At 42.1% G+C, this 116,373-nt stretch overlaps 2 protein-coding genes and 1 long non-coding RNA gene across 3 annotated transcripts; 2 read left to right on the plus strand and 1 right to left on the minus strand.

Moving 5' to 3' along the window:
• The first annotated feature begins 16,734 nt into the window (after nucleotides 1-16,734).
• tsc1b (TSC complex subunit 1b) lies at nucleotides 16,735-41,025 on the plus strand. Its single transcript, XM_085279073.1, has 22 exons — nucleotides 16,735-16,872; nucleotides 22,450-22,665; nucleotides 23,388-23,491; nucleotides 23,741-23,893; nucleotides 24,406-24,550; nucleotides 24,719-24,873; nucleotides 24,968-25,041; nucleotides 25,119-25,297; nucleotides 25,543-25,661; nucleotides 26,730-26,892; nucleotides 26,991-27,112; nucleotides 27,498-27,591; nucleotides 28,030-28,143; nucleotides 29,782-30,421; nucleotides 32,831-32,874; nucleotides 33,838-34,004; nucleotides 34,787-34,969; nucleotides 35,069-35,179; nucleotides 36,718-36,840; nucleotides 37,173-37,360; nucleotides 37,640-37,813; nucleotides 38,410-41,025. The coding sequence occupies exons 2-22, from the start codon at nucleotides 22,557-22,559 to the stop codon at nucleotides 39,074-39,076; spliced, it is 3,828 nt and encodes a 1,275-aa protein (XP_085135199.1). The 5' UTR covers nucleotides 16,735-16,872; nucleotides 22,450-22,556; the 3' UTR covers nucleotides 39,077-41,025.
• A 1,518-nt stretch (nucleotides 41,026-42,543) lies between these two features.
• Nucleotides 42,544-64,569, plus strand: LOC146570566 (uncharacterized). Its single transcript, XR_014893010.1, has 3 exons — nucleotides 42,544-42,825; nucleotides 63,754-63,840; nucleotides 64,025-64,569. It is a non-coding gene; the product is annotated as an uncharacterized LOC146570566 (long non-coding RNA).
• A 24,095-nt stretch (nucleotides 64,570-88,664) lies between these two features.
• On the minus strand, nucleotides 88,665-104,765 carry gtf3c4 (general transcription factor IIIC, polypeptide 4). Its single transcript, XM_085279074.1, has 5 exons — nucleotides 104,282-104,765; nucleotides 94,425-96,161; nucleotides 92,992-93,122; nucleotides 92,437-92,525; nucleotides 88,665-88,911 (listed from the first exon to the last, which is right to left on the minus strand). Exons 1-5 carry the CDS (start codon nucleotides 104,570-104,572, stop codon nucleotides 88,847-88,849), a joined length of 2,313 nt encoding a protein of 770 aa, XP_085135200.1. The 5' UTR covers nucleotides 104,573-104,765; the 3' UTR covers nucleotides 88,665-88,846.
• Nucleotides 104,766-116,373: the final 11,608 nt, after the last annotated feature.

Raw genomic sequence — 116,373 nt, forward strand, 5'->3', positions numbered from 1 at the left:
GCTAGACCGTCCAATTCCACAGCCGTTTACTTCCGGCCTACCCGACATTCTGAGGACCCGGCCCACGTAGACCACGAAGGCCGGGTCCTCAGGAAGATGCAGCCCATGAATTTGGACACAACCATCGTGTCATGCGCAAAAGCATCAGCTCTAAGAGCCGTGCTTAGAGAATGCTTTGTAGTGAATCAGAAGAGTCAACTCCCATCAGCGAGAGTCGGCTCCTCACTTAATTTCCTTTCGCTGCTCAGCTCACACAGTGGCTCAGCTATGCTCCAGTCCCTCCATATTGTGGCCAATCGCATGCGAGGATATAGGATAATATCATTATGTGAAAAACAGAGGGTGAGAGCGACAGTCACGTGGAGCGTGTGTCTGTCCTCTCAGTAAGTGAGTGAGACAGTAGACAGCGGTTAAGGAGGGCTTTGCGAGCGCATCGCAAAAACACATAAATATGCCTGACACCCGTAAACAAAGCAGCATCTGGCTGCAGTTTAAAGACTTTTTTGTCTCGGTCTTGGTCTCGTCTTGACTTTGTCTTGGTCTCGACACCCTCTGGTCTTGGTATTGTCTTGATCTTGTTTTAGGCGGTCTTGACTACAAGTCTACTAGAAGCACACAGGACAAGGATTATCAAAATAAAACGGGGAATGGGAGAAAATCACAAAGATGCCAACTTGACACTTAGACATAGAGACAGGTGTAACCCACATAAAATGGGGGTACCACTTTAAGGACTGATATGAGGAGAGATGGACAGCCTGCCCAACCAATCGAAATGCACAGGTCCCAGTATGTTTTGACCAATGGGAGAGCAGTCTGCCGCTGTATGTCCCACCTACGTGCTCTGTGTTTGCTGCTATGTGTGGAGGTAGTCGCGTGCTGGCAGGAGAAAAGAGAGACTGAAGCTTTTGAGCTGGAAAAAAGTATTAGATATAAGTTGCAACCAACTGTGTTGCACATAAGTTCACTGGTTATCAGCTAACTTTCATGTTAGAAGTAGCCGCAGTGAGTAAATAGGCAAATGCTGCATTTTTCTGGTGACTTTAGAAAGTACCACGTGGAGGTAAACTGTTAGCCTTTGTTAGCTCTGGTTGCTATCAACTGCCTGGAAGTTCATCTCAATCTGCTTCCAGAAGCAAGGTAACACTTGAAGTGCAACTTATGTTTATTTTTCCTTCATGTCGTATTACGGTTATTAAAGAGAAAACAACATGTCCTGTTACGTTATTTAGAGCCCTGCATTTTCCGACCGAGAGACACTATGCCATTGTCTTCGGCCGTGATGCGCTGAGATCGGTGAGCACATGTTGTATGTCTCAGTTAGTTCATGTCTGTTTCACATTTTATCGTTGAGAAACTGAATTAATCTCAATTGTTTGATTAATAATTGTCGCATATGCGACATATATGCATATGCACTGACTTTACTTGGTTTAATGCATAGTTTGTGTAAGAGAGATGTTTTATTTTTGCAAAATTGAGTATTTTTATTGCAAATTTATGTTGAATGTGATTTAAACAAAATCCTAAGTTGTGAATTATAGCTAGAACAGCATAATTAATATTTGAATTGCTCTTCTGACCCTGTCTGTTGACAGGTCAGGTTTTTTTTGTATGCTGAATTGTTCCTGAGGTGGATTCCTCCGGTGAAATAGATGGCGAGCCTTCCCACCTGGACTTAGAGAGACTGAGATTCGCTTCTTTTCCACTTGATGATCTGCTGCACCTTGCGGTGTGGTAGGACTGTATCACTCACACTTTCACGCACAGCTGGTTATACATAAGACCACTGACTGACATTCTTTCATCCCTATTTTCTTTCACACCCTAGGAATTTTTTGGACTTTACCCCTTGGACATTTTTTATTTGGGACTTTAAATAATGAGCTGTTGTGTAGAGCATTCTCCACATGTGAAAAGAGTGTGAGATTTTCATTTGAATGTACATTGGATTTGTGTAATCTGTTTCTATAAGAGTTAAGGAGTCAGGTTACTAGGGTGCACCCGAGCATTGAAACCCGAACATTGAAAACCAAAAATAACACTTGGCCAAGTCATTGCTTTAGTAGTTTGTGTTTTACTTTTCTTTTAATTTTTGTAAGTTTCCTTTCTACCATTGTAAAGTGTCTTTAACCTGTGCTTGTCAACCTTATGGTTTATGTCACTAAAGTTGGCTGGTTCTTTTGAGTTACATTCTTGTCTCTGTGTCTCATTTGAACACACCCCTGTGCTCCTATAGTCGAGCCTATTGGCCCATTGATATATTCTTTTCAACAATTCCCCTTACTGTGTTACAGTGAGAGCTTTGGCGAGCCAGCCAGGAGCATGGTTGTGTGTGTTTAAGTGCTAGACAATTTGTGTGTGGTGTTTAAAAGTGCTTAATCTGAGCTATAACTTCTAGAGAGAAAATGGATGTTGTGCTAAGTGAATCCGTCAGAATTCCCAATTCTGTAGTTGTTAGTGGGATCACAGGATCAGAGACTGATGAGGAAGTGTCCACTTTCCTCCAAAAATATGGTTCCATCAACCGTTACTTTCGTCTAGACGATCCTGAGTCAGATTACCATAAGCACATGATCATCGAGTTTACACATGAGACTGCCATGCACACATTGGAGCCACTGTTACCTCTGCGGCTTCCAAGTACAACCCAAGCAGGCATCGTGTATGAGTTAAAGGCCTTAGGAAGTGTTTACTCCCTTGATGCCAGAAACAAAGCCACTAAAATGTACATGGAACAGCTCTGTGAAATTGCCAAACTGAGTGGAAATTCATTAGAGGAGATGTTAAAGGAAGAACTTAAAAATCTGGTTTCATCGGCAGGAAGTGCTATTTCCCAGTCATCTCAAACTGGTCCAGAATCCTCAACTGTACAGAGCCCACTTCCACAGAAAGACTTAACCAGCAAGGGAGACGTTTCATTTTCTGAGGACCCTCAATCAGGTGTACCTCTAGACTCCACAGTTTTGACATCACCAAATAACGCAAGTAAATCTCTTACCTCTCCCAATTTCAGTGAAAACCTGACTGATTTCAGCCCCTCACAGACTCTTCCAGCTTCTTCTGGGGCCGCTTCTAGCCCCATAATTGATGTTAATCCAACTGCTGTTCAGCGAGTAGTTGTTGAGCATGTAGTGCGCAGCAATGAGAGCTCACCCCAGTTCGCATCATCTGGTAGACTCAGGGCTTATTCGGGCAAGAGCCCACGTCCTAGCCATGAGGCAGATTATGATACGTGGCGAGCTAGTGTTGAAATCCTTATTAGAGATCCTTCTGTGTCTGATCTGCACTGCACACATCGTATACTTGACAGTCTGCTTCCTCCTGCTTCCGAGATGATTAAACATCTGAGTCCACAGTCTAGACCCTCTGCTTATCTTGAGTTGCTTGACTCTGCCTACGGAACAGTCGAAGATGGTGATGAGCTGCATGCTAGGTTCATGAGCACATTTCAAAATGATGGAGAGAGAGCTTCTGTTTTCCTGCAGAGGCTGCACACTGCATTAAGTAGAGCCATGAGACGTGGTGGTGTGTCCGCTCATGATTTTAACCAACAGCTCTTAAAGCAGTTCATTCGAGGTTGTTGGGAGAATGCACTAATAATCGATCTTCAGCTAGAACAAAAAAAAGAAAACCCACCTTCCTTTGCAGAGCTGCTGCTTCTTCTTAGGACAGAAGAAGATAAACAGGCTGCAAAACTGAGCCGCATGAGGCAGCATTTTAGTCATGCTAAGTCTGCCCAAAACTCTAGAAAGCAGCACGCCACGTCACACGTGCAACTCACACACACCACCAATAATCTGGTGGACAAATCTGATCTTGAGACGCTAAAGCAACAAGTTGCTGACCTCAGCATTCAGCTTAACAGTCTTGTATCTGAGAATCATAAGACGAAACAACCTAAGCAGCAAAAAGCGAGGTCCGTCACACCTGACACCCACGGTGTGAAACCAAAAATGGCCAGTCAGCATACTTCCACATTTAAAGCTAACAGTAGACCACGTCCATGGTACTGTTTCCAGTGTGGGGAGGATGGCCATGTTGTCTCAGTTTGTGATAAAGCTCCAAATCCTTCCCTTGTAGCAGCTAAGAAAAAACAGCTGAAAGAAAAACAGGCTGCTTGGGAAGCCTCTAATGCTTCCCGAAGTGAGGCACATTTAAACTGAAGCCTACTCCCATAGAGGGACATATGGGAGTGGAGTCTCGCAATGTCAGTCCCAAAATCCTGAAACCTGCCATTAAAAACGTTAAAGTGGAAGGATCAAAATTTCCACATGGCCTTGTAGGAACTAAGACCACAGCTCAAGTAACTATTGCAGGAAGAGACACAAACTGTCTTTTGGACACGGGTTCACAAGTCACAACTGTACCCCAGTCTTTTTATGAAGAACATCTTGCAGATCTGACCATTCATCCCTTAAATGAGTTGCTTGAAGTGGAGGGTGCCAATGGCCAGTCTGTCCCTTACTTAGGATATGTTGAGCTTACCATCACCTTTCCTAAAGAGTTTGTAGGCTCTGATATTGATGTTCACACTCTGGCCTTGGTTATCCCCCATCTCCGCTCTACAGCCCATGAGCAGGTACTCATAGGCACAAACACCCTTGATGCCCTCTATGCTAATTACCAGAAGCTTTCACCCTTTCAGCCTTTGTTTAATGGGTATCAAGCAGTTCTCCAAATACTTGAGATGCGACAAAGCAACTTTAACTCTGGTAGCCTTGGTTGTGCAAAACTGGTAAGATGCCTGCAGTCGTTCCTGCAGGACAGACTGTTGTCCTGGAGGCCTCTGTCAATGTAAATCCCGTGAACATGCAAAGAGATGTTGTCCTTGAACATCCTTCAGCTTCTTCACTACCAAATGGCTTGCTAGTTTCAGCAATTGCAGTCACTTTACCACGCAAACGTCAGTGTCTTCTCCCTGTCGTAGTGAGAAATGAAACCAACCATGACATTGTCATACCCCCCAAAACACCTTTGGCAGATGTTAATGCTATCTTGCAAGTGCTACACAAAGAGCAAACTGTCAGAGAACCAGACTGCTCTAAATTTCAAGCTAAGTCTTCCTCAGAACTGAGCTTTGATTTTGGAGATTCGCCCTTACCCACTGAATGGAAGGAGCGAGTTACAAACATGTTAAACGACATGCCAAATGTCTTCTCTCAGAACGAATTGGACTTTGGACACACTGACAAAGTCAAACACCATATCAAACTCAGTGATGCGACACCCTTTAAACAGAGAGCACGTCCCATACACCCCAATGATGTGGATGCTGTGAGACAACATCTACAGGAACTCCTTGATTCTGGTGTTATACGAGAATCTGAGTCCCCGTTTGCTTCCCCCATTGTTGTCGTTCGTAAAAAGAATGGCTCTGTTCGTCTGTGTGTAGACTACAGAAAGCTGAACCTGCAGACCATCAAAGACGCTTATGCCCTTCCAAAATTGGAAGATGCATTCAGTGCTCTTGCAGGTTCTAAGTGGTTTTCGGTCCTAGACCTCAAGTCTGGATACTACCAGGTCGAGATGGAGGAAGCGGACAAGAATAAGACCGCATTTGTTTGCCCACTTGGATTTTGGGAATTTAATAGGATGCCCCAGGGGATCACAAATGCGCCTTCGACGTTCCAGAGATTGATGGAGAAGTGTGTAGGAGATATGAATCTCAAAGAGGTTCTGGTGTTCATTGATGACCTGATTGTCTTCTCATCATCCCTGGAGGAACATGAACAGCGTTTGAAACATGTCCTGCAACGACTGATGTCATATGGCTTGAAACTGGCACCAGAAAAGTGCAAATTCTTTCAGACCTCGGTAAAATACCTTGGTCACATTGTTTCCGCAAGAGGAGTAGAGACTGACCCTGACAAAGTTGAGGCCTTAAAGACCTGGCCTATCCCCACAAATCTTAAGGAACTTCAGTCCTTTTTAGGATTTGCTGGATATTATCGAAGGTTTATTCAGGGGTACTCTGTCATTGTCAGACCACTTAACGAACTAACCTCGGGCTACCCACCAATTAGGAAGCGGAACAACAAGCCAAGGACACACGCAAATTCAGAGTATCGCAACCCAAAGGAACCCTTTGGTCAGCGTTGGACACCTCAATGTCAGGAGGCCTTTGACCAAATAATAGCAAAGCTAACCTCCGCTCCAATCTTGGGATTTGCAGACCCCCAGCTTCCATATGTTTTACATACGGACGCCAGTACCATTGGCCTTGGTGCTGCCTTATATCAGGTACAAGATGGACAGTCCAGGGTCATAGCTTTTGCAAGTCGTGGTCTTTCAAAGAGTGAGAGGAAGTACCCAGCCCATAAGCTGGAGTTTTTGGCCCTTAAGTGGACAGTCACGGAAAAATTCTCTGACTACCTATATGGTACAGACTTTGTAGTAGTGACTGACAGCAACCCTCTTACATACATCTTGACCTCTGCAAAGCTTGATGCAACAGGGTATAGGTGGCTGTCCAGTCTTTCCACCTATTCATTTAGTCTTCAGTACAGAGTGGGAAAACAAAATATGGATGCTGATGCGCTCTCGCGTCGTCCTCACAGTCCACCAGAGGATGATTATGCATCTAAGAAGGAGAGTGAGAGAATCCGGCAGTTCACACTGTACCATCTGAGCAACCCTGAGAGTCCAGAGACTGTTCCCTTGGATGTAATTCAGGCTATTTGTGAGCGCCATATGGTCACCTCAGCCGTAGCTAATGTTGGATCCACCACTTCTGGGTTGACCTTAGTTGAATCCCTCACTCACCAGTCCACAGCTATTCCCGACTGCTTCCAACAGGAGCAAGTGGATGGGCTTCCCATTGTCCACTCAATTTCTGAGAAGGAGTTGAGGCAAAAGCAGACATTGGACCCTGCTATCAATGCAGTGATTGTACTCTTGGAGACTGGCGAAACTCCACCTCCCAGCCTTAGGTTAGAGCTACCAGAACTTCCCCTGTTACTCAGAGAGTTAAATCGGCTTGAAATACAGAACGGGGTGCTCTACCGTAAGCGGCAAGATGGTCCCAACACCTCATATCAGCTTGTGCTCCCTGAGGAGCTAAGAGCCACAGCACTTACAAGCCTTCATCATGATATGGGCCATCTTGGAGTCGAACGAACAGTAGACTTGGCAAGGGCCAGATTTTATTGGCCGAAAATGCACATGACCATAGAAAAAATGGTCAAATCTTGTGAGCGATGTATTCGTCGAAAAACACCTCCAGAGAAAGCTGCTCCATTGATAAACATTAAGACCTGCAGACCTCTCGAACTAGTGTGCATGGACTTTTTATCAATAGAGCCAGATCGCTCAAACACGAAAGATGTATTGGTCATAACTGACCATTTCACAAAGTATGCTGTGGCAGTGCCAACTCCAAATCAACGAGCACAGACTGTAGCAAAGTGTCTCTGGGACAACTTCATTGTCCATTATGGTTTTCCCGAAAAGCTTCTTAGTGATCAGGGTCCTGACTTTGAATCAAAGACCATCAAGGAACTCTGTGAACTTACTGGCATGAAGAAAGTGCGTACAACCCCCTACCACCCTAGAGGGAATCCGGTTGAGAGATTCAACCGCACTCTTCTCCAGATGCTTGGGACACTGGATCGGTCAGATAAACTCCACTGGAGAGACTTCGTCAAGTCTCTGGTACATGCTTATAATTGTACGAAGAGTGACGTGACTGGATTTTCCCCCTATGAATTGATGTTTGGGAGGCAACCAAGACTGCCCATTGACTTAATCTTTAGGTTGCCCACTAATGCTACTAAGCAGACTCATTCCCAGTACGTCGGTAACCTAAAATCTCGCTTGGAAGAAAGCTACCGGATTGCCACAAATAATGCACAAAAGAATGCAGGTCGCAACAAAGCCAGATTTGACCGACGAGTGGTTGAATCAACATTGCAGAGTGGAGACAGAGTTCTTGTACGAAATGTGAAGCTGCGTGGAAAACATAAGCTGGCAGATAAGTGGGAAACGGATGTTTATATTGTCCTTAAGCGAGCTGGAGAAATGCCGGTCTACACAGTTAAACCTGAGGGTAAAGATGGACCTGTGCGAACTCTACATCATGACTTGCTTCTCCCATGTGGATTTCTGTCAGCAGCTGCAGAACCCGAGACATTCAAAACCCATCCAAACAGGAGACCCAGAACAAGGCAGTGTTCCGTTGTCGAGGGTGAAGATGAAATTCCCTCTGATATGGATGATGTATCTGATTGGACATTTCGCCCTCTCATTACATCAAAGTCCGATGTATATGTCCCAGTACATGAAACTCACAAGTTGAGTAAACCTCCTTGTGTGGTCAGACAATCAGCAGAACCAGAGGTGCCTACAGTTTCACTTCCACCTGATCCTCCTGCCACTAAATCCCTTGTAGAGGAAGGTGAAGGAATGATTCAGGGTGTACCTGAACGTGACAACTCACCTGAACGTGACAACTCACCTGAACGTGACAACTCACCTGAAGCAAACATATTGCATGGGCTTGACTCAGCCAAAGGACTTCCTCAAAGTTCAGAATTGCAGCAGTCTGAGGAAGCTCCTCAAGATGATGGGACGAGCTCTGATGCAGCATGTGAAGAAGGATTAAGTGATGTGAACAGACCTGTTACTGAACAGCCTGAACCTGTGATGATCCAGAATAATGGACTTCAAGATACTGAGCCATCTCTTCGTCGTTCTAACAGATTGCAAGCAAAGCCCAAGAGACTGCATTATGTGACACTTGGGAATCCTCTGATAACGGTGGTGAATTCTCTTTTTCAAGGCCTAAGTGAGGCATTGACTAGCTCTTTAAATGGATTTGAAGATCCAACTAGTAATTATGTTGGAAAGGTCAAAGCAGTGTAACTCAGTGCCACCCTGCAGATGCCCAGGGACGGGCATACCATCAAGAGGGGAGGGTGTAACCCACATAAAATGGGGGTACCACTTTAAGGACTGATATGAGGAGAGATGGACAGCCTGCCCAACCAATCGAAATGCACAGGTCCCAGTATGTTTTGACCAATGGGAGAGCAGTCTGCCGCTGTATGTCCCACCTACGTGCTCTGGGTTTGCTGCTATGTGTGGAGGTAGTCGCGTGCTGGCAGGAGAAAAGAGAGACTGAAGCTTTTGAGCTGGAAAAAAGTATTAGATATAAGTTGCAACCAACTGTGTTGCACATAAGTTCACTGGTTATCAGCTAACTTTCATGTTAGAAGTAGCCGCAGTGAGTAAATAGGCAAATGCTGCATTTTTCTGGTGACTTTAGAAAGTACCACGTGGAGGTAAACTGTTAGCCTTTGTTAGCTCTGGTTGCTATCAACTGCCTGGAAGTTCATCTCAATCTGCTTCCAGAAGCAAGGTAACACTTGAAGTGCAACTTATGTTTATTTTTCCTTCATGTCGTATTACGGTTATTAAAGAGAAAACAACATGTCCTGTTACGTTATTTAGAGCCCTGCATTTTCCGACCGAGAGACACTATGCCATTGTCTTCGGCCGTGATGCGCTGAGATCGGTGAGCACATGTTGTATGTCTCAGTTAGTTCATGTCTGTTTCACATTTTATCGTTGAGAAACTGAATTAATCTCAATTGTTTGATTAATAATTGTCGCATATGCGACATATATGCATATGCACTGACTTTACTTGGTTTAATGCATAGTTTGTGTAAGAGAGATGTTTTATTTTTGCAAAATTGAGTATTTTTATTGCAAATTTATGTTGAATGTGATTTAAACAAAATCCTAAGTTGTGAATTATAGCTAGAACAGCATAATTAATATTTGAATTGCTCTTCTGACCCTGTCTGTTGACAGGTCAGGTTTTTTTTGTATGCTGAATTGTTCCTGAGGTGGATTCCTCCGGTGAAATAGATGGCGAGCCTTCCCACCTGGACTTAGAGAGACTGAGATTCGCTTCTTTTCCACTTGATGATCTGCTGCACCTTGCGGTGTGGTAGGACTGTATCACTCACACTTTCACGCACAGCTGGTTATACATAAGACCACTGACTGACATTCTTTCATCCCTATTTTCTTTCACACCCTAGGAATTTTTTGGACTTTACCCCTTGGACATTTTTTATTTGGGACTTTAAATAATGAGCTGTTGTGTAGAGCATTCTCCACATGTGAAAAGAGTGTGAGATTTTCATTTGAATGTACATTGGATTTGTGTAATCTGTTTCTATAAGAGTTAAGGAGTCAGGTTACTAGGGTGCACCCGAGCATTGAAACCCGAACATTGAAAACCAAAAATAACACTTGGCCAAGTCATTGCTTTAGTAGTTTGTGTTTTACTTTTCTTTTAATTTTTGTAAGTTTCCTTTCTACCATTGTAAAGTGTCTTTAACCTGTGCTTGTCAACCTTATGGTTTATGTCACTAAAGTTGGCTGGTTCTTTTGAGTTACATTCTTGTCTCTGTGTCTCATTTGAACACACCCCTGTGCTCCTATAGTCGAGCCTATTGGCCCATTGATATATTCTTTTCAACAATTCCCCTTACTGTGTTACACATGACTGACTGGGGAGATAGAGGGAACATGGAGAGAAGAGTGACCAGATGTGGAACACTGGGTAGGCAAAGTAACGGAGACCTAAATCCTAGGAACTAAGAATATAACACAAGCAGAAAACAAGAAAGAGAACCAAAACCATGAATAACAATAACCAAAGAATCTAAATTAACCAACAAACACAAAACACTGGGTCACAGACCCAGTACCATGACACCACCAATCACAATTGTATGGTAGAGTAGACGCAAGTCACTCTTCAGTAAACGGCCCACCTGGAGTTTTCCAAAGGTTTGCCACCTGAAGGACTTTACTCTCAGACTATGAGAAACAAAATTTTCTGATCTAAGATAAAGATTGAACTCTTTGGCATGAATGTCAAGCATCGTCTCTGGAGAAAACCAGACACTGCTCATCACCATCGCAATACCATCCTTACAGGGAAGCATGGTGATGGCGGCATCATGCTGAGGGAATGTTTTTCAGCACCAGGAACTGGGAGACTATTCAAGCTCAAACAAAAGCACACAGCCAAGATGCCAATGGAGTGGTTTTGGGACCCCTCTGTGAATGTTCTTGAGTGGCCGAGCCAGAGCCCAAACTTGAACCTGAATATCTCTGGAAAGATCTGAAAATGGCTGTGCACTGATGCTCCCTGTCCAATTCATTGAGCTTGAAAAGTTTTGCATAGAACTCAGAAATAGGTGTGCCAAGCTTCTAGCATCATACTGCAAAAGACTTGAAGCTACAAGGTGCTGTAAAAGTGAATCAAAGTATTGAGAAAAAGCTGTGAAGAATTATATATATATGTGGGTATGTGTGGCTGTCAGGGTCCTGGGTCTGAGTGACCCAGGGTCCCTGAGCAGTTTTGGACTTGTCTATTGTATGTATATTTGGTGTTGCTGTCCCTCTTCTCCCTGTTTGCGGATGTGTGTATGTGTTTCTGCAGGCGCCTTCAGGCCTGGTGGGTGTGGCTCTGCTGGTGGACTGGCAAACACCCGAAGCTCCTGCCACACACCTGCTGTTGATCAGGGCTCGTCGGGGGAGCTATTTAGGAGAGTGTTGGAGCTCCCACCGGCGCGGGATCATTACATTAGACTCCCAAGTCAGTGTGTGTGTTTAGGAAGTGCAGATCGTGTGTGTGCCCGCAGGGGTCAGTGTTTAACGGCTGCCTCTATTGTTTTCCTACAGGAGGAACGTGGAGAGGAAGGGCAGCACGCACAGGGTGGGGAGCACGAACACGGACGTCTGAGTGGGAGACACACACGGGAGTCTTGGGGAGCAAAGGGGAAGAATGGTGCATTTATTGTTAACTTCACTGTAAATAAGCGCACTGTCTTTATTCAGAGCTCTGCGCCTGGGTCCTCCTTTCCCTTACATCCCCACGGTTTGCCCTGCCAAACCATGACAGTGGCATTGTGTAGAGAATTTTGAGATGAAACAAAGTAATTAAATCCCTTTTGGAATAAAGCTGTAACATAACGAAACATGGAACAAGTGAAGCACTGTGCATAGTGTTTTTACAACACTGAATGGCTTGATCAGTGTTCTGATCTGCTGATACATTTGAAACTACATCTGTAATTCCTCATTTATTCGGTGGAGCTCGTTTCAGCTATGGTAAAATAACCAAAGAATGTTTTTTCTAAAGCAATACTTGCAATGAGTATTACAGTGTGCCATTATACAGGAGTGCTGATGGCTGAAAAGAAGTTTGTAGGTCTCTTAACCTACAGGGAGTGCAGAATTATTAGGCAAATGAGTATTTTGTCCACATCATCCTCTTCATGCATGTTGTCTTACTCCAAGCTGTATAGGCTCGAAAGCCTACTACCAATTAAGCATATTAGGTGATGTGCATCTCTGTAATGAGAAGGGGTGTGGTCTAATGACATCAACACCCTATATCAGGTGTGCATAATTATTAGGCAACGTCCTTTTCTTTGGCAAAATGGGTCAAAAGAAGGACTTGACAGGCTCAGAAAAGTCAAAAATAGATATCTTGCAGAGGGATGCAGCAGTCTCAAAATTGCAAAGCTTCTGAAGCGTGATCATCGAACAATCAAGCGTTTCATTCAAAATAGTCAACAGGATCGCATATCTTCCCTTTGGCTTCACCTGCACAAGTGCCAAGGTAGGTTTCCCCAACATAATTCGTTTCCCCTGCGTCGGGAGCACATACTGGGCTTTCCAAATCATGGACAAACAGTATCCCACATTCTTGATTTTTAGTTCACGAACACTTTTTTCTTGTAAAACAAAGGGGGCCTAGCAAAAGAATTTTGGGAACCACTGTTCTAACTGAACAAGAAGTCACAGTTCCAGTTTAATTAAATGTTATCACAGCTATACAGCTTTAGAGGGCTTTGTACGCATCCCGGAAAGAGGTGTAGCAGTGGTCAAGTAGCCACTTCCACGAGTGTTGAAGTGGATGTGTTGGTGGAGTTTCGGTGAGACTTTCTTCAGGTTTCCCTTATTAAAGTCCCCGGTCGTGATAAACGCTGCCTCTGGGTGTGCGGTTTCCTCGCTGTTGATCGCGCTGTACAGTTCCCTGAGTGCTCGGTCAGTGTCGGCTTGTGGGGGAATGTAAACAGCCGTAATAATCACTGCTGTAAATTCCCTCGGTAGCCAGAATGGCCGGCACTTAATCATCAGGTACTCCAGGTCCGGTGAGCAGAAGGATTTGACCGGGTGCACGTTCGCATAATCACACCAGCTGTTGTTGATCATGAAACACACACCACCGCCTCTGCTTTTCCCAGTAAGATCCTGTGACCTGTCCGCGCGATGCACGGAGAACCCCGGTAGTTGTATTGCGGAGTCCGGTACTTTGTCCGATAGCCAGGTTTCTGTGAGGCAGATCACGCAGCAGTCCCGCATCTCTCGCTGGAATGAGATCCGTGCCCGAAGCTCGCACAGCTTGTTCTCCAGAGACTGCACATTAGCCAGTAATAAACTGGGTAACGGTGGTCTGTTAGTGCGCCGTCTCAGTCGAACCAGAACGCCAGATCTTCTCCCTCTGCGTCGGCGTTTGCGGCCTCCAGGGCCAGAGAACAAAGGCGTCTCAGGTGAGATGAATGGGGGGTCTGCAAACGGAGCGTCCGTGTTGCAAAACTTGAACTCCGGAAAGTTATAAGAAAGACCGTCTTTTATGTCCAGTAAGGTTTGTCGGTCGTACACAAGGAGACATGTGCTACTCGCGAAAAAAATTAAGGAAAAGTAAAATTAAACACAGAAGAAAGCCGTTGCTTGGGGGAGCTCGCGACGAGGCTGCCATACTCGGCGCCATCTTGTTTGAGCTTCAATAGGCGGTGCACTGTTGGACGGACCAATCGGAGTCTGCGCTGCGGGACTGTTTTGATCACGCGGACTGGGAAATGTTTCACGTGGCTGCTAGGGACATTGATGAGTACACAGACTCAGTCTGTGGATTCATCAGGAAATGAGTGGAAGATGTCGTCCCATCCAGAACAGTTAAATCCTTCACAAATCAAAAACCCTGGATTAACGGAGATGTTCGCGTGGCACTGGCGGCACGGAGCACCGCCTTTGCCTCCGCGAACACATCAGACTACAAACACGCACATTACCAACTCCGGAAGACGATCAAAGCAGCCAAACGTGAGTACAGGGACAGGGTGGAGCAACAGTTTGACAAACCTCGGAGTATGTGGCAGGGACTAAACACGATCACAGACTTTAGAGGGAAAACCAGCACACCGCAGACCACGGCCTCTCTGTGTGAGGATCTAAACGTATTCTACGCTAGATTCGACACAGCGAACACCATGAGACCGGACAGTGTGCGCACCGCGGATGACGTCAGTGCGCACACTGTGTCTGAGGAGGATGTGCGGAAGTGCTTCAGGAAGGTGAACGCACGCAAAGCTAGTGGTCCGGACGGGATTCCCGGCCGCGTCCTCAGGTCATGCGCGGCTCAGCTGGCTGGAGTGTTCACACACATCTTCAACCTTTCCCTCTCTCTGTCTGTAGTCCCAGCCTGCTTCAAAATGGCCACCATCGTCCCTGTACCCAAATCCTCCACCATCTCCTCATTGAACGACTGGCGACCTGTAGCCCTGACCCCCATCGTGAGCAAATGCTTCGAGAAGCTGGTCAGGGACTTCATCTGCTCTGCACTACCCGACTCACTGGACCCTCTACAGTTCGCATACCGCCACAACAGGTCCACTGATGATGCCGTAGCCCTGACACTACATACTGCCCTGTCACATCTGGAGAAGAGAGACACATATGTGAGAATGCTGTTTGTAGATTACAGCTCAGCATTCAATACCATCGTTCCCTCGAAGCTGGACAGGAAACTGCAGGATCTAGGACTGAGCAGCTCCCTCTGCAGCTGGATCCTTAGCTTCCTGTCTGACAGACGCCAAGTGGTCAGACTGGGCAGCATCACCTCATCCCCCGTCACACTGAACACTGGTGCTCCACAGGGGTGTGTACTGAGCCCTCTCCTATACTCACTCTACACCTACGACTGCACAGCCACTAACAGCTCCAACATCATTGTGAAGTTTGCGGACGACACTACAGTGGTGGGTCTTATCACCAACAGTGATGAGACAGCTTACAGGGAGGAGGTCAGCGCCCTGACCCACTGGTGTCAAGACAACCATCTCACCCTCAGCGTCGCAAACACAAAGGAGTTGATAGTGGACTTCCGGAGGCGCAGAGAAGTACACACCCCCATCACCATCAACGGCGCTGCTGTGGAGAGAGTGAGCAGCTTCCGGTTCCTTGGTGTACATCTGGCTGAGGATCTTACGTGGTCAGTACACACAAACAAAACAGTGAAGAAGGCGCAGCAGCGCCTCTTCTTTCTCAGGAGACTGAAAAGATTTGGCATGAGCCCCCGCATCCTCAGGACCTTCTATCACTGTGCCATTGAGAGCATCCTCACTGGATGCATCACCACCTGGTATGGCAACAGCACCGCCTACAACTGCAAAGCTCTCCAGCGAGTAGTGCGGTGCTCTGAACGGATAATTGGAGGTGAGCTTCCCTCCCTCCAAGACATCTACAGGAAGCGGTGCCTGAGGAAAGCGGGGAGGATCATCAAGGACTCCAGTCACCCCAGCCATAAACTGTTCAGACTGCTTCCATCAGGAAGGAGGTTCTGCAGCATCCGGTCCCGTACCAGCAGACTGAGAGACAGCTTTTTCCATCAGGCCATCAGACTGCTGAACACGTCATAGACACCTCAGCTTCACTACTGGAACTTTAACATTATGCACTCCATACTGTACAGTAATGCCACTGTTTTGCACATGTCTCAACTCTGTATATTTTTATATATTTTATTTATTGTTTATTCTATTTAATTTGTAAAATATGTGTATACACACACACACACACACACACACACACGTAGAAAAACATTTAGTATACACATCCAGAAATGCATATACTATTATATATTGTACATATATTTATTAGTTTCAGATGTAGCCATTCTTGTATTTTGCTTGTTTACATTATTGTATTTTGCACAACTCTGTTGCTTGTGAAGCTCGCACACAAGAATTACACTCACATGTGCTGTACCAATGTACCTGCACATGTGATGTGACAATAAAAGTGATTTGATTTGATTTTGATTTTAGATTGTGTGGAGTAGCTTTGACCAGTGGTGTGCAGGCATGTGTTCAATTACTGGGCCGCCCTGATGTGTATTTGCATATAATTAAATGTATAAAGTAAAAAAACAAACAAACAAACAAACAAAAAAACCCTGCCTCATACATTTGACTTAATTATTCAGGTTAAAGAAAAATAATTGTATTTCATGGTGGATTTTCACCAGTATTTATTTATTTATTTATCTGTTTTTTTATATCTTTTATTTTTTATGTTTTTAATTATTTATCAATTTTGGTTTTCTTTTTATGACACGAATGAGCTTCCATATATTTCTACCAACTACTGCCACCTGATTTAATAATAATAAAAATATATACAATTTCACTCTCTGCATGCAGGCTTCATTCTTCCACCAGTTGGGTGATTGAAAAATATTATAAGCTTTATTTAGCTTTGAAAATATAGATAAATATATATGTTTACATACATCATATATTTATTTATTTATTCATTCCGAGAAACGTCTGTAAATGCTAATTCTAGCGATAAAGTATGCCGAGCAAGAGAGTTGGAGCTTCTTTTTTTTTTTTAGATGTAATTTGATTTCGAGTGGTAAAAGTTGCGGTCATGACGCGCAGTGCTCCAACGCCTGGGATTATTTTTGCATGCAGGCTGACAGCGGAGGCACACTGTGGTGGGATGGGCTGTGAGCTGTTCAAGATGGCGGCGCCCTGTGGAGTGCAGCTACTCTAACAGGTAAACGGGTCCGATTTTTTTACATCTCGTCTGTTTTTCTCACTACGAATTTCAACGCACAAGTTACGTTTTGGTGAAAGCGATTAGTTTCGCTTGTTTCTCAGCTGGTTGAATGCGGCTGACAGAGTGAATTCTCCGCCGAGTGTGGGTCGCAGCTCCCAGCTAACGTTAGCTCTCAGCGGTGGGACTGACTTGTTTTTGGGGAGACCTGTGATGGGTAGATGTTAAGGCTTTAAGCGTTTCGTTCTGGTTTTATCTGGCTTTTGTTGTTTATGTATTACAAAAGCAGTGCTCAGTTTGCCAGAGAGGAGACGTCTGCATAGTTTTATAATCGGATAAAGTCAACCCAACCCTGCCCATTGTTCCCTGCGAGTTGTTTACGACAAGCAGCAGCCTCTGGTCAGTCCACATACAGCGGGGAGCTCTGCTGCTTTTCAGCTCCACATCTCGGCCTGTCCTGGCTCTGCACGGCCCTCCTCTTCCATGTCAGTATTTTTCCAGTCTTTACGGCCTTTGTGTATTTTTATTTGCTTTTTCACGCTTCGCTATTCATCCCTGTGACAGATCTGCTGCTCCTTTCTGCAGCGTCTCATTTACAGCCAGCAGTTTACTCAAATTCACCTCAGCAGTTTTTTTTTTCTATTGTCACACCAGCCATTAATATCCTGTTGTTTTTTGCTGGCTTGTCAACGCCTCAGCTTTTTCAATCACTCCAAAGACGAAATGGGTCACTAGTTTCACACTTTGACCCCCTCGAGCTCTCATTTCTGCCTGTCACATTGGCTAAGCTGTTAAAATTCCAGCACTGGTAGCTGGGCCTTTGCATTATATATAAACACTAACCTAACACATTGCCTGAAGGGATAAATGTTTATATGTGACACTTCTTTAGAATCCATTCATGTTTATTCATCTCAGTCATTTATTTTCATTTGTAAGCCACCCTAACAACATGTTCATGAATAAATGGGTTTCACAGGGGTATTTAAAGCTTTTCACAAATATTTTAGACCATGTGTGATTTAACCTGCATTCTTTCTGTGCATGCTCACAGTCTTGACATAAATGCGTAAAGACATAAGCTTCGTGTCTCTCCAGAAATGGCAGCGTCCCAAGTTGAACCGGTCCTCTGTAGGTATTTGTTTTTAATATAAGCTCTCAACGAATTAGCAACACGAAAATGGCAACTACTGTGCTGAGCTGATGATAGATGTCCTTAGACAGCTGGTCAGATTGGTGCCCAGGAGATAAGATTAATGTGTGATATACTCATTATTTCCCAGGCAATATAAAATGAACCACATACCATGCATGCAGCTGACCTTTTTCATTTTTCCGGTCAGCAGTATGCATGGGATGGAAAAAAATAAATAGATGTGACTAATGTCAGTAATACTTAAAGCCAGGTTTGCAGAATTTCCTGGTTTGGTTATCTATGCAGAATTTTTATTTAATTCAAATTATCATCATTATTATTGTTATTGTTATTATTATTATTATTGCACATAACTCATTTTAAAAAATGGGAATACTGTGCACCAGCACTTAAGAGTTAGGCACCAAGGCTTCCCTCTGTCATGGTGAGAAAAGGTCCGAGCTATTTCCAGGGAATACTGACTGTTTTCAGATTAATGCAGTTTACCACAAGCTCCCAGCCACCGACATGGCCTCATACTGCCTGTTTGGATTTCTGGTTCTGGGAATTTTGAAATGATAGCCACCCAGTCATAACTGTTTAGAGTTTGTTTTCAAGTGTTTGAGGTGTTTTCTTTCTTTCAGGATGTTGTTGTGAAGGAAAGAAATTAAATTTTAATTAGTTGTGCAGCACTAAACTCCTCAAGACTCTGCCCCGAAATGTCCAGCTTAGCTAAGCGGACATTTGACAGTGTTACAAAGTCTGTGTGACATCCAGTGGTGCTGATAATTGTCTGGTAAATTTGCAGCGAGCAAGTGGGTGTCATGTGTTCGGCCTCACATGTACACTACCCAGACAGCACCCCTCACCTACCCCAACACAGTATATTAGTAAGTGTAGCCTTAGCTTCTGAAGGAAGCATAACGTTGTACAACATCCAGATCTCATTCTTACAACATTACCTAAAGACAGTTTATGTAGGTGTGCACAACAAGTCTGAATTAATTATATATATATATATATATATATGTATATACACACACACACACACACACACACACACACACACACACACACATGTGTTTCATATAAATACTTTAAATGTGGAGTCTTTTCAGTTCATTCAGTTTCATATTTGCATGTGGTGACCTGCTGCTTTTCTATTTTATCTACCATTATTTAATCAATTAGTCCAACACAATTTATTACATTTATAGTAATTAATCATTGTATTAAACATAATACTGTTTTCTCATTTAACATCAGACTCTTGTAAATTGTGACAGACATTTTTGCTGTTTTTTTTTTTTTTTTTTTGGATGATTTATATTTTAAAAAAAAATACCAGATGGTAAGAAAATGATAAGAATAGATGTACACCGATTTAAAAGTTCATGTAAGATTTAATATGGTGTGGGATGGTTTGTTTGTTAAACAAAAGAAGCAATTTTAGCTCTGGGAAGACTTGATGGGGCATTTTTCATTATTTTCCACCCATTATATAGCTCAGGAATAGAAAGTTAGTTGTATCTTTGCTCAGTCCAGTAAACTTCTGCAAACTGTGTCTGATTAAAAACTTATTCAAACGGACCATATAGCCACATCATAAAGAAGGCAAATGTCCTTCTTCTTTTAAATATTCACGCAGGAGAATAGAAGGCTACTGCTAACAGCTCGCGCTCGGCCAAATGTAATTTTCAGTGTGTACATGGAAGCGCTCGGGCTGCATAAAGCTTCTTTGTGTGCTCCTGAGCATTCCCAAGCTGCCTGAGATCACACTGAGGCTAACTCTTGTTTACACCACTGACCTGTCCCTGCAAGACTTCATTTCCACACCCCAATTCTCAACCCCCGTGACTCAGCAGTTAATTGATTTAGAAAAAAAAGAAGAAAACTGGGCTGTGACTTGTCCTGTGAGTGAACAAACGGGAACATGTGCAAATGTTAATCGTGCATTTTCGGTTTTTTTTTTTTTTTTAATTTGTTTTGAATGGGAGCATCCTGGAGCGACTTATATTGTCACGTTTCCATCCAGAGGGGAAGTGACACATGACTTCAGTGGAAATACACTAAATATCGATTCATTTATTTTCTCCGGATAAGCTCCTGTTATCTTGGGTTTCATAGCATGTGACTCCATGTTGAAAGCTTCAATATTTTTGCACTGATAGTTTACACCCTGTGAGCTACCAAAAACAAACAAGAGTCTCATCATTTTCTAACTTGTTAGGGGTTGTGGTTTAAGAGCTTGAATGAGATCTCTGGTGCTGATTCATTATTCCTTTTGGGGAAGAAGCTGCTGGGTGCAGACACCCTGATGCTAATGGCCTGTCTATCAGTATTATTAATGCCCGTTTCTCAGATGGAGATTTGCGAGGATTCCTTGGCCTCTTTTACTTCGAACAGCTGACTCAGCGTCTAGCCTAAACAGACAACATAAACAGACTTATCCCCTGAAATGGTAAACACATTAGGTCCCGTTGTATTTAAGTTTTTTTTGTTTTGTTTTTTCAAAGCACATACTTGTGTATACTCAATATAAATTAAACAACTTCTCACTTAAAGCTCAGATAGTAAACAGGCAGGATTTGAAAGGATTCTCTTGTCTTCTTGAGGTCAGATTAGCAGCAGGTCACATAGTTGGATCCATCGACACTGCTTAATCCGCTCCAAGTCCGTTCTCTGACCTTTTTTTTTTTAATTTTTTTTTTTTATTTGTCCCGCAGTATGTTTGACAAGTGAGGTGGTTTATGTGTGTTTGTGTCAATAAAGCTGCGTGTGGTTCAGGACTTTGATGGAAAAACGGTTATAGCCTGCTGAGCTTGTGCTTCCCTGAGGAAAAGATTTAATTTTCTTACTTCAAAAAGCAAAATGTATAGGCTTGTTCCAGATTTTTGCCTTGTCACTGTAGGAAAAAGCGTGGGTTTAAGTAACATTATGAATTGGCTCCATTGTCAAATTGTCACGACTTCCTTGGACGTTTGATTAATGGTAAAAACTCTGCATTCTCTGCGGTGACAAAGTTAAAATGTCTGCAGAGGAAAACAGTCGGTTTGTTTAATATAATTGAAAAATAACATGAACTCTGTCATTTCTTTGAGCCACATCTTATCATCAACTGTTTGGTTTGTTTGTGTCACTTTTTGCCGTTTTCAAACTATTACCAAATTATTGCTCTGAAACTATAGTAAATGCAAGTTTTCAAAATGTTATCACACTGTTAATTCAACCTTATTAATCTCTTCAGATATTTTATATAATAGGGATCTCTTATACTGACTCCATACTTTTATTCTTGGACCCATGATGCATAGCCCAGAGTGGTCCTTATTTATCTTATACTGGCTTTGGTGCTACCACTACTTCATCCTCATGAACTGGCAGTATATTCTTGCCTTTGACCCTTAAAAATGGTGGCTCCTCAAAAGTGGTGTTAAACCTGGGGGTGAACTCTGGCATGGCCTGAGCTTCCAGGTTAGAACACATGGGCATTCTGTAGAAAACCTCAACAATTTCTCTGTTTCTTCTTTTTTCTTTTGTGAGCACTGACGTGGTGATTCTTTAGTTGTTTAGGAGAAGACTGTAAGGAGTCCAGTGTGCCTCAGGCTTGAGTATAAATGGTTACTGGTCTATGTTGACGTCACAGTTTGCATAAGCTCTGAGCACCGCGTCAACTGTAACCACGGTTTTATATTCTTTTCCCTTAGGGACACCCTCCCTTTAAGCCATCTTCTTTCTAACTGGCTGCCATTGTGTGAAAACATTGACACAATAGCATCCAGTTAGAACTTCAGAAGGAAAGGCTGGTGAATGTTCCACCATCCTCACCAGTTTATTGGGTACTAAGCAGGCATCGTGAAGTCAGGGTTTTTCCTGCTTAGAGGAATTTTAGACTGACTAGCTCTAATAGAGGATTCCTCTATGCCTTCTGGTGTTGCACTTTTTGATAACATGTTAATTTGGCTTCATAAACTCAACACGAACACAATTATGTTTCGCAAACGATCAGAAATAACAGAAAAATAATTGATTTTGCTTTATGTGGCCCTCTTAAAGGCCTTATTTGGCCTCATCTGCGGGATGATTGAGAGACTTAAGGACCACTGCGTGTCTTTACAGCAGAGACGTTGTATTCATTGCTTATAACTTGAAATTACATGGAAATATGGCTGCGTTGTCTGTCATTCACACCTCCCTCACCTGATAGGATACGATGACAAGGCCATTATGTTAGTCAAATCAGAGCTCTTGTGGGTATCACAAAAGAGAAGTCCACTCATTTAGGGTTAACTTTTTTTCTCTCTCCCCATTTAAGAGAATTCTCTTTACTGCAAACCCTGCTTCCCATTACACCGTTGATATTGTCACGCAAGCAGTAATCCTGGATCAGAGCTTAAACACATTCTTGGAAATGTTTTTGATTTGATCTTGGTGCATTGTAGAGGTGCCTGGAGACTGTATTGGTGGGTGGGTCCCAGGAGTCCTCCAGGCAAGTGGGGACGGACGCCGTGACAGAGACGCTGCCTCCACGTCCAGCACTGCCACCACCATGGCCAGGGAGCAGCCAAATGTGGGGGACCTCCTCCCACTCTTGGAGACCTCTGACCTCCACCAGCTAGAAGAGATCAGAGGCCTTATCAATGAGCAGCTCAGCACTGGTAGGCACTTGGCTTGTTATGTGTCAGCACAGTTTATTCTGGGCACAGCTTTCTTTCTCCCTGTGTGTGTGATGTCACTACAACTTAACAGAATAAATAATTAAAAATTATATGCATACTTGTGCTTCTTCAGTGAGTTTCTCATTCTGTTCACAAACTCTGATCCACTCTCTTAAGTTGCACCTAGCAATGGTAGTCCTTGTTCTGCTCTGCAGCCTTGGTTAACTTAGGTCATAACCGGAAACCCCTCTTAACCCTGCGATGTAACCTTCAACACCAGTTGTAGTCGTAGCAGGCTATGTCGACTCAATGTGTAATTTGCAACATAGATTACCAGCTTAAGCAGAAATTGGCCATTAGACTAGAATATGGACTTCCATTGCTAGCTGTAGTCCAGGAACGTGGAGGTTGAGTTTGTGAGGCAGCTGAAGGCTATATGACCATGAAGTAGGAGAAAGGAAGCTAGCTGGTAAGCAGTGATACTGCTACTTGAGCAATTGCATCATCTTTTCAGACAGATAAAATAATACATCACAAAATGTACTTGGGTATCAATAGCCCATAAAAGTAAAATCTGTGTGTGGGGAAACCACTGAACTTTGATAACCTTGGCCATTCTGTGCCGATTGCATCTCATTCTTTTAATAATGCTTGCTTTATCACCTGGTTTAACTTACCTCACTGCATATTTATTCAAAATCTCCTCCCTGTTTTCCTTGAAGAACGTGGGTCCATGCTGCTAAACACGCTGGTGGACTACTATTTAGAAACCAACTCCGCCCAGGCTGTGCATATCCTGTCATCTGTCAGAGAGCCACATGATAAGGTGAGGTGGAGTTTGTTTGTTGTAGCTTACCTGTGACGTGGGTGGAAAAAAAAAGAAAACCAACAAAACAAAAAGCACTGCTTCTAGAAACATTAAACTCTATGTATTGATTGGTCATTATGGTCCTGTATAAAGTTGCAGCTTATATTGTCACAGATTAGTTTCAACATGCTTTAAAAAGGAGACTAACTGCCTGTGCTGAGTACTGATTGTGTTTGCTACCCTGACCCTAATGTCCTTCTGTCACAGCACCTTCTAGATAAGATGAATGACTGTATGACCAAACAGGCCTGCCGGCTGCCCACCCTCACTCTGCTCGGCCATGTAGTCCGCAAGCAGCCGTCCTGGATCCACAAGATTGCTCGATACCCTCTGCTACTCTCACTGCTCAAATGCCTAAAGGTAACGACCCAGATACGACTCGATGAACAAAGAAATCTTGTAAAGGCACCGAGTCGTGTGTGGATGGATGCGGATCAGAAGTTTTTCATCCAAGCAGCTTTTAGAATGGATTTAATTCTAGTGAGCACACAAAGCAGTAGATTGTTTAGTTTTCTGCTTTCAAAGCAGTTACTTACCTGGGTTTTGTTCATATACACACATCTTTGAGCTGTTACTAGCAAGTATTTAAATGTCTACATTAAAAACCATTAGACACAACATCATTAAACACAACATCACTTACAGAGTATAGGCTAAGAATTGTATTATATTTATTGTATTGTACTTTGGCTTGTATTATTTTTAATAGCTACAACATACCCATCCCCAAACCTCACAAAATCTGCCTTAGCTCTACTAGAGCTTGTCAGCAAATTGTATGCTAATACGCTAAGCCTAAGATTTTTGATTGTCCTATGTAATGTCTTTTGTGTGCCCTAAACCTAAATACTTTCACCTTGATATCATGGCAGACAGATACAGATGTAGTTGTGCTTATCACTGGAGTGCTGGTGCTGATCACTCTGCTGCCCATGATCCCTCAAGCTGGGAAACAACACCTGTGGGAGTATTTTGACATCTTTGGCCGTTTGGCATCGTGGAACCTGAAAAATCCAGGTAGGAACTTCCTGTCATGTCTCAAAAATATGTTGTCGGCTTTTTGAATGTTTTCTAGTTCATTTTTAAGGGTCTTGATCCAGTTGTGTGGGAGGTGAAGGGGTGTTTTTATAGGCGCTGAGCAAGCTTAGGTTTTTGTCTCTCTAACCCTTTTTTCCCCACTTTAAGGCCATGTTTCAGAGGTTTACCTAATCCACCTACACGCCAGCGTCTATTCCCTCTTCCACCGTCTCTATGGCATGTACCCTTGCAATTTTGTGTCCTACCTGCGCTCCCATTACAGCATGAAGGAGAACATGGAAACCTTTGAGGAAGTAGTTAAGGTAAGCGCATTACTTCAGATGCAGTGATCTGTTGCTCTTCATTAGAGTTGGAAGCAAAGTGATGATGGATGTTAAATTTGTGTCCAACCTTCAGCCGATGCTTGAACACGTTCGCATTCATCCAGAATTGGTGACGGGAACCAAGGATCATGAGCTTGACCCCACCAGGTAAGACAAATTTTATTTATTTTATTTTTCTGTATTTCCAGCAGGACTTTGACTAACATTGCTCTGCTTTTCTGTAGGTGGAAAAAGTATGAAATCCATGATATCGTCATTGAATGTGCCAAAGTGTCTCTAGACCCCAAGGAGGCTTCCTGCGAGGAGGGCTATGCCACCATGCCTGAGAACTTTTACCCCCAAATCCACCTGCGACCACAGGACTGCACTTCCAGCCCCTACCCAGACCTCCACAGTAGCTATGGTCAGTTTTGCATATGAAACAATACTGATACGAGTAAGAATAATAATAGACATGTTGCATTTTTGCATCTGCATCAAGAACCATAGCTCAGGTTAGAACATTTTATCATTTGAAGTATTACTTTGAAGCATTACTTGGAGCAGCTTTTAAAGAGCACTGGAACAGTGGTGTCCTAAGAGCAGACTGAAAGTTGCTGGCTGGATCCATTAGTGGCTTGTTCATACCATTTGTCTTCTTGACAACAGGAAGCACTTCTTCAACCCCATTTTCAACTCCACGACAGCCTCTACCCCCACCCCTGTCCTTGCCCCCCTTCTCAGGGACACAATCCTCGTACCGCAGCCCACAGACCTCCAGACGGCAGGTAAGATCATCCATAATTCGATCAAAATCTGTCATAATTGTTGCTTTAGGACACAGGGTTTGTCAGTAACTGATGATCAGAGGGTAGTGCCAGAGCACGTTGTTGTTAAGCTTCTGCTTGATGCTGGCTGTTGTACACAGGGTCATGTTTACACCCCATATAGCACCCGTCAGACAGAGTTAGGCAATTGTTTGTCCAGAAAGCCCTATGAATGAGTTCAAAAAGAACAATAGCTGTCCTCCATGTTTTTGAAAAACGCAAAGAAAAAGTGTTTTTGAGTCCCTAAAATCAGCTGGCGGGCAGAGTCAGGTTCATGCCCCTATGCTTATCCTGCCACCACTCCGTAAGGGCTGGAAAGGGTTTGTTGCCTTGGAGATGCTGTCTCCCTTTTTATTATCGGACCAGCTGCATGAAGGAGGGGTCTGGGTGTTTTTCTGCCCCCTGGGGTCTGTCTGAGAATTTTTCTCTCCCACGACTGTGACGGATGGATAATCTGGAAAACACGTGAGAGCCGCCATTTTTTACTTGGCTTGCTTCACCCACATCCACCTGTTCCACTATTCAGCCACTATTCAATGTTTTCTAGTTCATTCAAGCTACCATCTGACAGTAAATTAATTCTTACAATGCATTAACAGAATAAGAAACCCCAGCCAATTGAGATGTATTTTAAATTCTAGAATAATAAATATCCTGTAATTTTTGAGAAGCTCAACTCAGGTATCCAGGCAAATGGGCATGCGAATGGTCCTGCAAAATGAGGATAGTCAAGCTTCCTCCAGAAGTGCAATTTTAAATTGCCCCCAGTTAATGTAGCACTGCCAATCTTTCATAAAGCTGATTGTGATACACAGGTGGTCTGTGTCCCTCTCTGTGTGGGCGACGAAATGCATCAGGAAGTTTTAGTCCCCACTTTATAGTTTATAACAAGAGGGCACCAAATCACCATATATGACAGAGAATGATCTAATAATTTTGTTTACTAAGCTACAACAGTATATCATCTATAGACCAGTTTGTTTCCCAAATTTTATTATATTACAGTAATAATGACTCTCTTCTTTGCAGAACTCCTGTGAATTAAATTCCTCCTGTGGTGGGAAAGACCCTCTGTGGAGCCCCTCCTCATTGTGTGGCATGACTACACCCCCTTCCTCAAGGGGCATGTCGCCCAACTTGGAGCTCTCCCACAGTGCCTCACATCTTCCCACCCGCTTCCACTGCACATCAGGTACAGGCTACATCATGCTGTACGTACCGTACCGTTTTCTGACGTGACGTCCTGTCGTGTCTTTTCTGGTGACTGCTGATTGTTTTTGATCCGAGCAGGAGGAAAAGGAACGCCTGCCTCCAGCACCCCAGCCACGTCTTCTCCGCCTCCCACCTTATCAGATGACTTTCCTGTAATCTCCTTACCAGCCAACACAGTACAGTCCAGTCCACCAAGAAAAGTATGCTCTCTCAATGCTATCCTGAAAATGTCCATAAGATGCAGATTTTAGAAATCCTGCCAAACACTTTGCATGATAGAATTACAAAAGGTCATTGGCAGTGGGCAGATTGTGATTATTCATTACACTATGATGTTTTCATTTTTTTTTTTAATCACTTAAGAATCTGAAAAAAATATGACTAATATGTTGAACAGTTCAATGTGCCTTACATGAAAACAGCAGGAGGCAATATGATTTGAGTAATTATGTTTAATGAGGGAAAAATTATAACTTTATTTAAAATGTATTTTAGAATTACACTGGGAAAGAAGAGCTGGAACAAACCATCGATGTGTCCTGAAACTGTCTCTAATGAGACTGTTAACTGTGTGTGACTTTTCAGGATCGGAGACATGGGGAAGGCACAAAGCCCACACTGGTGAGACAAGACCCAGTAAAAGAGCCTGAGAAGAGTTCAGAAGTGGCCACAAGCAAAGGTTAGACGTGATGTCTGTCATTGATACGGTTTATTATCATTCATTTTACAGTAGTCTTCACAGGCCATCACTTTTTGGATTAGATCCAGAATGATCCAATAGAAAACCAGTCTGACTGAAATACATTTCAGATGGAGCTCCAGATGAAGCAGTTAACTCACAACTGTAATTTGATCTGATGGTCCACCCCTCCTGGGCAAGACTCCGTTCTGCCTAATTTTAAAATGCTGGATATTTTACAACAGCATAAACATTTGTAATCTGAGTGAAGTGCACACTTCTACTTGAAATGACCTAAAATGTGTTTGATTTCTGCTTTACTATTTATAGAGGTTTAATAGTTAATTTCTCAAGTTTAGGGTAAAAGTATTTCTTCTTTTTTTTTCCTTTCATTTTTTGATACCATATGCAAACATGTGGCATGTTTTTCGTCATCAGATGCAGGGGCTGCAGAGAACATCTCCATGACTCTGACAGAGCTTTCAGTTTTCATGAAGAAACAGGAGTTGGAGCTGCAGCTGAGAACAGAGAAAGAAAAAGAGAAGGAAGAGGGTGAGTTTCTTTCTTGCAGAAACACATTTATGTACATTGTCAGCAAATTCAAGCCACAAGGACTAAAGTCAACCCAAGAAAATGTTGCTGTACTATTAAAAAAATATTTATTTTGAGGTTAACAAAAAAGAAGTCTATAGTTTCCCCAAGTTATTCACATGGTGTTAAAGGCAGACTACCTGCTGCTCTCATTCCTCTTATTGAATTATAAATGCACACAAAATGCTAGCAAGATGTTGAATAAATTCATGCTAGCCATTTTTTATTCAAACATTGGATCTGAGCAGCATTCACAGGCACATATTCATCAAAAGAGCTGTATGAACTGGTGATTCTGGCACAAGACCTACATTTGAAAATTCTCAATGTCATATGGCTTTTCTGTTTAGTGGTTGCTACTGGCAATCACTGGAGCCATCAAAGCCATATTGATAATCCTGAGAGGCTCTTAATGTAGCAGTCTGCTCCTTTTCTCTTTAATATTACACCTGCAGAGTTCTTGGTTTGTTTGGTTTTTTTTTTTTCTTCATATTTGTCACCCTTAAGTGTTTCAACTCATTACATTTTTATATTAGACAAAAAGGAAAAAAAAAGTAAATGTAAAATTCAGTTTTTAAATTGTTTAACGTAATAAGTGGTTTTGCCACCCTGGCAGTAAGAATTGCAGTCGACCATTTGTAGTAAGTTTCACATCACTGGAGAGGCCCACCTTTCTCTTAAGGCCTGTTTGAGATGCTTTGGCATGACCTTAATCAGATTCAAGTCCAGATTTTGACTAGGCCTCTCCAAAACCCTTGTTTTGCTGCCTTTTTTTGTAAAAGCCATTCAGAGGTAGGCTTTCTGGTGTGTTTTGGATCATCATCCAGCTTCACACCCCAGCTTGAGCTTCAGGGTGCGAACTGATGTCCAACGTTCTCGTTCAGGATATTCTGGTAGAGAGCAGAATTCATGGTTCCATTAATTACAGTGTCTAAGTCCTGAAGCAGCAAAGCAGCCCCAGGCTATCACACTACCACAACCATGTTTGACAAGAGCCTATCCCAGTTGTCATACGACTAGAGATGGCCTACGCTGCCTCTCAAAAAGAAATGAAAGGAAAGTTAAGGAAACTGTACTTCCTAGCCCAATAGATTTTCCCTTAAACTAGTTGCATTCTTTAAAGCAAAGTAATTTGATTTTTCAGAACAGACACCTTAATAAAATTGGATAACACATATATAAGAACAATGAGTCAGTAGGATGGTCTGTTTTTAATTAAATCAACATTCTGATAAACAGATTCCCCCAGTTAAGTTGGACAATTCTCAGCTCATGAACTAAACATCCAGGATGCCAACACATCTGTTTATTTCCCTGTATGTTGAGCTTTCTCTGCATAGTTACTGGTTTAAATCCCACTTGAGCCACTTATAATAAAAATAAATGCACCTGCAGTGCTGCGAACACCACTTTTAACAGAAGCATCTGCCAAATGGCACAAGCTCTGTTTCTAAAGCTAGGTGCTTAGATGTAAACATCCATTCCTTCTTAAATAATAAAAAAAAAAATACAAAAAAAAATTGGGCGCTAGTTTTGTGATTGCAGAAATATTTAAACCTGCATGTATATTCTGAATGTCATTGTCTCCATCTACTGCAGCTGCCATCACAGAGGAGCTATGGAAGCTCACTGAAGAAAAGCTGGAGCTGTCGGGTGTCAGGGGCTTTGACTCCCCTTTCTATCACACCACTGAAACGCTGACTGGCTGTCAGACACGAGACAAGACCCGCTCCAGCACCCAGCCTGGAGGCACCGTCCGGGACACCCATCATGCTGTATCAACACCAGATAAAGCGGAGAACACCGTGTGTAGCAGCACTGTTGGCAGTGAAAGAGGAGCGGGAGCAGGAGAAGGAAGGAATTCAGCTGTTGGCCTGGAGCAGTCATGCTCCTTTCACACATGTTTTACTCCTATTGAGCACCACCTGCACCAAAGCCCCTCTGTCCCGGATGATGAAGTGACTAAGTTTGGGATGTTCTCCCCGAGTCCGTGCAGCAAGACGCCAGCCCCGGTTCCCTATGAGTCATTTTTTGATCTGGCCTTGCCGAGGGCAGCTTCACTCTTTGTGCACCAGAAGACGTCAGAGGTGGCGCACAAGGTCACCATGGAGAGACTTTTGCAGCGGGAAGAGGGGTTGGAGGATGGAGAGGAGGAAGGGGTAGTGTCTGCTTCACCACTGGAGGTGCTGGATCGCCTTGTTCAGCAGGGAAGTGACGCCCACGACAAAGTTCTCAAGAGGTGAGAGACTTTTAAGTCTACATCATTTTAACACTCATATCTACAGTGATTGTGGTCTAAAACACAGGTGACCTGCACTCCATCCTGTGCCTGCACACATCCTGTGTAGACTCAGCTGCTACAGCTTCTGCGAACACTACAGATTCTATAGATTGTAGCTTATTTGGAAACATTAGCAACAGTGTATTTTAATAGTTTAAAATGTTCTGTTGTGCATGAAAAGACTAGAATTGGTCATGACCCAGCCTCTGATGTGCTATAGTCAGACCAGAAATGGTTTGATTTGCCAAAAATATTTCTTCTAAAAATGTCATGTGTAATGGCAGCAACTGCATCTAGTTTCCTCACAATGCTATTACAAAATCAGCAGCCAGTAATCTATCAGATTAGCCCCTTGAGTAAAAAGTCAAGTCCCTGTATTTGAGTATTTCTTATCTCCAACTCCTACAGGATCCGCTCAGCTCTTTCCAGTATTTAAATTGATTTTTAAGCCATAAAATATTTTAAAAGTCTTAAGTACTTGTGAGAGATCATAAATTTTAAATGTCCTAATACTTTGACCATATCAGACATGCATTACTACATGTAGTCGGCATTGTTTTCTATTACAGGCTGTTTAGAAGAGGTGAAATGACAATTAGAAGGTGACAGATGGGAAATGCAAGTAGCAAGGACACGAGGTTCCAATTGTTAGGTGATTTCTAAATGTTTTGGAAAAAAATTAAACTTAAAAAAAATTTTTTATCCAGTTGAGTCCAATATAAGGTTCAAATTGTTTAGAAAAAAAGGGTGCCAGTGGAGTCTTTCATTTCCACTGTTACCTCATCATCAGTGCCACGTGGACCGCAAGCTGGTTATGTTGGGCGTAATGAAACACCCACAACATTATTAAGTATTTAGAAGAGGGTTTGTGGCTCCTTTGCATAATCCACAACATTTGTGTCATTTTCAAGTTGATGATTCCTAAATCAGAATGTGTGAAGACATTTAGTTTTAATAGATAATCAGTGTGCATTGCTCAAGTTATTACTGTGTTCTGCTGTCAAACATCTTAAATTAACTTTTGAAAAGCATGCAGAAACCTTTTTTTCAACATTGTTGAATGGCATGAAACACATGCCATGAGGTTAGATGCACCGAAACTGTATTTTCAGTTGTAGTTTTAGTTGCACAGAAAAGCTCTGTGCCTTTCCTGATTAGCTTTAGTGAGTGTGATACAAACTCTGCTAGATGGATACAGTTTCAAAGAAAATTTAAGTTATTAAATATCAACTTTCAGTATGAAAATACTGAAGTAACACATGTATGTTGCGGTGGTTTAGGTATTCATTCTTTAACTTCTTTGTTGTGAGTCAGCCACTCATCTTGATCACACTGAAGAACCTCATGAGTCTGTTTTGATGTGCTTTTCAATGTTCAGAGTGTTTCTGGGTTGTTTCCAGTCTATTACCGCAGTTCCAAAGGAAAACACCCGGTTTGAACAAGCATGACATTGTTTGAAATCCACCTCCCCCTTCTTTTCTTTCTCTCTCTCACACACTCACACACACACACAGCTGGCTTGTCCACAGTGCCAATAATACAACAGCACAAGCGGTGTCAGCAAAGCCAGGACTAAGCACAGATCATTTAGACTGCATTCAATTTTAGTTGCTTGCTGCTGCCATATTTAGATTTTATCTGTGTTAATACAGGCAGGTGGAGAGAATGAAGTTGGCACACACACATGTCAAAATCAAGGCAGAGAGAGAAATAAGACAAGTTACAAGCATGCCATTTTTACTGCGATGTGGTCACCTGTAAGGGGAGGAAATATGGACAACGTATGGGAAAATTGTAGGAGCATAATTATAGCTCTTATAAACAGTCTTGATATATCTTGACATTTAGTGAATTCTAGACTCTACTAGGTAGATTTTGATACTGTTGGACAAAGCCAAGCCAGCTGTTGTGTCTTGTCACTTCAGCAGAAAATAAGTCCCAAGACTGAGCCCACAGAGTAGGCTCTTAGAGTCTGGCGTGATCTGGTTTGCAAAAATACTGAATGTTCTGCTAGAAAGATAGGAGGTGCATCCAGATGCTTCCTCTGACACTGACTTTCATCACAAAAAATGAGTCATTTCTGTATTATTGTATATTTAGCACAAGTGCACTTTTTGAGCTAAAGCACACTTGCTGTCCAATACAGTAGTCTGATTGGTCAGATCGCTTTATTTGCATCCGGTGTGCAAAGGCCATTAACCTGTGCTAACATTTGCTTTTACCGGTGACTACATGGCTTTGTTTTGTTTTTTAGAAAAAAAAAGGGCAGATTAAGAGTACAATACGACAAAAACTGCTCATGTTACTGACCTGTTTTGTTTTTGTTCCCCCCCCCCCCAAAAAAAAAAAAAAAATCTTCTTTAACAGATTACCTTTGCCAAGTAAGTCAGCTGACTGGACACACTTTGGAGGTAAATCCTTCACAACACTCAGAACACCATTGTACACAGATGAAAGAAGCCATTATCAACACTGCAGATGGAGCAGTATATAAATAATATGCATGACTAAGTTTGGCCGCGAGGTCTTAAGACATTTGCAGTATTTTGAAATGAGATGTAAGATGTCTTCTCTGCCTTTGTTTATGCTTAAGCGCACAAATCAAATTTTCTCCAGCTGCAGTTCATAAAAAGGAAAAACAAATAAAACTCTGCCAACCTATAATTACAACTCTGGAATCTGATAATCTCCCTTGGCTGACTGATAGGAGTCACGTCTTTCAAATTACATCTAAAACAAAACTTCACTCTTCACTTGTGGCTGATGGGCATGGAGCCCTTGGATGACTGTAAAGATCCTGGATCAAACTTTCCAGCACATACTCACTAAATTAGTCTATCATTTTTTGATAAGCAAAGCCGTGTATTCAAAGTTAGACTGGGCATTTCCTAGATTTTTATTATTATTTGACATAATTTTAAATATTCATAATGTATATAATATTTATGATGTAAATAACTGGTAATGACATCAGGTTATTCGTCAAACTGCCAACCAGACCATAGTACTAGTTACTTTTGCTTGTTTAATTGTTGAACTTCAGCCTTTAGTGATCAAATGTTTGTTCTGTTATCATGATGTAAACAAATGCCAATCTTGATTTGAAAATAAGAAAAAAAATTCACATTTTCTTACTAAACTGCACACCTGAACTCATTTGTAAAAGGTGTTTGCTATTTTAAGTGCTCTTTATACCACTGCGTGTGAGTGATTAGCAAAGTTAGGAAAAGCAATAGATTATAGAATATAATTTTATACCTAAACCATTACCTGTGCTCATCTTGTGTTTCACACTCTAATAATAATTAACTCCACTAATTAGTCGTGTGTGTGTGTGTGTGTTAATTACATTATTATTACCTGGGCTTCCTCAGGCTCAGCTCCGCTGGATGAGCTTCACACGCTGCGCAGCCAGCTGCTCCTGCTGCACAACCAGCTGTTGTACGAGCGCTACAAGAGGGAGCAACACGCCGTCCGCAACCGACGCCTCCTCCGACGCATCATCAATGCCACCGCACTAGAGGAGCAGAACAACGCCATGGCAAGTTTGCAAGTGCTCATTATCACAGATTGAACACTTTCAAACAGTGTTGAAAATGTACAAAAGGTGATGTAGCTATCTTATACACTAGATGTGCACTGATTCAATAGCTTATTTTCATTTGGAACGATAAAAAAAGGGACAAAGCTCATCTAAATTCTTCAGAGACATTCAGTAATCACTGAGGCATTCGGGCATTTCATAATACCAGCTGTCTAATCAGCTGAGGGTCATCTGCATACATACCAATGAAACTGTAACCGAACTTTTGTTTGCACACAGATTAGTTTCCAACAAATAACAGTTACAAAGAAGTCACAAAGGCTGTTTTGCCTCCAGTAATCAAATGTGTTTGATTACATCCATGTCGCAATCAACCAAAAGAATAACTTTTTACCCCTCTGCCCACTCCACCAGGCAAGCAGCAGGGCAGCATGGACACCAGAGTTTGTGAATTTGGTAACTTGAAAACGAGGCAATGTAGGAACTTCAAATTGATACCACAAGTGCATCTAATAGCAATCTTGGAGTTCGAAGCTCCGTGACCTTGATGTTAGGGTCAGAGTAAAGTTTCTTCTGAATGCATTAACTTGAGAACCAGGCGACATATGTTACCATTGGTGTGTCTACTAGGAGGTTGTATTGAGACGTGTGCCAGTATTTTTGTAAATCATTCAAAAACAGTTCAATCTGAGTTTCTGGTTTAGAAAATTCTGTGCTTATCGTGTGTGTGTGTGCGCGTGTGTGTGCGTGTGTGTGTGTGTGTGCGCGTGTGTGTGTAGAAGGACCAGCTGAACCTGCAGAGTGTGGACATCCTATCTCTAAGGGAGAGCTTGCAAGTGGAGCAGCAGCGATACAGGCAGCTGTGGGAGGACCGGGAGACAGTGGTGACCAGGCTGCACAGTCAGATCAGACAGCTGCAGCAGGGTCGAGACGACTACTACACCAAGAACCAGGAGCTCCAGGTACACATGCACGTTCACTCTTATATTATGATGTGCTAACATTTCTATACGGTATACATTAGAGTTTGGTATTCATCTAAATCTGTCCTGCATGTTCAGAGCAAGCTGCAGGAGTATCAGAAGAAGATGGATGAACTGGAAGCTGAGCTTCAAAGGGCCAACAACAAAGTTTGTCACACTGGTCACCTCCTGAATCAGATGACTATCAAGGTAAAGAAGTACAGAGTGTGAGATCATTTCAAACCACAGTCAGAACTTCGGCTTTTGTTGGTGTTTTGATAGTTTGACATTCTACCTTTGTAGCTACATTACTAGTGCGATAACCTCCACCTGGTGGATGATTGGTGGCTTTGCCACTTGTTATAGAAAAAAGGAAGGTGTCTCTATGCTGTACGTGGTGTGATTACAGCACACTGTAACTCCTTCTGTAAGACTTGCAAAATTTAAATTTGGTTTTAGTTCAGGGTTGTGCATCTGTACAAAGGTTCAGGTAGTTAAAAACTGGATGCTTGTCTTTAGGCAGCAGGACTCGCAGGTTAACCTTGGGAGACAAATTCTCAGTGCACCAACATGAGAAGGTCGAAGACATTGTGCTCCTTACCAGATTGAAAACTGATTCCTTGACTCAAAAATTGCTGTCTGGTATCTGAGCGGTAGAAGTCACCACGGGTTGAAATGAAAGTTGAGTCAGTTAGAGAGAGAAGTGGTTAACTTTCTAAGCCAGCTTCAAGCCTGTGGTGAGGAATCTAAAAGTAGCAGCTGCACTTAAAGCTGCTGCAGGTGCACCCCCCACAGTCTTTGATTGCCTTTCATATTAAGACTTCCTATACCTTTTGCTATAGGAAGTTCCAATCCAGTGGTATGTGTGCCTGACCTGGTTTTTTTTTTTAAGTCAAGCTCTGATATCCTTATATCATATCTAATCATTCTCTGTCAGAGCAAGTTCTCAACTTCAGGGACATTAACGTGTCTTTGCCAACAGACCTATATGACCACTGGTGAGACATCACTAACTTCCTAACACAGTCAGGTTGTGTTTTTACTCTATTTTTCTATGTGCTTGCTTCTCCTGTAAATGGAAAAACTGTGCAGTACCATGAGCAGGCTTGCAGACAGCTGGGTCAGACTTGGGGAGCTCCAAAAAAACATGCAGATTGTCCCAGGGCTTGTTGCCTTGGAGATATTGTCTCACCCTCTTTATTTTTGGGTCAGCGACACAGGGGGTCTGAGTGTTTTTTCTGGCTCCTGGGATTGGTCTGAAGTCTGTTTCCCTCCTCTGACCCAGACTGAACCGAAATCCTGATGAGCAGGGAGGCGTCTATTCATTTCAGATCAGACAGCATCCATAGGGTCATATATAAGGTCCTTGTTCACGATATTCAGGTTAAGTACAAGTTGGCAGAGGCAAAAGATGCCTCACCATATTCTGAATTATTCCTTAAATTTCTCACTTATTAGGCAGTCAAGATATTCTTCAAGACCATGGCCATATGGTTTAATATCACGACCTGGGAAGTAATTTCTTAGGACGATTTCACAGAATGGCTGTAAAGTGTGACACATTTAAACAAAGTTGAAATCTTTTGGATTTCTCTGTGTACTGAAATATCACATGACTTTTTGCCGCAACTCATTGGACGTTTATCAGAGTCAGATCATTAAGGACTGCTTTTCTCAAATTCTTTCGAACAGGGTATTTGTAGCATAATTGCCCTCCATCATCATTGTTTGTCTCATTTGTCCTTCAGCTGAGCAACAGCGAGAGCACCCAGCAGCAAATGAGCTTCCTGAACAAGCAGCTGCTGCTCCTCGGGGAGGCACATAAGCTGTCCATGCAGGAATTACAGCACGCAGACGCCAATAACACAAAGGTATGTGTGTGTTTGCAGGGAACAGCAGAGATGACGTACTGAAGTGAAAATGGACACTAATTGGGTTTGTTGGGTGTGAAACAAAACTCTCCCAGTGAAGCATTTTCAACTTCATGGCAATATGAACTCTGGTGAATGAAGTCACAGGCAGTCAGCTAATCATAATGCTTTGAAACAAAGACATGACTGTGCTTATGTACCACTTACTGCTAATTTGCAGATAACTTACCTTGTAGAATATGACAGCTTTGTAGTAAGGCTCGCAGAAAATGTTAATCTGTATTTTGTTCCCATTTTCATGCATTTTTCTTGTGTTGTGACCCACCACCCAGGAGGCCCAGATGCTGCAGGTGTCTTATGGAAAGGAGGTGGAGACTCTACGGCAGAGTCTGCTGGTTCAGGGTCAGAAACTCGAGGCAGCGCAGCAGAGAGTCGCCGAGCTGGAGACGCTTCTCTCCAAGAAGGAACACCTTATTGCAGAGCAAAAGAAGTTCCTCGAGGACGTAAAATGTCAAGCAAAGTGAGCACCAGGATTCAAACAAAAAGAGAATTTAATGTAACTCTTTTCTGTATAACTTAAAGCAGCATTGTGTAATTTGAAAATTAGCGTTTGTCGTAATCTTTGTGTGAGAAGATGGATCGCTACTTTAGTACGGATCATAAACTAGTTGTGCAAGTAGGCAAGATCATTTTTCCTACAAACAAAACATTTGGCTCCCCCCACAATTTGGTCTCATGTTCTCTCTCCATGTTTGTCTTTTCCTACATTGAACCAGTGTCTTCTCTCTTTTCTTTGAAGGGCTGAGCTGCAGGCCTCAGACAGCAGGTATCAGGCTCAGAGGAGAATCACTCAGCTGCTGCAGACTGAACTCCTGCAGCTCTACAGCAGAGTAGAGATGGAGGCTCCAGCCAGCACCACCTCCTGCTCACCACCAGAGGGCAGAGATGACCCACACATGCCTTGTGACTCCAGGTCAGAGTGGAGTTGTGATGTTACTTTTTGCCATGCAAAAGTAAAGTCAGTGTTTCAGTCCTTGCTTCCTCCAACCTGCATGTCAAAGTATCCTTGAGTAATACACTGAGCCCTGAGTTGCCTCTAATGCATCCATCAGCGTGTGAGTGTGTGACAGCGCTTTTTTTTTTTTTTTAAAGGCATATAATAAAGCACCTGTAAGAGTGTGTGCAAATCCACCAACACTCAGTTTGGTGAAATCGTATTATTAGTACATTACAAATTATATAATATTCTTTTTAGTGCTAAAACGGCAGAGCTGAAAACTAGAGTCTGACACTTTGGTTCAGACACAAATGGATGGATAGCATAGTATTTCATAGATAACTTCTATTATTGTGCGGATCATAGATGGTTCATAGGCTTTTTAACATTGCAAATCTTTAGTTGTAAGGGGAAAAAAATGTCAGTTGTCTAATTTATTCATAAATAACCTGGAGGAGGGAAAAAATGGAAAATGTATGTTTCACTGTTTCTTTTCATTTAAAAAAAAAAAAAAAAAAAGAACTTCAGCTATTTGGTCCACTCTGAAATAATGTTTTTTCTCCCCACCACAGTGGCATCGTGCCAGATGGACCAAGTAACATTCACAACAACGAGGACACAGACAGCAGACCACCACATGACTCCCCTCATGGCAATGGCAGCACTTTATCGCCAGGGCAACCAAAGGCGAGCAACTCTTCCAAGTCAACAGCAAACTCCATCAACGGCAGTCAGGAACTTGCCCCACCCCTGCTGGTGGAGCCCTCCCTGTCCTGCCCCCACGCCAGCCTGCTCACTCCCCTGGCCGCCTCAGACACACCACTCACCGTGGGCTCCTACCCCAGTGCCAAGAGCTTCCTGGGCATGAGGGCACGTGAGCTGTTCCGCAACAAGAGTGAGAGCCAGTGTGATGAGGACCAGCCACCACCTCGCCTCGCTGGCCTCGCCCACGGCCTGAAGACTGAGCTGTGCGTGGAGTCGATAAGCCCAAGTTATATTGCCCCAGTCAGCCCCGCACCTTCGCCCATCCCTCCCCCTCCCCCTGTTACTCCTCTCACTGTGCCCACCAAGGAGCCCGCCTCTGAGCCGAAGCAGCAGAGGGCTTCCAGGCAGGAAAGTCTCTGCAGAAAGACAGGGGCGGGGCCTGGTGGTGGGAGGGTACAGGTAGGGTCAAGTCGCCCCCGGCAGCAGCAGCTTAAGATCATGGACTATAACGAGACCCATCATGAGCACAGTTAGGGACATAGGACTGAGCCGGTATGAAGGGAGACTGAAATTTAATGACGGAGAAGAGCTACAAAATCGACAAGAGGAACATGTCAGCAATTCAGTGTTATTTGTCCCATTCCCTAAGTGTCACTCTGGGTGGACAACAGGATTTTCACCCCAAGTTCTTCTACTTATGATTGATTTTGGGGGGTTTTTTTGTTTGTGTTTTTTTCATAATGCTTTATTTCCCTGAAGAATTTTGATAATGTGATACAAGCAATGTCAGCATGTTACCAGTGAGCACGCTACGCTTGACAAAACAAAGGTGCTGAAAGCTTCACTGACAGGAAGCTGATAACAGTGATAAAGAATCATGAAGCTCCCTACACAGGACACCTTGACTATTTACTTTTTAGAAAGTCAGTTCACCTAAATTGGAGCTACTTTCTATTGTGGTGGTGTGGCTATCCACAGTAACAGACGGTTTGTTGTTGAAATATTTAGAGATCATGTCTAAAAGCTGTGAGCAAAATTCCACTCATCACTATTGCATAAGCTGAGAAGGCAGAAACTGTCTCTTTGACTGTAACTGAAGGCACAAGTCAGAAAACCTGAATTTTGGGTAAACTGACAGCTTACTCACTTTTTTTTTCTTCTTGTTTTTGTTTGAAACATTTTCTTTTTTTCCTATTTAAATGGTAGCAATTCTAAAAAAAAGAAAACACTGTTTATTTTTCATCAGTTATCACTTCTAATCAAAGTTCGAATATAAGTTCGCTTGAGTTTTTGGTTTGTTCTAGTGACATTTTGAACCCACACTTTATTGTTCCTGTGTTTAAGCAGAACATTTCCGACAAACCTTTACGTTTTTGTTAAAAGGAAAATTGGTTTTGCATCCAAATGTTTAAGTGTAGGTGCTGCGGACACACAAAAATGATTATTTCCACAAAAAAGGAAAGTGAGTGAATGAGATTTGGAAACTGGTAACATTTTTATGAATTTTTATAAATGCTACATTTTCTACACCCCCTGCCCCCCCCCCCCCCCCCTTTTTTCTTTTTCTTTTTTTTTTTTTTAATTTTGGGGTACATGAACTAAAATTGAATCAGACCTGACAGGGTTGCACGACCCAGGTTTTATCACAACATTCAGTTCAATACGATTATTTTGAAAGTGCCAAGCAATATATTTGCATTCTGGCTGACCTCAGTCATCTCTAAACATAAGTGTTGTTTCTCAACTTGTTCACTACGCTTGAAAACAGACATATTCTGTCCGATGGGTTTTCCTTTCTGCAGGTCTGATAAACATGGAGTAACCTGTTCCCCTTTTGGAAGTATTAGAAGTAAACTCTGGCTGTGGAAGTCCATCTAAATCCTGTTGTCCACCGGGAACTCCTGCTGTTTTTTCCTTCTGCCTCGCTATCTAAAGCATGTTCAACAATCCACTTTAAATGCCAACCATAGTATCTACAGCAAACCAAGACAGAAGAAACCAAGACAGAAGGTACAATCAGCACAAACTGAAGGAAGAAATCAGGACTCTCACCGGAGCTGGAGAATCTGGGACAAAATGGCAAAAAAGGAAGTTCGTAAAGCAGTGGCTTGTGTTTAACTGTGAACAATAAAGATCGTCTTCAATGTTTTGCACTACAGTTCTGAGTTTTCCTCGTTTTTTTTTTTTTTGTTTTTTTTTCTGGTCATTGTGAGTTTAATCTTTGGACAAAACCAAATGGGTTAATATTTTACTTTCAGCTCTGACTGAATTTCAGTTTCTTGATCTTCATTGACAATATTATTAATTTAGGAAGTCACCTCCCAGTCGAATTGAAGTAGACAAATAAGCTTACTCTCCTCAGTTAAGCTACTAGAAATTTAAAGTTCAAGTTCTTTAAATTTGGACTTAATAAATTTAAAATTGAGTAAGTTGAAAAGTTATCTGAAATGGTTAACTTACTCAGAATCAGTATTATAATAGTTAACGTAAACTTAAAAACTAGAACTAGATGGAAAAAAAAAAAACTAAGACAAATGACATTGTGAATTTGTAAAACTAAAATAAAAATGTAGGAGATATCCTTGGTTTGATTATGTGTTAATTTGGTTAAAAAACAACAACAAAAAAGGTATCAATTTGCTTAATGGGTTAGGGGGACATGTTTATTCAGACTTTGAACTGCTCCAAGTCTAAGTCATTGCTTTTATAAAATTCCACGTTTTAATTGTAATACCTGTACAGGTTTTTTATTCTTACCTCTGACATATGTCCCCCATACAACAATAATTAAAAACACTTAAAAACAAACAAACAAAAAAAAAAAAAACCAGATGAAATTGAAATGAGAAAATTCCAAAAAGTCAAAATAACTCGGAATTTAAAAATTTCAAGATACTCGGTGTCAGCAGAAACAAGCTTCCATAAATGGCAGTTAAAGTTTAGTTGATAATATGGCAAGGATAAGATTAGATTAGCTTAGTTAAGCTAAAATTGCTAGCAGGGAGGGAAAGGGGTTTGTCCAGACTAAAGGTAAGTCCACCTACTATAAACTCTTTTAAGGATTAATGAGGAGTAAATGGGGGTAAATGTCCTTAATGTCACGTGGGAATGTTTTACGGCTAACTAGTTAAATAGTAAGCCTCAAAGTTACTAGCCTGGGCAATTATAGCAAATAGGCCTACTATGTAAAAGTATTTTCTAGTGCGTCCACAAATTGACTAGTTAGGACTTTTGGGCCCAGCTTTACCTAGTATGGCTTTTATTCCAACTATTTGGACAAATACCCCAACAAAAATCCTAAACTACCGGAGAAAAGCACGACATCGAGCTAATGCTCCCTGGCTCTGTCGCATTATTTAATAGATATAAACAACATAGCTAGTAGCAATGAGGTAACTTTTATGGAAGAGGATCAGGGCCAAAATCTCTTTAATGTCAGAATTCTGACTTTTTTTTTCTCAGAATGTCAGATTTTTCATAATTATGAAATTAGAGTCAGAATTCTAAAAAAACAACAAAAAAAAAAAACAGAGACTCCCGCCCCATGCAAATATCACTTCATCCAGTTTCAGACAAGTTAAAAGAAAATCTTCATCTTTTACATACCAGCATCTTAACCAAAACAAAGGTTTAAGTTCTTTAAACCTAGAGTTGTTTTTTTTTTTTACTTACGTGATAGTATTTTCATCTAGTTTTCTCAGCATCATTAACAACTGCTCGAACTATCAGTGCTGCTTTGCCTTTTTTTTTTTTTTGAAGATTTCAAGCGTGTATTACATGATTAAAAGGTTTTTGTATTGCCCTTTGCTTTGTTTTTGTGTTTAAGTTACATACAAAACAACAAAAATCTAGACAATAAGTAGTAGAATTTTTATATAAAAACGTGAGGGGGGTGGACAACTAAAAAATGAAACAAAAGTAAAAGCTCTGCAGTCAGAAGAAATTACACAATGTACAGTAAAGACATTTTTAAGAACCTTGTGTATCATCTGTACCCGACCCCATTAGATTTTGTTTAATACCTTAAAAAATACAGCTTTTCCTAGCTGTTTGACATTTAAGAAGAACACTTGTTCTGCATTTTCCCAAATGATGAGTACATTTCTGAGATCAGTGTTTTATGGTTGTTGTTTTTCCACGGCCCTCTCTTTTTTTATTTATTTACTTGTACTTGTACTGTTGTGTGTGTTGTGTTGCTTCCACTAGAGGACACTGTTCCTCCATAAACAGACGCCAGACTCTGCAGCCATGTTAGGATCAACCATAGTCTTTGGGATCAACAGGTAAGGCAGCCTGGTAAATACGTTGTTATGCAGGCAATCACCGTAGATGTTTTAGATCCTTAGGCTGTTAATGGTGCTGTTAAAGTGTGTGTATAAACATAAAAATATGTGTATATTTATTTATATAAAAGTATTGATAATATTGCCAATGACTCTTCACATTAATTATTTTCTTTAATACTTCTACCATCATCTACTGTCTATAAATACTGCATACAGAAAACTAGACACAATGATTTACTGATTAATAAATACAATTGAGTTTTTACTAATACAAAAATGAATAGGTTTTTTGTCATTTTGCGTTGTATTTTTTCTGCTTATGGATTGCATGTTTATGTATGTGACTTTGCATGTTGCATCAGTTCCCAGTTCTCTGGGCCTGACTGCTGACTCTCATCCTGCTTCAGAGAATTTTTTTTTTTTTTCTGAATACAACCGACCAAGTATGATTAGTTTATCAAACGTGTGCATATGTATTCCACGAGAGAGAGCCCTAAAAAAAAAGAAGAAGGGGGGGAAAAAGTGATATGATTAATTTACCAGCATTCCGCAGGGTCAAGGAAATTGATGCAGGATAATTGGGCACATAGGGAATCCTTGGCAATTTGTGCTTTCAGACTCTACTTGAGAAATTAGATGTCAGTGCAAATGTGAAATTGCTCCTCAATGTTCTCAAAGATTCCATGAAAATTTAAATATAAATTTTAAGTATTTCCAGCAAAGGGATTCTTCCTTTTCTTTTCTTTTTTTTTTTTTTTTTTTTTGGTGCAAACTTGAAATGAAGCCCTGTGAAAATGATCTGAATGAAGTGAAAGTGTATGAGAGGGGAAAAAGACATCGAAGCTTGTGTAAAGTTTGGGGCTGCACTCCGAGGAAGATGTCAGGGCTGTTGCTCTCAGTAAAATCCTCATGCAAGAATTCATTAGATTCTTTCTGACAGGAAGTTTGAATTCATCTGAAGACGTGTAATTATAATATTCAAGATATGTACACCTATAATGTAGAATATAACTCAGATGGTGCAGTATAGCCTACTTTTTTCCCTTTGGGCTGTCAGCTTGGAAGCTACAATATACCAGTGTATGACGTGTGTTTGCATGAAGGGGAATAACTTACACCGGCGTGAATAGCTGATGTAAAACAGTTCAATTCCAAGGCTGTTGATTGATAACGTTGTCATTGGTGTTTTAATTGGAAATAAATGAGAAAACTCTTATTCTGAAAAACACCCAGACTCCTATAATTTCAGTTTCTTTTTGTTGTTGTTGTTGTTTTGTAGTGGTTATCAATGAGATTTAGCGCCAGTTACAAGGAACGCTGAAAATTGTTAAATCATAATCAGCATCATCTGCATCATCATTACAGAATTTGATCAAAACTTGCGGGAGATTTGATGTTTGTATGCAAGATCAAGATAAACTGATTGCTCCAAACTCCTAGTTATATTTAAATGTTAGTGTTTATTCCTTGTGGACATACAGTGCAAAAGAAAATGCTAAACAAGAATATTTTTGGTAAGCATACTACATACTGACACTCTGAAAAACGCCTTCATTTGTCCTCATTAAAAGCTTAAAAGTCCATGAATAAATAATCATTAAAGAGGATACTCCCGCCCTCCTTTTTTCTTTTTTTATCTTTGGCCTTATGCAAAATACACTCACTGACTAAATAAATATGCTCCATAAAGACTGTTTAGAAGTGTGCCCTCCTCCCCCCACCGCTTCCACATTTAGAAGGCTGACATGCACCTAAAGATCAGATCCTACATTGGCTGTTGGTTTTGGAGGGAAAAATTGGACCTCCGAGAGTCAACTTAATGCAATTAAGTGAGGATGATGAGTCTTTCTCTCTCTCCCTCTCTTTTTCTGTGCTGCTTGAATTGGTAAGCAAGGCGGAATCAAAACTTAAAGGCAAGAAGAAAAGAAAAGAGCCGGAGATGAGCGTGCACAGACCGGTCCCAGCGGTTTAATTATTTTAATTATCTCTCCTCTTTCAGCTTTCCTAAAAAAGAGGCCATTAAAGGATGCCCGTTTGGGTTAATCTGATTAAAAAAACAAGATGGAGGGAGAGATGAAAGGCAGCAGATGTCAGTGCTAATCAGGGGAGTTAAAACTACTATTTGTGAACTGGGACGGTTGTTAAAGTGGGTAGAAAGTGCGTGCAGCGTGAGTGTTTTTTTAAATGCGCTTTTCCTCACTTCAAAACACCTCCTTCCTGCAGCCTCTGTTGATAAACTTCCCTCTTATGCATCTTCTCAAACTAACGCCATGTTTAATTCTCCGCCGTGTTCTGTAACTGTGTTGGCAGCAGGTCAGGCGAGCACAGTGATGATGGGAGAGAAGTAATAAAAGTTTAAGTTGAGTCCCCAACGGTATGGTTTAGTTTTCATAAAGGGAGGATGGCACTGGAGGAAGGGATAAAAGCAGTATTAGAAATTAGCAAATTTAGAGTGAGAGTTTCTTTTTTGCCTTTACTTGGTAAGATTCTACAGAAAGTTGGCCATTAAGGTATGGGAGTATCGATCTGCCAGTTTCTTTGGTTTTATTCTGAAATGTGAAATGCTTCATACTAAAGATTTTCTTTGCCAAGTTTAAATTTTCTCAGCATCCAAGGGTTTAAGGGCGTCTTGGAGACCAGAAAGTATAAAATGTCTGCACATCTTCTTTTAATTGTATATTGATCTTAAAGTTTCTATCTTCAGCACTGGAAACACATTGGTTTCATTTTCACTGTACTAACAGATTTTTTTTTGGTGTGTGTATGCGTGTGCTTTATGAAAAAAGAAAATTTTCTCACGAAAACATCAATATTTCTGTCAACATATTAGCTTTTGATCGACAGAATGTTTATTGCACTGTAATACGTAATATTGCACAGACTTTATGTCACTCAGCAGGCCAAATGCAACGCTGTCAACTTTCATAATGCAAGGAGTTGTTAAAGTTCCTCTGACTGCAGAGCTTGACATTTGTTCAGGCAGGAATGAGCACAAAACAAGCACAGGTGTTGAGCCACAGCATGGCGAGAGAGGAGGGGAAAGGAGAGGGAGGAAAAAAAACAAAAAAAACAAAGATCTACTTTCAAACTAAATCAAGCAGAAGGAATGTCCTGAGTGTGTACAGAGATGGACGGGAGCCCATGCAATATTAAAGCGCCGTGTCTGGCAATGCCAACCGTGCCACTCCTCTCCGCGGCTCCCACCCTCCCGGCTTCCCGGCCATCGGCTCTTCCCTCAAGGTGACACTTCAAAGCGGGCACGCAGACGTGGCAGGCCTGGCTGTCGGCATGAAGCCAGCCCCCCAACCCCCACCCCTCATCCGCCACCTTCCTCCTCTTTCTCTCCCGCCTACCACCTATTCTAGCCCCCGTCTACTCCCCTCCACCACCGCCACCACCACCTCAAAGACACAGCTCCTTCCCCTGCTGGGCCAGGTCAGCGCCAAGATCCACACCGCTCGCCGCCTCGGGAGCCGCTGTCAAAAAACTCTTCTCCACAAGCTTAATTAATAACGGGCCATTCCTAATGCAAACCCTCTGAATCTGCAGCCTGTTTCCTTCCGATCCGATTGGTGAGCTCTGAGGCCTCGACAGAAGGCAGACAAGCAGAGGAGGGCTGGTTGGGGATGCATCCAAATCATTTGAATTTCGATGATTGAGATTCACATGCATTATTCTCCGTGCTTTATAACCTATTTTCTGTGTTGTACAGTGTGCCTGCCTGCCCACCCGCCCGTCTGTCTGGGTGTTTTTTAAAGATGTCTCTCTTCTGCAGATGATTGGAGACATTCGAACCAAAGAATATGGGGCTGCTCTCCTCAGCCTGTCTGGGAGGTGGGGTAGGAGAAAACCTAAATGTCCACACATACACGCACACAGGCTGCATCAGCTGGGTCCAAGGCCTGTAATCACCGCTCAGACCTGAAGGGAGAATTTTACCGAGAGTGCCGTGATCGATATTTGCCAATCCGCCTGCCCGTATCAACCTCAAATAAAAGCAGAGAGCAGGAGACAAGGCAGCACAGGCAGGTCGTGGGGAGGTCTGCGGCACTCTGGTTTGATGTCTGTGAAAGCGCTCATCAGTGTGTGGAACCGGCCTCATCTTGGCACGCCGGGTCACCTGCCGCCTCACCCTTAGCAGCTCACGGCTGATTGTCTCACTGTCGGAGCGAGTGGGGTTGTTGTTTTCCAAGGTGAGAGGACGGATCTTTTCCAGCAAGCTGGGCTTCGTTTTTTTTTTCCCCTCCTCTTTTTTTTAATAGGGCCCCAGCTATGGCACCTCGCAGGCCTGCTCTGGCCGACATGCTGATGATGAGGAGGGGAACTCGTCCAGACCCGCTCCTTTTCCTCCTCCTCCTCTGCCTCGTCCTGCCAGTCCTGAGCTCATGTTGTTACTGTATTTTCATTCGCCACATGTGGTCCTCTGCCTTGTCCGTTGCATTCTTGATGGGCAGAGTGGGGGTACAAAAAAAGAGCAGGCTAAACAACCATGTGAGCCTCAAGAAGCTGTGGTTAAATGGTACACAGCTCAGAAACATAAGGTCTGTAAGTACGAGTTCAGTCACAAGAGCATTGCGGCATTTAGGGCAAGGAGCTGGTTGTGTTAGCTGACACACTGATATAATTAGGTCGTAATAAATAAGAAAGGCAACGGGGAGTGAGGGCGTGCCTCAACAGTGGCCATTAGAGAAACCACATGGGTTGCTTTTTAAGAAAAAAGTCACCCGTCTACCTGGAAATACGCACACTTTCTCTTCTTCCCGCTTGGTCTCGCACACATTTGCTCAGTGTCCTACTTGCAGAGTCCTTAAGAGTGTTGTTCCAAACCCCAGAAGCCCTGGCCCTTTAAGTGAGCTAACTGGGATGGTTGTAGGCTCAAACCAACCTTAATTAGTACACTTACTGCACAGCGAGGGCAGGTATGAACTCAAGCCTCTGCACTGCAGTTTCCCTCAGATTAAGCCTCTTTTAGACGAGGCTGTAACCTCCCACAATGACTCAGTAATTAACTTCATTAGCTTCCCATTCTCTTTTTGGTTTGGCAAAGTGGGTTAGGCTTAGTTTTGGCCTCTGTTGAGATAATAGTCTTAGAAATCAGTTAATCTTGTCCGTCTGTGTTCTATCTCCACCGGAGTTGCTGTATTTCACGAGTGTTACCTGCTGTTCATCTCAGAGACACGCACGTGCACAAGCGGGTTGTAATGACTCAGGCATCGGGTTTTAATAAGCAGAGCTTTACCCGTAGATCCTTCTGTGATTTGCATCCATGTCGGACACGAGGCGTAAAGCGAGGCTGATTGATTCATGGCTCGTCCTATATTGGAGCGAGAGAGAGGGAGAGAGAGATAGAGGAAGGCCGTAGATTTATTATCAAGCTCAGCGACAAAGGGAGGAAGAGAGTGCGCATATGTTAATCCGCTGGGTGAACGATGATCAAAGACTGGAACAAGCTGAGCCCTGCTGATCGCCTCGGGGCAAACGATGCTCTCCAAGCAGCTGGGAAAGTATGAAGACGAGGAGTAAACAGATAGTTAGAAAAATCAATAGCTGAGGTTTTGGGCCATGGCTCGGTGTGAAGGTCAAAGTAGGCTGGTGTCCGCTGTGCGTGAAGGGAAGTCTAGAAACCAGGAGCGCTTTTAGGCCAATTTACAAGCAGTGATGTGTTTACAGCTGAGTTGTTTCCAGGAATGGAGTTGAATTTGAGGTTACGGCCGCTCTGGTCATCTGAGTTATATATATATATATAAAACGCCATGAAAAAAAAAAAATCTGATTTCTGGTTGATTCTTAAGGATTCAGTTCATGAGCAGTGGCATGGGTGTGTGTGCGGAATATGAGGACTTCACATCAGCTCATTTGGGCTTCAAAGGAAGCAGGATTTTCTTTTTAGTGTCAGTACACCCTGCGTGGGTCTCGTTTGTTCATCATCTGTTATCCCACCATTTTCTTCACACTGACCTAAAGCATTCCCATGAGACTTCTGCCTCAGATGCCCACACTGCCTGACTGCTTTAAGAATTTAAGCCATCCGTGTGATCCTGCCCTCGAAGATCATTTATGAACTTCCTTCATTATAAACTTCCAGTTCTTCTGTGGGCTATGGAAGAAATGCAGATAAGCAAGCAAATTCTTTTTCATCAAAATTGTCTGTTAAAAAAAATCTATTATCTGTCAGCACTCGGTTTTTATGTATTCATATCTTTTGTTTGCCAATAGCTGAATAATTGAGATTGCTTAGCTTTTTACCCCCAAACTTTGCCGTCTTTTGACTTTCTCCACTTCTGAAGCGGATTGTTTTTGTGATTAGTCACTTTGTTTAATCTGTTAATGATGGCGTCCCCTCAGGCTAAATGCCTGATTCGCGCTTACTGGCTTATTTATTCATTTGTACTTGTGACGTGTTAATCTGCATAAACGGCAAAGAGCTCCACGAGGACCCCCGAACGTCTCTCTGCACCTGTCAATTACAAGAAATCCAAGACACCAGGAAGCAGCCACCCTGGTCTCCTCACCTTGATCAGGGTAGAAGGCTGCCTGTCAATCAGCTCTCATCTTCCCCGTCCTGTCAGGGAAATACTGATATTCAAAGCTTCATCTCTACCTCAGGTCTGCGGCATTAATCGAAAAGAACTGCTGCTAATTAGAGTTGATTAAAGAAAGCGCTGTACGCCAGAGAAACCGACAGTACAAAAGCAACATCATGCAGTGCTTTTTTTCTTTTATTACTCTGGGGCAGTGGCTGACATCTTTAGGCTTGCGGCCACCTGTCATAGTCTGCATATATTAAATGCTCTATAATCACATATTTTGACCCAGCCTTCATAGATTGCTTAATCGTGCAATGACTTTTGGAATGTGTCTCAATTATGTATTTCCTGGCAATCTCATTTTTGTCCATTTTTGTTTTGTACCATGTTGCAGCTGCCCAGTAATTTAACTGTGATGACAACCCCTCATTGCTTTGCAGTGGCAGTGCATGAGTTTACAGTGTTGCCTTGCTAACTGTCTACACCTGGCAAGGTATGGATGAGGGCAGTCCAATTAAGAGACACCAATTCTCACAAGACTTTGGCTGAAGCTAGATTATTTATAGTTTAATCGTTTAAAATAAACCAGTTTTCTAAAAACTCCAGGCCTAGGCCAAGATTCCAAAAGTTTTGATTATCGAGTGGCGATTTTAAGAGTCAGCATGTAACTGAGGACTACACAAGAAAAACGCACACACTGAACATGGTGGTGTTTGTCACTGTTGTAGAGATTAAGTCTGGTAGAACAGAAGAGTTGAAACTGAAGACTCCCGCAGTCTTGTTCTGTGGTGCTTTATCTTTGTATCAAATGAATTATAGACAAATGAAAAGTACCACACTGTAGTTTTATTTCCTTGCCATTCAAGGGCTCCACAACATGCAACCACTTTGAGGATGCTGGGCCTACATCTAGATAATTTTTGCTACTTTTAGAGTGCAGTTGGAGAAATGAAGCAAAGCTCATCTTGGTTAAAGCAAATTGAGCATTTTTGGTAGACAGGTGATACCTTACACCTTGAGCGACGTCATAAATCGCAGACTGTTTCATCATTTACGTGCAACCTCGTGTGAGGAGGGGGAGAATGATCCAAATGAAGAATATTGAAAAGCACAATGTGTACTATTCACAAGTTTTGACTAAACTGCCAGGAGAATGAATGTGCACAGTACATCTAAAAAGGAAGACCTCTCTGCAGATGACCTGTTCTGCAGAGTGGCCATTAGCAAATCCTCCAGTTTGTTGTTGGACAGTCTGAGACCTATAATTTACTGCAGCACAGTTCGCTTAGCCCTACAGCAGGCCTCTGGTTATCAGATGCAAATTTTCCCAAATGAAACGAATGGGAAATATCAACAAGCTCTGAGTAATTGCAGCTGATAAAAAATGCATGGGGGTTGTGGTGCCGGACTCGATTCCTGCAGAAGCAGGGAAGTTATCTCTCATTACCCAGACTGTGATGAAGCACATCGACTTCGCCATCAAGCCAAAGCAATGCATTCAGCTCCGTCTAATAAAGCCCGTCTACCACGCGTTTCCTTGTGAAATCCATTCGAAGGAGTTTGTTACGGACAAGAATATTGTTAGTGGCTGCAACGATTAATTTTGTTTCTCTCTGCTTTTGACGCTTGCCTCTGACTAAAAGTCTATGCATGTGAAGTTTAGATGTTTTATTCATTGTGAAACTTAATTTATATACAAGTATAAATGCATTGCATTGCATTCAGCATTGCATTGCATTGCATTCAGCAAAGCAATGCATTCAGCTCCGTCTAATAAAGCCCGTCTACCACGCGTTTCCTTGTGAAATCCATTCGAAGGAGTTTGTTACGGACAAGAATATTGTTAGTGGCTGCAACGATTAATTTTGTTTCTCTCTGCTTTTGACGCTTGCCTCTGACTAAAAGTCTATGCATGTGAAGTTTAGATGTTTTATTCATTGTGAAACTTAATTTATATACAAGTATAAATGTACACTGTGAAAATCTCACTCTAACAACCTCCACAGCACACTTAAAAGCTACAGTCTTTTGCAATTCATCATCGACGTACCGAGGGGTTACAACATCGGCTTCTTTCCTTTTTTTTGTTTTTGTGTTTTTTTTAACTGTGCCACAATGCAAGAATTCAGTCCTTCTATCCATCACCGGAGTAAGTAAAGGAGTCATGACAAGCTCTGATTCAATCTGCCATGCAAAACAGCTGTTTGGCTCCAAGAAACTTGAATAATAAAAAAGGGTGACATGACGGCTGTCGCAGTGAGCACAGCTGGAGATCCAAAACCAAAAACACAACACTAGATTATAAGGAATGAATGAGGGTGATTTCAGAGCAACAATAAGCAGATTTTTTTTGTGCTTGCAGGACACGAGTCCAAACTGTTGAGATTTGAAAAATATTCCAAATTGAAAAGCAGATACAGATTGAAAATCTAGGAGGTTTCTTAGCTCTTTTACTGCTTATTACATAAACTCACTGTGACTATTTCTGTTATTTATTTTTCAACCTTTTCATCTGTGCATTACTGTAGTTTGTGCTAACATGTTTGCAAAACTAAACGCAGCTTCAGCTATACTTTAAATTGAATGATAATCAAAAAATTCTCCATCTGCTAAACTACATTGTAAATGTAAGATAAATGCATTATAATACTCACCATACTGGCCTAATACAAACCCACTTAAGTCACAGCAGACAAATCTATATTTTTGTACCCTGTGTGTCCAAATCTCATTGTGCATTCATGCAGTGTTGGAGTAACGTAAAAAATTAATTCCCAACTGGGAAAATTCACGTGAACTCTTCCTCAAGTTGTATTAAAAAAAAAAACAGATACAATTTTGGCAACTTGTTGATGTCCTACACAAAAACACGGTGAATGAAAATAAATTTGTCAAATCAAATCATAGAATGGTGGAAAAATTGCAGGTAAGGTACAGCTGTGTTTTTATTATTACTCCTTATACTGGAAACGCAGCTTCCAGCATGTTTTGTAAACACTCTGAGCATTAAAATTCAACAAATCTTATATGTAGCGTCTGTGTCGTTTCCACATTCTGGCTTTAAAAACGCACGAACGCACTAAAATTGGAGAAACAACTTTGCAGTTTTGAACAGTGACTGCAGCTGTGAGACAGTGAAGTAGTTTGAAAACAACACATTACTGCTGGAGGATTTCACAGCTCTGAAATAAAAGAAATGTAATACCTTCCTGGCACAAAAAACCCCACAAAAAAACAAAAACAACAAATTTTTAAAGTATACTTTGGAAAATGTTGGGCAGCTGAGCAAAGTATACTTGTAATAAACACCAGACACCTGCAAAAATCAAGTTTTTAATATTCACCGTACCGCTCGAGCTGTCAGAAGACGCTGCCTGCTTGATGGCAGATTAACTGTGAACTTAGAGATCTGCCTGTATGATGCCCATGCATGCAGACGGGAAGAAAAAACAACTTCATATCTCAACAAGGGTTAACGCTTGTGGCAGTGCACTGACGTCAACAGCTGTTCTCAAACAAGCCCTTTGATGACTCATTGACAGCAGAAGCTCCGGATTGCCACTTTCACTAACTGGGGAAATGTCAGCGTCTGTGCTCGACTGAGGCTGATCACAGTCCCCAACAGCTCCCGCCTGCCAGAACAAGGCAATGATGAAATAGCTCCGGTGTTAATGGATGTGAGAGCAATCTTGACCCTTTCCAAAGAGCAGGCTCTCTCTCTCCAGTAAAAGGGGCCCTTGCTTTGGTTGGGATCAGACCCTTGGCTTTCTCTGTGCCATGGGGAGTAACCAGACAAAGGTAATTGTATGCCTCCTCTGCCCCTCCACCTCCACACCGGGACTCTGAGGAGAGCCCGTGGAGGACACAGACTTTGAAATGGAGAGAAAACACACCCAGACAAGCAATGATTAGGTTATTAGTGCCGAGGTGACTAATTACCTAAATGTACTGTCAAAATGGGGAGCAGGAGGGGAAGTTGAGCTGCAAGGTGAGGAGAGGAGAGCAGAGCAAAGGTGGAGTGTTTGGAGAAACTCAGGTTTATCTCCTGTCTCTCCCCCTTCCCCAGGCAGGGCTGCAGGGGTGGGTCCCTCACTATGTCTCTCTTTCCCTGCGGCATCCCCCCAGCCTGCTGCTCAGCTCCCAGTGACATCTGCTCGTAGCACTGCGTGTTCCCCCCCCCCCCCCCCCCAGCCCCTCGGACGCTGGAGTACCACACAACACATGCCTCCCCGTGCAGATGTTCGGGTCCCTGGGTCCTCCCTGCGTGGATCGCGTTGGGCCCGTTTGAAGTGTGATGAAACGGAATCGAGCGAGCCACTCGGGGACCTGGGGAGCAAAGTGGGGAGAGTGGGGGGTGACGTTGGGTACCAGGGAAAACATGAGAGCCAGGGAAGGAGGTGGGGAGGAGGTGAGTACAGTGAAAATGGGATGTTGGGATGCGTCTCATTATAATATGAATCAGAGGCCAGGCACAGACCACAGAGCTGAGATGCTGCTTCACTGGAGGTCTGAAATGCTCAGGAGGAAGATGAGAATGGAGCAGAAGGAAGGACATAAAAAGGAAAAGGAAATGAATGAGACAAGAAGAAGATAATAAAAATGGAGGAATTAGGGAGAAGGTGGAGATAGGAAGGGAAGAGTGAAAAATAGACTGTAAAAGAAAAAAGGAAGAAAAGTAGAGGAGATGGACATATGAACTAAGAAAAGAGGAAACAAAGTTGAAATTAGAAGAAGCATCAGTGCAGGAGGTCAAGTCAATGTGAGGGAAAGAGAGAAAGGAAATTCGAGGAAATGCAAAAGGAAGTTTTGGGCGAAAGAGGAAGAAATTAGATAAAGAACTTGGAAGAAAGAAAGAGCAGAAATGAGAACATGAGGAAAAAGGAAAGTAAATTAGGGAAGAAGAGATTAATAAAATTAAATGAGAAACAGTGAAAATGGAAAAGTGGGCTCATGAGAAAATGAGAACAGCAAAGTAGATTTTAAAAAAGACAAAAACTTGTGAAAGTAAAGAGAAGGAAATGAGACAAAGGGTGTAGGCATGAAAAAGCATGTAAAGGATGATGGATAAAAAAAGACAGGAAAGAGGTAATGATATTTGAAAAGAAGAAAGGATGATACAAATAGGTAAGAGGAGATTTTATAGTGAGAAGTGAGGAAGGAATGTGGCAGGAAATGAGATAAAAGGAATTAAGTTGAAAGTAAAATAAGAAAAAGAGGAAGAAATTATGAAAATGGATACCAGAGGGACCCATAGCGGGGGGGAAACATATATGAGAGAAAATGAAATGCGAGGAAGGAGGAAAAGGGATTAGATTAAAGAAAAAGAAGCAAGAGGATGGCAAAGGAAAGAAGATACTGAGGAGGGAAGTGTAAAAAGAAGAAGAAAGAAATAAGGGAAATGAAATGAAGGTGATAAAAGTAGAACATGGGTGAAAGAGAAAAGGAAATGGAAAGTCTGAAATGAAAGAGGAGAAGAAAATGAGAATAGACATACAAAAACATAAGAAGGAAGGAGGTAAAGGAAAGTAAAGTAAAGGATAAGATAAAACAAGAGGAACCAAATGGGAATGTAAAGCATGGCAGGAGAAGCAGAAACCAGAAATGAGAAGAAGGAAGACGTGACCGGACGAGGAGGAGGAAGAAAGTCAGAGGGAAGTAGATGAGAAGAAATATAAAAGATAAGAGGAGTGAACAAACAAGAGAAGAAAAGATAAACAGTAAGCAGAAGAAACCAAGAGGAAAAGAAATGAAAGCAAGGAGCGAAAAAAGAAAGCAAATCATTGAAACTGTGATAGGAGGAGAGAAAGCCGAGTCTTCGAGCTGGTCTCAGTGTTCTCTCATCTCCTTTCTGTCTTTTTTTCTCTCCAACATGGCTTCCTTCCCTCGACTCTTTGCTCTGTGTTGCTCTATATTCATTTACCACAGCATCTCTCTCTCTGCCTAATCTTGCTCCCTGTGCAGTATGTTAATTATTGTTGTGGAAGAACAGAAAGTTAATGACGAGGATGATGAGGATGATGATGCGATCATGATTGCCACTTAGTGCGGGCAGTGCTGCGCCTCGTAGGAGAAAAGTTTAACAGGAGGAAGTGGGTGAAGAAGCGCTAACGGGTGGGGGATTCAGGTGAAGTCAATGGATAGGTTAGCAGTTAAAGATCAAAGTGAAAAACAAAGGCGGATTTCAAACGGGCCCAGAGAGCTTGGCAACAGACCCGCGGCTCCTCTGATAATACTTAGATCTATAAATGTTCCTTTTTTTATTTATTTATTTTCTTATTTATTTTTAAAATTATTCATCGCCATAATAATTTGGGCCTAACAAGCACTTGAGGGAGACGGCTTCCTTTTGCATCTCTCTCCCCCATTTCCTCAGTTCCCTGCGCCGTGGTGCTGGGAGCTCAGGGATTTGGGGGCACTATTAGAGAGAATTTCTTTTATTTGCTGCTAATGAATGATATGCATGATACTATTTTCTTTTTTCTTGTGTACTTTGTGGGGGTAACTGCGAGGATTGGGGCAGGAGCTGGAGAATTGGACTCTTTTTCAAGGCTTTGTTCGCTTAACCCTCTTCTCGCCTTCCGAGCGAGTGCACAAGGTTGTTATCATCACTTTGCCAGATTTCCAATTCTAATATGTTATCATACTTCACTTGACATCACTGATATGGCATAGTTTGACTTTGTTTTGCTATTTTCAGTCACACTTTATGTTAATGAATTATGGGTTAACTGGTTTGTAGAGACAGTGAGCGGCGCAGCAGGTCTGTAAACAGCTCTGCCACAGAAATAACTGCACTTTCATTGTTCTTAACTGTTCTTCATTCTTTAAAAAAATTGAGTTCAGCGGTTTCTTCTGCACAACCAAAGTGTTTGTGCTCTGTGCCCACACTGTACTGAACTGATCAAGCAGTCGCAACATGGGCGCTAACACTAACATTAAGAGAGAAGCCTGCTTTATTTGAACACGATGGCCACGTCAGACAGAAGTGTTGACAAAGCCACAGACAAAAGCAGGAGAAGAAGCCAATTTGTTATCAGTCTTCTGTCAGTCTGTGATTGAATGGGGTCAAGTTGGCAATTACACACAGTCTGGTTCAGATAATACAGAAACTAACTGTGATAAATTGTTAAAGATATCTATTGCTGCAAAGAAAGAAATTCACATTTAACAAAACTGCACATTTAACTATTACATTTGCAGTTAGCAACATTTATGTTCTATAGAACTATAATCAATTCAATTCAAGTTATTTATACAGTGCCAAATCTCAACAACAGTTGTGAGGTGCTTTATATTCTAAGACACTACAATATTAGAGAGAAACCCCAACAAATCAAATGATCCCCTCTGAGCATAACTTGAGCATAAAAGTGAGAAGGTGTGAAGGAAAAACTCCCTTTTAGCAGGAAGAAACCACCAGCACAGCCAGGCTGAAAGAGGAGCACCCATCTGCTTCAACTGGTTTTTTACTCAGTTGTATACAGCATTTGTATTCTATTTTTATCCTATTGTATATTTTATTCTATTTATTCTACTGTATATAGTATTTTATTTTATTCTGTACAGTTGTGTACAGTATTTTATTCTTATTGGATTCAAATTTTTGCTATATAACTTTTGCACTGTCCACTTCCTGCTGTGACAAAACAAATTTCCCACGTGTGGGACTAATAAAGGTTATCTTATCTTATCTTATCTTATCTTATCTTATCTTATCTTATCTTATCTTATGTATGAAGCAAGAAAGACAGGACAAAAACCATGTTGTGGAGGATTAATAATAACTAATAACCAGAATAGAACTAGCTGCCAGCCAGCTGAGTCGAGCCCCTCAAAGACTCATTCAAACTGATTGAAACGTGAGCAGTTTATCTGCATTTGTAAATTAGATAACAATTATTTGTAAACCTTTAACATTCTCTCTGAGATTGATTGCAGTCAGTTCAAGTTTAACAGATTGTGACTGTTTGCAGAGAGATTTCTTCCTACCAGGCAATATGAGCCCCATTATTCATAGTATTCCCACAGTATTTTTATTTATTTAATGTAATAAAATTTCAATATTTGGTGTTGCTATATTGATATGATATCACATCACAAAATATCGCAATACTGTGCTGTGTCGATTTTGTTTCTCCCACCTTTACAGTAAAAATGCTGTAAAGAATTTTCTGGATCTTCTATTTTATAAAATTGCTGTATTTCAGTCAGGTATTTTTAATAGCCATTAAGCATCAAAGATGCTTTTCAGATCAAGAATTGATAAAATATGCTATGCGCCTTCAACGAGACAGTTAATGCTAGTTGTTGCTTTTTGAGTAAATGTATTCTGATGGGATTCATTAGTCCACGTCCCCTTTTTACCTCAGACTCAGTTTTAGAAGCAGATATTTGTTACTATTCAGGCGAGAGCTGCTTTCCCTCCTTTGCTTGAGTGCATTCATGTCAACTATTTGCTGTCAGCAGAAAAATATTATAGGTCTTAATGGCAGTTTATTGTTATTTATTTTTATGGGGAGGGGGTTGTTAAAAAAAAGCTGAAAACAAACCAAATGACTCGTTAAATCTGACATTTTTGCCGTCTAGTCTCCCAGTGCCGTACTTTCTAAAGTATTATTTTGCTGTTTATGCTGAGATGCTGCGATTGGCTGGGGAAACACTGACCTTCACCTTTCTATGCAGAAATAATGCAAATACCTTTTAAAGTGGCGCCTCGGTGGAGTTTTTGTACAACACTCACACAGACACACGCACACAGACATAGGAACATAAACTATTTTGCCTGAAGTGATGGCTGCAGTACTGTATTTCAAATGTTAAAACAGCAACACGCATGAGTGTGCTCTGTACCGGCGTAAACATGGCCTGATAATGACCTCCCTCCTGACTGGAAAGAGATGCTCCTCCTCGACTGTCCCTGCTTGCTTCTCCTTTTTCTTCTTTGAGTATCCCAGAACTTTGAAGTTGCCTCTGTGCCACCTTTTGCCGAAATCGGCAGCTTCAGATGGGAATTGATGGAGGCGTTATTGTCTCCCTGTGCTGCAAGAGAGGTTTGTGTGATGAATGTTTGAGCAGTGGTGATAAAGCTGCACTTTTCCCATGCTGAGAGTCATGCCAGAGGCTTTACACACGTCACTGGTCAGGAGGGGTGAGTCCAAGCTGGGTAGCCCTGATCTTTACCTCCTACAGCGGGCTGTATAGATGGGGCTTCGGGGAACTATTGGGCCAAAGGTCGGCTATATAAGTACCGAGCGAGTCCAGAGCGGACCATTGAGAAAAGACTTATATGTGTTGACGAGCAGATTGATTTTGCTGCCGCTTTCAACTCCACAAATCTAAACTTTGTACTAACACGTGTCAACATGTCAGACTTGTGTTAATGTTTAATTCATGCCTGTAAATGACCATTAATTAATAACCCTTAAACTACAGGCTCCTTCATATTGCATGAGCAAACATTTAACTTTTAATCTTGCAGCAGAGAGGTCGGCACATGCCAAAATTAAAAGCTACCACAGAGACTCAATTAGAGCAATCCACTGAAGGATATCACTCAGATGCAACTTGGAGATGTTAAATCCCCGTCTTTGTTTGTTTGTGTGCAGCTTGTTGCTCCCCAAACCCTGAACATCTGTGCAGAGGGAGGAAAAGGGGAGGGGGCTGTGGGAGTGATGGCAGGCCACATGGGGAGGGCCTTTTCTCCCTCAGTCTGTCAGCCCACCTGACTGCTGCTATGGCAGGCCTGCCCAAGGCAAGACCACAGGCTAAGGCCTCCTGTGGGCCTCCAGCAGGGCTCAGCAGCCTCCCCAAGCCCATTAGAGCACCCCTCCTACCACCTCCACCCGAGCGGCCCCCACCCAGCCCTGCAGCCCTCTGCCCCAAGATGCCATTGCTCTCTGTCCTGTTTCTTTCTGCACTGTTTGCCATGTTGTGTATGTAATAGGAGCTGTTTGAGGGCATGTTTGATTATTTTTATTTATTTTTCTGCCTGCCTTGTCCTCAGGCTGCGAGGCTTCAAATAAGGCTCCAGAGAGACTTCAGCTTCCAGTGGTGTGAGAGTATTTTTAGGGAACAAATCCCAGAAAGGCCTTTTTACAGTTACTGCACTAATGTGGTGTGACTGTCAAAGCTTCCACTTATGTCCACTGCTTCCCTGAACGGTCCAACATGGAGGGTTGCTGAAGCACTTAGGATTCACTGTATCTTACAGCGAACTCAACAGCAAGGAGTATTACTGCTGTATATTTCTCCCTCCGGTTCTTACATCTCCGATTTAATGAGATTGTCTCGGTAGCTGCTCAGATTCTCAGAGGCAAGGTGAGGTGTGATGGGGGGATGATCAGATATTCTGGATATCCTGTGATTCTCTGTCTATTTGAGTCTTTTTGATCTAAATGAAACTACAGGGTGCAGAACAGACCCTGCATGCGAATCAGACACAGCGACTTTGCATACAAGCTGCAGAAATACCAGGAGAGCAAATTCATGTTCAACCCCAGTTGTGGATGCAATTTGTGAACGTGAGGTTCTGAAGCGTGCTCTAATAGTTTAATTTATAATTAATCATATCTGATTTGCCAGATTGCCATAAACTTGGGGAATAAAAATCTGGGAGTGTTGGGGTTTCAGATTTTTTTTTTTTTTTTTAATCATTAAGTATTTATGATCCGTGATGGATATATAAACTGTGTTAAATCTGTTGCCTTGAATATTGATTATCTCTAATTAAAAATGCAGTTTGATAAGAAGGTTAGCAGCGTTCTCTGGTCAGCCTCCCTCGTTTTACAACTTACATATTATTTTTTTAAATTCCTCACCTCCTAGTGGTTTTCTCTCTGCTTTCAGTTCAGTATGCCAATTAGCTGCAGAGGTCTTTAACAAGGAAGTCATTAGTTCTAATTAGGATGTGGTTAACTGCGATGCGTTAAAAGGCAAAACCCATCATGTTGAAGGATGGTGGTGTCGCGAATAAGCCCGACTGGAAACAGCTGTTGACTTTACAGAGAGGGTCATGCTATAAACAAATACTCCCCTGAGCACAGCGAGAGCACGGGACACCCAGTCTTACAAGATGATTGGCATGCAGAATTAAGCAGCAGTTGAGTGGAGTATATGATTGGAAATAAAATGTGCTGCTTTGTCTCTACATTTTATTTAGTGGATAGAAATTGGGCATTTCTTAAAATGCTTAGAAGCACAGAGATTTATGAGAACCTGGAAATCCAACTGCGTCTCAAAAAAACCCTTTTTATATAATAATATAATACAAAATAATGATATTTGATCTCTGACATCATATTAATGTGCTTTACCCACAAAAATGGGCACCCTATGGATGCAAAAAGTCAACAGTGACAAGTTATTTGAGCCAGTTGATTGTTTACTCTTTTTTTTTATATATTTATCCACCTTGATAAATATACTTTATTGCAGTGCACCAAAACAGACAAGGCAGAAAACAATGATCATGTTATCAGTTAGAGGAGAAGCAATATGAGGTGCGAGTACAGAGAAAGAGAGAAGAAAACAGAAAGCCATAATAACAAGACTCTGAAGTATACACCAATCAGACCAACAGGTGTTTTACTAGGAAAAAAAAGTCTGAGCATTGAGTTGGATGTTACTTTGACACAAATCACACACCTAAACATTTTTGCAGGGCAACACATACTCTGACAGCAATGGTACGGTCCAACAGCAAAGGTCTTCGCCAACAAATAATTGTCAGGAATGCTTTGGGGAACATTTTCAGCCCAGTGTCACAGCATTTTGTGAAATAGCCACAAAAAAGTTGTTATGTTTCTGTGTCAGTAAGTACAGATTTGTGAGTAATAGGAAATATATTTTTGTAAGAAGCATAGGTTTTGTGTATGATGAGCAGGGAGGTGTCACCAATCAAGGAAAACAACATTTTAAAAGACTTAGTAACTGTTGCAATTTTACCCAAACCGTGATCTTTTACTAAAGATTACCAAAGTGGGTTTTTTTGTGCTTAAGCCTAACTAAAATTAAAATGTCCAGTCTGCTGATCCTCTCAGAACAAGTTTGACTGAAGGAAACCTCACCCTGCAAAAGACTGAACCCAAAATATCTGTTATCAAAGTCCTGGTGCAAGACTGAAGAGATCTGTTAAGCTCTGTGAAGCTACAGATTCACTTGGAGATGCAACGTCATTACATGTCAGAGCACACATGTTTTTTTATCCTCCTCTTTTAGCACCAGAAGTGGACAAACTTGATCTTAGAAGGTTTGAATGTGCTCCAGTTTTGGCAAAAGGAGAATAGTAATGCAATGAAACCGCATTGAACTGTGATATCGGTGCAGGTTCAGGTATCTGTCCCAATAACCACAATAACCAGTTGCAATAGCTTCTAATTTCGGCTACCTATCAGGGTCGTTAACAGCCTTAAATCCACACGTTAAGGCTGTGGTAAGGTTGAAGCACCAAAATCAATTTATCTGTCGAACAAAAACACATTTTTAGGACTGTGGACCTCGACATTTAGATTTCACAAACTGTTTTGTATGAAACCTAAGAGTCTCATTACCTGAAGTGACAATAGCTGGCAGACAGCTGTTTTCGCTAATGTGTGTGCGGGGACGGGAAAGAAGGCAGAAGAAGATGGCAGGGCGGCAGCGGCGGGGTGTAGCTGAGGATGTGCAGGTGCAGAGCGAACGTGACAGAAAGGTACACAGGCAGAAAACAGGCAGAAAGTGGAATGAAACACGGAGAGAAAAGATAAAGAGGAAGAAGGGAATCAGCGAGCTTGACTCGTAATGTTTGAGTCGTGGGGCTCGGCATAAATCATCGTAGATTACCGAGCCTGTGGAGATCTTTTGACTTGTGTTCCTCCTCTTCCTACCTACTGTTTGACATGAGAGTGAATGAGTTAATCCGCGGTGCTCAGGGGTACACAGGCTCTGCTCCCATCTGGGCTTTGAACCTTTTGCTCACCTCACGCTCGGTCTCTGGTGTGTCGTGGTACAGTGGAGCATGTCAGACAAAGAAATTAAAGATGGCAGTTTACAGGGAAACACTCGGCTCTTTTGGTAACGCGGCTCCGAGAAGAACCTGACAAATTGATTTAAAAGGATGAAATACGTTCCCCAACCCACAAACGTTTTCCTCTCACCTTTTAAAACATATTTACCTCCCTGCCTGCTCCCGTTTTGTCACTTTTGGGAATGTGTGCGTGCACTCCATGCCTGTTTGCATGCCTCACATTCATTCATTTTTCATGCCCATAATGGCACTTCTTTGCAGCCATCAATCAGGTTTTCTTTTATTTGCATGTGAGCACATACAATATGTGTGTGTTTTTGAAAGTGCTCCTCTTGCAAGTGTGTTTTCAGAAGCAGGACTGCGACTGTTCTTTTGTTGCTCACAGCTGTCCCATATTAGGGATCAGCTGCTATTCCCCAGGCAGTAAAGTGCTTTCAGAGGACTTGCTAATTGGCTGTAATCTCCTTTTTAAACTTGAAAGCCAGCAAGCCTCCAGCCTCGCAGTTTACAAGCAATTAATGCAAGGGAACACCAATATTGCTGGTCACAATTGGTGTATGTGTGCTCATTCTTTCTGCAGCTCCCTCTTATCTGATCTCACGCAGAGGCGGATTGACTCCTCCTGTGTTGTGGACCCCCAGTGTAAACAGCTACTCAGCAGTGGGGCGTTCTGGGGAAGTGGCGCAACTTGAGCGGGGGGGGGGGGATTTGGTCTGAATCTTGAGGCGTCCATGGGGATGATGGTGGGGTTTGGGGATCGGAGGGGTTTCCTTCTTAGGCGCTGATGAAATAATAATGCACAGAGTTGGCGAGGCTGAAATTTGCACATGAAAATCCTCTCCCTTCGCTCTCCTTGCGTCTAATGTGCCGCCGATGACAATCCCTGCCTCTCACAGTTTATATGCAAATGAGTTCTCTCAGCTTCCTCCTCCTCCTCAGAGAGTCGCCCAGCCGAGCTGGAAAGAGTCAGATAGACGGAGAGATAGAAAGTGAAAGAGACAGAGTGGGGCTTTTTTGTTGTGTTTTGTTTGTGTTTGTCTTGTTTATTTTTAAAAGGATTTTAAAAGATGATAATATATTTTAATTTTTTCCTTTTTTTTTTTTTTTTTGTTCTTTGTTTTTTTTTTTCCTGAAAGGCAATATGCAGATTCTCTGAAGAGTTTGAAATGCCAGACTTTTCTTTTGAGTTTAATTGGAACATAATACCAGTAGTCTAAATAAAGTGTTTGTGTGAAGTGAGAAACGGTTGTATAATGACTCTTTTCTCTTTTTTTTTTCTTTTTCCTCCAACAAACAAGGCTCATCTTTCCCACAGGAGTCTCTGAGTCTGACGATTCTCCGTCGATATAAATATTGTTTCCTCTTTGTGACCTCTGCTCTTATTTTTTTCTATAGGCATTTGCACAGCTGTCTCACTGAGTTATGTAAAGAAGAACTGGGTGTTAACATCACATCACCGGGAATAAAATCTTCAAAATTGAGGTAAGATAATCGAAAGATGTGGAAATGCTCTAAAAGTGATGTTTATACTTAAAAAAAGCTTCACCTGAAGAAGACAGAAAAACTAACATACATAGAAAGTGTCATTATAATAACAGAAAACATGATTTACAGATTTCATGAGCTCTTCTGCAAGTTATACATATTTGTATCATTTCCCATACAGAATCTACTGGGTCAAATACTCTATTTAGCTAATAATTTTAAATTTAATTAGCTAAACAGCAGATCGTCCTAAAAAGAAGATAAAGCTGGAGGTTTCACTGGTTTCCTGCAACACCCAATTCAAAGTGAACAGGACCCAGTCAGATGAGGAGGGAGACAGATAGGAAGAAGAGGAGGAGGGAGAAGAGAGGAGCTTTATGTCAGCCCGCTCTCCTCAGTCACGGCCAGTTAGTTAAAGCAAACGCAGGCGGACCCTTGAGAAAACGCAAGGCGGCGGAGAGTGCCAATCACGGCCGAGCCCTGGGCATTCCCTGGTACAGCTCGCCTTGAGCAACTTTTTATTAATTTAATAAACATCCCACGGAGACGGAGCGATGTGGACTTACGTACCCTTGCAGACAACAGCACTGCTTGGGCCTAATGAGATGTGCTACTCTCTCACACACACACTCGCCAATTCACACAAAGTGGGCACACTCTTTCTGAAAACACACAGCCGTGCAGCCCACAGGCTCAGTTGCTCAATAAATATGTCAAAAAAAAATGTCACTTGCATATTGTGGTTTCTAGCTGTGAAAATAGTGTTGGTTTTATTTGCCAAAGTTTTCAGTTGTACATCCTGAGATTTCTGCCTCTACTCCACTGCAGTGAAAGTGAGTGGGATTTTATTCGTGGTTACAAGATTTAGAAAAAATCATTCTTTTTTTTTAAAATATCTTTTTCTAGGAAACACTGGTACTTTGGATCATCCACATAACACCACCGAGCGACAACAGAAGAGAAACGTTGAAGACAAAAATGGTTCATATCATTATTAAGGTTCAGTCAAAAAAAACATTTCAGAATATTCTTTAGGATTGATGTAAGTCAGGTATATTGGTATCAGACTAAAATGCATCCAATATAGATAATATTTCCTCAGTTTTCTCAATCAGGATACCCATGTTCATGTAATTTCCTGTAGTACACAATGCAGTGTAGTTAGTACATTTTGATGGTTTGTTGGCCTCAATCAAACCTGAAAGGTTTTGCACCTGCGAGAAACAATGGCTGTGTTTTACATCCCTTTATATCTTGTTGCGTCTCCATCCAGACATTTAATAAAAAATTCTTGATAAATACCAAACAATGGCACAACACATATAACATCAATACCTCAGAAGAAATATGCCTCCTTTAGCACTGTCACTGCCATTTCACAGTAGATTTAATGATGTTTTCTCCTACTGATTGCCTTGAATTAGTTAGAGGTCATTCTGCTTCTGCTGAACAAAATTCAACCTTTTGCCCTCTGTGAGTACACAATCCATGTATTAATGTCACTGTTGCACACTGCATGTTGTACCGAAGCATCCAAGTTGTAAATTTCTCAGACACAGATGATTTAAATAAAATATTGTTTGGGTACTCCTGAAGCAATGTAATACTTGGATCTTGTATCTGGATTCATCTAAGTGACTGAGTGTAATTCAGAGCCATGGTGGGCAGCGGAGTCTATCCCAGCTGCCATAGGGCAACAGCCTGTTGCAAGGCTAATGCAAAGTAACAGGCAACCATTCCCACTCTCAGTCACACCTATGGCCAATTTAAGTACCAAGTAACCTAACCCCACTAACTGCATGTCTCTGGGCTGTGGGAGGAAGTTGGAATACCCAGGGAGGACATGCAAGGCCCTGGCCAGATAGTGAATTCAAACCCAGGAGTTTCTGGCTCGAACCCTGGACACAATGCAGCTTTTAAAAAATACCTATGTACAAGTGAACAAGGTGTCCAAACTTTTATATCAATTCAATGGTTAACTTGCACTCCATTTTTTTTAGAAAGTGTTACTCTGGATCATAGAGTACTCATCCACTAAAGGAAAATCCAGATATAGTGCTTTTAAATATGATCTTTCAATGCTTTGACCACCATAAATAAAATTCCATTCAGCTCATGGCAGGCATATAGCTCAAAACTTGGCCAAAAAATTACATTTTTATAGATACTACTAAAGGCAGGAGAGAAGATATATCTTTCTTTTTTGCACTTTGGGTGAAATCTCCTTTTAAACTGGCATGCTGTCTTTGAAGTGAACTTCTTTTCTTCGGCCTCTTAAAGCACTCCTCAGACTTGAGTTCATTGCGATTCCATGGGCAGCGTGCGATGTGCCAAGGGGTCCAACGGCAAGCACAAAACATTTTGAAAATAATAATGATCTCACTTTAACGCTTGTTTCTTCCTTCTCCGACTGCTTATGGCGGTGTCGGTGTCGAAGGGAGTCATTAGAAGGGTCGGCCGCTCCTCCCGACTGATGAGGAGCGGCTGCAGCAGCAGGGACCAGGGGAGTAGGAAGAGGACATACTCCGGCACGCTAACGACCACAACCATCATCACCATCGCCACGCATACCTGCTGCTCTGGGGAGACGCTGCCTCCTGTCAAACAGCGGATGGACCCTGGTTTGCCGTGTGTGTTTGTATGTGTGCAAATGTATGTGACTGCAACTGCTTGTGTGTGTGTGTGTGTGTGTGTGTGTGTGTGTGTGTGTGTGTGTGTGTGTGTGTGTGTGTGTGTGCGTGTGCGTGTGTGCGTACTCCTTCTGTCTACATAATCCTCCCCAAGTCTCACCTCACTCTTTGGATTTGACTGTTCACTCCTCTTTTTCTTCCTTCACCTCACCCCTCTGCCCCCCACCTCCTTCCTCCGTCTCTCACTGTATCACTCCATATATTCATGAATTTCCTGTTTATCATGAAAACTTATGCATGAAAATAGAGGGTGGGAAGGAAAAAAACAACAACAACGACAAAAAAAAAAAACACCAAAAAACAAACAGGGTGAATTTTGATCGTCTGGGTGCAGCGCACTGTGCACAGGCAGCCCAGTCCTCGGGGGACATATTCAAGAAGCCCCTGGTTCCATCTCCCTTTTCTTTTCATTACATTTCTTTCTCTCCTCCCTTCCATCCATCTATCCACCCACCTACCGCCTCCCTCCTCTCCTTCCTAATATTCGTCCCCCTTTGCTTTAGCCTCCCCCACCACCTACCCTCTGCCTTTCTCTTCTCCGTCTCCCCTTGACAGTGTCAAAGCCAGTTACAGACAGAAGAGCTCTCCTTCTTAAATAATTCACAAGTTGATTAATAGACTCACAAGGGTATAATTAGGCAGGGGAAAGACAGTGGCTAGTGTAACCAGTACAGTGCTTAGGGGAATTATAGAGAGCGGGGGTTATTGAGGAAATGGAGAGTACCAGTAAAAAATAAATAAATAAATAAAATACAAAAAAATAAAAAATGAGGCGGCTGCAGTGGTGGACTCATGAAGGGGATGAAGAGGAGGGGGAAGAAGGAGAAGACGAGGGGGGGGGGGGGGCACCTTTTTCTGAGGCTATGTGTTGGATATGAGGCAGCCTCTCCAGGAGCATGGAGCCTGGGGTTTGTTTGATGTGGAAATTGGACAGTTTGAATCCGTCTCCTTTAATTTTTCACAACTTACAGGGCCCCCCTGGGTGCCTCACATTCCTCTTATAGGATATAAATTAGTTTTTTTGTCCTCTCACTCCCTCATTTTTAAACCCCTTTTTTCTCTTTCTCTTTTACACATTACCCAGGTACCCCTGTTATTATTATTTTTTTTCCTGAACCTTCTTCCTTTTTCCTTGCTGAAGAGAGTTGTAGTTTCACCCCCGATGTTTGTCAAACAGTCAGTCATCAGCATAAAGCTTCACTTATATTGCCTCTAAGGCATCTTTTGTATTCTGAAAGGGATGCGCTTTCTGCTGCCAGGCTGGTCTTCAAAACAAACAAACAGAACAATAGAGCAACAGATCTCTCTTCTCAGTTCAGACGTCATATTTCTGTTGTGGTGATCTCTGTCTGCCTCACTTTCACTGTTAAAACAAAATGAAAAGAACCATCGGAAATACACCAAGACAGGTACAACACTGCCTTTTCCTATCATGTGTTTTTCCCTTTCCTCCTTTCCGGGAAGTTCTCTGCGAGTTAAATCATTTATATTGGATACACACTGCTCTTTCTTTGGTTTGTTCCTCTGTATTTATTTCATTGTCAGTATCTCAGATTGCTTCCCACAGCCCTGCGCAGCTGTGGTGTTTTGCACTCGGTATACGCCAATATCCAAACAGACTGATGTGTCCATCCAGACACACCAGCACGTGGCTGACTCTGATGTGCGCCGTGTCTGCCTGCATGTCGACGTGTCAACTCTAATTCAAGCTTCTCTGTTTTCCCTCTCATCTGTCTGCTCCAGATGTTGCGCTGGGTGTCAAAACGGATCTCTGCTCTGGAAAAAAAAAAAGGTGGAAAGCAACATATTTCTCTGTTTGTAGAAACTGAGAGATAGACTTTGAAATTCATTTCAGGCTTGCAGGAGGAGATGAGCCCAATTCAGCAAGAGTACGCCTTGATGCCACTGCTTGTTATCTGCCCTGAGACTTCTGACGTGATTGCCAGGAGAAAAAAAAACATACAATGCTTAATGGTTAATTCACTTCTTTCATTGTCTTCCCTGTATTTGAAAATAGCACATTAATTATCCTTTTCTGTACCATGTAATTGGCCCTTCTTTGTAGTCCCCAACAGACAGCTAATGCCTTCTTTATATTTTGTAGGCTGTGCAAATACCCTGCCACCAGGAGGCGCTGAAAAGAGCGAGACCCCTGTGTGTTGATTTATTTATCTGTGTCTGGATTAAAGCCTGTATACCTGATAAAGGGGATGTCAGAGGAGCTTTGACAGCCACAGAGGCAGCAGAGTGTGTGCGATTTGGTCGCTGCGTCGGCAGAAACAAGGAGTGTCGATGGCATCTTTGAAGTCTTGACAGACGAGAGCCTCTGAACATCCCCTTAATCTTGCCTTCCCCTCAGAAAGTCGTGCGAGCAGGCAGGTTCTGAGCACACTCGGCTCCCTGTTTGCCTTATTCTCTTAATGACACAAACCATTCAGCCACCACGCATGATAGCATTTCATCTGGCATAATGTGTGGTGGCTGCTTACTTCAAACGCTTCAGCGCCTCTCCGCATTAAGCCGGCTGGAGACGGCAAGAGCCAGGACATGAACACACAAGGCTTTTCCTCGTGGCTTGATGGGATGCCTGTGTATAGTGTATGCTGTTTGATTGTGGTGATTGTTTTTCGTGAGCCCACCGAAAGCAAATACAAGGAATCTGCCGTGTATGATTGTCTGGAAATCTGATCAGTGGAAAGAGATATGTTTCGCACCTGGACACTCTGTGTGTCTAGAGTAATTCACGGAGCTTATGATGACCCTTGAACCTTGAACTGTTCCCATTACTGTTTCTTCGCACAGTACTTTGCGGTGTTGCTTCGTCACGTAAAGACAGATCACTGCAAAGACAATGTCAGAGAAGGGTGGCTTTGCATTACTCTTTGCTCAGTTTGCAGCTTATTCGCCATCAGTGCCAGTTTGATGTTTTTCCATCAATTCCCATCTTCCACTATATCCCATTCAGAACAATGACAGACCAGGAATGCAACTGGAGTGGAATATGAGGGGAGTGTACGTGGTGGAGGACTGGAGCTTCTGGGCAGAAGAGGGCGGCAGGGTTAATTACTCCATTACTGGGTGGCTCAGCCAGGAGCTGTTTAAACAGGCCCCAGTCAGCAGGGGATTAGGCCTCATTACTCCAGCTAAAGTTACGCCCACGACCCTTCCCCACTGCCGATTACTGTGGGTTTGTCTGGTATTCTAGGGAATATTCATATAGAGGGAGGATGGGGAAATATAGAAAGGGAAAAGAGTCTAAGACCAAGCGAATGGAGAAGGATAGGTGAGGGGAAGAAGAGCAAACTGCCAAGTACAACATGGCAACTCCAGTACATCACTAGCATCATCACCTGAGCTCAGCCAAGGCTACAATTATCCCCCAAAATGCTCAAGCGTAGCAAGATTAGCATCTGAGGCTTAGGTTACCCTCCCTCCCACCAAGCCGAACTCTTCTGCCATTCTCACCCACTGCCTCTGCATCGTCCTCCTCCAGGTGTCTGATGGCACTTGGTGATAATGACGGTACTCTCATTTGCAGGAAGGACATGTCTCCTGAAATTAGGTTGATGTTTGTGCTCCATGAGTGGAGCACGATGGGTCGGTTTACCAGGTCTATAGGGCATGAAATACTTTGGGTTACAGTGACAGTCAAGCCACTCAGCGATGAAAGGAGTCTTTATGAAATTGATGATGAGGTGTTACAGCAATGAAATGCATTGCACTGGAACACTATAATGTGGCTAGAAGAATAGATGATTTATTGACTTTGATGATTTTTCCTTATCATGAGCAGAATTACCTGCAGGGTTTTACCAAACATGCAAACATGCCTTACTGCTATGCCAGTGGCACCATGGGGCTGTATGTAGGCCCACTGGTGAATCAACCTATTGAGTTTATGCTTACACAGAACACATGCCCATGCTAAGCAGGTGCAGTATTAACCTGAACTCAAGTATTTGCTCATTAGCATAAATTGTTAGTCACTAAAACAAAAATCCATAGATGTGTTGTGATCCAAGTTTAAAGATAGACCTGACCAGAGCAGAGCTGCTTGGAGCTATTCATCCTGAGGTTCAGTTCAATTCAGTTTTATTTATATAGCACCAAATCACAACAGTTGGCTCAAGGCGCTCTATATTAAGGAAAATTAAGGTAAAGAACCAGATGATCCTCTATGAGCAAGCACTTTATATGTTACTGTTTTTCCTTGTTCTGCTTTTGATTATACTAAAATACACTCCAAAGATTTGGCAATGTTCATGCTTTTCCAAGGTAGACCAAATCAATGCCACACTAATCTGGTCATTTCAGCATATTTTGACCACAAGAATTCCTTTAACTGATTTTAGTTGAACTGGAATATAAATCACCTTCCCCTATCGGTAGATCCTTGTATGTATTAACATGATTCTTGGACGGGACTGACCTTTACAAAGGTGTTTGAGTTTAATAGTCTTTGTCTGTGAAACAGCAGTAAGTGTCTTGTTCTGTTTTCACTCACTCCTGCATTCTCCTGTCAATATTGACATGCCTGGGAGGATAGAGAATTTACGGATGTATGCCAGCAAAGTTGCCGATGGATCAAATGGCTAAAAAAGTGGATGTCTTCCAATTAGAAGAGTCAGCTGTGTACTGGGAGAACTAATCCAGGGGCTTTTCAAAACAGATTTCTGAGAGCTTGAGTTGTGGCCTGCTGAACTGCACACTCAAAGTTTTGTGTCAGTGCCTCCTTGTCTTTAGTTCAATCACCTGGAACACTTAAAAAAAGCAGACATACACTTTTGTGCCGCACATTCACACTGTAGCCACGCAAATGCCTCCAGAGGGGCTGCCAAATGCAGTCAATAAAATTCCCATTTCATATGAGTGAAAATGCCTTTTTTTATGAAAGAGAGACACACTCGCTCACCAAACTATGTGATTTAAGTTTAAATCCAGAACAGAGCTTCTATTATATAATTGAGGACAAAAAAAAAAGAAAGAATAAAATCAATAGAAGCAGCTGGATGTGGCCACGGCAGGCGCGGATCACATCCATATTGAGAGTGTACCCTCTTCGATCTGTGTCTGGGCCGGGCTCAGCTTCACTAACCTAATCACATACGGAGCAGGTCGATTGGAGGACTTAGCCAGTGGCGCTCTCTGATAGCATATGTTAACACGATGCTCCCTCTTGTTCACCGTTAAGAAAAAAAAGCTGCACCTGAGATCCTTGGTCATTCAGAGCTCAAAAACCAAGGATTATTTTAAACATAGCCTGAGGTGAGAGCGAGATTCTCCGCTCCAGTAACCAGAGCAAGCTGGAGGTGGGCAGCTAAGGACAAGAGGGGCAAACAGGATATTTATCCTATTGATTTTCTAAAGTTGAAACAAGAAGATTTAGGGGGGCTTGACTCTTAAAATTCCCAAGGAGCCGCTCACTGCTCAGCCCCATGGCCATAAACACACACGCACACACACACAAACACACACACACACACGCAAACACAAAACATCTTGCTAGTGAGAGGTGTGAGGGAGGTTTAGGGGCCTTGAGCTGCAAAGCTGTGCTGTGCTGTGGAATGATGTGCCCCAATGTGTGTCAGAGGAATCATTATAGCTAGTGCTAGAGTTGAAGCCCGCCTATGGTGTTAGCGTGCGTGTGTGTGTGTGTGTGTGTGTATGTGTGTGTGTGTGTGTGTGTGTGTTTGAGAGAGAGAGTCATGTAGCAAAGTGGAGGTGTGAGCAGACAACAGATGGGAAGGGCCTCGGTATTGCAGAGATGTGGCTTTTGTCTCTCCCGCTGAAGAGAGAAAAAACCTGCAAATCAATAACAAACCTGCTGTGAAAGAAAATGTGTGGGAATGTGACTGAGCTCACAGAAAGTGTCCTGGAAATTTACACATTTTGGTGGCAGGTTCGCAGTCTGAGGGATAAGAAAGTTTGGCTGTTGTTTGCTGTATTCATAATCTTGTACTTAATCTTAATTTTTTTTTAAAAAATATTTGATAAATTAAGTCTCATGGCACCTTAAAATGGTGAATTGCAGTCATTTTAAGGGTACAAAATTCTGGAGGTAAAGGCTGTTACACATGGGCGTTGAGTGACTGACAGCTGAAACACCAGTACTTAACGAGGAAAAGAAACCCTCCTCCTCTGTTGCTTAAGTGCAGAAAATGAGCAAATATCTGACTTTTTGCCCAAAAAACATACATAAAATTAGGCTTGAAATTCAGATACATGTGCTGACAACAACAGATGAAACATTTATTGGGTCCAATCCTTTTGATCAGGGTTGTCAAGCTTATTTCACATCATGGGCCACGTACAGCCCACTTTGCCCTTAAGTGGACTCTTTCAGAGGAAAGAAGGTTAACTACACTATTATTATTTTCTAAATAATGGAACAATTGTGGTCTATTGAATGAAATAAATCTGTCAGTATGACTCTTTGTGCTTAAATCGTGGCTCAAGAGTTGGGAGTTCGCCTTGTAATCGGAAGGTTGCCGGTTCGAGCCCCGGCTTGGACAGTCTTGGTCGTTGTGTCCTTGGGCAAGACACTTCACCCGTTGCCTACTGGTGGTGGTCAAAGGGCCCGGTGGCGCCAGTGTCCGGCAGCCTCGCCTCTGTCAGTGCGCCCCAGGGTGGCTGTGGCTACATTGTAGCTTGCCATCACCAGTGTGTGAATGTGTGTGTGAATGGGTGGATGACAGGTTGTGTAAAGCGCTTTGGGGTCCTTAGGGACTAGAAAAGCGCTATACAAATACAGGCCATTTACCATTTAAACTATAAGGAATAAATGTGTAAAATTACAGAAAGACAATTCTGCTGGCTAGGTTTTTGTTAACTCACAGAAAAAAAAAACTTTTCACTGTGGACCCACTATAAATGAAATTTCTATATATTTCTATAGAATTTCTATAGTAAATTATGAAAACCAGTGAATGTTTATCCATTATTTAGTTACTTTAGTGCACTATGAATGACAGGAAAAGCTGGAAAAAGGCAATGAAAATGGAAATGGAGTTAGAAGTTCAGAATGAATGCCTCTGAGCCTTAAGTTTGAACCCCTGCTATAAATCCATCCACTTCACCAAGATTACTGATTTTTAATCAGGTGGGCAAAATTGAGTCTCCACCTAAACAAAAATTGGTTGGCATCCCATTCCAGCTGCTCCATTTCCATCTAGACATTTCTGTCTGATGTCAAGCAAAGCAGAACGTCAGTGCTGTATTTTATAGAAAATAAAGAAACAATCTGCAGCTGTTGGATTCTTGGTCAATTGTGCATAAATTCAATAGGGCGTAGTTTTGTTGCTTGCTGAATTGAAGAGGAAACGATAAACAATGAGGAAAAAACAGGGACCGTTCCAAAGCAGAAAAGATTTATGAATATATTTATTTGTGAATTAATTGAAGTCTGAAGAAAACTTGAATTCCACCAGTCAAAAATTAATCAAATAGCGCTGCAGGGCTGTCTCCAAACTTTTTTCACCTTCAACAACTCGAACGGTAACTTTTATTGTCAATCTCCCACCTGAAATGTATTCAGATGCTCAATTTTGGTGCAAAGTTTTGAAGGAGTTTGACAATGTTTCCAGAACAACAACCAAAGTGAGTAGTACAAATAATAGTCCCTGCATTCTTTGCCATGTCACCGCTATCCTGAAAAACAGACCCCCTCCTCCCTCTCTGACCTTCACCACAACTACGATTTTCTGCCAGCACCAGCCTCCTGTCTCCACCCCCCTCCAGAACCAGTGTCAAAGCACTACCACCTCTACCCCATCACCCCTATTCAAAACCCCTTGCATTTTACATCCAGCCCCTCAGTAATCTCTTTACAATTTGCAGACTTTGAGGTCAAAATGTAACTAGACGTAATTAAACATTAGCCAAATTTATTTTAAAAGACAGCAATTAATTTACTACACAATTTAGACATCTAAAACATATTTCAAACAATTGTTGTTCAGTTTTAACCCAAACATTTTCAACCCTAGTCCCAAAAAAAGTTGGGATATTGTATAAAATGTAAATAAAAACAGAATGCAATGATCTCGAATCTCATAAAGCCCAGTTTTATTCACAGTAGAAGATAGAATACCTATTTAGTGTTTCAACTGGGAAAATGTAACATTTTGGGAAAATTATCAGCTCATTCTGAAGCAACATGTTTCAGAACAGAGCATGTTTACCTTTTTTTTTTTTCCGTTTCACAGCAGTTTGGAAATGAAAACTTTGGAGACCAGTTGCTGGACATTTGGAAAAGAAATACCCACTTTGCCTTAGTTTACAATGAGCTTTGGCCCATGAATCACGTGGCTTCTTCTTTGTATGATAGAGTTTAAACCAGCATGGTGAACTGTGTTCACAGTGATTTTTGGAAGTGTTCCTGAACACATGCAGTGATTTCCATGACAGAATCATGCCTGTTTTTAATGCATTGCCACCTGAGGACCCAACGATCACAGGCACAGCCTCAGTTTCTACCTGTATCTATTCTTAAAGTGTAATTGCTTTGGCCACAATATTTTCCTCTTTAGTGCTCTTTGTCCTGGAGTTTAACTTTGTTGCCAGTTAAGCGTTAACCCTTAAACACTCAAAGAAAAAACTTCATGTCTTCCTTCTTAGGTTGATATTGTTAAACTGGTAAATGGCGTTAAAGTAATGTAACAACTTGTATAACAAGATATTTTCTTCGGGGACTAATAAGCATAATAATATCTCATGTTTTGCTTTTGTTTTTGTAATAATAGTAACAATTCCAACACTGATGTTTACTGATAATATATGACAAATGCCAACATGTCTGACTTGGCATTGTGACATCATCTTGTAGTAACTACAGCATCATTCGCTCACTTGTTCATGTTTATATGTCCCCTTATTAAACCACGTGGGATCCTTGATGTAGTCCATTCTTTGGCACTTGCTTGCTGATGCGTTTAGAAAAGCAGTGCTTCATTCAAGAAATAAATGAGCATATATATGAGTTGCAACACTTAAATGAATTACTAGCTACAGCACTGATTCTTATTCCTTTACATTGTTTCTAAACAGACTCAGTGGGAAAATGAAAAGATAGCACTTTGACATTTTAACACATTAACTTATGACTCTTGAATTGAGCGATATTTCACACAGCCAGGTTTAGTTAATCCTCATCACGAGATATTAACTATTTAGACTTTTTAAAAGCCTAGCTAAAGATGTGCTATAAATAAATTGTGCTATTAAAAGACTGAAGGGTGTAGAATGACAATTAGACTTTTTTTTTATTCAGACACAGCACTGAAGCACGATGAAGAGACATGATCCTCTACCAATGCAGTAGAGACTCAAATCCCAAAAGTACTTTTATAAGGTCAATACCTTAATTTAAAAAGAGGCAACAGAGTGGCAGTGAGATCAGAGAGTGTCATAAGCCACAGAAACACAATGTGGTTGAAAATTGACTTAGTTCTAACTAGTTCTTGTTAGTTTAACCATATTCTGACTAGCCACACCCCCCACTTCTCTCCCCTGCAGACAGATGAGCTCAATTACTGATACGTCTTTGTTTAGACACACATGCACACACGGTATGACACAGATTTTATTAGACAGCAAAAAAAACCTAAGCATAAAAGTTTGTTTTTAGTTTCAATCATTTACTGTTATAAAAACAAATATATCTCTGTGTGATTTCAGCACTTTATGCTAATTACAGCTCATCAGTCACAGGCCTGCAGTGCTGGCTGCAACTCTCATTTCTGCATTCTCCACCTGCTCCTGTTGGACCTCCTGGGTCAGTCTGCAGCCACGACTCCACGCTCGGCGGTCACAACTCGTGACTCCTCAGTCATGCTCGCAGATTATTGCTAATCTCATAGGTGGTGAAGAGGTGCTACGTTAATTGTTCTTTGGAGTGCCCCAATTATGCCATTAACGGCCCCTCAGTGATGAGGCTAATGGCGAGAGACCTCGTTTGCATAGCATTATCTTAATTGAGCCCGAGGCCTGGCATGAAAACAACCTCGAGATTATGTTACTGATGGATGGTGGCAATGGTCCGGCGGCAACCATTTACCCGACAGCTATATTAATTAACAGCTATCCAGTTACATGGGCTTTAACAGGGATGAATAAGTTAACATGGTGACTGTGATGGTGGTGGTGACAGCACTCCTGTGCCTATGTGTGGGCTTTTAATCGACGAGACACACTAATACAGGATGTGTGTGTGTGTGTGTGTGTAGAGGGATGCAAAAAGAAGGCCTGGCATCGGCTCTTATTACCCATTTCCTAAAGGAGGAAACGGAGCCAGCATTAGTACCAGCCTTTAAATAAATCACCACACAAAGCCTGCACTAATACTTTTAATCGTGAATTAATTACACGCTCATTGCAGGGAGAAGACCCATAAATGTTCCAATATGCTCAAGCCTGAAATCGTTGTTGCACAATATCTCAGGAAAAGAACAACTCCAGAGTGTTTCGCCTTATGTAACGTAAAGCCAGGACTTATTGTGGATCACCCTTGGACCAGAACTTGGACTCACGCATGCAGACACGCAGAGCATCTCTGGACCAGGGTGGAGTTTTCAGTGAACTGGGCCAGCCAGGTAACTCTTTTGTTATGTAAAGATCTGCTATGTGATCCGTTAGGATAAAAGAGGAGAGAAAAAGAAGCCGTTCAGATAAGCTTCCCCTCATCAGATAATTAAGGATGCCTTTGCTCCAGTTTCCCCTTCTTAGCATAAGTGTCTGATCAACTTTCAATAAGCTCATCAGTCAGAGTTGGTCCTCGAAGCGCCGCTGCAGGGGTTGCTGCAGGTTCCTCCAGGATGCAAGTCAAGTGCATTACCAGGAGTCTTGGCCTCTGGCGTGCCCAGTAGGGTGCAAATAAATTTAAAATTGTAAAAAAAAATCAACAAATTACTCTGCTAGATGCAACCAACAGTGAACAGACAGCTCAAGGATCAGTCATAGCTGTTGTTTTGCAGTATATTTACAGCCTGTTGTTTTAATATTTCCATGTGGATTAGATATCATTAATCCAGCCTGCCGAGACTTTAACATTTGAGCTGTGCCTTTTCTTCATTTTTCCTTCACTAATCGTTTAATCAACTAATCAATTTGTTCAACCACCATATTTGTAAATTTGTTTTTTTGATTTTAGCCTCCAGTCTCCAGCTGCCTGTGCAATCTGATGTTTTGGGGGGGGGGTTGGTCCCATGTTCTCTCTTTAGATGTCACTGCTTTGACAAACTGTGCAAATGAGCCACAAATCCGGAAGCACAATTTGAAATAATTTTTTAATAACATGCAGAGGAAGTCAACAAGTCGCGCTTGCCTTCGGGCTACAATAAGTGAAATTACTTACTGTTTGTGCTGCCGTCTAATTGCAGCCTCTCAACAAACGGTTTAGACTTTTTTTCCCCCCCTGTTAGATTTTCCCACCTCAACAGCCCTTTGCTTCTTGTCAAAACTCTTCCTCCACCTGTCACAGTGTGCGAGTTTTGTGCACGGTCGCGCACCCCCCCCCCACACTTCTTTTCCATCGCCCCCCTGTCTCTGCCTCCTCTGCTGCCAGTTTTTAACTACACTCCACTCTGGCCTCTGCTCTACTTGTTACAGCCCCAACACGAGTGCAAACAATCAAAGTCTTTGGGAACGCTAAAATATGCATGGCTATCCGTGACAGACAGATAAAGCAGGGCAATTAGCCACGTAATCCTAGAGCATCGTACGGAATAGTCCGCCTCAGCTGTCCTCCCTCCCCTCCTTCCCTTTACTCTCTTGGTCTCCATTAGTTAAATGTACTCTGTGTGTCGGCTCCCCATCAAATCAAGTAACACTTCCCCTAATTGGCTTATAAATAATACAGCAGGGCCTACATTATAATTTCATCAGTGGTAAACATTGCGGGGGCAGTTGGTAAAGAACCTATCCCTCATTAATTTCGTAATTTGGGTAGATGGAACGAAGGGGAAGTGAGGGAATGAAAGGTGGAGAAGGAGAGGGAGCTGCGGGGATCGGATGAACGGAGGGACTCGTATCACCTCAGGTAGAGGGAAGGAGAAAGAGGGAGAGATAGACGAGGGGGAAAAAAGAAAAAACAAGAGGGAAGATGCTGCTGCCGCTTGTGTTAAGAGATGTCGGATATTCAATCCGGGGGTTTTGTCAGTACTCCTGTGCAATAGGTGATGAGGGCCCTGCTGCCCCCATTTTACACACAAATACACACAAGTAAACACAATCTCCCTCCCCATTCTCACTTGCTGTTCTTTTTTGGTATCAACTTAATGAATATTTCATAACAAGCTGCATAAATATTCATTCTAATGGTTTTGCACATAGTTATTACCGGTATTTTCTTTAAAAAAAAAACACACACAAAAAACAAAAATACTTACTTAAAATTCAGTATAACCAGGCGCTGAAATCATTTCCCACTCCCATGCAGGCACACAGAAATTATCTAGATCAACTAGTCAAATAGTATTTCAACTGCAAGTCACTGGAGCTATTACAAAAATCCTCCCCAAAAGCTTGTTGAAAACACATATTTGTCTTTGGGAAAGGCATAAAGTTCATGTCTAATTTGTGTCATCAGCTGCAATCGCAAGACAAACCAGAGAAATTCCCAAAAGATTGGCTGTGTGATGAAATTCTTTTTGTAAAAGGCAATAGGTCTGTAACTAGCCTTCCTCCCCTCGGCAGCTAAATGTCACCCAAACCTGCTATTATATTGCATAATGCACTTTTAAGGGAATTTTACATAGCCTGTGATAGATGCTAGGAAATATGAGGTGTACGAATATGACACCCTCTGATCTCTGAAAGACAGATATTAAAGCAAACTCTCAAATGAGCCATCCCCCCCCCACCCCCCCCCCCCCCCCCCCCACATTCTTTTCCCGCTGAAATCTGAGAAAGGAAAGGCGCCGAGAGCCCTTCAGCCATCAAAAGGAAAGTTAAGTGCTTCACATTCTTGGTGAGATTTTGAAAATGAAGCCACCTGAAGGCAATCTGTATCTGCTGGAACCTGACTTGTCACCGTTACAGAGAGCTGTCACTTCACGGTGCCAGCGCTGATGGAGACAGACACCCGTCATCCGTTGCAGTGATGAACACTACGTGATGTCTTGCAGGCCTGCTGAACAGGATGTTTCACTTATGATCTGCAGAAACATGCTCGTGCGGAGCCAGGAGAGCTTTTTGTTCACTTATCGCTGTGATCTGAAACTAAGTAAGAAAATACAGCATTTTAAGGCAAGAAAGGAAGAAAGAAAAAGAAGCAACTACCCATCAATCACACCAAAAGCCATATCACATGGATCTCATTAAACTGGAATGTACTCAGATCCTTTGTGTAAATATAGCAATCAGTTCTGAATTAGAATTGTATAGCATGTATAATTTATAGCTGAAAAATCCATTCAAGTATCAAAGGAACCCAGTCTTCAGCGCTGCAAATTACTGGTAGATGATAAGACATCCATAGTCAAAATCTATAAAACAAAGAAACCAGTCATTCCTGAAAGAAACGGTGTCTTCTGGCCCCTCACGACTGGCTGCAGGTGCCTACTGGTTGAGATATTTTAAAATCTTTTCTTTCCTTTTATTTTATTTTAGCAAATTTTAAAGAGGTTAATTATTCATACATTCACAAGAAGCACAAAAAGCTAAAAAAAAACAAAAACAAACCCCAAAACAAAACACTGAAAAAGGCAAAATAAATAAATTAATTAACTATTTTTTATATAACAGCAAAACCAGCATTAACTGGCATCACAAACTTGTATTAGTATACATAATATTAGACATAATAGCTGAAATCTTATGTCCTCAGCTTTGTATAGCTTTGTATAGCTTATTGATGTAGCGTATGCAAAACCCAGAGTTGTGTGTGAATTGACACTCCCTAAATTATTACTGAGTGAAGCCACACCAAGGTTTGGATTACAAACTGCACAGGCAAAGCAGAATACATGGGCCAGACTCCCGAGACCACCAAAGACCACCAAAGACTTTTTTTTTTTACTGTTCAGCAATCAGTTTTTAGGGATATCATCTTGTAGCTGGGCTCTAAATTTAAGTCTAAATTTTAGGAGAACAGTATTTCATCATCTGGTACAATTTAAAACCCAAGCTAAGAAATTCCATTTCATTACGACATAGTCATTTAATGTTTATAGTAATTATGATGGGTGGGTAGGCAAAATACTGGACTATTTTGCTTACATGGGAACGTATTAAGAAATTCGAGGTTTTTATACCAGTCAAAGAATAGCAAAATAAATACAAAAGTGTCCTTTAAATGATAATTTAATTTATTAAGGGAAAACAGCTAGCTCAGGGGTGGGCAGTCTCAGTCCACGAGGGCCGGTGTCCCTGCAGGTTTTAGATCTCACCTTGGGTCAACACACCTGAATCACATGATTAGTTCGTTACCAGGCCTCTGGAGAACTTCAGGACATGTGGAAGAGCTAATTTAGCCATTTAAATCAGCTGTGTTGGTTCGAGGACACATCTAAAACCTGCAGGGACACTGGCCCTCGTGGACTGAGATTGCCCACCCCTGAGCTAGCCAAACCTAACTGGCCCTATGTATGTTTCACTAGCCACACCCAGGCCTGATTACTGCCAGACCTGCTGAATCAAGAAATCACTTAAAGAGAATCTGTCTGAAAAAGTAAAGTAGGCACAAGAAAAGCAATGTGTTAAGTCACAATCTGAAGAAACTCAAGAACAACTGAGAAAAATGGTAAATGGTAAATGGCCTGCATTTGTATAGCGCTTTTCTAGTCCCTAAGGACCCCAAAGCGCTTCACACTACATTCAGTCATTCACCCTTTCACACACACATTCACACACTGGCGATGGCAAGCTACATTGTAGCCACAGCTGCCCTGGGGCGCACTGACAGAGGCGAGGCTGCCGGACACAGGCGCCACCGGGCCCTCTGACCACCACCAGTAGGCAAACACGGGGTTAGTATCTTGCCCAAGGATATTTGGCATGCAGCCAGGAGGCAGCCTGGGATCGAACCACCGACCTTCTGATTAGTGGCTGACCTGCTCTGCCACCTAAGCTACAGCCACCCCAAAGTCATTGACATGTATCACTCTGGAAAGGGTTACAAAGCCATTTCTAAGAGTTACTCCAGTGAAAGTCATTTTCCACAAATAGAGAAGACTTGGTAAACCTTCCCAGGAGTGCCCAGTCTACCATGAAAGACAAAGACTCATCCAGGAGGTCACAAAACCCCAGATCAAACCCGAACTGCAGCCCTCTCTTGCCTCGGCTAAAGTCAGTGTTCATGATTTAACAATAAGGAAGAGACTGGTCAAAAATGGCTTCCATGGGAGAGTTCATAGGTGAAAACCACTGCTGACCAAAAAGATTAAAAGGCTCCTCTCATGTTTACCAAGAAACGTCTTGATGATTCCTGAAAGTTTAGGGAAAATATTCTGCGGACCTACGAGAGCAAAGCTGAATTTTTTGGAAGATCGTGTTAAGTGTTTGACAAATTACATAAGTTATTGTTCAGACTCGCCAAAACCCCTCGGAGTGCGACTGTTCTCCTATCTATGCTAAGCAAGCAAAACCCGATTTACAAAATCAAGTCATGGGCAAATTCAGAGACAATATTAATATATCACTTAGTTCTGAACATGAAATAGTCAAGGTAAAAAAAAGATCAAATGTAATGTTCCAGTCACTTCTGACCTCTGAAGGCGGGAGATGTTGCGCTAACCGTCAGAAAAGGTTAAACCAACCACACACTCAATGCAGCCCCTCCACTTAATTACCGCAGAACAAGAGGAGATGGGGAACATGTTGAGAATGAGCTTAATTAATGTAGCAGTAAAAAGTGGCCCTCCCTCTCCGTGTCCGTTCTGCTGTTCAGTATTAGTTCCACTTCGGTGCTCTCAAAGCCTCGAACAAATAGTGACTCTAATGATGGACATGCAACCTCCCCCCTCTATCCTCCTCACACAGCCTCACGGCTGGTCTCGGGTCACTGCCCTCCCTGCTTGCGTTCTCCCCCCCCTCCAGCTTCCCCAGGGAGTGCGTGGGGGGTAGTTAGACAGCCGTGTTCACTCCATCAGCTCGGAGAAAGCAGAAGACAACCTTGCATACTGACTTCATTAGCACTGACAAGTTTGGGGGGGATGCGGCTCAGTTTATAAGACTTTAGAAACAGAAGAGAGGAGAGCCTCATGGGGGTGTAAGGGAGTCAGATGCAGCTCTGGATTGTTGCTGTGCCAAAGTGTTTATTGTGATGTATTTCTGGGCCCAAACTCTATAGACAGCCATGTTTATTTCACAGCTCAGGGACTATCTGCTTCCTGTCTGAATGATATGTAAATAAAGTAAATATAGAAGAAAAGAGAAGGAAGATTTGTCAGATGGGGCTGGCCAATCAAAGGAGTGAATTCAATTATGAATATTTGAAGTTTGATTCACTGTCATACATGGAGAAAGAGGGATTATGAGAATAGGACCTACACAAACCCTAGGCATACTTGGCATGCAGTAGTGTTGGGTAATCTGTTCCATAGTCCAATTGTCCTGTTGTCTCCCTCTGTGATCACCAATAAAATCAGCACTGGGATGGGGCTGGGGGAGTAATTAAAATGCATCCATTAAGGTAGCGTTATCCATGCGACATAATGCACAACGTGTGGCTCAAAACAGCTTTCTCACTAGAGCTGGTGACAGTGGAGCACACAAATGGACACCAAGAGAAAGAACACACCTGCAGGAAAGCTTTGTTCACCTAGAATGATGCATAATTTAGCCTACCATAATTAATGAATGTAAGCGGGTAGATATCAGCTGAACAGATCAAACAGTATTAAGTCACACTTTCCTTCCTTTTTATTTTTTAGCTTTATAGTTTTGCTTGTTGTTCAGCTTGTTTTTATGTATAAAGTGGCTTAATTGTCTTTACTTCACTCTTCATAGTGCCCTTCTATAAGCTGGCAGGAGAAGTGGTAGAGGAAGTACATTTGGTTTGCAGTGATTACCAGGCAAACACAGCAGCTCATGCTGGATTTGAATAAAAAACAAAAACACACACAGAGAAAAACTATACCAAAAAAAATGTAACAAACTGTTCAAAAGAACATAAAGAGACTTAGTCAAATGAAAAAAAAATGTTTCTAGGCCTGTGGCATTTGGGCAGTTGGCTCCCTCAAAAATATATTTTAGAGGTTTTGCAGACATGTTACCACTAATATTAACTTGTTTGACAATTCAGGGTTAATAATCACAGAGGCATAGAAATCCATCCATGACTATCTGGCTTCCATCAGTCAATAAGGAAAAAGACACTGCCAGTACTTAGAAAGTGTTTGTAGACAAGTCGGTGTCTTCCATGCAAACTACAGGTCATGGGCTACAATTGTTATATCACTGCATTAATGTATTACTGGGAAGATTTTGCCCCGGAAGTTGTCCCCAGTCACTGTGATCATCATCGATCTCGATTAGTACAACCCTGCTAGGGAGCTCACCAACCAAAGAGCCAACAGTACACTGCCTGATGCTGTTAATACGATGTGTGGAATCAAGAACAAGAACTACAATGTACAGACAATGGCTACAGGGAACAGTTTTCATTGTTTTTAACACTTGTTTTTTTCTTCACGAGAAATAGGTTTTCTGTCTTCCATTTGAAGTGGGAAGTTGGAAATCCCAAGTTCTAAGATGGAATTTTCAGATGAAATACTTTCCTCCAGAGTTGTTCTTTCCATTCAGAATGTCACACCAACCACCATCCCTGACTTCTTAATCCAAGATGGCAGCAGTGAGCGTAAATTGTAGTAAAACTTCCAAGTCTTCCTGCAGTGTCTGTGAACACTGACCAGGCTCCATCAGTGAATGTGGTGCAGAGGTGTTTTAAAGAGCAAAAAAACCCAAGATAAATAGCTCTGCCTTCTTAGTCAGCAAAACAAAACCTGTTTTTGTTACTTGTACTACTGGAATGCGGTCAAGTCAAGTGGGACATCACTTACTGGTCCGACATTTGAGGTAAGCATAAGCTAACAGGCCAAAATAAATAAAACAATAAGAGTAACCAACATTATAACTTGTTCCACATTTTTGGCCCTGGCCCCAGTGCAGTACACAGCTACAACAAAGCTCTACATATCACCGAAGAACCACCAAAGCATGCTGATGCGGACTAAACCAAAATAGACAAAATCAATGTTACAATGTACTTGCAATATACAGCAAATGAAGAAAGATGTTGTTTTTTTTCTTGCACTATTCTGATGTTGGACATCAAGGTGCTTCCTCGCATTACAATAATGCAGTCTTGGATTAATACTACAGAAAAATCGACACTTTAATACTACCCAACCCTATCATCAACTCCTCCTGAAAAAATGTTAAAAAAATCATCAACAGACACAGTGTTGTGATCCCAACAGGCGATGCAATCACATGTCTAAGGCAGTAAAGTAGCTGCCATGTTCTGCGGTTTAAATTGGAGAATTCTGAAGCAACAAAACAAATCGATACTCTCTCGAGAATACACTGGGACTCATGTTGGAAATCTATTCTAAACAAAACAAAAGGAATATCACATGAAATTAAGGTGTGAAAAGGTGCCATGAATGTTTTATGCCTTCCAGCCACTGACATAAAGGATATAAATATTGTATGCAAAGAGAAAAATCCCCTGTTTGAAGTCTTGAGAGCAAAGACACTGGGAGAGAAAGGGAGGGGAAGCAGGTAATTACTAGTGGAGATGCTCTTTGACGGATTATTATATTAAAGCAGGAGGAGGATCAACCAAACACAGCTAACCTCTAACAGCGCTGGTCTCCACCTATCAGTGACAGGAACATTACAACCTGAGGAGCCACTTGCACTTGACAAACACGACAACGAGCAACAAATCCCCAGGCTGATAAAAAGAAACCTGACTGCCAAGAAGGCACCCCATACTGCAAACCTACCACAGTCGGATCTAATGAAAAGCTAAATACGAGGCTTTGAGTTACTTTAACTTAGGCTACAGTCACACCAGGGGAAAACACTACAGACTGCAGTACAACCAAAATCATTGCAAGTTTGCAATCAGCTTGAAAATTCTTACCTCTAAAATCATCACTTTAACAACAGGAAACAGGTCTGCAACCTCTTGCAGTCAATTGCGGTCTTTAAACCAACTTGGTGCGTCAATATAGCGATAAGACAGAGTCAGTCTGCTAACTGTTTTTGATAAACCTAATATCTATTAACATAAACCTTAATAGAATAGAATAGAATAGAATTCAACTTTATTGTCATTGCACATGCACAGGTACAGGGCAACGAAATGCAGTTTGCATCCATCCAGAAGTGCTTTAGTGATATAGATATATTACAATATATATTAGCAATAATAACGCATGTTTCTTTTTTTCTTTATTTGATGGAGACAGCAAAAAAAAAAAAAAAAAAAAAGTAATGCAATCACTATCCAACCACTGTTTTTCCTGGTCAGTTGGAGGTTGCCATCCTATTCTTACTGCAGTGTGAAAAGAGACACTAGAAAGGACAGCAGCTGCGCAAATATAGCAGCAAATTTTTGTCCTCTGCTCCAAATTTTTACACCAACTTTGGATTATACAAAATTCAAAAGTACCTTTGAATACACCTTACATTGAGCCTTGGCACAGCCCCTCAGTTGATCAACTATGAAAACCACAGCTTATATAGAAGACTATAAAACTAGCCACTGTGACGCCACCTAATGGTAAATGAAGCCTCCTGAAACCTTGAGCTGAATGTTCTCACGGCACCATCTTTGCTGTTTCAAACCAGACTGTGAATCCAAGCATGCTGCAAGCTCACTGGCTAACTTAATTAAAGAGTCATTAGCCTGTGATTGCACCCCGGATAACCATATTCCTAAGAGGTGGGTGGGGCTTAAGTGTTGTATCTGAAATATCTGAATATTCCCTCTCACTGACATCACAGTGGGGCAAGAGGAGAAAGATCAGCTTGAAACTGAGCATACAGAGCAGTCTGAAGTCTGGGCTTTTGGCTCATAATTCCTTGACTCTTCAGAAAATGTTTAATATAACAACAAATGTGGAAAAGCACAAAGCTCCACTTGGAATGAATAATATAACTTTTTCTTTCACGTGTTTTTTTTTTACATGTTGCTTAAAAGTTGGAAAGTGCGCTTATCAGTTCCACCGGGGAATGCCGTATCACGCTGAGTGGTGCAACCCGCATCATACCTTACATCAAAAAAAAAGTGTAAAAACACGCAAACGGTGTCTTTTATGTGTGTCTGACATTTAAAAAACAAACAAATCACAAAGGACATCACAGGGAAATAAACAATGGTTTGAAACAAACTGATGAAGAAGAGAAGATGTAGATAAAAGGGCCAGAAAAAGACTAATAAATGGACTTGTTTAAAATCAGTCAAAACTGAGCAATCCTTATTGAGAGTTTTGTCATTTTTGGTTATAAAATAAATAAAAATGATCTGCATCCACATGGTCTGCAGGATTTCTTTCAAATTTCAGAAGAAAACTTCACAGTGTCATTACATTTATATATTTTCTCAGTAGTCATTTGTGCACGTTTTGCACTCTGTTGTAGTCTGCAGACACGTTCGTTTAATCAATTTAGAAACTTTTAAGACTGTTCTTATAATTTTTTGGGACAGAGCAGAGGCGAGGGAAGGAAATCTGTGGGTAAAAGCACGGGAATAACATTTAACCCTTTGTGGACCTCAGGAGGAGTACTGTAGAAGCCACATCAGAAGTTAAAGAGAGTTCTAGTTGTGTTCTTTATTAGCCTTGGCACTGTTCATTTAAAAAAAGGACTGCCTTATGCAGCTTAAAAGCAAACTAATCATACAATAGTCCAGGGCATCTCCTGCAGCACTGCACAGGATAATGTGATAAGCGATTCAATTTCAAGCAAAACGGGAGACACTCCTTTTTTCTACCGATGCGCTGAGTCTTCTGAGTCTTGGGCCAATAAATGCCACCACTGAACTGAGAAATGTGGGCTTAGGAAAATAAAGTAAAAAGCTTCCCTTTCATGAGCTCCCGAGAGTTTGGAGCAGAGCTGCCTCCTCTCTCCTTGCCCGGGGGCAGGCTATCATCTCTGGTGACACCAGAGGAAGGGCAGCCCCAACCCCGCCCCTGTTGGACCTGGAGATGTAAGGCCGCAGTGGAGAAGAGGCTCTGCTGCCGGCCTGGTCTCTCAGCTCCGGCTTCCTCTTTGATCACCAGCAGCCGACCTCCATGTCTCCACAACAAGGAGGAGGGCCAGATAACACGCTGCTGAGCCTGTAACCCCACCCTGCAGCCCTTGTTCTCTCCAAATATGAAAAAAGGGTTAATTGTATTTAACAATATGCTCTCTATCCTAACACCCCCCGTCTCCATCACCTCCACCCTCCCGTCCTTGATTAGAATTAGAATCACATCTGGCGCCATGTTCTGTCCCTCATTACTGCTGAATCTCATTACAACGGGCTCCCGTGGGAGGGACACGCTGGGTTTTTAAGCACACTTTTTGCTTTCTTTCTGCCTCTTGCTCATCTCATCTGCCTCGCCGCTTCTTCTCTTCTACGTTTACATTAGCGGAAGTCCTCATCTGAGAGAATGACTGAGCACCACCACCCTCCATCTCCTCCTCCCAGAGCTTGGAAATTGTTTTACAGTGCCAATTAAAGTAGGTATGTTGAGTTTCTTCCAGAGTATGTATTATTCAGAGTGTATTATTTGTTGCACTCAAAAAAAAAAAAAAAAAAAAAGAGGAGAAGAAGAAAAAACCCCACTAAAATAGGACTTGCAGAGTAAGTTCCACTTACTTGCAATAAAAACTACACCAAAGGTTTGGAAATAGAGTCAACATGAGGAAAATGAGGGAGCTTATTTATGGCGCCCTGAAGTCCTACTGAATAATAAAAACCTCCACATATAACCACATTTTAAACTTTGTTTCTGAGCATCTCTGTCCAAAAACTGCTCTGAGTGGGAATTCGCTTTAGATGAGGGGTGGAAAATAAAGAAATGTGTAAAGTTTGACTCCAAAATGTTTTACCTCCGTAAAATATTAATTTAAAAGTTTAGAGGCAGGAAGCACACACTGCACACTTTGTAACTGGAGTGAAATAAGAGTTTCAACAAATATTCAAAGCGTTTTATTTGCTCTTTTAACATACCAATATAAAGTAATAAAAACATGAACAAAACATATAAAATTAAGAAAGAAAAAAGCAGTGATGTCTGACAAGATTGGACCCGGTGTCAGAGCGGCGAGCTCTGAAGGTCGCGGGGAAGCCCTGAGGTTTTAATGATCGTTTAGCTCTAGATCATCGGCGAGTCGCAGAGCGTGCAGGGTGCCTGCAGTATCTTCTTTATCCACTCTGGATCTGTGGGGAAACAAAACAACTTCTGTTTGTGCTCAAGATTACGAACAACAAATTCATTTAATGTGGTTATGTATATATATTAATATCAGAGACTTTGAAGGGTGACAGGAGTACAATTTAAGCCCCCCCCCCCAAAAAAAATGGCCTCATTAAGCACTACGAGTATACAATTGAGCACAAAATAAGGGCATGTGCAAACTTACCACTGGATTCATTAAGTGTGCACACTGGCCAATTTGTTCTCACTGCCATGCATATGTTACAGGCTCGTTCTACAAACACAGTCGTACTCTCGTTATTTGCAATCTGCGTAGTGCCACACCCCTTTTCTCTATATAAGAAACACAAAAATCGATAATGTTCTTGTCCACTAAAGCAATAAAAGTGGGACAATCAATAGTGCACACCATTCCTAAGAAAAGGATGTGGCTAAATAATAAACATTTTTAGTAAGTAAGTATACAAGTGAAGTTTGAGCTGGAACAGCCGAGGTAATGTGTTGTGCCCTCGAGACACGAACTGTAGTTCAGACAAAGAAAGAAAAGGTTTGATATCAAAAGATGGGGAGAAGTAGGTGATGAGATACAATAAAAATGGACTGCAATGGAACGCAAACATATTTAATAATTATGTAATAACCATTTTTATATGCTGAGCATTCAAAACTGGGGTATGATCACTATTGTTTGTGAACTCTACATTTTTATTTGTGTTTTGTTGAGTCTTCATTAGTGGTACTGGGAGGCCGGCCTATTCTAATACGTTATATAAAAGTACGCATACATTAAGCTGAAGCTTTATCCTGCACATTCACAGTTGTTATTCAGTGTCATTTACATTAATTAAAATACATTACAATTCATTGTTAGTGTGCATGCATAGTCTAATACTAAAGCACCAAAAAGAAAAATTCAGGTGAGAAAATATGGATGAAAAATTAACAAACTTAGCCCTAAACTTTTCACGACACACCACAATTAAGTGAGCCGCCCCTTGCACACACTGGTCTGACAAACTAAGCGCTTCCTGTAATGAGAGCATGCTTCTCTCCTGCTGCTTTCTACACGCAAGACAGGACAAGTGTAAGCGATGGTCAGTCTGCATTGTCTTCCAACATTTGTTAGAAGTAATGCGAAGGAAACGGCTTACTTTTCTAAAACATCTATAACATTTGTCAGAGTTTCTGACCACTGGTTAAACAAAAACATCTATGCTTGAGTAAATTAACCCGCAATGAATAAAACGGGTTAAAAATTGTATTTATCCCACTGTACAATACTGAAAAAACTAATTTTAACCTCATGTTTGCTATTGACGTAGAAGTATAGAACAGGGCTTTCTAATGAAGTATGTGAGAGATAAGAAATGACTAAATTAGGAAGTTTACTGTGAAAGTGCATTATCTCACACTGATCAGTGAGGCAGGACTTAGGGGAAAAGAAAATTCTTCTTTGTGATCCCAAAACACCCACGACTAAAGTTAGATCTCACAGACATGATGTGCAGTGGCTCAGCGGGGGAAACGGCCTCCTGTCTGCTGCACAGACTGTAGTGTCTCGGGCATATTCAAGATGGCAACATGGCTGGTTTGTTTATCTCTAATTATTTAATGCCATATATTTAATATTAATGTAGGTTTTTTTGTCTTTTGCTGTCAGACATAGAGCTTCTAAATTGTTTTTAAGAATTTCATGTATAAAAGGGTTTTTATTCCAAACAGAAACTGCTGTGATAATAATAAAAATAGTGAAATAGGAACTATAAAGAAGGCAAACATCCTAAAGATGTTTTTAGACAAGTGGGGGGTGATGCTGATTTTGACAGATGCCACAACTGCACAGACCTGTCACTCATTAGCTCAGATAGGCTGGGATGACCAGCAGAGCTGCCCCTCAGGCAGGTTTGATAAAGACCTGAGATCATTTTTCCCCCTGCAGGACCACAGAGCCTGCTCTTTTCCCACTTCTGTGTTTATGTAGAATAATATATTTTTTTCTCATTTGTATCATTATTGAGCTTACCTCCACCCATTTATAGGCTATTATGATGATGTGTACATTACATGTCATAGAGACATGTACTGTAAAACCAATGCAGAGCAAAGATCTCTAACTTACAAATATATCCGAACATAAATATGTAAGAGGGTTTCCTACATTTAATGTGAAGCAAATCATACTTTCCCCAAATCCAATTAAAGAAACTGAAATACTGGATACAATGACCACAGACAGAAATCTTCTTAATCAGTTTGAGTAAATAGTAAACGTCTGATAATCAGATTACTTAGATGCAATAAACGTTCCACAGACTCACCGAGGCTTTCTGCGTTTCAGGCTTTTTAAGACCATTAAAAGAATGCAAATTATTACTGTAATGGTCAAAATATAAAGAAGGCATGAGGAACGTATGGTATGAGGAAAACAATTATAAAGATAACAATTATTTGTTAGCATACAGTACAATTCCCCTATGTTTAAGCAGTATATTTAAATCCTAAATTCTAATGTTACAATTGTGTACTGTAATGACTCCTTATCAGAATCGATGTAGAGCTCGTACCTAATGAGTGAGCAGCAGTCAGCAATGTCACTGTGGTCGGGACACCCCCAGACTGATACAGAAACCTTTGCTGGCTTGCCTGCACAGTCGACTGCGGGCTCGAGACAATACTTAAGGCTTTTGTAAACTTAATTCTTTCCTTTAGGACTTTTATGAGGAAACAGAATGTAATCATTATTTCAGATATAAAGGCAATCAGAAAACATGTTTACATGCATTATATAGTAATGATGTATGTAATGCATTCATCTCCTCTTTCATCCCGCAGCTCTGCTGTCACACCTGTGTTTCTGTTTACAGTCTGTTGTGAACAGGCTGATTAGAAATCCATCTAACTGTACACATGGCAGTGGAAATCAGCTTTCCACTGCCAACAGGTTTTTCTAATCCAGGTTATCGTTTACTTAAGAAATCCGGACTAACGTGTCTCCTCCTCACTGGAACCTCGGATAGTTTTGTTTTTTTCTCCCCTGAGTATCAAAGTATTAACCCCTTCAGTAATTCACAAGCACAAGCAAAAAGAAAAAAAGTAGTCACCCGTTCTGTTAATTGCATTGTTGCACGTGCATGTCAGTGCACATTTCTACCCTCCTACTGAGCTGACCGACCTTAAAGAAGTCATGCAAAGATCACTTACTCCCGCTCCAGCATTCAGAATTCCCCAGCTACACATTTCAAGTCCTAGCCGAGAAAGTGACAAGACTGAGCTTTGTGACCAGTAACTCAACTCTTGCCTTATAAGAAAATACAAAAGCACACTGGCTAGAAAGAAAGAAAAGACGCTGTGCTAATTTCTGCAATCAGTCACAGTTAATAAGTATTATGTTTGTGTGGCTCAGTCATCCAACATGTCGAGCATTGATCCGAGCGGCAGAGGCTGATGTTGAAGGTGACAGGAGGAGACGGCTGATCGAGAGCGCGACTGTGAAATGGAGGTGGAGGGAGATGGAAAGTGGCGCTTACCCTCAGGCTCTGGCAGTCTGGCGATGCTATCCAGCAGGAGGCACCGTCTGAACGTCAGCGTCTGGCAGGCCTGGTATGACAACGCACACCTGGAGGAGACCGAAAGAAATACATTAGAGAGCTGGCTGCCAGGGACAGTCTCACACACACACACACACACACACACACACACATACGCATTATAAAAGTAGAGCAGAAACAGTGCTGAGGTGCAGCTGACGGGCACAGATTTCCCCTCAGTGCCCACCAGAGGCACCACGTTCAAGCTAGAGAGCAGGCAGGAGAAATGTTTGACAGACGATATTTATGAGACGATGAGAGTACTGCATGGGTAAATATCAGAAGGAAGGAGCCTTGATTACTGCTCCGAGAAGATAAATAAACCGTCAAAGAAGGCGTTCGGCATTGAGATTCAATTCATGTCCCAACGCTCAGGCTCAGCTGTGGCATCTGAACCAACGGTGCACCTACTCATCCTGTCAGGCTAAAGCTAAGAAAAACAACCATCCTTAGACGTTTTAAGTTTCTAAAGTTGTTCAAGAATTTTGTGCGTACCTGAGCCACATGTGTCCATTTTTACACATGGTTTGTTTGTGGTCTGTGAAGGGCAGCACATCCTGACACAGGCTGCAGCGCTCCGAGAACGTCTGCTTGTTCATCTTATTCTTGATGTGGCCAATCAGGACCTGAAGGACAAAGCATGCAGGACCAAAGGGTCTGAATTAAAGCAACCAATGCAAGCATTCCCAACTTGTATAGCGGAGGCAAAGAAGTCAAAGAAGTTTCTTCCACTGCAGCCTTACATCTAACAAGTATCCCCCTCCTACATATTTGCCAGACTTGCATGTTTCAGATAAACAAAACCTGAGTAAATACAAAAGTTAGAAAATTTCCAAACCCTCTTGGAAAAAGTAGCCCCCTAAACTTACCTGGTTGCGCCACCCTTGACAACCATTGTAACTGCAATCAAACATTTGCAATAACTGGTAATGGGCTGGTTTCAGTCATTATGCAAATGTACAGTTTATAAAATTGAGGAAACCTGCAGTCAGCTGAGGCTACATCCACACTAGCCCGGATAGATTTGAAAACGGCGTTTTTGTCTGAAAACGCTCCGCGTCCACACTAGCGTTTTCAGTCGTTTTCACAGAGTTGCGCGTCCACATTGAAACGGCCGAAAACGCTTACGTTCCAGTACTGCGCATGCGTGAAACACAAGACGATTCGGCCTGCCTCATTTCTGTCTGCCGTTTATTTACTTTCCGGCTCTTTCAAACGTCGCGGCAAAACGTCAAGGAAACGCACAGAGTTTTTTTAAATGGACTAACAATGAGGTGGAGTTGTTGCTGCATCAATCTTTGGAAATTTACTTACCTGGATGATTGAGAATGCATCACGACGAAAACTGGTAATGAGTTTAGTGAATTCTTAGCCAACTATTCTTTGTAATCAACCCGCACTGAAGGGTTTTCAAGCTAGGGTGGCCTGTTTATGGGCGTGCCAAAGCACCTCAATTGGATTTAGGTGCTTGGATTGGATTTTCTGGGTCATGAAGCAACAACAGAAGTAATTGGGGTCTGCAGTTCTTTAGATGCTGTTCTAGGTTCTTTTGTGACTTCCTGGATGAGTCTTTGATGAAATGTTTTAGTAGGCCGGCCACTCCTGGGAAGGTTTACTACTGTTCCAAATTTTCCTCATTTGTGGATCATTGCTCTCACCGTGGTTCACTGGAGTCCCCAAAGCCTAAGAAATGGTTTTGTAACACTGTCCAGAGTGATAGATGTCATTGAATTTGTTTCTATAATCTACAGGTTCTTTTCAAATGATCACGTAAAAACTCTGTCCTTTGACTACTACTAACATTTTTTAAATGATCTGAAACATTTAAGCTTTTCAAATACTTTTTACAGCGCTGTATTCAGGAAAACCAAACCAAAAGAACGTGCAGTGGTGTCTTAAGTAGAAAAAAATAACACGCGAGTCATTACCTCTGATGCTCTGTCGTTGGTGTCTTTAGAGAGATACTCCACCAGGCCACAGGTGGGTATGCTAATGTTCTCTGCTAGCCAGGTATTGAGGTACACCACCCCTAACACCTTCTTCATGTTTTCTCTCATCAAGTGAGTCTCTACGGTGTTCATCCAAGCCTGTACCTCTGCCCTTTGCTCCTCCTGATTTTCCTCCTTCTCCAGTTTTTCTCCTCCGGGCTCACCTTCCTCTTTCACAGCACCTTCTTTGTCTTCTCCATCCTCCTCTTCCGCATCTCTTATGAACACCTTGCTTCCCTCTTTTGCAGGTTTCCAGTTGTTTTCTGTGTTAGGTGACTGCAGTGACTGGTGAAGTATTCGCACCAAAAAGAGCTTGAATCGCCACAAGTAAGGAGAGTCCGCTTCCCGGATCTTTTGATCGAGCTCGTCCTGCAGTGATGCAGGGATGGACTTGTTTTTCAAAATCTGCCACCTCACCAGGTCGAGCAGGTCGGCCATTTTATACAAGTTCTGCGTAGGAGACCTGAGCAACAACGCTGCTGCGGCTTCTGGAGTTTTTAAGGTCACAAAGTGAACCTGGTAAGTCCTGTTAACTGGATGATAGCCATCAACCATACCTTGCGTGCTGACAAGTGCAATATATGCTCCGTTGCGGCTCACTGCAATCCCGTGTATCCTCCTCCCCGTGAGGTTCTCTGGTCGCATCATTTCCTCCTGCTTAAATATTAAAGTGCTCTCTGTAAAAGTTGGCGTCAGCTTTTTAATCCACCCGTCTGTGGAACAAGTGTACACCGCGACACCTTGTTGACTGACCGCCAGGGAGACTACAGGAAGGGAGTGCAGCCCAGCCACGTGAGAGTTGTGTACATTTAGTCCAGCTGGGGAAATCACAAGTAAACACCAAAAGACGTAGCAGCCACGTGATGCGACGATGAGGCTGCAGCTGGATTTATGTATCGGGTGGATCATCGGGACACATTTGAGGTTTTCAACAGCGATTTCATCGCACTCCTTCCACAGGATGACGGGGTGTCGGAGGGTGAAGTACCCCTTCACTCCCGACAGGCTGACTGGCATGATCTTGACGGGTCCCACCTCACTGCCGACAATCAGGCCGCTCATGCGACGATCTGCGTTTTCATACTCCCACCACGCTAAGTCACTTGGTCTGGTCACGCCTGATTCGATGGTGTCATAAAACGTGACATCTGCCCCGTCTGTAAAAGGCAACACAAACTTCCACAAGACGAGGTCACCGTTTTCCATCAAGACAGCGAGGAGGACCATCTCTAAGTCTACGCCCGTGTTGTCCGGCTGAACCTGTTTAATCGTGTAAATACTCGACCACTCCATTCTCAGTGGCGTCTGCATACGGAAACGCCGCTGCAGCTCGTCAAAGTCCTGTAAGTTAGTCTGCGGCAGCTTGTCATCCTTTCTGGCATAATTCCGCTCTTTTAGCCTCTCGCTGTACTTTTTAGTAAGATCAACTAGCGTGTTCCACTCAAGACGCTTGTGGCTGTTATGAATGGTAAGTCTGTGGTCAAGCGTTAGGCAAGCGAGCAAGCAGCGTCCACTCGAGTCACAACCCAACGGAGACCAGCTGGCGTACTTTATTCCTTTGTGCACGCCTACTGATGGGTTGATCACGCTGTCAGCCAAAAATGCTTGCCTTACTGTGGGATCTGGATGTGTAGCGAACTTCACCATTGCTTCAGACAGCTCTACTGATGGCCCCACCTTAAAAGGCAAAAACAACATATATTTAAGGATTATAAAGTCAAGTTTGTTCTTAATTTCATGTGCAGAAATGTTTTATTTGATAAACCACCAACACTTCATCTGAAAAGCTGTGTGTTTACACTACTGCCATTTTTGGTGCTTTGACCAAATGTGAGGACTGAGGGTGGATAAGCAGAGTGGACATCCAATGAGCATACCCTGGATAATCCCGCTGACTCCAAAAATGTCGATAATTGCCTAAATTAATTTGATGTTTTAATCCCCATGACTTGACCCATGAAATCAAACAGCAAAGTATTAACTTGGGTCAGAAAAGTAAGGCACAAGAGGGCTGATTTTCCCATAGATTCCCATACAAATATTATACACACGTGTTGCCCCTGCTGGCCATTGAAAATAAGGCCGGTTTAAAGCACTTTTGTATTGGCTTTACTATGATATTTTATATCATCAAGCCAACATGCCCCAGCCCTTCCTGTTTTGTTTTCTTACAGGTTGTCTCAGCTTGGGGGGGGGGCCACTGTAACGACACCCTGCTACAGGCAGAAAACTGGTTCTTTATGCCAGACTTGCTCAGGCTACAAGGAACGTGCCATATCATAGCATCTGCTATAACGCAGATATAAAATTTTCACGTGATATAAAAGCATTATATCTTGGTGTCAGTGACATAGGGATGGCACATGTTTACATTCCTATGCACCTACAACAACAGCACAAGAGCCACATCATCAGCCTCTGATGATGATAAGATAAGATAAGATAACCTTTATTAGTCCCACACGTGGGAAATTTGTTTTGTCACAGCAGGAAGTGGACAGTGCAAAAGTTATGAGGCAAAAATTAGAATACAGATTAAATACAGAAAAAAAGGAGCAACTTCAACAACATCCAAAAGAGCTGAATACTTTGCAAAATATGCAAGAAAACTATGCAAAGTGAGAGCAGAACAGAAGTAACGTCATCAGCTACAACTCAAGACCTACCACAAAGTCCTTAGAAATGTTGCAATATTGCAAAGATTTACAGAGAAGCACCATATAAACAGTATTTTTGAAAACTATTCAAAAAGTGTGCATTTATCTCACATATAAATGCACTTATATATATATCATTTTTCTATGTGCACATCTGAATGTCAGTATGCACTGCTAGATGTTAAAAAAGCATTAGAAGCACTACATATAATTAGCTGTAATGATCTCTTTTTAGCAATCATTTATTTCTTCTGTTAAGCAACAAAATCATCATCAGGTTTTAGCTTAATAAGTGGTATTTCCACAGAAAAGGCTAAAACTGTTACCAAAGCACTGATGATCCATTTTCTGTGAATCATCTAATGAAATAACCACCTAATTATTGCTGCTCTACAGCGAGTAGAGCTGGGCGATATGAGATTTTTTCATATCACGATTAGGGCTGCCACAAACGATTATTTTGATAGTCGACTAGTCACCGATTATTTATGCGATTAGTCGACTAATCAGATCATCATCCACTGGACGTAAAACTACAGCTTATTGCACCAGCAGCATCTGCTCTTATATAACTATCATTAGCTTACAGCTTTAAGCTTTTAAGGTGCTAACTAAAAATAAAGACAAGATGATAGTTTATTCAATTTTAATGAAATTTGCAGATTGTTTTGGTAAAGTTTAATAAACTCCTTGCTATCTAAAATATAACAGGACACCGGAGTAAATTCTCGAGCATCTCACACTTCTGATAATCAGCTGTCTGCTTGACGTTTATTCAGCTGTGTAAAAACTATAACTTTAATCTCAGCCAAACCGATTTACTCAGGAACAAATAAAATACTAAAAAAAAAAAAAAAGCCAAACAACAACATTTTTAATTTATCTAAGTGACTCATATATATTTAACCTGAGTCGCGAAAGACGGCGGTGGGTTTGAAAACAATTTGCCGGGAGTCCGGTGTTCTCACGGCGCTAGTGACCTAGCCCCCGGCTAGCTATCGAGCTAGTGGGTAACAGACGTCTCCGAAAACGTCGGAGCGCTTTTGAAAATATGTGGTGTCCTGATAAACTGAGCAGATATTTGAGGTTTACACAGCTACATTCTCACCTGAAAATATGTTAAACGTTTATTTTGTGACCCAGAAAGAATAATAAGAGTAATATTAAAACTAACTAGCTACCGCCATTGTTGGAAACTAAGCTGGGCCGCGCTATGAATTCTGGGACACAGCTGCTTCTTCTTCTTCGGGGTTTAACGGCAGCTGGCATCCTTGTACATGCAGTGCTGCCATCTTCTGTTTCAGTCCGTTATTACACTCTTAAATCCTGCTATTATTCCTGCGTCTTTTGCGATCTTACAAAGCTTCAAACGACACGTCGACTATTAAATCAGTCGTCGACGATTTTGATAGTCGACGTAATCGTGACTAGTCGACAAATCGTGGCAGCCCTAATCACGATATGTTTTTTTCATTTCAGGCGATAACGATATCTATCACGATATAAGTCAAATAACTATATTTGTAAGATTTAAATGTGCCGTTGCTCACAAGTAAAATGTGAAATAATCAGCAGCTTGTTTTTATTTAAATATTTATTCCCCATAATAAGTTCAACAGGGTAGATGTACTTAAGGAACATGAGACTTTTTCAGATAAATAAAGGCAAATATTGCAAACTACACAAAAGGCAGCCACTAAAGCGTTTAAGTTTCAAAATAGAACAAACGAAACAGACTAAATTGTCAATTCCACTTAGAAACAAAATATTAATTCTAAAAATAAATCTCAGTTTGTTTTACAGAAGAACAGACAAAACTGACTAACTTTTGTCAATATCAAATAAACTGAGAACTAAAAGGAAATTCTCAATCTCTCCTTGTTGTATAGCTGAGCTTTTCAAATAGTTTTAACAGTTACTTTAGTCTGACAAAAACCGAATGACGAATTAGCGCTTCCAGTCAGAGACTGAGGCTACGTCCACACGTACACGGGTATTTTTGAAAACGGAGATTTTCCGTTTTCGTTTTAAAAAATAATCCCGTCCACACATAAAAGCAGAAATGAAGGAAAACGCTGCTGTGAACATGCCAAAGCAGCAGGTGGCGCTAGATTCCTAACCGTGCAGAAATGTTGGCCAATCAGAAGTCTAGAAGCCTCGGTGGGAAAAAGCAAACAAAGCTGGGGCATAGAAGCAGAACCGAGTCGTATGTGTGGAGGGACAGAAAAATGTGTGTGTATGTAAGCATTTAAACACTGCAGAGAGTAGAATTAACAGTAACAGTATTGTAGAAATTCATTTCACCGAAACAATAACGTGGCGCACAGTGTGACGCATGCACCAGTTTATTGTATTTCCAGACTTGCTTTCGGCACAATTTACAGTGCACGCTACTCTGTTTTTTGTCAGACTTGAAATAGCCGAAATACCTTCACACTACGGAACTTCTATGACTCTTCCGTTCGACAATCTCTCCGGCATTGGAACCATCATCTGTTTTCTCTTCGGTCACGCTCGGTAGATTTTTCTAGTCGGCACACTCATTTCCTCCATTACGCGCTGGCTCCATTACCGCTGGCTGCTTCCCAAACAAACACACGTGCGGCTTGGCACTTGTGCTGTATGTAACAAGTCACACGACGTGACGCTGCGGCTGTGATTGGTTCGGCTCTGTGCTACTTAATTTGGATTGGCTGACCTTTTTTTTTTTTTTTTTTTTTTAAGAGGACAAGAGCGGCGAGGTCTATCGCGATAGCTTAATTTCTCTATCGAGTAAAAGTTATATCGCGATACATATCGTTATCGTTCTATCGCCCAGCTCTAACAGCGAGTAAAACCTAGAAAAAGTTTTATGTCAACAAACTGGACAAACAGGATAGACGCAGTATAACCAAACAGACTGCAATGAATAAATTAGAGATATCTAAGTTTTGTTATCTCATTTTTTAATGCAGGATCATTTTAGGTAAATGGTGAACATCATGGCCCAGCTTCACCACAGAAAACAGCCTCCTGGGTGGCTGTACTATTATACAGACAATATCATGGCCTCTAAAAAAAACCAAGCCATGCTTTGTGAGCCACAGTCTACAGCTCCCAGCTCAGTACCTCCCATTAAAAAGCAGTTATTCATATCAGCCATTGACAGCTGGAAACCAACTTTGCCTGTCTGCCACCGTGCCTAGTGGATTATAAAATTCAGCTAGGTCCAACAATGTATCTGCCAAGTGGATTTTTGGACTGGAGACGAAACCTAAAAGCACTCATGTTTATACACAAGAGCAGCTGCGAAGAGACAAATTTACCACAACAAAATTGTTTCTCTCGTTTTTTTGTTTGTTTAAAATCAGCATTTGTATTCTATTACTTTGATTATCTTCCCTGCGCTTTAGTAAATAATGAAAATACAGAAACATTCACCACTGCCAAACTAATAGCCAAACTAATAGCACAAAAGTGCTTGGCTCCCTTTCTGAGACATGTGTACACAATTTGTTTAATGAGAAAACAAACATCAACACCGTTACAGGAGTAACACATATCAGTTTGTGATCACCTATTTATATGTTATTTATTTACTGAAGCAATGACTTTAATAATTTGTGAGCAGTGATCATGCTCTGAAAGGTCTTGCACAAAGCTAATGGGTCAATAAGTTGAACACACAATGCAAACAATTGGGAATGTGTTACAAGCCATTTTTGTGCTTCAGGCCTGTAATGTGACGAAAGTGCATACTTCATACACCATCATTTAAAGGGGTTTCACAAAAATACTGCATCAACTGTTTAGAGTACAGCCATTTTTAAGCACTGTTGCCCAAATCGCAGTTTCATGTCACTGGCAAGCAGTTTCATGGCCAGGGGAGACCTGTTCCTTTGTTATTTCATAACAAATTAAGCAAATCGAGGATATGGAGTTCTGCTGTTCAGAGGTGCCCATGCAAGTTAAAGAAAGCATTACTAGGTTGAAAAACAAAACAAACGTAGCAGAGACACACACACAAAAAAAAACTTCAGCAGTGGCCAAATCCAAATCAGTAACCTGGTGCATTCTTAAAAAGAAAAAATGCACTGCCCAACTCAGAAACAAAAAGACCAAAGATGACATCATGAAGTTCAAGACGACAAAATTAATTCCAAGGTCTAGAAAAACCAGCACTTAGCTGAGTCAAGAACATTCGCTTGCCATTGTGAAAGTCTAAAATCAAGAGACGCCTTCATGAATGCAAACACAAAGGGTTTAATACAGGGTGCAAACCACAAAAACCTATGGGCCCAACTGTATGTAAAGCTCTGATCACAAGAGGAGACATGAGGGAGACTGAGGGAAGAACCTAAGAGTTTATTTATTTCCCACATTCATTTATGAATATGAAGCAATGTTTGAAAATCTCGTTTAGAAACAACATTAAACAGCTGATTTAGTCTACCTTGATTAGTAGACATAAGTGGACAGATGTGAGCTAGTTAGCTGTACCCTACATGACAGGAAGAGTACCGTAGTTACATGGTGGAAAAGCAGGGCCTTAAACAGCTGGTTAAAAGGCTCAACCGAAGATAAAACATCCCAGCAAGAAAACATTTTTTTTCTGTTTTATGATGTGACAATATTGCAAAACTCCTGAAGAGTTTCAAGGCTAGTTGCTCTTAAGGTCAACTGTTTAGCAGTTATACTCTTTCTTTTGTTCCTCGGTTAATGAATGACTGTCTTGCAGTGTATTTAGTATAGCTATAAGAGTAGCTATTAACCTTGGTTAACATGGTTTGAGGCAGTTATAGTTAACTCTTCCTGTTTTCCTTTATATCCATATATACAGTGGCTTGCAAAAGTATTCAGCCCCCTTGAACTTTCCCACATTTTGTCACATTACAGCCACAAACATGAATCAATTTTATTGGAATTTCACGTGAAAGACCAACACAAAGTGGTGTACACGTGAGAAGTGGAACGAAAATCATACATGATTCCAAACATGTTTTACAAATAAATAACTGCAAAGTAGGGTGTGCGTAATTATTCAGCCCCTTTGGTCTGAGTGCAGTCAGTTGCCCATAGACATTGCCTGATGAGTGCTAATGACTAAATAGAGTGCACCTGTGTGTAATCTAGTGTCAGTACAAATACAGCTGCTCTGTGACGGCCTCAGAGGTTGTCCAAGAGAATATTGGGAGCAGCAACACCATGAAGTCCAAAGAACACACCAGACAGGTCAGGGATAAAATTATTGAGAAATTTAAAGCAGGCTTAGGCTACAAAAAGATTTCCCACGCCTTGAACATCCCACGGAGCACTGTTCAAGCCATCATTCAGAAATGGAAGGAGTATGGCACAACTGTAAACCTACCAAGACAAGGCCGTCCACCTAAACTCACAGGCCGAACAAGGGGAGCGCTGATCAGAAATGCAGCCAAGAGGCCCATGGTGACTCTGGACGAGCTGCAGAGATCTACAGCTCAGGTGGGGGAATCTGTCCATAGGACAACTACTAGTCGTGCACTGCATAAAGTTGGCCTTTATAGAAGAGTGGCAAGAAGAAAGCCATTGTTAACAGAAAACCATAAGAAGTCCCGTTTGCAGTTTGCCACAGGCCATGTGGGGGACACAGCAAACATGTGGAAGAAGGTGCTCTGGTCAGATGAGACCAAAATGGAACTTTTTGGTCAAAATGCAAAACGCTATGTGTGGCGGAAAACTAACACTGCACATCACTCTGAACACACCATCCCCACTGTCAAATATGGTGGTGGCAGCATCATGCTCTGGGGGTGCTTCTCTTCAGCATTGACAGGGAAGCTGGTCAGAGTTTATGGGAAGATGGATGGAGCCAAATACAGGGCAATCTTGGAAGAAAACCTCTTGGAGTCTGCAAAAGATTTGAGAGGTTCAGCTTCCAGCAGGACAACGACCCTAAACATAAAGCCAGGGCAACAATGGAATGGTTTAAAAAAAAAAAAAAAAAAAGTCTGGAATCATGTATGAATTTCGTTCCACTTCTCACGTGTACACCACTTTGTATCGGTCTTTCACGTGGAATTCCAATAAAATTGATTCATGTTTGTGGCTGTAATGTGACAAAATGTGGAAAAGTTCAAGGGGGCCGAATACTTTTGCAAGCCACTGTATCTATCCCCTGCACATGCCTAAACCTTTCAGTATGACTTTGCTAAGCTACGAACCGCACAGTTTGATGGATTGTCGGAGCATTACGGCTAACGTAGGCAGGAGCCTCGCGGAGTGATCTGTACTGCGCTTCGATATAATATTACCGTGTTGTGCGTGTATGACGTCTTTTTAAGTTTTGTGGATATTATACAAGGTTATGCTGAGGATATGTCGGCCAATTTCCACTAGGTTTGGTTAAACTGTCAGCAAGGAATTTGCATTTCCACTGTTAATTTTTATATAAATTTAATGCACATAAAAAAAAAAAAACAGCTGCTTGTTTAAGTGAAAATACATTGATGGGTTTTGTTTTTTTGCACTAATAAAGTTGTGGAGTTGTAAAGTATTTTGTCTAGTGTCAATTATATCGTCAATTATATTGTTATCGCAAATTTTCAAATGTATATCGTGATAATATTTTTGGTCATATTGCCCTGCTCTACACCAGTCTCCCTCTCACTCACACATGTATTATGTCTTTCCTCTTTGCTCCACAGTATACCTCCACCTCTCCAGGCTCTCTTCCACCTGCTCTTTACTCTCGCAATGTCATTGCAAACATCACAGTCCACGGAGATTCCTGACTGACATTATCAATCTGTCCATCACCGCTGCAAACAAGAAGGGGCTCTGAGCAGATCCCTCGTGCATGTCCTGCACCACCCCCACATACTTCTCTGCTACTCCGGACTTCCTCATGCAGCACCACAGTTCCCCACTCTGTACTCCTACGTTTTCAAACAAAAACTAAACTAGCCCAAACTAAACTGAAATTTAAAAAATAAATAAGTAAAATAAAGGTGAGCTTCCCGCAGAAGAAGTTATTGTTTCCCAATCAAAACAGTGGAGCACGTGACTTGTAAACACCACATCAGCTCAGTAAGCTAAAGCTACAGAGCTGCATGGGTTCTGATATTTCCCTCTTATAACGTGTTGGTGTTAGCAGGTAACAGGCGACTGTATGCGGTCGCTTACCCGCAGTTTGTATTCCTCGGCTGGGACGGGGATTGAAGTCCTGTGCAGCGTTAGGTCCTGTTTGTTGTTGTGGACGTCGCACACCAGCTCCATCACCGCCAGGGAACTGGAGGTGCACACAGCCAGGCGGTGGTCCTGCGACCACGAGAGAGGCTGGAGTCCGCTGACCGGGGCAATGAGAGGAACGACGGGCTCCCGCTTGACCGACACATCCTCCGCTTCTGGTTCAGTCTTAATGACTACGTTTTTGGGCAGGGTGTGCACCGAATCACAGGTACTGGCAGCCGCCATGTTTTCTGGGCGGCGGAAGTGACGTCAGACAAGCGCGGGAGGAGAAAAGTGAGGAGCTTCCTCCGCCGATTATAAAATTGACTTTTATCAAGTCATTTAGCACACATAATAATAATGAAATAAATAATAAAATAATAAGAATAAAAAAATATTAAAAATAAAAATTCAGCAACATTAACATCAAGTGACAAAATAACCGAAACACTACATTTCACTGTAAAGAAAAGGTATGGATTGTCTAAGAAACATACCTTTCCATAATGCTTTAAAACACTGCTAATAAATTAAAGCATCAAAAATGCTTTTATATGATTTTTATATGCATGCTTTTTATTATTTGCAATTCACAAGAAAATGTTCATTAATCCCTTTCATATTTTGCCACATTGTGCTTAATTATAAATAAAAGTCAACTGTCTGGCTTGTACAGTTAGTAATATTTTTTTAAGCTCAAGTGAAAATGTAATTGCTTAAAAAGGGAGTAAAAGGGACTCTTGCTGCAAAGTAAAGACATGTTATTGGGTGCAAGCTGTGACCTATCATGTTATACCAGATCAATACATGTTATTAAACTTACACAGGGAGCTTTCTTTGACCATGATACACTTAATCTCTGCTAAGGCTGTAAGAATCTTTGACTTGAAGGCATTAAGAGGGCTCAAGAATTGCAAAATTGTCTCTTACTTGTCCAATACACATTCACTGGCCACTTTCTTAGGTATATCTGTTCAACTGCTTGTGAACACAAAAATCAGTACATTTAAGCACGTAGACACGGTCAAGATGACCTGGAAGTTCAAACTGACATCAAAATTTTTAAAAAGTTCATTTACTTTGAGTGAGGCATGGTTGTTGGTGCCTGAAAAGCTAGTCTGAGTATTTCAGAAACTGCTGATCTGTTGGGATTTTTCTATACAAACATTTTGGAGAATGCTCAAAATAAAAAGAGAGACTATCCAGTGAGCTGAAGTTCTCTGGGTGAAAATGTATTATTGATGTCAGAGGTCAGAAAGGACAGACAGCTTTGAGCTGACAGGAAACAGTAAAGCAACTCAAAACCCATCTAAATATCTTCAGTCATATTTAGACAATACACAGACTTACATTAAGATGATGTATGCTAAACAGGCTGAGCTTCTTATTACAGTATCAAGCAACAAAAAATAAATAAAAATGTTGCCTCAGAGCAGATACAGCTTCATCTAAAACAGATGTGAAACCGCAGCAAAACTATATGTAAAAGATTGCAAATTTTGATTTTTAACCTTGTCAAAACTAAATAAATAAATAATAGCAGTGTAGTGATAGCTGGCATGCTGTCACCACATCTTCAGTACCACTGTAACAACGCTTTATAAGGAATATTTAAATTTCTAATCTGGATATATTTTTGTCTGTTCTGTGTAGATTCGCTGTTTTCGCCTCGCAGCCTTGGGCAGTTTGTCAGGACTTGAACTAATTCGATTAGATTAGATGAAACTTTAATGATCTCCATGGGGAAATTTTGTCATGTGTGTGACACATTCATTCAAAAAGGGTATGTTGAAATAGCGCTGGCACTCCACAGTGACATATTCATTCAGCTAGCCCGAGCACTGACAGGCACGGCATTAGTCACTTCATTTGTCTGCGTGTGGTGATTTGTCACCAGGAGAGATCATTAATGGCCATTAATTAATAAAAATATGAAACCTGTCCCTTTCTTGGTTGATGGCTCAGGTATGTATCAGCACGCCGTGTGTGATGAGTCCCTGGCCACTCCTGGACCAGTCAAAGGTCAAGCTGCTGCAATCGGATGCAGAGCTGGATAGTCCCAGACAGACAGACAGTAATTTGTTACAGCCCCTCACATGAAAGCTTCTCTCGCAGTAGCTGCCTGACTCTCAGCAAGATGACAGCAGGATTTCAACAGACAGAGTTATTTGTCACAAAACAAATCGTTACAAATCTGTGAGACAAATACAGAATAGCGCGCCCACCATGTTTTAATCTCTCATTTTTCTGTCTTTTGTTTCGATAATCGAAATGAATAAATGAACGGGGACCATGATATGTTTCATTCTTAATAAAGCGTGTAGTGAATGAATATTTTACACACCTGCTGTGTGTCTTTGGTGGGTTTTGACTGGGGACCCAGTCCCAGCCCTCGATGTATGAATGTTGGATTAAACATTCATCAAATGCTGTCACAAAAACTTTATCCGCTCCTGTCAACCACATATAAGGATGGAAACATTGCCAAGCACAGGCCAAAGAAGCCCAGCCATGATTTGAACCTAAGCCTCTGCTTCACTCGTTGTGTGGTGGTGGAATTATTTAGGCTGCTCTGGACCCATGTCTTAAGGTATATAGGTTAGGTAGTGTGGGTTTCAGGATATGGATGGGTCAGCTCAGGTCAATCCTCTGCATCTCTAATATCCACCTGCTGTCTTGTTATTGCCTGCAGGTTTCTCCCCGGCCTTTCAACCCTCAGTAGATCACATCCTCTGCTGTTTGCTGGCTCAGAGTGTCAGTGGAGCTGCTTACATGTATCTTGCGAAGAGGCCCGCAGGGACATTTTGATGCATGGTTCATCATACATGTTTTAATCATTCAGTCTTTCAGACACCTCCCTGGAGGAGGCTGCTGCAGCACGTTACCAAGCACACACAATTAGTGATATAATCATGATGATGATAATGAAATGTATTTAGAGCATGTCAGCGTGGTTCATTCTGTTCGGGGAGACATTAGCAGGATTGTAGCCCCAGAAAAGCCTCAACGCTGGGGCTCCTGGCGCTCTCTCTCTCTCTCTCTCTCTCTCGAGACTGGCAGAGCCCGGCAGGTTGCCACGTCACAGATTAGCAGTCATAGCGGTCGACCTGGCACTCTTTCTGCGCTGTCAACTGCGAAAGCCTCACCTGACAGGTGTTGTTCCCAATCAGTGCTCCTCTGCTGCCCTCCTTACTGTCCTTGGGGCAAGAAGGGATGAGGAAGTCTCTTTTCGACACTTTATGCACCCTGACAGCCTCTTTTTAGCAATGTGGGCCTTCATATACCAAAAAAAGCAAGAGCAAATCCCCCCCTTACTGAAAAACCATTGATATCATATCAGTGGCATCAGTAGAAAACACAGTGGTGCCCTTTTATTTAGCTCCCCTCAGGGATGCTCAGTCTTTTGTTAAAGGTCAAGGCGATAGGATTTCAGCATCAGAGGTTTCAGTGCATGAGCAATTGTACAGGCTGTGAACTGTTTTAACCAACCCCGAACAAAACAGTGATGATAGTAATAATAATACCAGATGGCCAAATTCTTTCTTCTTTAAAGTAAAGAAATGATATGTAGGTCTCTGGCAAACCAAACATATAAAGGTTGTGAATGCATGAAATAAGAATTTGGTGTCTTTTGAATCTCTTACTTAGTCCAGTTTAAAATGATGCCTGTAGGGGTGTAATTCAAGTGGTTTTTTTTTTACTTAAAAGTATTCTTAATTAATTTCATTATTTTTAAGATTATCATTTTCAAAGCAGAGATACGTAAAGGAGCTTATGATAAGTATCACTGTTTAGCTTGCAGTGTAACTGTAGAAGAGGCCCTAACTGCTGATGCAGAAAAGATACCCCAAACCACGACTCTGCCTCCTCCAAATGGACTTCTCACACTTTGGACACATTTCTCTAATTTTCTTAACATATATAATATAATAAAAATCAAATTAACACAAGGCGGCTGCATGCATGACACTGGATGCTAGGTGGCTCCTGGCTAAATATTGAGAGGACTGTCATTTTAAAATTTGAATCGTTTAAGAACTGGAAAAACTACACTCTCTTACAATTGCTTCAAGGGTCATTCTGTCAGTCTTTACCTTTAAAACAACCACGAGCTCGCCATCTTTCAAAGTGATTGATATTAGTTTTAGGGCAAAAAGGAAATTACGACCAAGTGCAAGGCTTCCATCTGTGAAGTGTCCCAAAGAGTTCATTTAAAAGCTTCTAATTTGAGGGTTAAAAAAATAATTGTGATGTGCAATATTTGCAGTTTTGATATTCCCCTCAGCTTGACCCCCCAGTTGATGTTAGGATAATTTTAAATTATCCTAACATCAAATTAAGATCAAATTCAGGATAATGTAAGTTGTTGTCTAATTTTGAGTAATTTTGAATTGTAGTTTTCACTAGTTTTTAATCTATTAACTGATATTAGAGAGAAACCCAAGCTATTTAAAAGAAAAAATGTTGCAGTTATACTTTGAACTAACATTTTATTTGCTGGTGAACATATAAAATGCTGCACACATATGTATATAAAGTACTGCAGGTTTTGTAGTATGCCTTCTGTGCATTGCTGCACGCTGTGTAAATGATGCATGGCTCAGACTTTCCTGACTAAATTATGAGAGGACGTATTGATCCAAGCACTACCTTAAAGCAGTACCTAGCAAGAGTTGCCATCATTTCAGTAAGAAGAAATGAGATGTGGGCCAAATTTGCAGGTTAGATTTGAGAATCATCTGTTAATGTCTTGTGATAGCCTCTGACATTGCTAAGCCATTTGTTCTGAAAAAACCTCCCTGAGAAGTCCTCATATAAGAATTATTAGGTTATATAGGGGGAGGTTTGGTCTGAAGTCACTTTTGTCAGTTAAACCACATTTTAATATTTATTTGGTTCTAAAGTTTTTCTTTTCTTTGACTTCATACTTGATTGGATTGGATTGAAATGTACTTATTTACTTATTATGTAGCATTCCCACAATAAGTAAAATGCTTTGGACAGTCAGTAGACGATGCACTTTTTCGACTGGCTGAAAGCATTTAGAAAAAATAATGCATATGCAGGTTTTTGTTACCTAGGTATTCTACATGCTGTCTTCTAGCCAAAGGTTTGAAGAAGAAGGGGTAAAGCTAAAGGCTATGGCTCAACTCGGTGGGTAAGTAGCTACCTAGCTAGCTTAATTGCTGCCTATGCTAAGCATCTGATCAGACTTGCTTTTTCTTGAACTTTTTTTTTCTGAAGAAAAATTACACGTGTCAATATTACAAACTCCATGATAGCTGATTTAATTCTGAGGCTTTGGCCTTAGGCTTTCATCTTATTATACTGTGAAGACTCTATTGAACACATGCAGAACAATGCCTTCTGTGTTTTCTATTAAACCCAAACAATGTTTTATTGGCTTTATATTGTCCACAGATATATCTTTATTGGCATGTTTTGACTTTGTGCAGAGGAGGAAAGCAAGGAGTAATTTAGAAATGATCACTTACAGTAATGTGAAAAACATTGAAACAGTCCTGTAAAAAACATCTAAACACAACCCATGATTCAACAGCTTGTAGAACCAACTTTAACAGAAATAACACGGACCGACTGTTTTCTTTATGACTTCTCTCACATCATCACAGAGGAATTTTAGCTCACTTTACTTTACAACATTGCCTCAGTTCTTTGAGATCTGTGGGTATTCATTTATGCACAGCTCATTTAAGGTCCCAACACATGATTTCTGGACTTGCCAGACTGAGCCATTGCAACACCTAGACTCTTTTAGTTTTTTTAGTCAGTCTGATGTAGATTTGATTAAGACAGACAGGCTCACATTCGACTTTCAAATGACTTGGTATACAGAGGAGTTCATGTTTGACTCAAAGTGACAAGGTCCTGTGGCTGTAAAACAAGCCTAGTCTCTGTGGACTGTGATGTTTGCAGATGGCATTGTGATCTGTAGTGAGACTAGGTGGAGTGGAAGAGACCCTGAAGAGGTGGAGGTATGCTATAGAGAGAAGAGGAATGAAAGTCAGCAGAAGAAAGACAGACTACGTGTGTTTGTGTGTGTTTGTGTGTGTGTGTGTGTGTGTGTGTGTGTGTGTGTGTGTGTGTGTGTGTGTGAGAGAGAGAGAGAGAGAGAGAGAGAGGTGTAACAGTGAAGCTGCAAGGAGCAGAGGTGGTGGATAACTTTAATTAAATAGGGTTAACCATCCAGAGCAACAGCAGTGCACAAGAGATATGAAGAAGAGAGTGCAGACAGGGTGGAGTGGGTGGAGATGATTTTCAGGGGTGATTTGCAAGAGAAAGATAGCAGCAAGAGTGAAAGGGAAGGTCTATAAGATGGTAGTGAGACCTGCTTTGATATATAGTTTGGAGATGGTGGCACTAACAAAAAGATAGGATACGGAGCTGAAGATGCTAAGTTTTTCATTGTGGCCAGAACTGACAAGATTAGAAATGAGTATATCATACTGACTGCTCCAGTTTGTAAAAAAGATAGACAGCTGCAAGGCTGAGATGGTTTTGGCATGTTCAGAGGAGCGATAGTGGACAGAAGATGGAGCTGCCATACAAGAGGAAAAGAAGAAGGCCTCAGAGGAGGTGCATGGATGTAGTGAAGGAGGACATGCAGAGGCTTCATGTGACAAAAGAGGAAGCTAGCAATAGGCTGAGATGGAGGCAGATAATCCCCTGTTGCAACCCCTGAAGGGAGCAGCTGAAGAAGGAAGAAGAAGAAGAAAATAATGCTTGACTGTGAGTGTTGTTAGTTTTGTAAGCTCACTGTGATTGTATTTTCAGTAACTGCAGAAAAATACAGCCTTTATATTTTAACACCACCGCACATGGAAAATGAACTTCATTTCCCATTTTGCATCAACAGGAAACACTGACCACACACAGTGATGAGCATTGATTCCTTTCCAATGCAATGTTCTTGTGGGAACCACTGTGCCCTGCAGTTTGCTGACACACACCACCCATCTAAAAGCCACTGTAGGCCTTGTAGACACCCCCCAGGGCAAAGCACCCTGCTACTGGAACTGCCTGTGCCAGCAGTGAAAGCGCACACCACCACACAACAAAATCTGTTCAGAACAATGTGAGGATTACGATAATAAGCCTAAGGCATTGGATAGGACCTCTAAAATTCCCAGATCTCAATCCAGTCAAATAGGGCAAGGGTTGTAAACGACGACACTCAATCCAAGATGGGGCAACCTCTGGAGAGGCCTGAGCTGTTTAGAGGGTTTTAATGTTAGCTGATCATGTGCATCTTTTCATAGGACGAGACCTAGAGCTAGCAGGACATCGCATGCTTTGTTTTGTAGGCGGGACGTAATATAGCACTTAAAACTAAAATCCTATCAAAGTGTGTTTCCACTGACCAGTTTCACATTATTTGCATTGTAGTGTAGAAGTAAATTACCTTTTATCGACAAGACTGCAATGTCTAAGAACACACTTTCTTAAACTGCTGAATATCACGACGTATTTCAGTCTCTATTAGTTATAGGGTGTATTAACCTGGGACCAAGCCCTAACTATAGGCTATTAAGGAAAAGATGATAACAGAATGGATGGAACTCAAGAGGAAAACCAGCCTTACTATTTATTCCCAGTGATAATGGCTAAATTATTTATCCTGTATGATGATTAATTAAAAAAAGGCCCCGGGTCCTGTGGCAGGTACAGGCTGCTGAGGCACACACTGACATTCCCATGTGATGCACTGGATGTCGCACCCTCCATCTGCCCTCCTTCCTGCTTTCCTTCGCACGTCTACACAGAAGAACCTCTCATGCCTCTTACGTCTGTGCACCCAACATTTTAACCAATTTCACAAATACATGAGGTGAAAGTGCCTGGTAATCATGTAAAAATACAGAGAGGGTCAAGTAACCATTTTCATGGCTTTCATTACAGTTCATTAGATTTCAAATTTGTAACTTGTGCAGATGAAGTAAAATACACCGATTGTAAATTTCTCAGCCAATGTGACACCAGTGTTTGGAATTGCAATTTGACCATTAGCTGATTCTAAATTTATTTTGTTTTTGTTATTTATCCCCAGGCCCCACAGTGTGGAGGACAGGCTTTGATGACCTTTGCTCCACATTGATGCATCGTGTGACTCGGCCAGCAGCTGGCTTCTGCCAGACTCAGGTAGGCAGTGGCTGTTGCATTCTCTGACCTATTGTGGGCAGCTGGCAGTGGGATGACATGCCCTGTGGCAGTGCCAGGGGAAGGCCAGTAAGGCTGGGGTCCAGGCCTGCTCTTGCCTCTGCTTGGGCCCCGCTAATGGAACAAGGCTGGGGCGCCAATATGGCACTTGTGAGGAGAACTGGGGGCTCTGGAGGTTGGCACGCGTAGTCACCAGGCAGTCTGCCGTTAGATATTAAACAGGACAGGGCCAGACCTGTGTGATCAGTGCACAACCATCAAGGATTATGGATGTGTTAGCTGATGGGGATGGAGTCACAACTGCTTCAGAGGGCTGAGGCATTCATTTGAAAAAAAGAATACTTGCAAGGGAAGAGCACATACATGTGGGCACAGGCTTATATTTATACAGCTTTCAGCCAGACTTTCTGCTTTCTAACTACTTTGAGAAGTCCTCATGATTTTGCTGAAGAGATGATCAACAAAACATTTCCAGTTAACAAGCCAGACTCTTGGAGAATGTCCTCTAGTTGGAGGTCAAGGAAAAATTGGTTTGCCAGGATATGCACAGTGCTAGCTCTGCGATCAGGAGCTGGCCAGATAGGGCTGTGTGTAGGCAATGAGGTAGACAGGGGGAGAGCAATGTAGTCCACCAGCCCTCTCTGGCACTGGACTGACCTGGCTCCTCTCTGAACTGCATGGGACCAGGGGAAGGAGAGCCACGTGGGATGGGAGGTTGGAGGAAAGTGAGTCGGACTGGACTGCAGTGCTGCACTTTCTACAAAAGTGTTCACAACAAGATGTTCTGAGATAATGCTTACCCTCTGGAACAGCTCTGTGCTCCTTGCTGACTGTACCTCACAAACTGATGCAAACTGAACTAAAATTACCTCTTCAGGGTGACACTGGCAATTTGTACTGCAGACCTAAAAAGAGAGAAATAGCTGGGGTAATTACAGTCAGCGGAAAAATGCAGCTTGACGTTGCCCTGGCCTGGTTTTCCTGCTAATACTCCATTAAAAAGTAAGGCCTGACTTTTAAAACGGGTCAGTTTTGCTAACACTCCCTCCCAACTCCATTTTCTTCCCCTCCTACACCCCTTCTTCATCCTCCTTCTTCTCCTTCCACCTCCCACCTCTCTGGATCTGGAACAAAAGCCACCTCCGCTGCCGCCGCCTCCCCTCCCCTCCCCATCTCCTCCTTTTCCATTTTATTGGTGACAGCTGCTGCGAAACAGACTCTCGGAGCGAGAGAAATGATGTGTCAGTGGAAGGTCCTTTAGCCCGCGCTGCTAATCTGTCACACGGCGTTTGTTGTTTACTGTTTCTTCCTGCTCGCCGACTGGCCGGCTGCGTGCACCACGCAGTAATGGCGACAGATGCTGACCCACAGAAGTGTGAATCTTGGCGATTTCTCCCTGCTGTCAACCTGTAAATTACAGCTATCGGGAGTAATTAGACCCGATAAAACCCTTCCAAGCCTCAACCCCCCCTTGACACACACACACACACACACACACACACACACACACACACACACACACACACACACACACACACACACAGCACTGGCCTGTCAGTGACCTAAGTGTGTCATCTGAAGATATAAAGGTGCAGGTCTTAACTGCTGTGTTATTGTTTTGCTTTTGTAACTTCTAAAGTTTTATCGTCACTATTATTCTTTTAAAATTCTATTATGGCCCTAAATTCTTCTCCACTCTTTCCTGGTTTAAGGGTGTTATCTCTCTTTTGGGTCAAAGTCTGACATCCTTCCCCCAGTATACTTCATGACTTTGAGGACTCTAAGATCGATGTTGGCAGCAACCCTGAAGTTGCAGAGGTGAGCCCGTCGACAGTGAACTATCTTGGATGGATCTGCAGGCATTGCCATTCGTCCTCTACTTATCCTCGCTGAGGTTTTTCAGGGACAGCAGGGTCTTGGGCACAACCAGAGAAGTCAGCATCAGGGCCACCTCTTCTTGCCCTGGCATCCGTGTTCGGCCCGCAACCACCACGGCGGCCACCACTGCCAAGCATGCTCTTAAAAGCAGGGCCTCTGCCCCTTTAGATAACTCGTGCGATATGAAAGGTCGCGCAGCCAGGTCTTGTCATCCTCTTCCTTAACGCTCTGCACTCCTTCTACACCTCCTTCTCCAGTCCTCGGTGCCCACTTCCTGACCATCAGAGCCAATCACTTTCCACCCCACTCCTTTTTCGCCACCGATGCCGAGCGGCAATCTGTCACCCGGGCACTAGGAGATGCCACCCTGCCGTCCACCTTCCGTACACTGCGGTAATGGCTTCTGGCAGCTCCAGAAAGATAAGTAACGGGCAAAATGGCAGGAGATAGGGGTGAGGCGGGGCAGGGTCTAGGACCCTTCCTCATATTCAAGCTGCCCTCATCTTGCCACTGTTCGACCCTCCTCTCCCCCTTTCGCCTCACCCTGCTTTGGCCCGGTCGCTTTGCACGATACTTCAGTGAATAAATGAGTCGTTTTAATCCGACTGACAAGCTGGCATTGCCCAGCCCTGCCCTCCATCTGTACTGGCGGCCAGCGCAGCAGCAGGCCCCAGGCAGCCCGATGTGCCAATCCAACACACAGCTTATCCTGGCTGTAGCTTCAGGGACAGAAGGGTTAGAGCTCTATGCGGCAGCTACCCTCTCCACCAAAAGAGCTATTTATATAAGAAAGGGATTAGCTGGTAGAGGCTTTGATGAAGTGAAAAAAAGGATGAATTTGCTCCCATATTGCTGTAGTACGTGTTTGAAGTCTTTTTTTTTTTTTAGATGAACGCTACAGCGTGCGTTTTGCTTTTGCACGTGATAAAATAAACCATTCTCAAAGAGGCTATTTCTGTTTTAGGGTGGCCATTGGTTGTTTGCAGAAGCAATCACAAGATCAAATCCACGCATCCCTGCAACACATTCAATTTAAGAAGACTGCAAAACTGAATGTAAAACTCGCTGAATTTCTATCCTGTCCCCACCACTGAGGGGTTAATTTTGCTCTGTCATCTTTGGCACAGCGAGAGGCCAAATGCACTATCAGTCCCGCAGTCCGCCATCCTGAGCAAAAAACCCAAAGGGAGAGAAAAAATACTTGGCGGCGGGAGGTGCTAAACCCTCTGCTCCATTTCCTCTCTCCACAAGCTCCGCTCCACTCCTACTCTTGGCCATGTGTCACCTCCAAGTCGTTTGGGAAGGGACCTGATAACATTTGAGTGCCCAATTAAGCGCAGGGGCTCAGTCCGCACCCCCCTCCGGGTTCCGTTCAGGCACGTCACCGATGAGCACGCTGCCATATTCCCTGTGAACCCCACACACACTCGCATATAAACACACTCCTCCCACCCTCTCGTTCTTTTTCATGCTCACTTCCCCCGTCTGTTCTGCCTCTTTTTCACACAAACACACTCTCCTCTCTGGTTAAAGATCCCCCACAGATCTGATTGCAGCTTATCTTTGGAACAGGAGGTTATGACTGTTTGATCCATGGCCGCCGAACCCGTTGCCAGTTATACACCGGGGCCTGGATGCTGCTTATTAACCGGAGGGGTCCTCCCGCTGCGGCGCTGAAGCCCAGTGTTTTGCTGCTTTTGGTGAAAGATTAAGCACTGTTTTCTTAAATTAGCCTGGAAAACATGAAGCATAGAGATAAAAGAAGATATTCTTTATCCACAAGGTCAAATAGGCGCTCATTATCACCCAGATTGAATAATTACTGAACTTAAGAAGTGCAGAAAAAAATAAAACAACAACTCAGAGTTAGCACAGTCAGGCCTTTTGAAGTGTTAAAGGACTGCTTATTCCCTTAACTGGAGTGAAAGAGCATCACTGTATAATTTAGGCTCGGCGGTGACAGCTGGGCAGCATTGAAAGCCAACCAAATC

Source organism: Mchenga conophoros, linkage group LG7, assembly GCF_057382185.1.
Source record: "Mchenga conophoros isolate Kocher_MC1m ecotype Shallow Benthic linkage group LG7, M_conophoros_male_GT1.1, whole genome shotgun sequence".
In the NCBI taxonomy this organism is placed as follows: Eukaryota; Metazoa; Chordata; class Actinopteri; order Cichliformes; family Cichlidae; genus Mchenga; species Mchenga conophoros.

What these genes read in the sequence shown, in the direction of transcription:
- tsc1b (XM_085279073.1), top strand. Translation starts at nt 22,557, where the DNA reads ATGGCCAGGGAGCAGCCAAATGTGGGGGACCTCCTCCCACTCTTGGAG. An exon ending in TGAATCAGATGACTATCAAG is followed by an intron (nt 35,180 to 36,717) that starts GTAAAGAAGTAC and finishes TTTGTCCTTCAG; the next exon opens with CTGAGCAACAGCGAGAGCAC. An exon ending in CAGACGCCAATAACACAAAG is followed by an intron (nt 36,841 to 37,172) that starts GTATGTGTGTGT and finishes CCCACCACCCAG; the next exon opens with GAGGCCCAGATGCTGCAGGT.
- gtf3c4 (XM_085279074.1), bottom strand. Translation starts at nt 104,572, where the DNA reads ATGGCGGCTGCCAGTACCTGTGATTCGGTGCACACCCTGCCCAAAAAC. An exon ending in CCAACGACAGAGCATCAGAG is followed by an intron (nt 93,123 to 94,424) that starts GTAATGACTCGC and finishes TTTGTCCTTCAG; the next exon opens with GTCCTGATTGGCCACATCAA. An exon ending in CAGACTGCCAGAGCCTGAGG is followed by an intron (nt 88,912 to 92,436) that starts GTAAGCGCCACT and finishes GTTTCCCCACAG; the next exon opens with ATCCAGAGTGGATAAAGAAG.